Source organism: Chroicocephalus ridibundus, chromosome 3 (genome assembly GCF_963924245.1).
Source record: "Chroicocephalus ridibundus chromosome 3, bChrRid1.1, whole genome shotgun sequence".
In the NCBI taxonomy this organism is placed as follows: Eukaryota; Metazoa; Chordata; class Aves; order Charadriiformes; family Laridae; genus Chroicocephalus; species Chroicocephalus ridibundus.
Genome location: NC_086286.1, coordinates 92,643,304 through 92,760,958, shown reverse-complemented (window position 1 = coordinate 92,760,958; position 117,655 = coordinate 92,643,304). Strand labels below are relative to the sequence as shown.

Sequence of the window (117,655 nt, the reverse complement as noted above, 5' to 3'; positions counted from 1 at the left end):
GCACACTATTAATGACCATATGCAAATATCTTTTCTTTAGCGGTGATATTTCATTTGCAATTTTGTAGATTGAAAAAGATTGAAAACCCTTTTTGAAATGGAAAACTGAAAATTCAGAACCAAACTAGAGTTCTTAACATTTGACTGATTTTCTGTAATAATACATATATCTAATTATTAATTCTTTATTCCTGGTGAAGATCCATTCATATCAAGATTTATAAAACATGATGACTTTTAGGACTGCTCATTTTTTTTGCATACAGAAGACAGTATTTACTTTATATGTATTTTTAAGCAGGTTTTCTGGAAAAACAGGCAGCTGAGAATCTTTCCTGTGCCTTGCAAGTTCCCAGTGTCATTCCTAGGGGGAAGAATATAATCCAAAGCAACTGAAAATGCCCTGCCATAAGCCTTTCTCTGTTTAATCTATTAGCCACTCAGCTCTATAATGTATTATCTGACACACAGTGATAAGCAGCTTAGCTGTTCGAGATCATATTAAATATGTTCGGTTTAGCCTAATTCTGCAGCGCTCCATGAGGAGACACCCTGATGTCCATCTGGAGCCCTTCTGAAGTCAGTGGAACCCGGCGCAGGGATGGGGACCCTCCTGCAGGGCTCACAGCCTTGGAGAAGAATATACTTTCCAGTTGTCTGGTCCTTCCTTCTTTTCTAAAACCCTTTCTTTAGCTCCTGTTCATGCACTTAAGAAATGAAACATTCAAATGAGCCCATGCCCTAGAAAACAAAAATATCCCTATAGCAGATCATCCAGAAGTTTATAGGTTAGAATGGAACTGCCTTTAATGAGTTCTGCTGGAAAAACGCGTTTTAAAAAGAACTCCTACCCTGATTTTTCCATACTTTAAAAATACATCTTTTTACTATTTTGTTAATAGTTCATTGGAAGATTGACAATCACATCTACTCCTTATATTCTCTCTTGTAAAATTCATGTCACCTTGCAAAAAAACCTGAATAATCAGGTTTCTCTTGAGTCTGCTGAAAGCCCTGACGCTAACACACAGGTGAGGTGGCAGCCTGTGCCTTTCTTTGACACCTCTCTGAGGTTGAAGGGATAAAGGCTCCATAATGACAGATCCTCTCAGCCCCCTCTCCACTGTGGCTCCAACTGTTCCTGGCACGGATGCATGGTCTCCTTTTGCTGTTCAGGGAGCTCCATCTGCAGCTCAGTGATCACAAGCCGAATTTTAACCAATAGATATGAATAGATTTGATGGGGACAATGAATGTGATAGTCATCCCTAAACACTCACTGACAAAAAACCAGCAACATTATTTAAAAAAAAAAAATCCAAAATGTTTGGATTTTTTTTGGGGGGGGGCAGTGAATGGGGACAAACTGAGGTGGAAGGAAGCAGTTAAGGCAAATGTAACACTCAAAAATAGCGTTAACTGATATTAACATTGGCTAAATATAATAAATACAGCACTGGCTAAAACACAGGTCTGTCAATATTGGTGGGTGACCCTGAATTAAGAATTGGTGAATACTGCTTGTGGTAAGAAAAGGAGAACAAGCACAAGTTTCTGCTTTTCTTGCTTGACTTTTCTATTCATTCTTTGCATATTTTTAAACACAATCACAGCCCTCAGATCGTAGCTTTGAAAAAAATAGTAAAAATTTGCTCAGGCTTATTCTCCTTATAAATTCTAAAATGCCTATTTTAAGGGGATTGCTTGTATTGCTTTTGGTGGGAAATTACATTCGACATTGGAGTGAAAGGTCATATGGGTGCCAACAAGATGGGTGCCAGTGCTGAGAAAACGGAATAGAGTGGTACAATTTCCACAGGATTTAAAATTAACCTCATTGCATGATTGGCTTACATTTCTAATCCGATATACCAGGCTAAATATAGCCTTTGAAGACAATGTCTTTCCATGCAAATAATCACTGCAGGCTAAAAATGAGTAAAAATGTAAATTAAGAAAGAAAAAAGTTAAATTAAATTATAGACAAACTGTCATCTTGCTAGAATATTGACCTGAAACTGCACATAGACAGCTGCAAGGGAGAGGGAAAAAATAAATAGAGAAATTAGTATGTTTGAATATATATTTATAGAGGGAGAGTTTCTGATGCTGTCAGCAATTTCTGTCAAAGATCTACCTTCAGAGGCATCACTGTTGACTTTTAAACATTTCATGTTTTATTACTGCATTTTCATCATTAACTATGAATGGCGTCCCTGGATGATCTGCAGGAGCTATGAATCATTCATTATAACTAAAACAAACTCTTTTTTTTCTTTTTCATTAAAATAAACAAATATGAAATAGTTTCCAAAAAATCAGAACAGCAAAACCTTTAGGAAAGAACTTATATTTTAGGAAATGCTACAAATCAATACTGTGAAAAAACTGCAAGGTCAGAGAAGGAACCAGGGAGTGGGGAGCTGAGATTAAGGCTGTATGCAGGTTTTTTGTTTTCTCCTCAAGTCTCCTAAATTCCTGAAGAATGTAAGTATCATAAAATGTATTATGTAGGCAGGTGCGATTCCAATTTAATAAGTCCCTACTAACATTTTGTAGATAAGAGAGCTGCTTGTGTGTGAGAACCGTCTCTGTGGCACTGAGCCCATTTGGGAATAGTCTTTCATTTCCCGTATTAGTGCAAGACATGAATTTCCATGTGACAGACAAAAAAGATTTGCTTCACTGACAAAGGTTCCTATCTCTGTTGGAATTCAGCAAGCTCCAAACATAGAAGAAATATTGTAACCCAGTTCACTTGGTTTTATTTATTTGTTAGTGTAACTTGGACCAAGAAGTATAAATAGCCCTTAGTTCCTGGGGAAGTTCATGGCACTGTTTTTGATCAGCCTCACAAGAAATTTGCCCTGAATCCCTAAGGGGTTTATTCTTAATACATGAATTCCAGCCCATGAGAGAAACTACATCTTCAACTGTGATCTTCATAAAATCCAAGTCCTGTAAAAATCAGTCTCGTTCGGTTCAACATCTAGATGCAGCTTTCTGATAAACAGGTAAGACAACCCAGGCTTGGGAGTGACAGCAACATGGAGATAGCATGAAGATACCACAGGTAAAGCTGAATCATGGCAAGACGGAGATGTCTGTAGGTATAAAAACCACCACTAACAATTATCTACTGCTTGTCATGCTTAATGGCTGCATCCCAGTGAGTGACCAAATGGAAAGATCCCAACAGAAATATTGAAAGAGGGACTGTTAGAAATTGCTTTAAAGATGACATACCTGCTACACATTAGGTTGGCTGCACAACTCAGAATCAACCCAGGCTTCTTGGCCTGTAGGCCAGTATCTGACCACTGGGTCACATTATGGAAGGTTTGTAAGGCCCTCACCAGTCATATCCCAAAGGGAAGCCTGCTGTTTGAGGTCACATTGATTCACAGTTGTTGTCTCACAGCCTGAATCTGCAACCCAATTTGCTGAGTATCATTCATTCACACAGATAGTCCCATTTATTTCACTTGTCTGAGTGAGGTCTACTCGATGGGCACAAGGACTGCAGATAGAGGCTTTACTGATTAGATGGGGAGGCAGGTGAGTGAATGGAAGTGAAGAAGCTGAACTGTCTCTGGGGACACGTGAAACAATAATTTTCCTTTCTGTGAAGCCTCCCATGAGGTCTTTGCTTGACCCTTCCTGGTCTTTGACCCGCTGATGATGTGAAGGATCTTAGGAGGAACCCCTCCTCCACTGCAGCCTATTCTGTATGTCAAAAACTCTGAGAAAGGGTCTGTTGTATGGACTTTTGCCTAGGTTCCCTTAAGAAATGCTGCATCTGATTATGATACCAAAGTATCCACTGTGCTGGGTTTAATATTTCTCAGACTTCCCTAGACTGCAATCACCAACATTAAAAAGTTAACACTGAGAAAAAGTTACCTCATTTTCTTTCAAAGTAAGCAGCAGATAGACTGGGCATCACAGATATTTAACCAACTTAGGGCCTGAAATAGCTGTGGTATATTTGTCTGTTTGTGGTCAAAAAACAACTTTCTTTACACAAGTAAGGAGATAATTAATAAAAGAATGTTTGTTGTTTTGTTTGGTTTTGTTTTTTTTTTTTAAAGTAACTTCTTTTTCAGGAGTTATCTAGAAGCGGCCTATGCTGACCAATTCATGGCTAAAATAATAGGTTATGATTGAGACAGGTATGCTGTCTAAAATAGGCTAGTTTGTGTGTGTTGCTCTTATAAACTTTAAGATTTGAGGTGTATTTCTATTTGCTAAACAACCTCCTTAATCATTTTATCTTTTAAATTTTAGTCCAATCTTTAGCATTTTTACATAGCCCAGGGTCACGTTCTGCACTCAAATTAATCCCCAAAAGCATCCGAGAGCAAAAGGTTGCTGTTAGGTTTAGCAATGTAGTTGTTTGGCCGTACCTTCATTAGTTATTTTATATCTGCTATTCTGAAAGTAATGCTAGTTCGGACTGGCCACATTTAGAAAAAATCAATAGCAGCTTTGACATGCTTACCCTTGCCACGCCATTAGTACTACAGTGGACTTGACCCTGCTGGCTGCATGATATGTTGCTTAGTGAAACAGAAAGTACGTGTCTTGAGAAGATGATTTTGATGAATCGAACAAGTAATATTTCTTGCAGCAAGATTAATTTTGCTAACCTCTCACAACTTCTCATTTGGCTTGTCATGTTTGTTTTACAGATTTCCGATGAAGACCAGTTGTGTGCCTTTCGCCATCCTTTTTCCAGTTAATTAAAAAAAAACGGGTTGAATTAGTTTTTTGTTCTTACCATCCAAGTCATGCTCTGAATAGTCTGGAAGCTGTCCTAAGCTGTGCCTTCACTGACAAAAGTAATACATACTTATTGTGTCAGCCGACAGTTCTCCCAATGGAAAAACATGGACACAAAGAATGTCATTTTTTCTGCAAAGAAGAGCTGGTAAGGTCAAATGTGACCAGGGGTAACAGTGCTTTTTGTAGCTAACTTTTGGGAAGTGCTAAAAAAGCCACTTAGCATTTTCACCATTTTACATTTTAGAACTGAACAACAGTTATACGTTAATTAGTCCTCTATGGAAAATATTACTTCCCAACCGCTACCTCCCCAGTACCTTTATGTTAGTAGACAATAAATCTCAGATAGCTCTGAGACAGAGCGACAGCCGCACTGAAGATCTGATCTGGGAAAACACGGTGCAAAAAACAGAACATGGAAATGCAAAACGTAGCAAACTTTATGGTACAAATCTGTAAGGAGTAAATAAATGTTAGCAAATTTTGCAGGGTTACTGTACCAAAGAATACAAAGAGTGTATCTGCTTTGTAAGGCAGGTCCATGCTTAGCACTTCGTTGAGACTAATAAGACGATGCATGAAAGGGCAGTGATTTGCCTACCCCTCACTTGAGAAGTTGTACGGTTTCTCATTCACTTAGCTGCTGCTTGGCCTGGGTTACGTTGCCTCCTACATCCTCCTTTGCTCAACGCATTAGTTTGCACAGGTTGTATCTATGCTGACCTGACGGTGCCAGGCCAGGCAGCTGGTTTCCCTCCAGTGTGCTGCTGCTCTGAATCCACCTCTCTTTCACATCTGTCTAGGCAGGAGAGGGTCCTCTCTGTTCAAACCAGCTCATGAAATTGCAATCAGTTCCCATGTAGGCTGATACAACCTGTCTGCAGTACATTTCCAATCACTGCTGCCACATTTTCCTTTTCTGCCTTCTCCCTCCACCAGCTTTGGATCCCACTTGCTAGTCCCCACTCCAGCTTGAGAAGGTTCCTAAAGGTCACCTCAAACCTGTGCCCGAGTACAGCCTTGTGTTCCCGCATTTGGGGTTGTTCAGCCTGGAGAAGAGAAGGCTCCGGGGAGACCTTATAGCAGCCCTCCAGTACCTAAAGGGGGCCTACAGGAAGGATGGGGAGGGACTCTTTACCAGGGAGTGGAGCAATAGGACAAGGGGTAATGGTGGCTTTAAACTGAAAGAGGGGAAGTTTAGGTATTAGGAAGAAATTCTTTACTGTGAGGGTGGTGGGACACTGGCACAGGTTGCCCAGAGAGAATGGGATGCCCCGTCCCTGGAAATGTTCAAGGCCAGGCTGGATGGGGCTTTGAGCAGCCTGGTCTAGTGGGAGGTGTCCCTGCCCATGGCAGGGGAGTTGGAACTAGGTGATCTTTAAGGTCCCTTCCAACCCGAACCATTCTATGGTTCTATGATTCTGTGATTGTGATTGTGGCCTCCATCTGTGGGCTTGAACCTGTGCTTGAAATGCAGTGCACACATAATCTTTATCCTCAAACTTATGTCAGCTTTCCAAATTTGAGATTTTTTTCCCCCTCTCTGTTCTGTGAAACATCTAAAAAACTCCTAAGTACTATAAAAATAATAACTATTCTTAGTTTATTTGGTGCACACACTTTAGGGATGTTGCCAGTATTCATGTACTCAGCTGCTTCTTATTCTCCACAAGATTACTCGCTCTTTGTCCTTGTATACATAAATATTATTGCTGATCCACTTCTGCATCCTGCAAGAAATGAATCTTCTAAAGTGCCTTGTCAGAGTGGAACTGGACAGACATGGAAAACCAGCTGGACAACAGCCAGAACGAATGTGGTGGTAGACTGCTTTTCCAAGGGCTTGGCAGAAGATCCCTCAGGAAAGGGCTGGCAGGACTGTAATGCTCTATGACTGCTCCCTGAGTGCACTTTGCATCTCGAGTGCTCGCTAATTTAAGTTTTGTTGGGAACTGCAGATGGGGAAATGAGGTTTGTGGGGGCTTTCAACCCTCATCCGTCTGCAGTAATGTAGATTACTAAACGTTGTTCAAAGTAGCGGAAATAAGGATGAGTCCCTTCCCTAAAAAGAAGGATAAAGCTGCTCAGAAGCTTGGTTTCACCAAGAAATGCAAGCCTACAGGGCCTGACAGTGTTGAGCCTGATTTGTTTGCAATACCTTGGGCTGAAAGAACAGCTGGGGTAGAAGGCTGGGCACTGACTGAAACCTGCCCGTGGATTCCTGCTCCTCAGCCAGAGCCACCAGCCTCAGCAATGGTGGGATCTTTAAAGACGCGAGTGCAAGACGAACTCTGGCACTTCTTACACAATGTAGCCGTAAGTTTAAGGAATGATGAATGATTTCATACAGAGCGTGAAAGATGTTTTCACCTCCAGGTTCAGTTATTGCAAGTCAGATGACTGAGCTACATCAGATGATGAATTTCACAGGAAAATGTTTTTCTTTTCAAAGGTCCCTAGTATTAGGAATTCATGGAGGGAATCAAAGCAGCCACAGATACTAACAACTAGTCATGCTTCAACTAAGGGTCAGCAGATTGTGACTTCCACCGAAGGGCAGCAGCTGAGAAGAATAAACTTTTATACAGCTTCGGAATTATCTAGATATATTAGATTTAAATGGCATGAAGGAAGGTTTACTCGGCTCTCTGTGGGTTTTTTTGGTGTGCTATCAGTTATAAAGAGATGGTACAAAAATCATTCTGAAATCAAGAATATCTGTACCTTTCTGCTTTCTTCAACATCCCACAAATTTGTGAATGCGAGAATCAAAACATTTCTCAAAATTGTTCCAGCTCTGTCTCTTCCCAAGAGCCTGCTTTAACACTTGCACTTTGTAGTAGCTTCAGAGTACCTCAAGTCAAAAGAATAAAAAAAGGACAGTGTTTAGTTCTGTTGATGTTATCTCTAAAATCTGTCAGTGAGGAAAGCTGTGAAATGCTCTGAATGTAAACCTCTGGCTGCAGTCAAGGTTCTGGAACAGAGTCCTGCATGAAACTGAGTTTGTTACTGGGACACGCCAGTGTGATTTACACAACCTCTGAAGCCATTTTTGCAAGGGATAGGGTGACCTTGACTAGGAGCTGCTTGATCTGTGCGTGTAGAGGAGGAGTCACGATAGCACAGACAACCCACGACTGCCGGCATTCATGCACAACTGAGAGAGTGTACCCTGGAGGTTCCCTCCGTGATTAAACTGATACCTGAAAAATACAGTGGCTTCTAGGACGTATGTGGAGAATCAGGCTCCAAACAGCATTATCTCATAGGCTTTCAAGCTGTGTCTAGACAAGATATTTACAGGCTGTCAGCCACCACACTGAGTGCCATTACTCAACAAATGGAACAATCCTGTACTTACATCACAGCACTTTGGCCACTTTCTGTGTTTTAGAGCCTTTAAGTTATCTACTTTCTCTTGGGGTCTGGAGTGCGAGATCAGCTGATGATACTCCGTAGCTCTATTGCAGCTGGACTATTCTGCTTTCTCTACTATTTATCTTCTTTTGCTGCTCACTGGCATGACAGCCACATTTCTACCAAGGAAGATTGCTCAGGACTGCCAGAGCTTTTAATGACACTCTAAAACCGTAATTTTCAACACGTTTTGATATTTAGAATTTTTAAAAACAGTCCTAAATACCCCTTTAGAAATTTCAAGTGTGTGGATTATTGCAGAGTCTATGTGAATTTACTGCTGCTTCTTAGCAACCTTTCACAGAGCCCAGAGAAATAACTGATGCGTACCAACAATCCACAGACCAGAAAACTTCTAATATGCCTCAAACAGACTGCTCCTTTCAAGTGAGAGATGAAGCCATCTTAACCACTTTTTCAGTTCTGAATATAATGTTCCATTTCTGCAGGATTTTTCTCCTATGCCTGTTGCATCTTGCTACACAAATAATCTTTTATCATAATTAGAATCTTATTTGTCCGAGGTTGTGCTTTTATACTTCTGTTTTCACATATTTGCAAGCCTTGGTTTTGTGTGTTCTTTGTTACCTTAGCAGCAGCAAAGTTCTGTTTAATCTTCCATGAAGATCTGGCATAACAATGAATCATTCTTACCATGAAATCTTTAGAAACTACCCCCTGCCCCCCATAAATTTACATCTCCAACTCCAGTCTGCACTTCCTGTAAACACAGAAAACTGCTCATAAATCATTTTAACAATGTTTTTAATTTATCACATTTCTTCTACTTAACTAAATATTTGTACCATTTGGTCTTCAAGCCTCTAGAACTGTACAACAGAAATGGACTTAAAGGTATGGCCTCAGGACTTTTACCAGCAGTGGCTGCAGGACGGAGGATGGTGGCCTGCCTGGAAGTGCAGAATTTCACGTGGTGGTATCTGATAGGTTTTACCCTCCACAGAATATTGGAGTAGATCTCTGCTCAGGGAGCCATGTAAAGTAAGAGGTCGCTCTACAAGCTTTGAAATCTTCAATTCCTCAGTGTAATATTTCTTTTTCCTAACTTTCTGGATTACTTCCATGACAGAACTAGCTCCTTTTGTGTGTGTGGAAACACTAACAAAAGGGAGAAATGAATCCAGCTGTCTGGATTCTCAGTGTCCATGCTACGTCAAAGTTAATAAGGAGAAGTTATAGGTGCGAGATTTTTAGTCCAAAACATAAATTTACTTATAAAAATAGAGAATTACAAGAGAATTCATTGAAATACAGCTTGAGATTGTTCAAAATGTGTTTCAAAAGGTGTTTGAAAGGACACCTTAAGTTTCTGCATTCATGGTCAAGTAGTAGAAGCCCCCTGCTCTGGCTTTGTTGGTGTCTTTAAATATGTGTGGAATAAAGATGCTGAAGCACTGGCTAGAAGCTCTATCATGGAAGATCTCCAGGAGCTCTGGCACTTCAGCTCAATTTTGGTCTATCAACTCTGGCCATGAGTTTGGCTGCTCAGACTCTTGTTTTGAAGTTCAAGCTGTAGGAGTCTACTCACCCAAGGGCTACAGGAACAAAAAGGAGACTCTAAAAACACTAATAAGGAAAATGTACATTGCCTTGGCTGGCTGGGGATAGGTTTGGGGCATTCAAAATGGAATAGTGGGTTTGGATTCTTCTAAAGGGTGCTGGTTTTACTTGGTTTTCGTTTTCCTACTACCTCTTTCTTCCCCATAGCTTTTGAGAATTTATGCAGCTCAGTAACACTTTCAAATGAACCGAACTGCAAGTTGTTTGTTTTCCAGATGGGAAAGAAGACTAGGTTTGGGTCTTTTGGAGCTGACAAAGTAGAGGACTCTTACAAGGAGAGCAAACATCCTTAAAAATACCTTAGTTACAGTTTTTGCAGTCCCATTAGAATTTCTTAATTTTCTTATTTACATCTCATGCTTTTTCCTGTTAGTGCCATTGCCATATGGTTTCTCTAGGTTATTGTTTATGTGTCAAGGCTGTCTCTGAGATGTGGGAGCATCCTCCTCTTCTCTTTAGGAAGAGTTAGAGATGCTCAGCACCCTTCAGAATCAGACTTTGCTATCTTTTTTTCTGTTTTGCTGTATCTAAGAAATATATTAGAGGCAGGATTTATTAATGTTATCATTTAATGCTATATATGAATGATGTGAGATAATCAAATACAGCCAGCTGCAGTGAGTTCCCCTAATTCTATTTGTTTCATATAATAACAGTATGGCCAAACTAGAATATTAAAACCAGTATTTTATAGTAGGGAGTAAATAGAGAAGTAATCTCCACCTTTTAAAGAAAATTTAGAGAGAGACAGGAAAATATGTTGTCAGAAATAATCCTGCACTGTGAAGGAAATTCACTGAGTAAGGTAATCGGGATTTTCCAGCAAATTCCTATAATTACTCACCTATCACAGAGTTTCAACAAGTTCCTCAGAGTTACCTCACAAACCAACATAAAAAATGTTTGCCTCCTTTGTTCCTTTTGCTGGTCGTTCATCAGCGATTAACCAGTAAACAATTGTTGGTCACTGGCTTGCGGTTCCCACAGTTAAGAGTTGCGCTCAAATGAGACGGGAGCACTGAAGCCAGAAAATCTTAACCTTTGTACCTAAGTTTACTCCGATGAAGTTTACTCTGTTTTCAACAAGCACTCTCATGAAAGCAAAGTAATGCATAGTCATAAATCTTTGCAAGACTGGCATGTGAATTTCCATTACAGGGTTGGACTTTATATTGCTGATATTGAGCTCCAGTCCAGAGGACAGTGAAGTCAGCGCAAAGCCTCCCAATGACTTCCACAAGATACAAATCAAGCTCAAAATGAGCACTGAGCGTCCTGATTATTTTTTATGGCTCTTGCTAGGTACCTTCCATGAGACCTGCAGGATTTAAAAATGAGTGATCAATATTAAAATATAAAGAAAGCTTTGAGGACATATTTGGCAGTGAGTCGAGGTCTGTGCTTAGTCTGGAAAATGGAAGTTCACCGAGGGTGGTGGCGAGGCAAAGGTGTGAAGGAGATGGACACCACACTGTTCACCATCAGGGTGAAACGGTGGTGAGGGAGAGTTTAGTCAGAGGGAAGGAGCAACCATCTGGCTGCATGTGGGGAAGTAAGAGGATGAGGGTTATGGCTGTAATAACATGGATACGGCTGCCAGCTACATGGTTCTGAGTCTTGAAATAAAGACAGGCTGTGTCCTCACAGACCCAAAACCTGATGAGGGCTGCAGGGATTCCTCTCAGTCACTTGCAGATGAGCTGACTGATGAAGGGTTATTTGGGGTTATCTGCTGATCCTGTTGATTAATAACATCTGTTCCACAGCTGACAGTATTGAGAACTGAACATCTATACCAGGGAGTGAAAACACAGAATCACAGAATGGGAGGGGTTGGAAGGGACCTCTGGAGATCACCTAGTCCAACCCCCCTGCCAGAGCAGGGTCACCTAGAGCAGGTCGCACAGGAATGCGTCCAAGCGGGTTTTGAATGTCTCCAGAGATGGAGACTCCACCACCTCTCTGGGCAGCCTGTTCCAGTGCTCTGCCACCCTCAAAGTAAAGAAGTTCCTTCTCACGTTTAGATGGAACTTCTACGTTCAATTTTGTGCCCGTTGTGACATTAACACGCAGTGCTGTTTAGCTCCTTTGAGATGCACAGGGGAGAACCCCCTCGCCCAGTGGCCTACCTGCTTCACGTTGTCCCTGCCCTGAGAGGAACGCGCCTGCGTGGTCTCTCTGTTACCTGAAATAAAAGCCCTCGAAAGCAAAAGTAGTTTAGAGAGGAGACATTGCTTTATTCGACGTTGGGTGCTAGAAAGAAAAACCCACAAATCTAGCACACGTTGCTGGGGATATTCACCTATTATTTATACACAAAATATTCTCATAGTTCCGCCTACCTAATACATAACTCCACCTAGGCTTACCTATTCATTAGGATGACCGAATGGTCTTTTTGCACATGTGTATCAAATTTTGCTGCATTGGCAAAACACTTCTGCGCAGGCGTGGGTGTCTCGGTGGTCGTTTGGGTAAGGAGACCCTTCCTCACATTATCCTTTTAAGGTATTGAGTCATCTCAGGACAGTAAAAGTTTGCTGTAAGTTTGCCAACTTCTTGAAGATAATAGGGATGTTCTTTGAAGTAGCCATAACTTTATCCTAGTTGGTATAGGAGTACATACTTGACATGTAGAAGAACCTTGAAGTGATTAACTACTTCTTGTTATTGCATCCTTGGTGATTAACTATTTCTGGTTGTCTCCTCATTATCACTGTGTGTAACATCAGCTCAGTGACTAACTATTTTTACACAGTAAGAAGGTCAGTAATTAACTGTTTTCTCACACGGTAAGAAGGTTAGTAAGAAACAATTATTTTAGAAACCAAGCGGAGGCCTGTCTTTGGTAATATCTCCACACCAGCCCCATTTCCCACCCCTTCGCCGCTGCAAATGGCGGCCAGCAGGGCTGGACTGGGGCCCGGCAGAGCCGAGCTGGCGGCTCCGCACGAGGCAGGAGTGCCAGGAGCCGTCAGGGAGGAGCAGCCTGGATGGCGGACAGGCTGAATTTCATCGCCGGGCTCACCATGCGCCGGAGCCACCTTGACCTGCGAGGCAGCGCACCTGGAGGGCGGCAGAAGCCCCTTCAAAGGCGAATGGCGGCACTTAGCAGCCCCGGGCCCTGGAGGCGAGGCCGCCTGAAGCGCGCAGGCCGCCGGCTTGGCTCGGTTTTTTCCGGCGAAGCAGGACAGGCAGCCGGCTGCCCTCCCGCTCCCGCCCGGCGAGAACTACAGCGCCCGTCGGCCCCTGCGCGCCGCCCCCACCTTTCCCGCCTCTCGCCGTTACCGCCTGCCTCCTGTCAGCCAGCCGCCGGACCCGGCTCGCCACAGAGGGGCTGCCGCCGCCGGGAAGTGGGGTGCTGCGGGTGGCGGCGGTAGCGGGGTGGCCTCGTCCCCCATCCCGCGTTGGAGGAAGCGGCGTCCCTGCCGCCTCTCGCTGCCCCGTCCCGTCCGGTCCCGTCGCCGCGGCGGCTCATGAGGTGAAGATGGTGATCCGCGTCTTCGTCGCCTCCTCCTCGGGCTCGGTGGCGGTGAGTCGGGGAGAAGGGGCGAGGAGCGGGGGCCGCTGTGGCCAGGGCTGAGCCTCCGGGGCCGGGACGCAGCCGCGGGGGCGAAGCTGCCCGGCGTTGTCGGTCGCCGCTCGCCGTCCCCCGCGGTTGCCGTGCTCGCCCTCGGCTCCCAGCGCTTGCCCCGCACACCGGCACCCACCCGGGGGCTGCTGCCAAACGCGGGGCTGAATTTGCCGGGGTTGCGTGTGGGATGGGGGTAAAAATGACAACTGTTTCTCCCCCCCCCCCCAACCTTGCCCCTGAAAGGCTGCCGAGGAGTAACTTATTCGTAAATCGCCTTTGGCAAACAAAGCCCCCCCACCCCGAAATTTGTAGGGGACAAATATTGGGTGTGTTTGAAGGGTCTTAAAGGTGATTAGAGTGGGATAAACTTGGCCGCTTAGGAGGGGTTTCAGCGCCTTGGTGCAGGGGGAGCCCGAGCCTGAGCCCCGTCAGGTGCGGTGCCAACCGCTGCAGGTTTAGCAAATAAATAAAAGACGAGCATAGAGACAAACTTTGGGCCGGTAGCACCTCTCTGCACTAACCAATACTCTGGGAAAGGTACAACTCCTTTCAAACTCGGTTTTGAAAGGCGTCCCTCTGCTTAATTGAAGCTCTTACAGCTTTCTCTTGTTGAATTAATTATGCATGTGACCTATGAATTTCCATATTTTCATATAAAGTGACAGCTCTGATTTCCGTTAAGGCAGTCTTGGCATAAGCATTCTACTGAATTTGTTCTTTAATGAGAAACATCAGAAGGGATTTAGATATAATTGCTATTCTTTATGCTTCAGCAGTGAAGGCAGCAGCATTTTTGCATTGCGGAAGGATGCATAGCACTGTATTTTCCCATCTGAAGGTTTATTGTGTTCACTTCCTTCAGCCTTTTACTGGGCGATACTTGTTTTCAGTTCAGTGGCATGGTGACAGGTATGTGTTCTGATATGTTTTGGCATGAAGTGTTCAAAATGCTTAGTGGCTGCATTACAGCTAATAAAAACTAATTATCCATTTCAATAGCCAACCGAGTAGACACAGAGCATCTTCAGAACTCTGTAATTCAATGTTCATCAAACATCCATAATAGAAACATCCCCTTCAACTGCATGGGCAGTTGGTTCATGCTGTGGTAGCTCAGTATTGCTAGGTTTAGTTTCTGTTTCATGCCTCGTAGCCTGAACAGTAATGCATAGTTTTATATTTTGTTTTTGTTGAAGGTGGGGGAAAGGGCCACGTAATTAGCTCACCCATATCTCCTGTTCTGACCAGTCTGCAAATAGGTTATTGATGGGAGTTTTTGATTCTGCTCTCTCGTTCCCCTGTCTCTGCCTGCAAGGTCCATATCCTGTTTGCAGCAGCAATATAACCCTCTTCATTATCTATTAACCCAACAAACCAAATCTGAGGTAGACGAGCAATTTAATTTGCACATCTGTTTGTTTGCTGACTTTTTTCTGGGCTGGACAACAAGAAGATGACATATAGTACGGATAACAGTTTGTACACTGGTGATAGTCAACTTTCTTCGTATAGACAACGGTATGTCTGAGTACAACCTAGCTAGAGAAGAGTAGATAATTTAGTGATTGAAGATACTGTTACACAGGACCAGAGCTGTGCTGTCTCTTTTCTGTCAGTTTTTCTTCATATGTGTTATCACAGCATTTAGGAACCTTCATAATGGGCTAGATTCCTGCTGTGCTCAGTGTCACACGACCGAGGCTTTTTTCTGTCAACTTTGCAGGGGGCGTCCATAGATCACGGCTAAGTGACTGAGAAAAATGACAAAGAAAAAACAATTATCAGCTGGTTATGTGGGAATATGCATCTGGAGAAAAGGGTTGTTACCATACTGCAAGTCTCTAAACAGGGAAGTTTCAAAATTATTTTCATCCTCCTGGAACTGAACATTAGTCAAAGGAAACAAAAAAGTGTTTGAGTCATGTAATTCCTTGTCATCTCCTCCAGACTTCAGCACAACTACATCAGCTATTTTTTGGGATCCTGTGCAATTCTTGAGACAGGATGATTTCCCTCTCTAGAGAAATAAGTACCCTTTATAGATCTTACTCTGTCTCCTGCTAAAAACAGCATCAGAAACCATGGTTTAATTTCCACCTGTAGGTCAAATTGTAGGCTAGCTGCTTGTGAGAGTGGATGTGGCGGAGACTAGTATCTGTCCTGCTCTAATTGACCGAAAACTTCTATATATAATATTTGTTGATAAATTAAAACCAATATCATAGTGACACAATTTCCTTTCCTGATCTCGTTAGAGATATTTTGTTAAATTACTCTCTATTTTAAAATGAAAAGTCCATCTAGTCTCTAGAGTAAGCTTTTGGTTTCATTTGTTACCTCACCAGCAGTGTGCTGTTAAAGCAGGGGCACTTCTCAGTCTTCTTTCCTTTTTGTGCCTGGAATAAGGCTGGTTTGAGTTTGCAGAGAGTTAGGAGAGAAGACAGTGATTTGTTTAAATAAAAATAACATGCATCAATTTCCTTGTGTTAACTGGTGGAAGAGATGGTATTACCTAGCAAATATAATGAGCTAAACTCTTTGTGTATGACTCCTTTTTGAAATCTTCAGAATACCCAGGCCAAATGATAGGCATTTGGCTGAAACATTCCTGAGAAATACACTGGTTGTGTAGTCAGCAAAAGCTTCAGTTTGTGTAAATATAACTTTCTATGGAAACTTTAAAAATTTTTATTGATCCTGATACTTGTTGTAATTTATTTTATGCTAACGAAGATAAAAATATGTAGTAGTCATACATAATTCTAGGAGTTCAGCATGTAAAATGTTTTGGGGGGGGTCATTCTGGAGAATGAGAAAAGGAAATAATTGGAGTGGATGAGAAGGAGCCGAGAACAATGTGACCCTTCCCTCCATTTGGCCTTGGACTTCTCCCTGCAGCATCTTCCTCGTGTATGTAGGTTCTTAGACACCTGGGAGGTTAATGGTAGTAACTATATTTTTTTTTTTTAAATAAAACTTATGAATATAAGTGCCTTAAAAGAGCTCAAAGATCCCAAAACCTAGTTGTTGCTTGAGTGGAAACATTAATCTTCGGTGTTTATGGAAGCTGGACTGTGCGTTTATCCTGTAGGGATGCTGTAGACAAGTTCCTGGGACCTTCTTGTGGGAAGGGAGGAGAGGGGCATTGTGTGTACGTTTCTAAATGACCTCCTGTTGTTTTAAGCATGCATTAGGCAGATCCAATCGTATCACAATGGGAAGCCTCTGAATAGGCAGGCAGGCATGTTTCTACAAGCCTTACTACCTCCTACTTTTTCTGACCTGAATTTCTACTTGTTGTTGGTAAGCTGTGGCTCGAATTCCGAGCACTTCTTTGTAGGACTGGGGAGGCAGGCTTTGCTACTCCTCCCTGATAAGGACAATCAGCGTTCTTTTGTGCTGAAGAGAAAGGCTACTTTAAAATTTAGCGTTTACTTTTCTCCTTCAGCAGTGCTTCACTGTTTTCAGGAAATATTTTATGCCCTCGTTTTTCATCAAATCATTCCAAGGTGACTGTAATTTAATCTGTTTCACATTTTCCAGTCTATCAATAAAAATTTACACTCGTGCTACTGTATTGCGTATTGACTCAGTTAAATGGTTTTCAGTGCCTTAAAGCAGCTCTACCTTTGACAGGAAGCTAAGTAACTCTACACCTGGAATTCCTACAGTTATCTAGAAATGCCACACCTGAGGAGACTTCAGTCCTCTTGCAGTCAGAGGACTGAAGATCAGGTAAAGTGGATGTCATTGAAGACCTTACAAATAACGGAGAAATTTCAAACCACTGTCTCACTTGTGCTTTCTCCTCTGTGGTAACAGATGAAGCTCCAAGGCAATAAATTGTTAAGCTGAACAGATATTATAGGGGAGTTACTGAAATAATGGAACAGCAGGTAGAATCTCTTCTGACCAGTGGGAGATGTGAAACACTTTCCCATTGAAATTTTTGCGTATTCACAAGATGAGAAAAAACTCGTGACTGAAATGAATTTCATTTAGCGTACAAGGGCAAGTGCTGCTAGCCATATTCTCCATGAGAATGTGTTTAGGGGGACAGGAAGATCTGGGGAGAACAGCACCAACTTGAAATGAATAGACTTTTTAAAATGACCAAAGCTTGAACTTTGACTCTTGCTACTGAAAAGAATGATGGATTTTTTTACTAGGAAGCTTGATAAGACAGGTGCAGTTATAGCTAAATTGTTTCTATAGCAAATATTGGTTTTATGAGACCAAAGCTCTGCTTGTGTTTAAGCATATTATGGAGATCAAACAAGTTGGAATTTTTGTTTCCTGGAATGATTTTAAAAAACAGTATAAAACATCAGAGTGTCAGAAAAATTGCAGTCACGTTTGTTTGGTTCGCATGTTGTTGGGTAATTGAATGAAGACAAATACAATGCTAACATTCTTAAGGCTAAGCTTGTCTCCTAGCGATAATGATGAATTTCAACTCCACCCTTGTTTGTACAGTCATTGTAACACATTTCTCATAGCACTTCTCAGGAAGAATGTACTTCTTGTTGAGAGGTGTGGAATAAATTAATTTAGAATATGCCACTTCTAGAACATCTACCACCTAACAGGTTTTTTTGCCCCTCTGCACCCCAAAAGCACAATGTGATAGAAGTGCCTTTTGTGAAAACTGTATTAGTTATGGTGGTCATTTGGAGGGATTTACAACTTGTTGCATGTGATTGACAGATATTCAACTACCTATGATATTAAATATTAAGTTTTGCAAATTATAAACGTTATAATGATTTTTTAATATTAGAAATTGTAAAATCAGGTCATAGCAGCAGGTAAGTTAGCTTTTCAGAAGTGAGACAATAATCTTTATGACTAGAGTTGATCTTGCAATATTTACATGTCAAAGAGCAGCTGAGGATACACCTATTGGATTGGATCCTCAAAGCCTGATTTATAAATTGTGCATGAACATTGTTTCACTTCACTTGGTGGAGATGGTGGTGCTTTTGGCTGTGCACATACAGAGCGGTGCTGTGGCAAAAGCAGCAATACTGGAAGAAAAGCAGGGTCCTTGCTCAGTCACAGGACATGTGTGTATCCGTGTCTTGGGCCATAGCAATTATATTGTGCCCATAGGAGAGATCTGGGAACTTTCTGGATCTAGTCCCTTTGACTGACAGAATTAGTTCCCTCATCTTTCCTTACGTTTCTTATTGTCAGGTCAGGTGGCTCATACTCATCTTTGTTGGCTTTCGTCAGTCCTGTTTTGCATGGTTCACATGTCAGAAGGAGCTTGAGAACCTCGCTTATGACTGCGCATTCTGTGAGACAGGGAGGTCATCACTGAAGGCTTTAGCTATTTTTCACATTGAGGACCCTCTGTGGATGTAGCTCTCAAATCTGTATTCCAAAGAAGTCTAAATTCTAGTTATGTCCTCCTGCCTTGTGATGGAGAGAACTTGGAGCCTCTGAACATCGTTTCAGATAGCTTAAGGAATACGCTCAGGAGGGAGCCAGATGAGAACCCTAGTCACAAGGATGCAGGTGGAATTTAGACCGTCTGTGTATGGTATTCAGTACCTAACTGTTGCACCATTCTTGTGTGCTCTAGCGCTTTTCAAATATTTACATTTCTTCTTGGCAGATAGATTATGACAGAAATAATGCTACCTTGAAGAACACACTTTAGGCTACATAGTGTCACGAGCAGCAGGACTGTTACTGACCTTTGATTACAATTACAGCTGTAATAAAACTTCAAAGGAGGTATTGTTCTGACTGGGTTTCTGAAGACAGTTTGGAGTGTGTGTTTTAACTCTCCATTTACCGATCTGCTTTGTACAGGCATATGGTTCAATATCTCTACTATATAGTGATGTTTTTGTTAAAGATTTAGCCCTTTATTTTGAATATATTCACATGGGTTAGAATAAAATGAGTAATAAAAAGCAACTTGTTCATTTTAAGAAGGTTTTCCCCCCTCTGTTTTTCTATAGCGTACAGCATTGTCAAAGTGCAAGTCCCTGAAGGGGCATACTTCACAAATGGTGACCTATTCTCCTTAATCTTTCACCCATATCATCAAAGCCTGGAAATTCATTTTTCTAATCCTGGTCATAGTGTCAGTGATCGCTGGAAGTCACATATAACTGAATTTGATTACAATAACAAAAAAAAAAAAGACCTAATAATTAACTTGCGTGAAATTTATTGGTACAAATGACTTTTGGATGACTTCTATTTTCCACGTTGTTTTGTGAAATGAAAATTAATTTGGGCACATAACTCACCTGTCTGTTTTCTAGAGAGTGCAACCCAGGAAGAAGGGTAGGCAATGAAGCATATGCCGTTCTTTGGTCGTCCCCATTTTGTTGTCTGGCACTAGTGCAGCAACATATAAACTGCCACATTTATAGCTGTCATCCTCACGTTATTCTCTGCCAACATTGCTCCTGCAGAGACAAACTCCAGCAGAGGGGCAAGGCAGGCAGCTCTCCTGCTGTAACACATTGGATCACTGCAGCTGCTCGCTTCAGTGCTGCTGAACTGGAGCTCTTGGTACCAGCAACTTTAAGCTGGTGAATTCAAATTGAAAGCGACGTGTTTTTCCATATGCAGGCTTGGTGTCTGGTTTCTTGTCACTACAAAGGCTTCTCAGCCAAAGGACAATGAATTGAATACTGTTACGTATGGGCATCTCAGAACTGCCTTCCCAAAATTTGTTCAGCTATTCTTTTGTAAACCTAGGTCACATTTTTACTTCCTCTCTAGATATTTTTTCCAAGAAGTCTTATTTGGGCAAAATATGCCAAGCACCAGAGCATCAGGACTTTTTTTTTTTCTTTTGGAGCTAAGTATCTTTGTAAAAAGAGGTACTAAAAAAGACCTCTGAATTCAAGTCACCGATGGACTAATGCAAATCCTGTCATCTGCAGTCATTTACTGAGATGTGATGTCTGATGTACTAAATTCTAAGATGTGATCCAAAGCTTGTTAAAACTAGTAAAAACATTAAATTGGCTAACTGGGCTTTCATTCAAGCCAGGTGCCTTCTGTGCTTACCATTAAACCTAAATGGTGTCTCATGTGTGTGAAAACTTCAGGATTTTAATAATGTGTATTGTTCTAAATGTTTTTATTCATGCATGTGAACTGTACAATGCTGCTGGCTCCAATTTGGAATTGCTCGAGTACTGTCTGCAAACATAACGTCCTCATTAGCAGTAGGGAGAAATGAACCTTGGGATATAATCTTCAACCTAAAACTAGATTGTTGGTAGAACAGTTGTATTGGACTCCTAAGCCTCTGCCATTGTGCAAACCATACCAAGTACCAGTTGCATGACTTACAGGTCCTGTTCTAGGCAAGAACACTGAATTTCCTGAATTTCCACCATTCTGGTGGACAGCGAGGCTAGAAACAAATGACTAGTTCTTGCAAAGTTATGTGTCCTTTCTGTTCCTGAATGCTTCCCTAGTCAAGAAAGACATACCAGTACATGTGAAAGTGTACTAGTCAAAGTTACCTGATAGTACCAAAGCCCAGAAAACAAAGTTTGCCAATGTCATGGGACAATATTTATTCAGAGCAAATTACCTTTCTTAGTATTTGTAAGAGCTTAAAAAAAAAATCCTATATTTTAACTAATATATTGAATATTCTGGTTATAATAGTCTTGTCAAAGGTGAATTATACTGTTGAACAAGTCCATTTCACACTTGCTATATGAATGCTTTTGATTTTAATTAAAATCAAAGCAAAACTTAAATCTAGAATGCAACATGTTTCAGTTGACCTATGTTAGATTCTCTCTGGGACTCCTCTGTACAATGCATCTTCGAATTTAATTATTTCAGACATTTCTATTTATCCAAAGAGGGAAATGTAGAAGAAATTAGGATTTGGAGGAAAGTAGTCAGCATTTAAGGAAGTTTCTTATTGTATAAAATCAGGATCGCTTTTGTCTTTAGCAATTTCCGTTCAGTTTGGAGATGAAGACTTGTCACTAAGCCAGTAATCTAGGCTGTATCATTTTACTAGCAAATACACTGAGGGCAATGTTTTCTCACCTGCAGTTTCAAGTGCTGGACTCCTAAGGGAGGCTATCCAGAATGAAATACTGCTATCTTTATTTTGCTTGCAGTGTGAAAGCTTGATAAGAAGAATAATAAACACGGAAATACGGTAGTCCTTGGATTCTATTCTTAGTGGAAATCTGCTGTATCCAAAACCATGGTCATGTTCCAGTATGTCAGTGCTTTTTACCAGCTTAATGTTTGGTAAGTTTTACAGAAGGTAGATAGTTGACATTTTGCATGTCCCTTAAGTTGGTGGATTTCCTTCTTGGCAAGATGAGGGGAAAGGTAGAGGTGGTGGCAGTGTTTCTTACCCATGACTGTCAATGGAAACGGTCTGCAGTTAGCTGTAATAGCTTGGAGGAGCTTCTGAGTTCCTCTGTAGCCATGAGATCACTTCCTTAATCTTCTCTCCTGGGGTTGGTATGATATTTAGTCAGCACCTGTTGGATGGGCAGATGGAGTCAATTCAGAAACCTAAGTCACTGTTGACTCTCATTTCTAAAAACAAACATCAGATTCATTTCAGTGGGACTCATGTAGGTGAGCAAGGGGTGACCTGATCTTTCAAGGAACAACTCAAACTTGTTGGTGAACTTCAGGTGCTTTGACTGGGAGGAAGGGATAGCCGAGATACAAACATAATGGAGGCAACTCATTTAACATAGTTTGTCTCATAGCAAGAGAGCATGGATACAAAGCCTGCTTTTTTTGTTTTTCTTGGGCTTTAGGCCTCCATCTATAAAGTATTTTGGGGTGAAATCTTTTGATACTTCTGTTCAAGGCTGTGGCAGTCGTTTCATTCAGGTGTGTTACTTTAGAGTTATTTGTCACCAGTCTGAAGGGGCTGAGTCTAAAGCATGTGGATATTCTTCTTTTGGGGTGATAAGAACTATAGTGATGAGGAACGTTCTTAAAAGAAGTTATTTCTATCTAGTTAGTGGGAGAAGAGAAAAACAACTGGATTTTACAACAGTAAACAAGCTTGTTTAGTCTAAATTTAATACTGTACTTCACTATAAAGTAATTGAATTTGGCATGGAGGGAGGGGAGTAACTGTCCTGCCAGCTAATTTATGAAGAGAAGCTCTTAGGAGACTCAGTTTTTTTGGTGCCTCGTGTTAATCATCAATAACAGCATGCCCTTCTGTTGTTGCCCATTTCCCTGGGGTAGGATAGAGCTTGTCTTGACAGTTAAGAGTTCCAGGATTTGTTGATGTTGGTTTTGCTTATTTACCTCTGGATAACTTATCCCCGCCATTCCTGGTAAGACAACATGGAAAACAGCAAGACGTTTCTCATTTTACTGCAAGGAATAAGCTTGCAGAACTTAATGCCTGGGAGCGACCTTTGCAAATGTGTCAACCTGCGTTTTGTTTGAATATGTGTATGTAGATGTGCATTTTTGCATACACATATATATATTTTGATATTTAGTGTGTGTGTATGTTATGTATGTTTAAATCTATATGTGTGTGTGTGTATGTTTCTTAACCTTGGAATCACTGATAGATGCTATTTATCATATTAGTGGTAAAAGTAAACCACTGATTTTTGCATCCCCAGAAAAGAAATAAAGATAACGTGCCTCACATTGGTTGTTCAAGGTACGTCAGCATCTGTCGGGGCCCTGTCAAAAATGACTGCTCCTTTATTTGAACTACTGGACCTTATGGAATTGTAACCATGGATGTCTGTCTTCTATGTAAGCTAGAGTGTTAAAGTCGTGGTGCTTGCTCAGCTGTCTCTGTTATTCCATGCGTCTGGCCTACACTTAAGAGCTTTACTTACGTAACTTATTTCAGATCATGAGGTGCTTACAAAACATCAAAATAGTTATACCAATATAATTGTGCTGGCTAATGGGGACATACAGTGGCATAAATATTTTCCTTCCTACATAGGAAAAAGGTTAACATCAGTGGGAGCAATGTTATGAAGATTTTTATCTGAGAGCTCTGACAGGGCTAGTTTAAGACCTTACTGCTGTAACTTCAAAGTTGCTCTCCTGCCTGTTGCAGAGCTTCAGGGCAGAACGCGTCCCTGCAGTCTGGCCTCTTTGGTTGCAGCCTTCACAGGTGTTGCCTTCATGGGTGCTGAAGGCAGGCTAGTAGTACATTGGACTGTGAAACTGAGCATCTGCAGCGCCAGGACGTGTCCAGTTTTGCCACTGTTGCAGAGGTGGTGACAGCTTTTGGCAAGAGGAGGGTAGCAAGCTTCTGCTTGTGACAAAGCTTTAAGCAGATGCAGTTTCTGGCTTTCTGAATGTCCCATTTCATGGGATTGTTGTGTTGCAAACTCTGCCATCAGGGTTACTCTCAAAGCTTTTTTTTTTTGTAGGCAGAGCCCTGAAACCATGAACTTGTACTCTGTATTGAATACACATCAAAACATGTGGTTGTGTATGTTCCCTTCACACGTGCTGCTAAGCTTTTCCTGTTGGCTTTTGGCTTTTTATGCTTATACAAAAAGACAGAACTTTATCTTCTGTCTGGCCTGATATGGCCTGTTGTGATCCTTTTCACCGATCTGCTACGTAACACAGGTCTTCTGAATTCGCGGGGTTGAAGCAAGAGAATGAATTCACCAGCTGAAGCAAGAGAATGTGACTCAGAAAATAAATGAATCAGAATGTAATGGTGGAAGTCCGTCACAACTTTCACAAATTTGTTTTATTTCCTGACATTTTCATATACAGCAGAGGATGATATTGGGTATTATCTGTGCTATTAAAACCTTTATGAGTGATTATTTGGAACAATTTAATAGTAACATTACAAATCAATTAAAGACTGGTTTCTTAATCATGGAATTGGGGTCTGGATTTTTCAGAGAAAGGCAAGTGAATTTGTGTGTGTCTTCATTTGAAAGAAAGCTTCCTTTGATCTGAGGAACAATGGAGTATCAGCAACTGAAACCTGTCATTACTTTGCTGCAGGGATAGTGAAATTATCATCCCCATCTAATCTAAAGAAACACAATTCACGTATGCATTAAACCTTTGATCTGGATCTGCATCTCCTAAGGTCAGACAATCTTCCTGAAGCATCTCCAATTGAGTGATTTGGTATGTTTACTTAGAAGCAGTGACGGGAGCGGCATTTGAAGGATTTAGATAGCGTCAAATTCCTCAGTAGGAACCTGCTAGGAAGCTAAAATTAGTTAGAAAGGAGATACAAAACTAGTCTTTGATCAGAGAAGACAGCTGCCTTGGAGGCCCTGATGTGCAAGCAGTCCCATCCTACCCATTGAGACTGGCTGGCCTGCAGCAAGGTCTGTTTTCTGGTAAAGGTTCCCAGCATCAGGCCCCAGGAGAGTCTGAAAATCTGTGGGTTTATTCAGCACAGTATTCAGCGATACCTTTGGCTATGTGGAGGTGACTCCTGTTGACCTCACAGGAGATGTGTCTGCAGTTTATGGGATAATAACCAGATGGCTGCTGTGTTTGGGGATGTAGCTAGTCATTAAGAAATGGGGCTGCAGAAAGTATAAAAGAGAAGGGAATTTGCACAAATGGAGCTGCAAGAGCACACAAGCTACAGGGATATAGTTGCTTTTGTTGAAAGAGAAATAACGTTGACATTTGTTAATAAAGTTAGAAGCCTTGTTCTGCTCTCAGTTGAGTCAAAGGTAATTCTGTTATTGATCTGAATAACAGCAGTGGCAGTCAGTCCTAGTTTAGAGAATGATATCAACAAAATCCATCATCCGAGCTTTACAAAAACATACTGATAGGACTTTGTAGTAATACAGTCCCATTTTATCTGAAACCTGACATTTATCTAGAGCCACAAATGCATTTTTTTGTTGCTATTTCATATACTGCTGGGAAAACCTGTAAATATCTGTAAAAACTTAGCACAACAAATTCTGAATGACTTAGCATTCCTGTTCCTGCTGTTATTTTAAAGTGCATTATCAGGGGTGTGTATATCTGTAGTTGGCAGAATGACACATCTGTGCTGTGTGGATAGTAACTGTCAGGAGAAAATAGTGAAAGTATTGACAGCTTTATTTCACAAGCTTGTTTTTCAAATTCTTTGGAGAGTGTTGGAATCATAATATCCCTGATCCTTCAGGATGAGAAAACAAATAAATCCTTCTGGCCCTTCTTCGGGAAAGGCCAGATGTTTTTTCCAAGGGTTCCGTCATTCTCTCAAATTCATCATGGGGGATTAGTAGCTGCGTGGAAAAAATATGGACGTGACCTATGTGGGAACAAGGTTCTCCATGAAACCCAGTATGCCACTTCTGGGCTAGGCAGTACTGTAGTCTTGGAGTTTGCCTTAATGTCTCTTTGAAACTCTACCATACTGTCAGGAGACTCCCTGCTGCATGTGGCGTCTTACGGCTCTACGTTCTTCATCACCTAGCTCGTGTTTCAGAAATAGCTGGAGCTGCATTTGCGTGTAACTGAGTGTTGGGCTGTGGGTCCCGAGTGACAAAATATAGAGGGTGCAGCCTCTCAGGTAGGGTAGGAGGTGGCCAGCAGGACTTACATCTCAAGCTAACAGAACTGAAACCCCACCCAGACAAAACAGGGCTAATTACTTATTGTGTCTTATGGGCTGCTAGGTGTTTTTATCCATTCTGAGAGAGAAAGATTCCTATGCCACTGGGTTTTTGTGCTTAAAGCTAATGAGAAAGAAGAAACATGACCTATTTTTTTTTTTTTTTTTTTTTTTTTTTTAGTGCCGAGAAATTTGCTTTTATATCACATTTGCAGTAAGTACAGAAAATACAGCTAGGGATGCTTTATTCATTGTTACAGAACAATGTGACTGATAAATACATAGAACTAGTTCACAACACTTTCAGTGCTCTGCTGACTCACTATGTCACAAAAAAAAGACAATTGTGTGTCTTCATCTTGAAAGTTTAGGTGATAAACATCTTACATAATGGGAGATGTCTGTGAATTTCTTGTTAGGGGTATTTTTTGTTTTTAAAATTTTATTTTTCTTTGCAGAATTTAAAGTAGGACAGAATATTTCAGTTGGAAGGAACCTACAACGATCATCTAGTCCATCTGCCTGACCAGTTCAGGGCTGACCAAAAGTTAAAGCATGTTATTAAGGGCTTTGTCCAAATGCCTCTTAAACATCGATAGGCTTGGGGCATCGACCACCTCTCTAGGAAGCCTGGTCTAGTGTTTGACCACCCTCTTGGTAAAGAAACGCTTCCTAATGTCAAATCTGAGCCTCTCCTGATGCAGCTTTGAACCATTCCCGCACATCCTGTCACTGGGTACCAGGGAGAAGAGCTCAGACCTCCCTCTCCCCTTTCCCTCCTCAGGAAGCTGTAGAGACCAATGAGGTCGCCCCTCAGTCTTCTGTTCTCCAAACTAGACAAGCCCAAAGTCCTCAGCTGCTCCTCATAGGACATTCCTTCCAGCCCTCTCGCCAGCTTTGCTGCCCTCCTCTGGATGCATTTAAGGACCTTCACATCCTTCTTAGATTGTGGGACCCAGAACTGCATACAGTATTGAAGGTGAGGCCACACCAAGGCTAAATATGGTGGGTTAATCACCTCTTTTGACTGGCTGGTGATGCTGTGTTTGATGCACCCCAGGATGCAGTTTGCCCTCTTGGCTGCCAGGGCACACTGCTGACTTATATGAGTATTATAGCATTTTCTTGCTTTCCAAAACTTGCTTATCAAACTGCTCTCTTCAGTGCTATTTCAGTGAACTTTAAACAACTACCAAATATTTAATACATTTTAAGAAAATAAAGAAACAAAACATAATTATTGTGTTTTTTCTTCCCTCCACAAAATCATAATTCTACCAGGCAAGCTTGATTCACATTAACAAAGTGAAAGCTCTTGCATCTCTGAAGATTTTCAGCAATAGCAGTGTTGGACTTCCATGTGCAAGACACCAAACTATTGCCTGCTCTCCTAACTCTGCAGGAGGAACTGTGAGATTCAAAGGTCAATTTTCTGTTCATCGCTGCAGGACTAAGGACTGAGTTTCCAGTAGTTGACTTTATATTTCTCAATTACCTTGCTGAGCGGGGACTTTAGTGGGAACCAAAGGATATTCTTCAGAATCAAGTACCTTACAGAAATCAAAAGAAATAAACATATGAATAAACGTAATATAGGACGGAGATCAGAGAACAACTTGCATTTAATTAGGAGGTACTAAAGAGTAGCTGAATTAATAAGGGTTGCAGTTATCGTGCTTGTATTTATGTGTAGTATACATTTTGAAAAGGAAGATAGATGTTGCTTATTGAAAGGGTTTCTTTCATGATGCAAAATACTTGCTATAAATATGCCACTTTGACAAAAGAGTAGTATGAGGAGGAGTTAAATATAGAATGCCAAACAGGAGATTTAAATTATTCTCTGGCAACTTAGAGAGGTTTCTGTTGTAAAAATGCATGAAAATAACATTTTCTTTTTAACCACTCTCTTGAATTACTGAAACATATGGCAAATTACAAACAAAACCATCTATCTATTGAAAGAAGCTAGCTGCCAGCTAGGGTTTGAATTGTTTGTCTTTCAAAATGAATTATTCTAGTCTTGCAGGATGGTTCCATCAGGTGAAGTTTTTGATAGCTGAAAATACACTTTATGAATCCCTGAAATCTTCCAGGCTGCTTAAAGTTTCTCTTGTCTTTTGTGCCAGCCACTAGGATTCCCAACCTTGTTTCAAAAAAAAAATAAAAAAAAAAATCCTGGCATACAATTCTAGTAATTTTGAAACTTCTTGGCTCACTGTTGGCTGAGACATTTTTAAAAAAAGACCAAGTTACTAGCTTGCTCCAGTAATCTGTCCTCTGTTTTAGCTAGAGGCCCAGCTGAATAGCCTTCCCAGTGTCCTCACAAGAGAATACCTATGACTAGGAAAGATCCTGTATCTGTAGCAACAATATAATTTCCAGTGTGCATTTTGTCAAATAGAAATGTAAAAGTTTTCAGGATGGCGTAATTCCACAGAATGGAGCTCTTGCTGTAGGTTACGATCCAAACTGGTGGTAGGTTTTGCAAGCTTCCCTACTGGAACAACCAACTGTGCATCCTGATCTTCAATCTGGTGGTCACCTGCTGCTTGCCAGGGGAGGCTGGGAATGCTTTCATTACGTTTCATGGTCTACGTGGAGTCCTCTGGCTGCTGGGCCCTCAAGGTCTCTCTGATTTGGAACTGTCTGCCTGTACACTCAGTAGGACTTCCAACTTCTGGTTCGGTTCCTGTTGCAGTCTTCAAGTTTCCCTTTGTTTTAGCCATTTTTTTATTTCCACAAGCAATGCTGGTTTTTTTTTTGTTGTTTTGGTTTCACATTGATGCAACGAGATACATATTCATGTCATTAATTGGAAGATAGATCCAGCTTCACTGTTATTCTTACTCTTTTGATGGGAAGTAATAAGCCAAGATTTGGTTCTCATAGCATCTGGTTTCCTCCTGTCCATCAGAGACTCACATTTAAGTGGATTTTCAACGCTGTAGGAACGCATTGTTCCTACTGCAAGAAGAAAATGATGATAGAATCACTTACTTCGTTTGTGTACATCATTGGCAAGTCTTGTTTCCTGAAATACAGAAGAAATCAAAAGAAGTAGACTTGGGAGTGACTGTAGAGGCTTTCTCAGCTACATACAGCTCAAAGACGCCCTGCATGGCACTGCCTGTAGCTGATATTTCTGTAGAACCTTCTCCTTTTCCTTTCTTAGTCTTTCCCCTTTTTCCTGTTCCATATCTGCCTTTTCTTTTCCCTTTATGCTTACCAAAATAATACCAAGTAAACCCCTGAGCAAACTCCCACCATCTCTTGTTTTGTGCAGTGATAGATGTGTTTGTACTTGCTAAAGACTCCTTCGTGTTTCTGAGTGTTACCTTGTTACTTGCACAGAGGACAGTGGTTTCTTACAAACTATCTTAAATAAGAAACTTTTCCCTTCAGGAAAGGGAAATAAACATAAGGTAATAGACATACTTACACAGAAATAGTTCTAAATGCATGTTATCATAGTGCAACATCAGACAAGGAAAATACAAGGTTAGCAGGCATTGGGCATGGAACAATGTACTGTCTTCTATAGAAAAAGAAAATAATATGTTTTCCTTTGCTGACTGCTTGTGATTACGAGTCTTTTAAAAAAACAAACCTGGCTCAAATTTTAATTGTGCTTCTTAAATACCGGACTCTTTCATAGATACCATACATATACCACGCAGAGGTAAAGGTGTGCAGATTGCCTGGCTAAGCAGTGTCTCGGCAGCTCCCAGGGACCTGCAAACTTATTTTGCGTAAAGCCAAACAGATTGCCCTCCCAGTTCAAGAGAGTATTTCATATGGCGTGTCCTTAATTACGTCTCTGTGTGCAAGCGGAAGATTGCTGCTAGCAGGAGACCAGGGCAGTGCAGGCTGCATGTGGCCACTCTTCAGGGAATGGTCTATTTCTTTTCAGATTGTAAAGTTCCGTGGTCCATTTCCAGGACGTTGAAATATTTTCTTGAGGATGAAGCATTGAAGGTGTTTTCAGCTATTTGGAGGTCTGTTCTGAGGAGACTGTTTTTTCCTTCTATTGCATGTAATGCAATATTTGCTACAGCAGGTAGCCACTTACTTTACTTTTGGGAATAGTCACACAATGATGATTTTTTTATTTTTATTTTCAAAATTTCTTCTGTATTACCCTCACCACAGCTTCTCATCTCCTTTTTCCCCTAGGTACGTAGCTGAGTTGTATTTTCCTCTGCCAAGAGCAATGAATTAATCATACGAACCTTTGTTAAGGTCTGTCACAGCACTTCCATCTCTCTGCAATGAAAATTGCCAAGGGTCAGTTGTGCGATCCTTTCCTAAGCCAGGCAGAGAAAGAGAAATTTGGCAGAAAGTCTCTGTCGCTACAGGTTGCAAATGTAACAGGACCATAAGGATTTGCTTCTGTATGAAAGCAGAACTGCAGTAGAAACAGAAGAAAAGAATGCAGATGTTGTTTAGTGTGTTTGTAAGAGGCATTGCCTCCTCCTTGCTTTTCTAAGGAAGGTATGCGTAGGTTTGCAGTTAACGCTGTTTAGAGTTCTGCTCATTTGATGTGGTTAGGGCTTGCATCTCTTTGTTAGCGCGTAGTATCTCCTTATTATCTAGGAGTATGTATTAAGCCTCATCTGTATGAGAAGTGAAGGTTAGTAATCCTCTGCAGTAACTATATTAGATCTGCATTTTACACTGAATAATCCCTGTGGTTATGTTTGCATGACTTGTAAAGGCAGAGGCTCCTGTTTGATATTTTCGGCTGTGGGAGTGAGCTGGAGCTTGTGTTTATGTAACACAGATGCTGTTTTTGCAGTTCATATTTCAAATACCTGTAGCTGGTCATGCTTTAGCTTCTGCTGAGCCGTTTTCTTGGGGTGCAGTTTTGCTACTGATACAAACCGATGAGATTGTGGTGCTGACGTTATTGATGCTCTTTCCCTTGTTCCCCTGGTTCCTGCATTATGCTTGTGCAGGGAAAGCTGCAGGAGCTGCCTGGCAGGAGGGAGGAACATTGTGTCATCTCAGTGACAGACAGTGGTGAGATCTGCTTAGCTGTATCATCAAACTGCACCCTAAAGGTGCCTCTGCCAAATGCAATACATTCATTTTTCAGCTGAGTCAGTGAGTGGATAACGTGGCTGCTGCAGTTCTGGAGTAAGGGCAGGCATCAGGAGAGAGTCACCAGATTGAAAGAGAAGGAAGGGAACAAGCAGGACCATCTCTTGTCTTTAGAGGCACAGGTCTAGATAGACATACGCCAGTCTGTGAAACAAGACTTTGAGGTGGACTTAGACATGCATTCTGTTTTGTTTTTTTTTTTAAGTGCCAGACTTTGTGTTTGTGGTCTAACAAGCCGGCTTAGAAGATACTCATCGTAAGGCCTTGTTCTCAGCATGTGTGGTCTGAATATTTTTTGGGGTGGGATTTTGCATTAGAAGGCAGGCTGTTTATTCTTGGGATCTGTCTGCAATGAGTGGACAGTGCAGGTTAGGCTTTCGGTCATTTCGGTTCTGGGATGAAGAGGCTGCAGGGCAGTTGGTGCTACACATCTCACTCAGGAGCCAGTGCACTCACTGAGTGGTACCTGCACTTGAAGGCAGGAGCACTGAAGCCCAGGGAATGCCTTATCTCCAGATGGTGGAAGTTAAGAATCCAGAGCAGAAGACCAACCTTCTGCGTCCGCTTTGTGGGGACCAGACACTCAGGAACATGCCTGCTGACACCCTGAAGAGATTTGGAACTGAGAACGTGTCTGCGCTGTCCCATTTATATTAACTAGGCTAATGAATTAAGGCAGAGAAATTCTCTTTAATCACAGCTATTTCACAGTTCCTATTAATACTGCTACTTGAGTCATCTGCCTATAGTATAGTATAGTATTTGTCCTATCTGGGTTAGATAAATCCTGGACTAATGAGATTTTTGCAGTGTATTGAATATCTTGGTTAAGATAGTGTAGAATAATGAAATACCGTTGCCATTTGGTAATGGAGAGACCACATGATAAGCTCTGCTGGTTCAGCAGCTGTCAGTAGGCAAGCCTTTCAAGTACAGAAGATCTTATGAAAACAGGTTCAGGAAACATAGAGAGGGGAATAAAAGAAGGAAATTGTGACCTGTTGGAAATGATGAGAAGCTTCCGGGGAATTTTGAATAGAGGATGTGATCTGATTTTGCTAAACTTCTGGTCCAGTCTGGACATGATTTATGATGGTAATATGCTTATTCTGCAGGTTAGGTGGGAGATCTGTTCTACACACACACACCCCCATTAGCTGTGTAGGAAACATAAAGCTTAAACAGAAGAGTTTTCAGTCTAACCAAAGATACAAAAAGTAAAGTGTCTGAAAGCCAGAAGTGAGGCAAATTCTGAACAGAAGCAAGCAAATATTTTAAGTGAAGGCAGTTAATTAACTATGGGAAAAATTTACAGGATAGCAGATTCTCTGTTATTATCAGTTCAGGAATGGAGCTTAGGGAGAAAAAAATCCAAAGAAACTCTTTACTCCTAAGAGGTATTAATTCAGGGATGCTGAAGGTCAGAACAGATAATCCCAGTGGTCCCACCTGGCCTGGCGTGAGGATGTCTTTGAAGTATTTCTTCAAAGCAGTCTGAAAGCGTATCCTCCTGTTACCTGTTGCAAATCAGTATAAAGAAATGAGAACTAGGGGAAAAAGCTGGGATACTTTACCTGAGATAGACTCTTTTTGTAAATCAAGCTACTGAACAAGTGATTAGCTCATTTTAACAGTTATACATGTCAAAACAGGCATTCTATTTTTCTGCTTTTCAATCCTAGTAAGGAGACTAGCTTCAAATACTGGGATAAAATGGAGATGTCTCCAGGAGTTTTTTTCCTGGCTTACTTTTGTGAATAAAAATATAGATTAACAGTAAAACCAAACCCAGAGAAATGTTGTTCAGAAAACAATCAGCCTACTAAAAATATGAGAGACAATCATCGTATTATGATTAACCCTATCAGAGTTTTCTTCACCATGTTAAAGATAGATTAAGATCATATTTCGTAAGGAGACACAGATTTTATTTCAAAGTCAGTATTGCTGCTTAATAAAAAGAGATGATGTTGCCTGTTCCTAGTTGTACTTATTGCTAATACTCTTTCATGACTATAAGGAAGTTCAAAAAAAATCAACATCAAACTGCCTGTTTGAGATGAGATAAATAGGATGCATATGGAAGCTGCAGTCTCTTTATAGAAGACAAAATTAATGGGGGATGTGTTTTCTTCTGAAACTTCACAACAGATATATGTTTTGATGGTGTATCTCGTAGTGTCTTCTGGTATGCTGAAATGTATTAAAAACAAAATACTTTGATGCTAAAGCAGTCTACCCTGTACGAATACAGATGCTTTCCTGAAATGGTATATGAATAGCCATGGACCAAGTTTTTTCTGAATGTGGTACCTCTGATTATGTGAACATTCTTTTCAGATTCCTTTTGGTTGCATCACACTCTGGAAACCTCGGAAGCAGCAAGGTACAAGGCTAAGTTTCACAAAGAGGATTGAAGTATCCACCTCCATAGTTTGTCAAATGAGGTTGTATTTTTCTCCACTGGACTCTTGCCAGGAGCTCAGATCCTCTGGATAAGCTAGTGAGGAAGGGAGAGCTGATACTGCTCTTTGTGTCATGTTGTCCTTGCTCGGTGTTTCATGTGGTCGAACGCTGGAAGTTTTTAGAGTTCAGAGCAACCACAGATGAGAGCTGCAGGCAGGGTTGTGAGGCTGACGCACTCCTGGGGCACAGATCCAGTTGTAGAGGAAGACAAAGGTCCTGTGGTTTTCTTGGGGAATAATCAGCTGGCTTCTATTGTGGCAGATGCTCTGAGCACCCATCTTAAACAACAAGGCATAATTTAATAGAATTTTTAATGTAACTAATGCCCTTGTTTCAGTTTCTAGACTTGAATTGAATCACTTGGGGGAGGAGAAGATGCTCCTTTTTTGGCTAAAAATTTTCAGGGCATTTTGCTTAAATTTATGCAGCTGACACATCCACAGCTGATAACGCAGGCAGATGTTGTGTGGAGAATTGCAAGGCTTCTGGCTAAAAAAAACCCCACCCCACAATTTATTTCACTTCAACATCTTAATTAGTTTTATAAAAATAAAAAAGAATGATTAGGAAATCTGGGTTTGTGGGAGAACTCTCATGGTGTGAACAGTAAAATATTAGGGATATGATTAAATCTGAGATGCAGTTAAACTTGTGTACAGACTACTGGAAGACAGTAGACGAAAATGGGTACATGTAGATATATGTGCACTGGTATGTGACCTGGGCGTGTGCAATGGGGGTCTCTGGTACTGTGTACTGTGAAACTGTTAGAAGAATGATTGTCGACGGTAGTTGGCTAGTTGCTCTGACCAGAGGAGGAGGGAATTCATATTGGTTTTAGCAGTACTCCACTATAAGGAGATGACCTCTCTCACACGTCATTTTAGATGTCTCATTTCTGTTTGAACAAATACTTAATATTCGTGTCAAGAAAACCTCAGTCTGTCTCTTTTGGGCCTCTCTTGCAGCTTTTTTTGGTGAAAGAGGAAAATATTTTTGTCTTTCGCTTCTACATTGACAACAGAATTTGTCTTTGCGATTTTCAGGGAGGCAGTGAAAGGCATGTTGTATTTGGTACCAGCAGCAATGATGATGCAGTAATTTTGCTGTTGTTGATAATGCATTATTTGCACACAATTTTAAGAGCTGCCTTCTGTATGAAAAAGTGAACCTTTCACATATGCCTAAAAAAACCCACCAGAATATGTAAGAAAAGGAAAAAGAATAAGACACTGTCCTGGTTTGAGTGACGCAGGACTGATTTCTCTTCTAATCCTGGGAAAACTGCACTTTTAGAAGACTCTAGTGTCTGAATTTGTGAAAATATTTACTTTATAGCCAGCTATGGTATGTGGCTTTCAAGGTCTGTGGTTTTGAGCTAGACAGGTGCAAGGATGAGGAAGAGTGAGACCCGGACACTTGACCCAAGCAGACCAACAGGATTATTTCATACCATGAACATCGCATTGAATGTAAATTAGAAAGTTTGCTGAGAGGTTCTCTCTCTTCCTTAATGGCTGTGATCCTGAGAACTTCTTGCCCCGGTGACAGAACTCTGAGCCCTTTTCTTTCTCCCAGATCTGTAACACTTGCAGTGTCCAACGTTTGCTGTCCACTGCTGGGAGTGCACAGCTTCCTACTGATAGAATTGGCTGAGTATAATCCTTGTATATTTTTATATTGATATCAGTATCAATATTGGTTCTTTAATGTTACTAATGTTAATTATCTAGTCTTTTTTTATTAGATCTGTTTATATTTCAACCCTCAGGTTTCCTTGTTTTTTCCCCCGATTCCCCTTCCCAGGAGTCATCGGCTGATAGAATAATTATCTAAATGACACTAAATTGTTGTGGGTTCCTCAAACCATAACAGACACAAACTTATTATGCAGCCCACTTCTTAAGACAGACAGTAATCAAGGAGCTTTGTCTTTGCAGTTTCTTGGGATGGTTACCCTCTTATTTCAAGGAAACAATGATTCCATCAGCTTTACCTCCAAAAGTTATGTATCTTTGTGGTGCATTTAGGTAGACAGAATGGGTTGTGTGACAATAACAACTAGCACATGCACTTTAAAAATTCTCTGATTTCCAAATAGTATCTAGGTCATATGATACCCAAAGGCATGATTCATCCACCTGGGCTTTATGCCAGTCAGCAACTGCGTGGATCTGACACTCCAGGAATACTGTAAAAATATTAAAGCTGTATTATTTTTTTTCTTCAAATAACGCTGTTGATGATAACTGTAAAAAAATACAGCATATATTTTATAGTTCCTTTCTGAAAGAATTAGTTTCATTAAGTAGATGCAAAAAGTACAATATGGACTGACGAGAATACAGAGCAGACCTAGCTGAATGAGCCCAGGTGGCTTTCCTTGGCCCTACAGACTTTCATTTCAAAGGTTGCTATCTTGATATCAAGTGCTATTTGAGGGAGAAGTAGTCTTCACCTGAGTGTATCTGCTTGAAGCCCAGCTAGCTGTTAAGGGTTGATCTCAGTTAGCTACAATGAGCTAAAAAGAGGCCAGTGTTCGGCCTCTGTTAGGCTTTTGTATAAAGATGATGATCTCCTTGAGGGGCAGAAACCCCATACATTTAGTACAAACCTCATGCATTTTTTTTGCAGTGAAGTTAATTTTCAAGAGATGAGATCATGCTTATTTTTAGGCATGTGTATTATGCAGACAGACACTCTTAATTAAAGATTCAACAAGCCTTGTTCAGGGAACCATCAAGCTGCATTTTTAAAAGACGTGTAGGTGTCTAGGAAAACAAAAATGTGTGTAGCTGAGGTGTTTTTTTTTTTTTTAGCTGTACCAACATGTTTATCTCAATGAACACTTAACGGATTAGATTCTTCTGGGGCTTGCCGTGTTGCTTACCTTGGTAAGTGGTGCCTGTATACTTAAAAAATATAGGCCCTAATGACTTTGAAAACAAGCTGCCTCTTTTAATTCCTCCTTCTGAAGTCCCATGCAGATTTTTTTTTTTAAAGCATCTTTCGACTGTAAAGGCTGAAATTCCCCCAATTTAACTAAAGAGACAGCTTTCTAGAAATGAGGTGAGGAAGTATAACCTTTGCCAACTTGTAAATAAACAACAGTGTTTAACTTTTATGAATTTAAAACTGAAAAAAATATGTTCTCCTTTATCTTCCTTAGTCTGTGACTTCCCATCCCATGAAAGTGGGACGGGAGAGGAGGAATGATCTCAGGTTTGTAAGCACGTCTGAGTTATGGTGGATTTGCTCTGAGTATTGTTTTGTTTGTGTTTTTTTTTTAATTTTCTTTCATCTAGATAAAGAAGAGGCAGCAAGATGTGGTGAGGTTTCTGGAAGCCAATCGCATAGAGTTTGAAGAAGTGGATATCACAATGTCAGAGGAGAAAAGACAATGGATGTATAAAAATATTCCTGAGGATAGGCAGCCTGCGCAAGGCAATCCACTGCCACCACAGATATTCAGTGATGATCGGTACTGTGGAGTAAGTAGCTGTTACGGTTGTTAACGGCTGATATATTAGTATACCCTGTGGGCTATTTAAAAAGCTGGGCGTTGCTGTTGAGCTTTCTCTAGTAGTATCTGAATTAATGGTGACAGACTGGGGCGATAGGAGCGGGTGATGATCATACAGTGAAAATTCAGATCATTCATCTGTAAATCCTAAAGTTATCTTCAGCTGGTGGATTCCCTCCACAAAAGTAAGAATTTGTAATGTCACATGCTTCATGTACAAGCTGTTGATGGTCAAATCCCTTGTGAAACCCCACTATAAGCTGGGGATTTATGGTTTTCTTGCTACTTGGGTCTAGTTCAAGCATAAAAATTCAGAAGGAAATCTTTGGCATAGTAAATGAGAACATTGGCTAGACTGATTTATATTGTCGTTGTAATTAAGCTCCTTCTCTGCTGCTGTCAAAGTGTAAATTTCATTTATGGTCAGAGAGCATTTATGTGCTTCAGTCTCTAGGATAAATAAGAACTATTTGCTTTTTAAATTGTAGAACAGTTTTAGTTTTCCCTGAAGCAAAGCAGCTTGAGACTTGTATTCCACTGCCGAAAAACTGCTAAGCATGAGAGCCTGTGAGTCTGACAACAGATTGGTGGGTGGACTGTTCTTTCTGATGATGTAAGCTACAATAACTTCTCCGTCTGCTAGTGCGAAGCTGAAACTGCAGCCTTTGATATGTAAAGAATGGCACCATATGAATGTTTTACTCCCTTGCTTAGCCAGCATGGTACACTGCAGCTCCGAGGCTTGGACACTGTTGTAGTCTGGGAGAACTGTCCCAGAACTTTCATTCAACTTTGAACAAAATGTAAAAAGACCACAGCTGGTCTTTTTACACAGCACCTCTTTGCCTTGCTGTATCTTTTTATATTTCAACCATGTGACTTGTACGTCCTTTATGAGGCAGGTTTGAGGTACCTGTTAGACTAGCTGATGCAGAAAGGGAGGTTTGATGTGCCAGCCTGGCTGCTTCGGGAAGTGATTGGGTAAGGTTTATCTGTGAATACAGTTGGAGAATTAAATGGGGAAGAGAGTCTCTGTAGTTAAGATAGCTGGACCAGAGTAAACGTGGGTATTGTGTGGGTTTCTGACTACAACGTGGTGGAGATACATCCAAGCTGGTTCTAACTCAGTCCCTGCCAGAATCTACAGTGCTGTAACCAAGCTGCTTCTGGCTGATGGATCATTCAGATCTGCTGAGAACCTGTCAACTGCAGCGCAGTTGTTAGCTTAATATAGGAGGCATATAACAAGTGATCTAGGATCCTCTGCAACAGATTGGGTATGGTGCAGCATCTAGCTGGCTTCTTGAAGTGAGGTATTTAACATCCCTCCCATATGTTTTATATTGGCCTTACTTGTTCGCCTCGGCAGTATAAATAATATTTTTCTACTTCTGGGTAAGAAATGTCAGTTAAAGAAGCATTTCTGGGATGTGGAAGGGATTTTCACCTTCACTTGTGGAGCAGCCCCTCACTTACAGATAACATTTATGTTGTTCTGTGTGATTTTAGTTTGCCTGGGAAAAACAATGTTTTAAGCTGTTGTTTCTTACCATTTCATCTTGTCTTTATAGCATGTTTTAACCTTGTCTTGGAAATTGCTGTTTGGAATTAGCAAAGAAGATGTCATGCAACATGTGAGATGATCTTGTTAATCTGACTGCTCAGCTGATAGCTGTTTTGGTTGAGCGGAGTTAATCCTATTACTAGACCTCACTGCCTGCATGAACATCTTTAAAGAGCCAACATGCTTTGAAAGGAACTGTATGTTCTAGGATGAAGGAATAACTATGTGCAGGATCTCCAACATTCATCAGTTAGGCTACTGCATTAGTTAATGAAGTACTTAGATAATAGAGTGGAAGCAAAACATTAGGTAGGAGGCAAAGGAGATCAGTGCTGGAAAGGGAGTTAAAATATCACAATTAGATGAAATTAGCAGACATTGCACAACTTGTCTGTCATTTCCACAACGGGTGTTTTCATATGTTTATCTTGACATAAATAATAGTAATAAAAATCACTATTAAATAACTTAAACTGAAAAAAATACCCAGTGAGTTTTCTGTTAGTTGAGTTAGTGAAAATTGTGGCTTATCATTCCTGATTTGTGTCGGGGCAATTTTTAATTCAATTTGCTGTATTAATGAACACTGTCTGTTCTTCTGCCTGCCAGTTCTACAGCCTCACCAGAAAGCTGCCTAGGTACTCATTGTGGCTTATACGCTCTTACTGACAGTACAGACTTACTTAAAACACGAACTGGTCAGATCCATTGCTGTTCCTCTAAATGTATGAGGCCTAGAGAAGGCAAAGTGAAACAGGTGCACTTTTTATTTTGTTCAAGTTATTTCAATAGAGGTTCACAAGGATATGGTATACGAGCCATGACTCTGTGTCATGTTCATAGCCCTACTGTTTTTTCTGTGTTAGTAAAAGCATTTTTTTTTCCTCTCCCCATTTTTGCTTTAGTAGAAAACCTCAGCAATGAGCATAGAGGTAGTGTCTCAGAATAGATTTTTCTAGCTAGGACATTACCGCTTGAAATAATCGCTTTTCAGAATGTAACTGCAGTATTAGAGGAAGTTTATCTTCAGTGTTTTCAGTAAGTATCCAAAAGGGGTTGTTGTCAGCCATTCGAACATGCGGTAGCTGGTGTAAGAGGGGAGAAAGGTACAAAAAGATGACTGATGCTTACTGGTTCAGCAGGGTTCCTTCTGGTACCAACAGACAAACTCCATATTTTGAAATGTGAGCAAAACCTTGAAATTTTTCTGGATCTGTGTAATCTCAAATATGATTATTGATCTGTCTTTTCCTTTTCTCAGTCTTCTGAGATGCACTCTCCAATCTTTCAGTAACAAGTTCTGCTAATGGATTCTGAAATAAAGTACTCGGCAACAACCATTTTTATTTCCTGTGAACAAGATAAGAGCTGTGAGCACACAAGGACACAAATCATCTTACTGATTATCCAGTGCTATGTCATAGCACTGACACTATGATAATTTATCTATTTTTATGACTTTACAATCTGTTGTTTCATCTTAGTGACATTGCTATAACATTGTAAGTATGTGAGAAGAGAGTCTACATTTCAGACAAATCAGACACATGAACCTGCTCTTCTAATTTACAGTAGTATAAATCTGAAATTACTACAATTGCCTTGCTCTAGTTACTCTAGTTAGTGCTATGTAAGAGTAAGGAAATGTTACTGCCAAGTGCATGTTTGGAGAGGGAAATCCTGCACTTTGCATAAAGAAAAGCAGAGATACTTTGGAAAAGATTAAAGAAAAAAAAAAAAGGAGCAATACAGCTTTAATAGGAGCCTGGTGTGTTGGGTTGGGTTGCTGGACATTGAAACCAGTTGCATCTTGCCTGGTTCCTTACAAGGCTCCTCCTCAGTTCGTTTGAGTGGCTCCTGCTGTAGTACTTTGACATACAGCTATGGCATACAATTCAAATCATTAACCCCAAGGTTAAATGTCCTTGTGGTACACACCGGGTTTCTCCATCCTCTTTCATTACCCACCAAGTGCACCCTGGCCCTTCGGCAAAAGGAACCCCACAAACGGGTTTGCCTTTTCCTGAGGGATGAGCAACCCACGCTCTCTTTCCCAACCACTGTTCTCCCCACAGCAGAGAAGCTTTACCCACTTGACTTGTTTGATCATGGTGCATGTTTCGCATTCATGGATAACCTGCTCAATGGCTTCAAGGGTCAAGTCCACCCTCGATCATGAGCCCATCTATACATTGCATCTTTTTCTAGGTGTCCTGATGTGTCATGGGCCCATTGAGCTATGAATAGCTCACCCTTATGTTCCCAGTCTGGGTCCACCTTAGCCATTTCAATTCTGGCAGCCTGGTGTTCTTCAGTTGCACGGCTCTTGGGCATGTGAGTATCTATGTACTTTTACAATGAGGTTCTCTATGTAGGCAGCAACGTCTTGACACAATGCAGCAGACCAGATGGGCTTACCTCTGTGCTGACAGTTAGTCTGCTTCTGTTGCTGTAGCCACCCCCACAGGGCATTTGCTGCCATCCGTGAGTCGGTGTAAGAGATAGTGCTGGACGCTTTTCTCTTTCGGCAATGTCTAGGGCCAGCTGGATGGCTTTCAATTCTGCAAACTGGCTTAATTTGCCTTTGCCTGTGACAGTTTCTGTGACTTGTCTTGTGGGACTCCACACAGCAGCTTTCCATCTCCATTGTTTTCCCACAATATGACAGGGCCCATGAGTAAATAGGGCATATTGTTTTTCATTTTCTGGTTATTTATTATACAGTGGGGCCTCTTTGGCATGAGTTACCTCCTTGGGTGATGCTTGGACATGTCTGCCTTCTGGACAGTCCATGATCTCTTCTTCCTGCTCTCCCTCAGGAGGAGCTTCTATCTATCTCCTTTACTAACTGTGCTTCCATTGTTTCTTCTTGACTGCAGGAACAACTGCTGTAGTTGAAGGTTGAATTTCTGATTTATCCCCAGTATCTGTTTGTGTGGCCTCAGATCCAGAGACCACCTCATTCCTTTGAGCATAGGCATAGGCCTACCCCATTGCCGGAAGTTGTGTCTTTATGGTATATGCAAGGCATCCGTCCTTCAAGTATTCTGACAATTCAACAGGATTCCACGTCTGTTCAGAAGTCCCAGACCATCGGAGGTGAAAACTGTTCTAGACTCCTGCCCCAATTCTCCTCTACACCTTGCCACCTGGGAATTGGCTGCCTCAGGGCGTGTTCCTGTGTGGCATTCCCAGCTGGTTGGTTAGCTTTACGAAAAGCCAAAATCGGTGTCACTGCATGCACAAATACAGCCTTCTGGTTGCATTGGAATGTTCAAGAAACTGAAGGGCCATTGCAACAAGGGTTGAAACCTCTGTCCTGGAGAAGAAGATGCCATTCTTCATTTACTCCACAAAGGGCCTCCCAGAGCGGAAGAGGAAAAAGGTGTAATTGTTAATTGTCTCCATGAGATGATTCCTGGAGTACTGGGATGGGGCCAAATACCAGATTAGGTTCAAGGCCAATAGTTTTATCATGGCTTTCCCAGGCAAAGCAAAAGAAAGTGATGAACAGCAAAGCAAACAGCAAAAGCTGAAAACAGCCATCAACAAGCTCTTGAGTTTGACATACATGAAGAAAGGGAGCAAGAAATAGAGCAACTGAGAGAAAAAAACTGATCCGCACGAAGAACAAGAGAGTCAACATCATGACCAGCAACACAAAGTAACACTGAACAAGTAACAAGTAACAGCTGAACAGGTATAACAGCTGTAAATTCAGTCTAGCACACTCTGATGAAATCTGTCGTTATCTTGAAGCTTTTTGAGTCCCTCTTCAGGAGCCAAAAAGGACTGTTGTGGGTTGATCCCAGCCAGCAACCACACAGCTGCTGGCTCCCCCTGATTTTCCTAAGCAGGACAGTGGGGAAAATAGGAAGAGCAAAAGCAAGAGAACTCATGAGTTGAGATAGAGACAGCTTAATAAGTGAAGGAAAGATAAAAAACCCAAGTGATACAAATGCAATCACTCACCATCTCCCAAAAGCAGACCGATGCCCAGCCAGTCTCTGAGCAATGGCTACCTTCGAAGACAAACGCTCCCTGTTTTTTTAAGTGCATGATGTTACTGGTATGGAACATCCCTTTGGTCAGCTGGGGTTAGCTGTCCCAGCTGTGTCTCTTCTCAATCTCTTGCCCACTCCCAGCCTACTCTCTGGGGGAGAAGAGTGAGAAACAGCGAAGGCCTTGATGCAGTGCAAGCACTGCTTGGCAATAGCCAAAACATTGGTGTGTTACCAAAGCTGTTTTAGTCACAGATACAAAACACAGCACCATAGGGGTTGCTGTGAAGAAGCTTAACTCCATCCCAGCTGGACCCAGTAAAAACATGAAGACTGTAGTTTGTTTTCTAAGTTTTCGCTAACTAAATCCTTTGCTTTCAAGGTTACAGAAAAATTTCTGAATGCTCTGCCTCTCATTGTGAATTTATTTTATACACAGCCAGATCAGTGATTTTGCATGTGAGTTATTCAGATTTTTCTAAAGTACTGCTGCTAGGACACAACATAATACTAACTACTAAGTATCCTGCAGGTTAAAAACACTAAAATAATGAACAAATGATTACTCATCCTTACTTATTACCTATGTTACCTTTTTTACACAGATAATGGAAAGTCCAGACAGATGGAGAGATCGCTGCAGATTGGTGTATTAGGGCCAGATTCACAAAGGGACTGTAGCACAATGCCAAGCACTGAAATGCCTGAATTTTAAGCATGTGGCTTCCAGAGTGGAATTTGCAGCCCCCAGCTAGGGCTCTAGCTTTGTCACATAGTAGGTGAGAAAATGTTATCCAAACAGGATCTGCAGTAGCCAGAACACTGGACATGGAGAGTTCTTAAAGCAGAAAGCGAGAAATGCTGGAAAAGCGATGTCTGAAAATTACGCCTGTGCCTCACATCTCCCTCTTCCACTTTCTCTGAAATCTCCACAATTGAATACACAACCCTTCTTAGACTAAAAGTGACTCCTGGATCTTTCAGAAGACTGGAAATCTCCACTTGGCAGTGAAACTGCACTTTAATTTTAACCTTACAAAGCTGTAAATTAGCATTTTGAGATACTGACAGTTTTATATGCAGAAATCTGCTATTGATGTGAGATCGTCTGAAATTTAGGCCAACGAAAATTAAAAAGAAATCTGTTTCCAGGTGGGAGTTTGAGCTCATGGGGAAAATATTTACATAGCAGGCTGAATTTTTTTTTAACCTTTTTTTTTTTTTTCTTGGACACTGCTTAGATGGTTTAGAGTGTTAGGGTAAGTCCTGGTAGAGTGCCTAGTGGCCAGGAGTAGAAATGGAGATACATGAGATTTATTGTCCTTCGCTGAAATGTAATATATGGGTATCAACTCCATCAAAACAGTGGAGGTCTATAGACAAGAAAGAAATAAAATAGGCTGCTGAAAGAGGTGCAGTGTTCTTGGGAAGCTATTCAGTGCACAGGCAATTACTGTGACACTGATTTCTTTGCACTGTTAAGTATCAGTCTCTAATGTTTTTTTTTAAAAGATCCTGGAAAGATTCATATACATTTCTTTTTCTTCCTTTTTTATACATGTCAAATGACAAATCAGTAACTACTCACTCGTAAGAGAAGGAAGATTTAAGAAAACTGGCTAAAGGCCACCTCAGAGTTTCTGCCCTGGCCTGTCGTTGAAGAGTTTGTCATTATTGTTGTGCCTACAGATACGGAGAGCTTGAACTCTGTCTCTCTAGATCCTTAAGCAATGTGGCAGAATTCACCTTAGCACATCTGCTGTAGTGTGCTTACTTCAGGAGCTAGGGCCGTTGTGAGGGTAATTTGGTATTCAGCAAGTCCACATTCAGTTCCCTGCACCCTTGAAGTTGTCTTACCCAACTCACTTAGCATCTTGGTGGTCGGGGTCTGTCTTTAGAAGAGGGATAATCTCACTAGATAAAAGTACGAATTGCTCAGAAATCATATAACAGCTGTTAATGATTGGTGATGCTGAAACTTTCTTGATTAATTAGTTTTTCCATCAGAGGTAGAGCTTCCTGTATGGCCATTTTAAGCTCTTTGTTTGAAATTGTTCTTAATTACCTTTTGCAGTTGCACTGGAGCAGTTTGTGGCTCACAGATGTCCACAGACCCTAGGCTGAACGTGAGTGACTTGGGGGCAGTGACACAGCACTGTTTATCTTCCTGATTAAGCCCCTTTTTCTCAAGCAAGGAAAGTAGAAGGCAAAGCTGGTGTTGGAAAGCAACCCCTGCCCATGTGTCTTCTGCATATTGGCAAGATACTGTTCAGACCATCCACAAGGTCTGTATGGTTGTAACTTACAGGCTATGCCTATGCTTTTGCTGTCCACTTCTCCACTGCTTTTCTGTGTCTGGAGGCAAAGAGCTTCAGTTCTGTGTGATACATGCTTAATAAAAGGAAGTGTGGTACCAGAGGCTAAGTGTAGAGCAGTCAGCCTGCCTGGTGTAGGACCTTAAAAAATAGAAACTCCACAAGTCAGTAAAAATAAAATAATCCAAGAATTTTATCTTCCCCAGAGCCATTAGAACTGATATCAGTAATGTCTCAGTGCTGCTGTTTACCCTGTAGTGGAGAGAGTACATGCCTGCTCAGCACCGCAGTTTTTATTTGGGCTCTTTCCTCTCGGCTTTCTAAACTTCACGAATAGCTGTTTGAGGTAAAGTAGCAGACATTTTCTTGTAAACCATCCCATCATATAAAGATGATAGCTGTCAAATATTTGATACATGTCTGGATATAACTTACTCTGGTTTTAGACGCTCTATTTCTTAAATATAATTATATCAGTTGATTATGTATTTTAAAACATTTAAAGGTGACCAGTATAAAATTAGAATTGTCACCTTTACAGGAGATAGTAGAAAATAGCACCATTTTTTTGTCTTTTAGATTTTTGTATTTATTACATTGATGTTCTGCAGAACTTATGGATAATCATTAAGTGTGACAGAAGCTACTAGTACTTGTGTTTGGGATCCTAATTCTCCTTTGCATGGAATGGAAACTTCCTATTGTGCCATACTTTCCTGGGGAGAAGGGGTTTATTGTTGAAGGCATCACAACTACTTTCACTAAAGTCTTCTAAAGGGCCTGGTCTATTAAAATATACTGCGGTAAGGGTAAGAAAACTTACTAGGGGAAAGTAATACTTTGAGGGCACAGAGTATTGCACAGCATATGGATGCAGGATGAAATAAGATTTATTTTTTTTTTTGGCACCACTGTTTCACTTGTGATTGTGCCAATATGATTATGTTCTAAGACACACTTTGAAGATAAAGAAGTTATAATCCATTTATAAGTAAAAGTAAAAATGCTGTTAATACATTGCAGTGCCATTACAATTAGCGTGGCTTTCCTCTTTCTTTAGTAGATTCACATTTCTGTTCTTCTCTGAATTAACCACAGAAAACAAAGGAAAGGTGGAAAGATGATTCTGACAGTGTCCCGTTCCTAAAATAAACAAACGGAAGGGGAAAATCCATATTTCATTTAGTTCTCTGACATGTCACCTAATATTGATATGAGTAAAACATTCTAAAAGGAAAACCAGCCAACAATGTGGTTGTTATGTCCCTTGTAAACTTGCATCTGCCTTAAAACACATCCAAGTTAAAACCTGTGTATGCAGAGCTTCTGTGCAGCACGGTCAGTTTATGTTTCTGAGCCATGATTTCATTTAAAAGGATAAGTACAGTTAACTCCCTGATGTTTCAGGCCTTTCCTCTCTCAAACTCCTGTCACGGTCTGATTTGATAAAATTCTTATCCAAACAACTTGTAAAATAATATGATGAGCTGGAAGGCGCACAGAAGTGGGAGGTGGCACCTGTTATCGTCTGTAGTAGTTACTGATTCTGACACTAACTCCCCCTGCATGTTCCCCTGGCCCAGGTGGGCACTGTGCCGGTTTGAGGTCTTCAGTGCTTGGCTGGGGGAAGCCCTCCTGCACTTTGACTCCCTGTCTTAGAGGTGGGGGTTATTGGTTCTTAAAGAGTTGATGTCTGTGTGCCCCGTCATGGTTGCTGAATGAATGGCAAACATCACATCAGCCCGAGTTTGTCATGTACTCTTCAAACAATAGAGCTGTTGCTGACATCTGCCTCGCTTTTATTAAAGCCTTTGTTTTTGGAGATTACCGAAATAAACATCTGGCCCTTAGGAGAGGAGTAACAGGTTGCTTTGTAGAGTCAATTGTATAAGCTCTTTAAAAATCCTGTGCAGAGATCTTATCAGAGGGTTAGCTAATTGAAATCTCCTGTTTAGACTGTCCAGTGTTGTGCAGACAAGATCCTCTTATTTTTCTGTATTTATATAATATTAAAAAAAGACTCAGACATGCACACACACTCATTCTCCAAGGAGAGCTGTGCTGAGTAAGAGCTTTCCATTGTAATCCTAATCAGATCAGTAAATGAATGTCATCTGTCGTGGAGAACTGGACTGCCCTTTTCAGGAGGCATGCTAACAGCTCGTTCTCAATGGCGTACGGTTTAACTCAGCAGCACAGTGCTGACTCAATGCATCTAAGTTATGAGTTCACCATTATAAATTGTAAAAGCAATTACCTTGCCCCTTTTATAAGAATGAAGAGACCACAATCATATATTGAAAAAAATTGTTGCCAAAGAGAAACAAATTCAAACAGCATTCCAATAGGCTTATCTTTTAGGGCTGCCCAATAATTAGTGCCTTTTAAAAAACCTGTTTAAAAAGCAGTGCAAGCTACATTTGGACGGATTCCTTATTTTTCTGCTTTTTGGTGTGGTAAGCAATAAGGACTTGTCTGAGATGTGTTAACTTTTCACTTTTTGCAAACTAAAAGCAAACAGCGACAAAGCCAACTTGCTCTTTTAAAGAGACTTATTGGGAGGAATTTTATTCACAGTTACTGTCTCTGAAACTTCATTAGATGCAATGTTTTCCTAATCTCTGTTGCAGTAATGGATTGACAGTGACTGTATAATTGCTAATTGTAAATGCAGTCTACTTTGTGTTAATGTTTTACTTTGACCCAGTGCCATCACGCTTGTGTTATATTCCTTGAAGCACAAATAATTATTTATGCTGAACTGCAGTCCTGCCACTTTTAACTTTGGTGTGCAGTAAATAGTTTCTCCCAGCAGTGACAGTGTTTATTTAAACAAGCTTCAGTGTACCTGCTGAACAAAATGCTAGGCCAAATTAATTATGGCAGTGTCTGTAATCACATCACTACAGTGATCTCGTTTCCCAGCACCAGGAATACAGCACACCTAAGGTCTCCGCATCACAGTTGGGATACAGCCACTGCTGTTAGCCAAGTTGAGCTTTGTGAACTTGGCAGTTGCTGTGAAAGAAGGAGAAGCTACCCTGGAAGTGGGATTTCTGAGGTGGAGAGAATTCCCAAGGACCAACAGTTTTCCTACTGGAGTAAATTGACATAAAACCCACATGAATGCCAGAAGGATGCAAGATATTTGTGTCATAATGAGGAGTTAAATCCAGATTTCCTGAGGGCTTGTCCACCAAGACTGAGCTGCTCTTAGTTTACTGTAGCATTTGGGCAGTGGTTGGCTGTTGGGATTTCTGCATAATCTAGACTTTAAGAGAGTTCTCCTGTCTTTGATTAACCTGGTTTTAAAGAGGTGCAAAGCAACCACAGCACCTTTTAGTTTCAGGATAGACTGCAAGGATTCAGATTTTGAAAACAAAGCTATGGAAGTGATGTGCCTCTAGGGCACCGGTGGGTGCCACTTCCCTGCAGAGGGGCGAGACAGCATTGCTCAGGGGATGCCAGCAAAGCCACGGTGCCCGCTGGCTTGGTAGAGCTGCTTGGGACAGCGACAAGGGGACTGTAGTAACTTGCTACTGGTGGTGAAGAACAGAGAACTCTTGCCTTGCCAAAACCAGCGGATGGTGGTGTTCTTCATCTGTGGGAGGCAGGGTGTCCCACAGAGTTTTTCCAAGTGGAAGCCATTGGCTCGCAAGCGAGTTGCTCTCTTGCCTGTGTATGGAGCTCTCAGCTTCCACTGAGCTTGGCACCAGTTTCCTTCTTCTGCCTCTGCATCGACGGGATGTTCTTTATGTGACAATAATTTTCATGTCCTCAGCTGTGGATTTAGTGTCTTTACATGTGGCTCAAATCTGCACAGACTGTCTCCTTATAAAGGTAAGGTGAAAGGCAAGAGGTTTTTGGAACATCTGTTGTCTCGGCTGTATTACAGGGAAAGCCAGGGATGCCCACTTTGAACTACTACCACGTTCCAAAGCATGGCAGATGAGTCCTTGAGGTCGTATTCCTTGAGATCATGCTTCTCAAAAATCTCTTAAGAAACTACCATACTAAACTGATTTCTTTCAACTTTTATTGGACTGTTATGCATTTTTATAACATTTTTTTCACTTTTGAATATTTTGGGATCATGTATTTTCATTGCAGAGATTAGCGGGAAAATTCTCCTATTTAAAATTTTACTGCTACTTTATCTAAAAGCAGGATGCTTCTTCCTCCCATCCCCCATGACAGTGTCAATTGCATTTTAATATGTTTTGCAATGCAGATATTTCAAAACATCGGGGAGATTGCTTCTGGTGGATAATCTCTTGTGGTTATTAAATATTCTGCTCCTTTTAAAATGAATCAATCCGCTAGGCTTTGTGCTCTTTCAAACATACGCTTACTCAGTTTAGCTCACTGTTTAACCTTCACAGTTTTTTCAGTAAGTGAATCCAGGTTTGATAATCTAAAAATGTGCAAAAAACATATTAAATCAGGCCTGGGTACTTCTGGAAGTAAAAATTGGTAACTAGCACTTGAAGAAAGCTTTTTATGATTAAGTCTTAAATTACTTTACAGAGGCTAAGGTAAACAGATGTTCATAGATATCGGTGGATTAGCTGAGTCAGAAAGTCACTCTCAGAGCCAGGAATGCAGCGTTATTTCTGATGACATTATTTTCAGGCTGTGAATCTTTCCCTGCCCTGTTTTTCTTTCCGACTTATTAACAAAGAGTGAAAAAAACCATGGTTTTAGGGTAGTGATGGTTTTAGAGCTAATTGAAGTACTGGGATTAAGACACTTCAGGAGAACCCCAGCACTTGAAAACAGTGATGAGAGATGATGACTCACCTGAACAAACAGAGAGCCTTCCTTGGACAAACTGGTGAGACAAACAGGTGTCTGGGGGTTCTGTGTGCTTAGGAAGAAAGGGCACTCCTGGCAGGGAGTGAAAATCATGTCTGTCTTGAGCCATGCTGCTGCAGAAACGCTCGCAATAGCTGCCTGCCACCAGGTTGGCGGCTTACAGTTTACAGGGCCATAAGGAGCAGTTTAAGGCAATTTAGACCCGCCCTGATATTAAGGAGGGGGGAATGTTGCCGTTGTTCTTCTCACTGTGGGCTGTACTCATCCACTGCTCCCCTACCTTCAGCTCCAGAGATAGCGTGACTCACTTGTAGATGACCCCAGGTGGAGAAAATTAAGGTTATTTCTCAGTTAGATCAGGCGCTGTCTTCACAGGTGGTGGTTGCTTACATAGCTTGTGTCCCTCTTGGCTTTTCATCTGCTTTAGCAGAGTCAGGCCAGACCTTTTTCAGGTTTAAGAGCATCCATGTGTTTTTCAAGTCTCATTTGTAAAGGTCAAGGGCTTAATCAAACACCCTTCTGCAGAGCTTCAGTATTACTGATTACTCCTCTAGGTATTCAGGGATTACATCATCCCTTTTTAATCCATGGCATTGTTGGGGTTGCTTTCAATACTGTTTCAGTTTATGCCGTGGCTTAGTTGTGAGATCTGTCTATTTTATTTGGATTTACTTTCTGGCTATTAATTGTAAATTTATGTTAATTCAGAAGTTAGCGTCAGTTCAGTGAGTTTTTAATTTAATGTAAAAGTGGCTATTTCCTCTGTTTAATTATATGTTTAATTTCAAAGTTAGGTAGAACAGACCATACCTAAAATTAACAGTGAGGAACTTAAAACTTCATATGTTAGCATTTTAAACAGTAACAGTAATAGTTCTGTGCTCATAATGGTAAGCAGCATCTGTCTGCAAAGTCTGTTTTCCCATCTATGATGCTGATCATCGCAGGAGATTCTACCTTCCTTTGCTCCAGAACTGTTTTGTTCCTTGAAGTGTTTCGTTCCCCTGGCAGTGAAAGCAAATACACTTGGCTCTTCCCATACAGTGAAGTGAGTGGATTTCATTGGAAATTATGTATCGCACATAGAAAAACCATGGAATTGAAAACCAGAGAAAAGAAATGCCTGTGCTCTCTCTGTATATATATAGATACACATGTGTATGAAAGCTGAAAGGATCTGTAGACATTTTAATATAGCTTTTAATACAGAGGGTTAGGCTGGGAAACTGCTGCTGTGCAGCAATGTTTTTTCTGGGCCTATTTGAATGATTAGGCAACTTCCCCAGGACAGTTGTATTCATGTTTGTATATATTTGTATATATTTTCATTATGGAAATGCTAGTAAAGCATCTTTGTCTAGCACACCATAAAGGGTTTCAGAGAAATTCTGCACATCTGCAGGAAGATTATGGATCTCGTGGGAGGTATATTATCCTTGCTATGATGACTATGTATTTTCTGTCCAAACAATCTTTTATTTTACGTTGGTGGAGAGAAAAAAAAAGAGAATGAAGAGAAGTAAAGTCTTCATCTACAAGCACATGCTTTCCTTACAAAGCTATTTCATGAAATACCAACCATCCTTCTGCAAGGATATAATTTGGTGTATCTTATAATTGGGTCTGGCAGGTGGGATGAAGGGCCATTCAGGGATTCACACTGCATTGTGAAGACGCAGAGAAATACTGGGAAGCAGAATGCTTGCTCAGATCTTTTTTACTTCCTGCCTAGGATTTGAGAAGCCAAAATGTAAGCACAAGTGGATATTGTCCAGGCATGAGTTGGGAGATAAAAGAAGGTTCCTAATCTTTGTATATCCTATGATGGCCTTCCAAGAATAGCCAGGTCAGAGAAAGATTTCTGCTTTTCTGTTAGGGCTGCCTCTCTTTATCTTACATGGTCCCCTGTGATTGTAGGGTGGTTTGTGAGGTTACAGGTTCGAGAGAAGGCAGGAGTGGAAGGACACAAGCGTGCAAAGCAGATGCTCTTGGGGAAAAATTGAGGTCCAATTTCAGGGAAAGCACCTGAAACTGTAACAATGAGATTAGAGGTTAGGAGCTGAAGTGCTAACTTTGGGAATGACTGTTACACAGATGGGAAGTGTGTGGAGGCATGGAGACTGCCTGATACTATTCTGTATTGAAAGCATGTGTGTGCACAGTCAATATTTAAAGGGATTTCTCTTGTTGAATGCTTGCAAGTTAAGCGTAACTACTAATCTTAGATATTTAGAGATAATTGCAATGTAGTGATGAGCACATACCTGAAATTTCCTGACATTTACAGAGTATTTTACTTGTCAGAAGTGGTTAAATAAGGATTAATATTTCCATTCCGCAGTTATGTGGTGGAGGAAAAGACTCTCAACTGGGTGCTTTATTGTTTGCTAGTGGTCATAGAGGAAATCTTTGCCAAACCATGAAAAGAACCTGTAGCTTCTTGGCTTCTTGCCAGTTGCCAAATCTATTCTCTAAACTGTGTTCCGTTTTTCTCTCTTTCCCTTGAAAACTGAATATGGTCAGCTCATCTGATGAGAGAAGATTAGCAGGTGTCCAACGCAATAAACAAGTCAGTAAAAGTAGTAGTAGCACATTGACATCAGAACCTGATCTTAAGCAGCTGGAGCCTAAAAGTAACTTAATCATGATAATGAGGCTCGTTTTTTATCTTTCTGTACAACAAGTTACTTTATGGTAATGTTTTATATTTAAGTATGTGGTTGTCCAAGGCTGAGATATGATAGCTGATTTCAAAGGATACAATGATGATGAAGTCTCTGTTCCACCACAGAAGAAATAAGGAGTTCAGCTGCCTTAGGATGACTTCTTGGAGCTTTCCATGTTAGGAAGTATTTTATTTGCTAAAATGCAAATTGGAAAGCCAGTCAGAAACTTATTTGCATTGTTAGGCAATTAAATACCCTTTAAAATATACCCACTATATATTTCCTTTTAATGCAAGTCCATGTTTGTATTTTTCTGTCAAATAAAGAGGTGAAAGGTGTTGTAGTTAGAGAATTTATGTGTTTTTCTTTGCCATTGTAGTTGGTGATACCATTGCAGTTTAGAAGAGCTTTTAGGTTTGCATAGGAAAATATGCATAAGTATCAGTATTTTCCTGAGCATTATTACATATCACCCTTTAGTGTAGTACCTGGTTTGGTAAGATCAATGAGGAAAACATGAATACAAATGTTGAGTCATCTCTTTTTTTTTTTTCCTCTTTAGGATTACGATAGCTTTTTTGAATCAAAGGAGAGCAACACTGTCTTTGCCTTTCTTGGACTGAAACCTACTTTGGCATCAAAGGTCAGTGTAGAATTCCAAACTTTTAATGGAATTCTTGAAATATTGAGATTGAATTTTTTTGAACCGAAACAACTCTGTGTGTTCAGATGCGCCACTGCCCTGATCCGCACCTTGTCCTTATCAGCTTCATGCTAATGAGGTAATTGAAATGGTTGCCATGAAAAGCAAAGCATTTCAAATGAAACCAAGCATTATACATGGAAGTTAATTTGAGGCAGCAGATAAGCGAAGTTTAGAGAATGCATTCTCCTTCACATTATCAATCTAAATTGAAAGCAACAGGAGACAGAACTAGGATCTTATTCACTGGAATATCTGCAGTTTATGTTACCAAAACATCATCTTACTGAGCCAGCCTGGCCTAATGGCTCAAGCAGGACAGCATTTATTCATTAGGCATTCCTTTTTAAAATGCTTACATGCTGGAGCAGTGAGGAGTTATATTAACTTTTTGGATAAGAATTCAGTTTTAACAAACACATATATACAGGTCAGAACACAAAGCCAGATAACATCTTTCTGTTGAGGGCAGTATAATAGAGGAGAGTTTATTGCCATATGGAAGCCTGAACACTTGTTCAGAGAGACTGTATGGTGCACCTTTGGGCAGTAGATCAGAGGGGAGGATTTTTCTTCCCTTGACTACTGTAGGTATAGCTGTGTTTGGTAGTAGTACTGTTTCATGCCTGGACGGTAGCTCTTGGTTATCTATGGCGTTCTTCTGCCAGGAATTCATTTATTTCTGGACCCCATGAGGGACAAGAGTGGGAGGGAACCTCAGCAGGGAACTGCAAAAGCAGGTTATTTTGGCAGCCTGCCTTGCTTCATAGCTTGAATAACCAGTCCTAGGAAAAAGATGATGTCCCACTGCAATCAGAAATAGCAGTTTCTCTGCAGCTCTGTTCCTGGGAAGTAACCCGTTGTAGGCCTGGAGGAGCGTCTCTATAAACTTGGCCAGATCACTGCTTCAGTCTGGTAGTACTGCAGAGTGATGCATCCTCAGCTGCTGTGTGGACCGGGTTTAGGGGCATCTTTAATGTGAAGGTCACAGACACAGGAGATGAGAATGTATTCATACCATTAAAAATCCTTTTTTTTTTTTTTTTTTTTTCCCCCTTTTCTCTTAAATAGGAGTCAGAACCCTAGAAGGCCTGCCTGAAGTATCGACAAGCACATCTCCCGGATGAATGACCCTGTTCTTCAGCACACAACAGCTTCCCTAATGGATCACTGTGATAGAGCAAACATGCATCATTAGTAGTAGTCTGCTTGCCATGAGTCGGTGCTCTCCAGTAATGTGGAGTTAATAACACGTATATGAAACAGGATTAAGGCCAGGCTACTCATCTTCCTTTTTAAAAATACTTATTGTTAATGTTTCACTTTTGTCTTTGGATTGCTTTTGCAACTGGGCACTGGTACTCTAACAGACACCTATGTTTGAGAATAAGGAGCGGAAGTGTAGGGCGTCTGTCATTCATGTCGTCTACGTTCTTATGTAGTCAGATTCCTTACCTCTTTTAATTCTTCCAACTACTGTAGTTGAACTTAGCTCATCATGATAGTTAAATTGCCGGTGGTTATTAGAACGCTTATGCTGGCTGTGATCCAGAAGGTAAAAATCATCAATCTTAAGATCTCAGTCTAAGCCAATACTGCTGTATTTTTGCTCTATATTTATTTATTGTGATGTTTATGTTAGATCACGTTTATCGTAAGAGACATGGGCTGCTAACTTTGTTCATGAAAACTTGATTTGTCTAATGATGCACGTTGCAACTGACTGTTTAAAAACAGTTGTTATCATGGAGGAGATGCCAAAGTTAAATATTTTGACGTGGTTCCTGTTCCAAATGCAGGTGAAACGTGCAGGAAAACATTTGCTGAAAAATACTGGGTAGTTCAGAAGAAGAGGTCTCATAGCTAATGATAATATTGTTCTCTCTTGACTGAGAAAGACTTAACACCCAAAGTTGGAGCTCTACAGTTGGACTGTCTTAAAATGAAATTTTGCCAAAACCTTGAGTTTACCTTCAATAACACACAGCTCCACCATTAGCCACATGAGAGTCAGGGGGATACTCTGAGAGCCAGGGCTCAGTCCCATGGATGGTTAAACCCTCTACCATGGTCCAAGAACACACCTAACTCGCCCAGCTGTTGTCCTGGTTATATCCCTAGGTGTGAAAATGTGGAGGTGCCTGAAAGACAGTGAGAAAGCTGAACATGTGCTTTTCTGGATGAAGCCACAATGGTCAGCTCAACTGAGGAACAGGAGCCAAGTAAAGGAAGTGGGGATTGTTCCAGTAGGACTGCATTGATGCACACAGCAGAACTTGGGCCCCTGACTTGCCAATAGCCATTACAAAATGCATTCTAGACAGAAGTCAAATTGCATTATGCATTTTGAATCAAGTCTGGGTATGAAAATAACAGCTATGCTGTAATGTAGCTTTTACTCAAGTGATTTCATAATGACAGGGTAGTGCCATTCCAATAAATTTCTTCATGTCTTTGGGTAAATGAAAGACAACCATTATGTGGGAAAGCTTCTTTGCAATCACAGCATCACTCAGACTGTGCCGTGTGGTTTGAAGGAAGACAAACTTGTAAAAAGTATCAGAAAGCAATGCTTTGTGCAACAAATCACATGTTCTGTTAAAATCAATAACCATGGCATCTGAGACATGTTAGTTGGAAGGGACAAGTGGAGGTCATCTGGTCCAGCACTGTCAAAATCAGGGCTAACACCAACACTAGCTCGAGTCAGATATGGGTTTGTTTAGCAGAGTGTTAAAAATATCCAAATACAAGGATCTCGTAACCCTCTAGGTAACCTGTGCCAGTGCTCCAGTACTCTCCTAGTGAAAACTTCCTTTTAAGGTCCGGCCTCTACTCCCAGGCTGTAATTTGTGGCTGGTTCCTTTGCTATGTTTTTTGGTACTCACAGGAAGAGATTGGCACCATCCTTTTTGTAGCTGCCCTCAAGATAGTTGTAGGCTACCATTAGATTACCTCTTAGCTGCCTTCGTTACCAGACTAAACAAACCTGGCCACCTCAACCTCTTTTCACAAGCTGTGAGCTTTAGGCCCCTGGCTGCTTTGCTTTGGTGGAGGGCTACTTTTTCCAGTTTGTTTACATCCCTCTTGAACTGAGAGAAGGTCCCAAAACGATACTTCGGATTTGCCTCACCAGTGCTGAGTAGAGGGGGATAATAACTTTCCTCAGCCTGCAGTGGTGCACTGCATGCTTTCCCCTATTTGCAGTGAGTACGTTGCTAGATTACGATCAATTTGGCATTCTCTAAAATCCCCAGGTCCCTTCAGCAGGGGTGTTACTTCTGGTGGTTGCTTCCAAGCCCATACTGCTGCCTCACCACCCCCAAGGGTAGAAGTTTCTACTTGCCCTTATCAAACTTCCCGATGTTTCTGTTGGCCCAACCCTCAAGGTTATTGAGATGCCACTGGACTGAAGCTCTGCCGGCTGTTACCAACCACCGAACCAGGTTCAGGTGTTATTCACAGATTTGCTGAGGGTGCATGCTAGGTCATCATCCGAGTCCCTTCTCCTGTAGGGAGAACTGTAGCCTCTCAGATTTTGGACAAGGGCTTACTCGTAACTACAGAGGTATGACACGAACAGTGTTCACGACTACCAGTTGCTAGAGCAAAGAACAGGTTGCCTTCCTGTTTGTGTTGTCTCAGCTGCAAACTGCTTACAGCTATGTGGCTTTTCCCTCTAGTACAAAGGCAAGAAAGCTTTGAAAAAGGAGATGCTAAAGGAGTCCATCTGTAAATCAGTTTCTCTTTGAATCCTCTGATGCCTCCTCAGCTCAGTTAAAGGGTTGGGTGGAGCAAAAGCACACACAGATTTCAAGTCAGTGTTCCATTTACTGGTCAAAATCTTAGCTACAGCACCTTCTCTAGAGGAATGCTGAATGGGAGTTGATAACAGGCATATACATATCTGTATGTGCATTTTTAAGAATTACGTTGTCTGTGGTAAGTTACTGTGACGTTCTTGTCACCAATCCCGTATTTTCATGAGACTTGAACCTCACTATAGGAAGGGAGTGTGACATGAGGTGGAGCTGTATGTTGTTAACTTCACTGAGTTCAGTATAACTGTTCCTAAAAAAAAGGTTGAAGAAAAATATTTAACTTTGCAAATGAATACAGATAGAAATTTACATAATTACGCAGTTGATTACAGAGAAGCCATCCTGGATTTATCACGTACTTGATATGTTGTAAACTTTGAGAACTCCCTGAAGTTCCAGTTTCGAAAAACTTACCTAAAAGTGTGTAAGAAAATTCACGTGAGTAATCCTGGGCAAAATCCCAGGTTTACTGATGTGAAAGGCAAAACCACACTGATTTCTCCAGGGATGAAATTAGTTTCACAAAACTCCTCTTGAATTTTGATAATTGCAGAATAGAAGCCTGCTGTTCAGTGGAGAGCTAGTCCTCTTACGGCCGTTAGGTAAACCGAGCTTATTTCAGAGCACGCATGGGGGCATAATCGGTCGTATGGCGGACAGCACTAGCTCCAAAGATATCCTGCTTGCTTGCATGGATTGGCAGTGTAAGTCCCTTAGAATATGTGCTTTTGAATTATAAGTGGCTAGTTTAAAAAAAAAAAAAAAGTATATACGTTGCTTGAATGTGAATTTTGGTCTGTTGTGCGACAGCCTTATTTTTGTAATTAAAACAAGTAGAGTTCTAGTTTGTTACACAAGATGATCTGGAATTTTTTAAACCAGTTTTGTAATGATGAAATGTAGCTATCGGTTAACTGAAAAAGTCTGTGGAAACTAGAGCCATTCATTGAAAGAAATAGCAAATTCTTAGTTTTGTTTAAAATACTTGCATATAAAGGTATGCTTGAGAACCAAATGATCCCGATTTTTAGCTCATACTTGTAACTACCCCACTTTTTAAAAGGGAGGGCAGTGTGGATTGAACTGTAAATCTTCGTACCTAGCTAAAGCTGCTGTGTGGGCTGACGTGCACGTGCACATTCACTGTATCAGTGGCTTTGATAGAGGTGGTTTTGTTTGTGCCACACACTACTGGATAGTGCCTTGCCAGAAAGAAGGCTGTTACTGTAGGGTCTTCTTAGATGCGCTTAAATTTTGAACTGAGAAAGGGGTAGTTTCTATATTGCTATTTTTTTAATAATGCAGTAAATTAATTTTGAGGCCTGAGTAAAAAGACACACGCTTTGTAAGGTTGAAACAGTTTTTGATGAGTCTTCAGAACTCTTGATTTTTCCTAGTATGGCTTTCTCTCTTCCCCCCACCCCCCCCCTTTCCTTTTTGTTGGCTGTCTAGAATCAAACCTTCCAAGGGAAGTGGACCTGGAGTAATTCTATGTAATCCTAGTCTGTCGTTATTCTATGATTCTAAAGCCCCTAAGTCCATGTTTACACATTTTAACTATCTGATTCCAGTGTTGAGCAGCCCAAGTGCTATCACTGAAATGAAGAGGAGCTGCCGGGCTCTCAGTGGATTTCTTGGTTGTCCCTTCCTGCCCTGTCCCCGCATCAGGCCATTTATTTAAGGAGTCCAATTCTGGGAATGCTGTGATTCAGCAGTAGGTCCCTGAGATTTTAGGCAGTGCCTTGTGGCACTTCATAGGAGTGCAGGAGTGGGGTCATCACCAGGAAAGCGCCGAATCCCGTTAGTCTTCAGTGACTTGTCTGCTGATTTCACTATGTCTTGGCAGCAAGTGGGAGGAGGAGGAGGGAGCCCCGCGTGTTCGCCCCGCACAGAGAGCGGGAGTGGGAGATGTGGTGCAGGACGGCATGTGGCTTGTTGACGGCCGCCTGAGCCGCAGTCCTCACCAGGGCCCTTGGCTGGCAGGGCCGTGCGTGAAATGGAGCGACTCCACCTCCATCACGGCCTATCCTTCACCCTCTTAATGGATTTGGGAGGGGAAATGGAGAACAGTTTCTTGAGAGCAGCCGGAGCAGATCTGGCTTATTCTCTTCTTCCTATTCTTTACCTCTTCCTAATGTGCTTTGTCCTGTCCCGCGTAGACCTACCTGCGTGCAAAGCTTCCACTCCCCACCATTTGTAACACCCCTGTGAGGTCGCAAACGCAGAGCTGGTGTGTTCACCTTCACGGCGTCAGTGTTTTTCGTAACTCAGCGCGGGGAGGGAGCACGTTGCATCCTAGGCTGTGTACACGTGGAGTTTTAAATTATATATTATAAACCGTGTTCGTCTAATAAAAAATGTAATTCAATAAAAAAGGCATCAGAAGAGTGTTGTGTGTGCCAAAGAGAACAATGAAAAAATACGAGTCTCTCTCCTTGCTGCAGCTCCCTCTGGTGACAGCCTGCGCTTTGGCTCGGGCAGCTGGAAGGGCACGGCAGAGCTGTGCGCCTGGGGTGGGGGACCCCCTTTCTGTAAGGTGCTGAGCGGCTTTCGTCCCTCTTGACTCAGTGGGAGTTGCAATGTGCAGAATACCTGCAGGGTTAGGGTCTAGGTCCTCCCCAGATAAATAGCAGTAAAGAAAAAAAAAAAAAGGGTGATTTCTTGATTTCTTGTCTTCCATTTTTGTGCTTGGGTTAGTCAATAAATACCATGGAAATAAAGGACAGATCCTCTGGGGTGGCTTGGGCAGCGCGGCCGGGAAACTTTCACACGCTGGAAGTTTTGCTCCTTGGGCTAAAATATTAAGGAGCGCTGCTTTTTCTTTTCTGAAAGGAATGTGGGTTCCTGTTTTGCCTGTCCACTTTGCCAATCCGTATTTAAATATGTTTTACACATTTAAGAGACTGATCAAAGGTAGAGGTTTGCATCATTGCGGTCTTCCCTTGATTCTCAGTCTAGCGTGTAATTTTTAATACCTTATCATGCTGGCCTGAAACTTGCCTGTTATCTCCAGTGTGAACACCGCTATGAAAACTACCCGTTTGTGGTTTCTTCTGCACCCTGGAGCGAGGTTCTGTGCCACCTGCTGTAACACAGGAAGAGTAAAAGAGATACGGATGGGACAGGCAAGCCTGAAATTCCTGAAATGAGATCCTCAGCTGATGCAGCATCGGTAGCACCTCTCTGAAGCGAGCGGAGCTGTAGCAGCTCAGCTGTTGTGTCACGGTGGGTAGAAGCAGCCAGATTTTGCTGCAGGGGTGGGCGGAAAATTCTTGATTTCCAGAGAGTAAGTAGAAGAGATGTTCTGCATCACTTTGCTCCTATAGCATCGCTGCCTGTGCTCTGTCTGTAAACCCATGGCACTGCCATTTCTGCCAGGGAATACACCGAGGGCAGTCAGCGTTGCCACTAGCTGTTATCCCCCCACGTGTCCCCAGCTCTGTGTGTTCTCTCTGTGCCAGGGGTGCATCAGTGGGCAAAAGTACTTAAAAGTCATCTCTGTGTCTGTCAGTCTGTCTGCATCTCCTTGTACCTACCCTGGAGCAGGCTGTCTGGGCGGTGAGAAGGTTCTCCTGAACTGGCACATTCACTTGATTTGCTTTTTAGATGCCAGAAGGACTTCCCACGTTCATTCCGTAGACTTCAACCGAGCTGTCGCTAAAGGTGCCCTTACACTCCGCTCTGAAGTAACCTCCCTCAGGCTGCACGGTGCGGCACAGGCCAATGTGGTTCTGGGTGCAAGTCCTCCCTGAATTCATTACTTTAAAGGTGAGTATTACACATCATTCAATCCCCTGACGAATCTCGGAAACATTAGAAATTAGTATTAAGGAACTAGCACCCTGAAAAAAAGGTCAGCTGCAGCCTGGAATAATTGTTTTTAAAAGGCAAGAAAGAAATTGTTAGATTCTGACATGGAAAAAGGGAGTTCAGAAGCAGAATCCTTGAGAAATGTGGGCCAGTCCCGAGCTGCTAAATTGCCCCATCCAAAGTACGTACATCTATGTTTGGGAGAGGCACCTCACACTCTCCGGGGAAAGCACACGCTTCTGCCCATGACTCATTTCACCCCAGGGCAATATCCAGAAGTCAAATGATTCGTGTCTTAAAAATAATTCCACCTCTCCCCTCAAGAGGAGCTCAGATGCGAAGCCAATGTAGGTAGGTGCAGTAGCAGAAATTCCTTCCTTTGTGTCTGGGGAAGAAGGCAGACCCCCGAGCACCTCATCCCACGCTCCAGGATGGTCCCAGCGGGGTCACCCTGTAAGGGAAAGAGCCCTTACGTGGTGCTACTGCCGTCCTCAGAATCATAGAATCATAGAATCATTTAGGTTGGAAAAGACCCTTGGGCTCATCGAGCCCAACCATCAACTCCACTCTACAAAGTTCTCCCTTACACCATATCCCTTAACACCGCATCTAAATGAGTCTTAAACACATTCAGGGATGGTGACTCCACCACCTCCCTGGGCAGCCTATTCCAGTGTCTAACCACTCTTTCTGTGAAGAATTTTTTCCTAATGTCCAGCCTAAACCTACCCTGCTGCAGCTTGAACCCATTCCCTCTTGTTCTATTGCTAATTACCTGTGAGAAGAGACCAGCACCAACCTCTCTACAATGGCCTTTCAAGTAGTTGTAGACAGTGATGAGGTCTCCCCTCAGCCTCCTCTTCCTCAAACTAAACAGTCCCAGCTCCTTCAATCGCTCCTCATAAGATTTATTCTCCAGGCCCTTCACCAGCTTCGTTGCCCTCCTCTGCACTCGCTCCAGCACCTCGATATCTCTCTTGCATTGAGGTGCCCAGAACTGGACACAATACTCAAGGTGTGGCCTCACCAGTGCTGAGTACAGGGGGACAATCACCTCCCTCCTTCTGCTGGTCACACTATTTCTAATACAGAAAGACGCCTCACTAATATAGCTTTCTAATAGCATCTAATATATACCTTTCTAAGAACATCTAATAAGATGTTCTAATAACTGTTCTAATATAGAAGACACCTCACATCACGCAGCAGCCCTGCATCCACCTGGGGGTGCTTCCTTCTCCCTGATGCGTGAGAGAGAAGGTATTGTTCACATAACGGGAATAAACAGCACAATGTTTCGACACCCCTGGAGTCCCAAAGATCACACACCCCTTCCAGGCCCAGGTGCTATCTCCCGTAGCTGTGCTGCAGAGCAAACTCCGCTTACCTTGTCTTTGCAACCCTTTGGAGACATGAGCATTTCCACTTAAATCGATGAACATTAAGATGCGTAAAACAAGAATTGAGCCTACGTGTCTCTGCATTAGAGCACCTTCCATAAATAAACTTGGCAGACTAAGTTATTCTGCTGGGAACCAACATTAAAAACAAACAACTGGTAGCAGCTTGGATTGTACCTCTTTTCTTTGGGCGAGGCGCTTCAAGAATCAGCGAGGTTTTGCAAACACCTCGCTGTGAGGTGCCAGAGCTGAGAGCGTGGCAGGACTGCCAGCCCCGGCTGCCAAACAAAAGCCATGGCTGCTCTTCCCTGTTCCTCCCAAAGGGACCAGGCCACCACCAGCTGCACCTATGCACGAGGGATTCATTTCCCCGATGTGCGACCGAATGATTAAGACACAGCTCAGTGCTGGCAGGGAGAGAAACCCACTGAGGGTGATGGGGTGGCCGTGGGCAAGCTGAGGTGAAGAACACGGGGCTGTAGCGGGTGAGGTTTGCTGAATTTGACAGCTGAGGTCTGTCCCAGCCTGCTTTTCCAGCTGCTGCGAGTCCATCCCTCCTCCTCTCTTCATTAAGTACTTCCAGCTCACACCTTCCCGGTAGGAAAAGGGTAATTGCCAGATTCCATGGGTTTTGCATGCATTTTCAAGATAACTTCAGCCAATTTTCTTTCTTCCCTGCCAATTTGTGTGCCAATTTCTCTTCCACAGGACAAAGCTGCAAGGACGGCACCCACGGTGCCGGAGACGGTGTGGGTGCAGCGACCGCGGGGCTCCTGGTCTTGCAGGACATAAACACCAGCCTGTCCTCCCTCCATCTGCAAAATCTGTCCCGTGGAGCCTGCAGCCAGGGCTGAAGTCGCGCTAACAGCTCTTTTCTCCTTCTTTTTCCTTTAACTTCTCTGAATTCCATGTTTTTACGTGCTTAATGGGGGCAGGGAGGGAAAAGCGTAGGTGCGGAGAGGCAGAGATGGCTGGTGTGTGAGCAGCCTTTCAGGTGTGAGGACTGATAAAGCTGAGTCACTCTTAAGCACGACATGGGCAGCATACTAACGTGTTCAAATACTTAATTTTTATAATTTAATTACAAATTTCCTAATTAAAGCTGTGTCTGGAGAGGAGTCCAGTTCTTTCTGCTTCAGCTTCCTTTGCCAGCATCCCCGTATTGTCCTCTTTTAGCTGTTGCCTGATGACTGTCTCTGCTGGGAACAGCCTTTGCAGAGCCCTTTGGTGACGTCCCCTGTCTGCAGTGGTGACAGGGCCATATGTCATCTCCGAAAGACAGGAAAGCTGCTTGCTGAGCTGGATATAGCCCCCTGAGCAGCTGCCCCTTGCCGGCGCCGGACCCATGGAGGCCGGGCATCCCACCGCCATCCAGCCGTGCTGTGCCCCATAAGGGCTGATAATGGCTTTCACCGTGACCCCGGCCCTAATGGTCTTCCTCCACCTACGAGACTTTTATAATCCTTGGCACCGCTGGTATAATTTTCCTTTAACGCTCTATCTTCTCTGGGTTTTCATAGCTTGAAATCCTTCCAGTTTTCTTCCCGGTTGTGGCGGATGTGTTTTTTTCTTTCAGATGGCTTCCTTGAGTGGCGTAAATTTCAGGGGAAGCCGTGAGAGGCCTTTCAGGTCAGGACAGCTCTGCAGCACTGCTGTGAAACGCCTCTGGAGTCATTAAGGTAGATTGCTGCAGCATCGGTAGGGCTCCAGCCAGGCTATCATACTTAAGCCCTAAGTGGTCGTTTCATGTCCTTTGGAGCATTCTCACTCTGAGCAAAGTGTGGGTATCCATCAAACCCACGGAAGCATGCAGAGGCGACGGCTTCTCAGTGCAACAAAATGTCACGGTCTGCATTGAGTAGTCAACCTGAAGGAGATCTCTTGGGTTACAGAGCCAAATCCTCTGCCATTTCTGTCGTCACAGAGTCTGTTTCGTAAAACTACCCAACTCTAGCTAAAACCTGGGTCTGGATTGACATTTTTTCCCTGGGTTTTTGTTTTGGTTTGGTTTGGTTTTTTGGCTCTACTATGTCAGTTGGAAGGTTGTCTCAAAATCCCACTTCTCTTGCGCCAAAAAATAAACCTCCTTCCAAATTCCAGCTGAAGTTTGTTCATGGCCAGCTTATCTCCATCGCCCTCAGACTCCTTTCACTTTAGTAAGTCTCCCTTGCAGGAAGTAGCTGTCGTATGAGGTTTCCCCTACTGCCGTAGTGACCCTTCTGTCAGGCAGAAGCAGCAGCTGAGCCGGTGCAGAGTCCCGCTCTGCTGCCAGCGCCACTGATGTCTGGGGACAACTGAGATCCCTGCGATGAGGAGGTCTCCCCTCTACGATAGCACAGAGGAACTCCATGAAGCAAGTCCAGAAAGATCCCTTTACTTCAGCTAGCAGAATTCATAATTTAGAGGTGTAACGAAGACAGAGATGATCCTGATACTTGCTTTCAGCGCCTTGGCGGAAGTCTTGCCATTCAACAGTTTCTCATCTTAGCCCTGACTGAGCTATTGCTCCAACTTAGCGTATTTCCTGGGCATATTGTGTGGGCAGATGACAGAACTGCGTTTGCTAAATACATGAATTAAACATTCTCTTGACAGACTTTAACCTTCGACTAATTCGAAGGTGTCAGAAAAATCGATAGCCAGATACGCGCCCCTTGAACTTCTATCAGCTGCAGGAGAGAAATACAGATCTTGGAAATACCACGAGTAGACAGCCGTCTTTTAAAAATTGATTTCAGTTTAGACACGCATATTAAAAAAAGTTGGTAAAGGAGTATCTTAATTCCCCACTAATTTGAACAAGGGACGTGACTGTCCACGGCAGACAGCGGTCACCCCAGCATAAAATCCTGCATGTGAGGGGCCTGAGACCTGCTGCGGTGGTGGCTTTATTCGTGTGAGCTGTGGGGAGTGCGATAAGGGCAATGGCAACTTTTCCCTGAGCACGTACAAAATCTGCCTTTCAGCAGCCGAGTGCTCAGGCTCTCCCTCTTCCCGCTCCTCTGCCCACTCTTGTTGCTGCCTCTCCTTCACCTCCCGGCGCAGGCTTGCTGCCTGGCTTTCCTGCACGTCAAGCCAAAAGCACAGTGTTTGCCCCCAAAATCACTCTTGTGGGGTTTGCTCCAGCCTGCTCCCTGCACGCATCCCTCAGCAGGCTCCCACAGCTGGATCCTCCTTCCCCCGGCCTTGTCATACCATCCTAGCTGGACTTCCAGCACATTTATCAGTGTATTTTCCAGTCCTCTCTCCTCACTTCACACCTTGTCACGTCTTCAAATACAACCTCCATGCCGGTGGCCTCTTCCCTTTGCCACCCTCCCTCACTTCATGTCAATCTCCCTGCCCTGCGTCACCAGCTGACCAGTTATGAAGATACGCGAGATATCGTGGGATATTTGATAAGTGTATCAAACATCTTGATTATCTTCTTCCCAGGATAATCAATTGCCATGGCAAAGCACCACCCATCAGAGAACACCTCTCACTGTTCACTGAAATCCCATGCAGCAGATGCGTCACTGCCCCAAGGGGTGCTATGGATTTTATGCTCTCTGAACCCCAATGGGACAGATGCTGGTATGGTTAATAATAATAAGAAAATCAGTGTTGCATATGTCCTAAAACCACTGAGAATAAAACATGAAATGGTGGCTACTTGAGCAGTTTTTCCCAGCTAAAGACTGTCAAGAGTTTTGATCACTGTAACTTTACACGATCATCTTTACCATTAAGACCTGCTCGACATCCTCTCAGGGTTACATACCACCCGAAGTTTAAATTAATCCTTCTTCAGGGATGGTGATGGTTGAGACTCAAAATACATTCCAGGTTTTCTTAGCTTCCTCTATCCCACCCAGCTGTGCGTTGTGATGTCTGTTTCTTTGCAATGTCTTCAACCCATCAGAGACAACAGTCCTTATAAAAGATCCTCTTATAGATACTTAACACTGTAGGAGAGCAAATGATGACTGCACCTTCTTGAAGACCTTTTTGACATCCCTGAGGGGAATAAAAAGAGGGGAGGAGGAAAAGAGGGTGAAGGTAGAGAACGAGGTCTCTGGTGAATGTGGTCTTCGCATTGTGCTGACTGAAGATTTTCATGTTAGAGTTGTTTAGAAAAACATTGTCCACTTCCCTCGTAGAATAAAATGTTAGAAATCAAGCCCACAAAATCAATAAATGAATTATTTTTCACATCCTCCTTAAAAGATAGAAGCCCCAAAGACTAGGTATGTTGGCCATTTTTTGTGCACTCTCATCACCTCATTTTTCACTGAGAAATACTTTGATGGAAGATTCTTTTACCAGAAGCTCCATAATAAGTTCATTCTCATATAAATTAGCATAGAAAATTATTGAATAGCCTTCTGTTTCTCCTGCACCTCCTTGTCTATCCGTTGTTGAAGACCCTCCTGTAACACCATCAGCACATGCCGGCACGGAATTCCCCATCCTGATCAGGGGACTGCAGCAATCCTCCTCCGCTCACCTCTGAGGAGAGCGTACTGGCTTTGGGAAAGCACCCCTGTGTTAGCTTCATCATCTGGATGGCCTGGTCCTACCAACGCATAGCGAGAAACCGTTATTATCAACGATGGGTAACCCACAGGAAAACTGGAGACTGTCCTTTTCAAAAAGCGAGGTCACAGATTTGCGTCTCAGCTTGGTTTGGAGGACCATCTCCTTCGGTGCTGCCACGAAGGGTCAGTTCTGTATCACAGAGAGAATGAAGCCAGGGGAGGAGGGGAGAGTCCAGCCCAGCCATGGTGGGGTGTGGGTGGGAGTGGGGAGTTGGGACGTGCTGGCTGTCGCTGACATCTAGAGGACGGCGCAGGCAGTATATCTGTTGTGAAGCGTTATAAAGTAACCAAACCTGGGGCATGATGAGTCTTCCTTCGCCCTGGCGCCGCTCACGGGCACAGCAGCTCTTGCAGCTGAAACTCACTGGCTTTCCAAACTGGTGCTCGGGCTGTCTGTAGGCGTTTTACCCAGTTCGGACACAGGTGGTGCATTTTTCATTGTCGGTGAGACACCAGCACTGCTGCCTGCTGCGGGAGCCTTCTCATCTTCATAGAATGGTTCGGGTTGGAAGGGACCTGAAAGATCATCTAGTTCCACCCCCCTGCTGTGGGCAGGGACACCTCCCACTAGACCAGGCTGCTCAAAGCCCCATCCAACCTGGCCTTGAACACTTCCAGGGAAGGGACATCCACAGCGTCCCTGGGCAACCTGTTCCAGTGCCTCACCACCCTCAGAGTAAAGAATTTCTTCCTAGTATCTAATCTAAACTTCCCCTCTTTCAGTTGAAAACCGTTACCCCTCGTCCTATTGCTCCACTCCCTGATAAAGAGTCCCTCCCCATCCTTCCTGTAGGCCCCCTTTAGGTACTGAAAGGCTGCTATAAGGTCTCCCCAGAGCCCTCTCTTCGCCAAGCTCTTCTCTCCAGCAAACACACAACATCTGAGACTGACCAAACCAACAGGCATTGATAGACATTTCCTAATGGGGAACACGCCAGCAGCTCCACAAGCTGCTGTCACCCACCCTGACTGTGAAGCTCACAGGCTTCAACTGACCGGGTGAAGGAGTCCGGGCACCAGCAGAGCCCCTGTGGCTCTGATGCTGGGTCCATGGGTGCTAAGGAGGTGCACCCAACACCAACAAGGTGTGGGCAGGAGGCCGTGGGGTGCTGCCAGGCAGTGCGTGGTACAAGCTCTGTTACAAGGTGGCTCTGCCACCCCACTGCTTGGGGCTGGGGGCTGCATGAGGTCCTTCTGGATGGAGGAACAGCCAGGACCATTACAAGACCCTGTCATCATCCATTTGTATTAGGTGTATTTTACACCTGCTTATAAAGAATATGTTGCTCAAGCCCCCGTTAATGCAAGGTAAGCCAGCTTTCTAAATTAAAGAAAATAAGCAGAGAGGCTCCTGGGAAATTACTTTTAATTTCAGAGATGTATTTTCACAGTAGTCTCCTCTTCCGGGCACAGCTAGAGGATGAAGATGATAGTCATTACAGACAGGCCACCTTCTCTGCCACTTTCTGCTGGCACCAAGTTTTTGCAGATGTAGAACAAAACTGAAGAGGCTGAAATAGCGCTTCATACCATTTCCAGAAGTCTTCAGTGGGTTTATTTTTAACTGTTTGCAGATCTTTGGCTGGTTTCTTTTGCCCCAGGAGGCGATCAGTAATCACTGGAAACCAAGGAGCCACTTCTTCCACTCAGGGTGGCTGACCGTGTGCGCAGCAGCTCATCGCCCTTCTTGGACCATGCCAAACTGGCACTTAATGGGGCGATGTCACAAAATCAGCAGATTACCCCACACCTTGGTTTTCCAGCACTCGTGAAGAGGCTTGTCCTCATAAAGAAAGCATGAGCAGAATAGTAAAAGAATGAGTAAACTGCTTTGCATAAAGCTAATAAAAAATTTTTAGAGGAATTTTATTGGAGTGCTACATTTAATTAGCTTTTCCCATGCTTTCAGCTTTGTCCTCTGGATTTACGGGGCTGAGGTCAGCCAGGGCAGGTGACGCAGTAGGTGTAACCCGTGCCACCACTTCCCGGCAGCTCTGCACGGCAGCTGGGCGGCGCTGCCGTCAGCCACCCCCGGTGCTGCCTACTTCGCAGCTGGGAAGGCTCCTACCCGTTTGCTTTTGCAAGCAGTGGAGCCCAGTGGCTGGCATTTCCAGGGGCTTATTTTATTTTGTTGGAGGGATGAAGGATCTCCAATAGAGAGATGTCATCGGTGAGCACGGTCCACATGCCTGCGGTGTTACTGATGGCCCTTCCACTGCCGCTGCACACCGTTCCTGGAAAAGCAGACAAGCATAACTGGAAAAAAAGGGGGGGAAACTTCATCCGCAATGAAAGCGTGTTGTGTGTGGAAAATAACTTGGGCAGTGGACGTCCAGTGGCGTTTCAGTAGAGCCGGATGACAGAGGGAATGACTTCTTCTCAAAGCTTTAAGAATGCAAAGTTCTTCCAGTTGTGCCCTGGGACAAAGCCCTCAAATCTTCAGCAGCTTCACTTTACAAACCAGCCAGTAGCCGCTGCCCCTAGACCAAGGGAAATTTCGGCAGTGGATGCAAAGAGAAAGGTTACTGCAGTCCTCCTCCCTACTCCCCCAAATGTAGGGCTGTCAGACATGTTTTCGGCATGGATCCTGGTGAAGGAGATATACAGATGAGGCAGATATGCCCCCTTCTCAGGGGACAACACTTCCCTGGCACTGAGGCCACCTCTCTGGAGCGCTCCTGCATGAGGACGATGGCTTTGGGGGCCGTTTTGCACCACTTGAGACAGCTGGTGCGGAGGACGGCGCCTGCGTGCCCAGGGGCAGCCTGATGGAGGAGGTCTGGGGGGGCTCAGGTCTGTGCCACACAGGGATGCCCCAGCACTTAAGCCGGTTGCTAAAGGAAATAAATTTTGAAAGCAGATGGTTTAATCAGAGCATCAGGCTCCCTTGTTGTAATGCTGTGTCTCTGGATATTTTTACTGTTTTATTAACAAGTCTCTCGTACTTCTTTCTTTCCCATTACTTGACAGATGCTTTCATCAGGGTTATATAAAGCCCTATTTTCATCCCTACTTTGCCTAGATATAGATTAAAGAAAAGCTGGAATACAGACTAATAATGATATGCAGAGTGAAGTGTTTACCATATCCATTTAAAATAAAAAAAAAGCAATTTTAAACAAGTTTTACAGGAGTTGTGAAGGAGTTTACAGGAGACTCCTGCCTACCTAGGAGTGGTTTCTCCAGGGTAGCAGCTGTTTCACTGAGGCTGGCAGGAGCTCTGCGCTCCCGGGGGAGAGCCAGAGTGAAACGTTTCTGTGAAATGTAGAGAAATGGGAAAAACCCCTCTGAGAATTGCAGTGCTTGCTGTCATCAGGCAGCAAATTAGGGTTAGATTAGAGGGGCTCCCACTAAAACGTGTTGCTTCTGCTAGATGCCCTTCTGAGCAGTGAGACCAAAATTACCTAGGGTGACACGAGTTCAACAAAATGCGCAGGGTAAAGTTAGCCCTCCTTAAAGCTGGGTTCAAAAAAGCACTTAAGAGAAAGCAGAAGCTTGCTGGCAATGGTGTCCCTGCACACTCGCTTGGCTGGACGGTCAAAGTGACCAACAGATGTTCCAGGTACATTTTGAAAACAGCTATGTGCTTTCTCACAACCCAAGCCACTTAAAGTACAAGTTCTATCAAAGTAAACAGTGGTCATAGCAGCCACAAGACATAAGTAGCACCATTTTCAATTGTTTAAATATTGGTTACAATCCTTCAACATTAATGATGTCATCAAGGCCATAGCAACTCTATAAATATGTTCTCAACCCTCCGACCTCATTAGCTGTCTTTATCACTGAATAAATATGTCATCGTTCTGTTGACATCAATCAACAGAACGGTCCAACAGCTGAATGCATCCTTTGGCTTTGTGGTTTTTTACCCAGTTTAGAAAACATACAAACAGAGGGATGCTTCAGTCAACATTTCTAAATGCATGTTCTCATGCGAGCAAGGTATGAAAGTTCCTATTACTGCAAATGGACATCTAGGGAAGGCTCAGTTCAGCTGCCTGAATGCAGGGTATCTAAGCCTGGACCCAAATCCTGGCTTCTGTGGAAAAGGTAACTAATGTCCATATTTTATCCCATGCCCGTCTCCAATGCACCAGGTGTCACAACTTCCAGACCTTCAGGGGCACATTTTAATATCTGACACATCCTTGATGAGAGGACTTTATATTCAGTGGATTTTTGTGTCTGGGAGTTGGACCTGGAGCTTGCTCCCATTTTTGGATGACACCAAGCTGAGTGATGGCGGTTGACATGCCTGAGGGATGGGATACCATGCAGAGGTATGCCCAGGTATGTCCAGGTATGTCCAGGTATCACCTGGACAAGCTTGAGAAATGGGCCTGTATGAACCTCATGAGGTTCAACAAGGTCAAATGCAGAGTCCTGCACCTGGGTTGGGGCAACCCCTGGTATCAATACAGGCTGGGGGATGAGGGATTGAGAGCAGCCCTGAGGAGAAGGACTTGGGGGTACTGGTGGATGAAAAGCTGGGACATGAGCAAACAATGTGCGCTTGCAGCCCAGAAGGCCAATGGCATCCTGGGCTGCATCAAAAGAAGCGTGGCCAGCAGGTCAAGGGAGGTGATTCTGTCCCTTTACTCTGCTCTGGTGAGACCCCACCTGGAGTACTGTGTCCAGCTCTGGAGCCCTCAGCACAGAAAAGACATGGATCTGTTGGAGTGGATCCAGCAGAGGGCCACAAAAATGATCTGAGAGCTGGAGCACCTCTCCTATGAGGACAGGCTGAGAGAGTTGGGATTGTTCAGCCTGGAGAAGAGAAGGCTCCAGGGAGAACTTATTGTGGCCTTTCAACACTGAAAAGGGGCTTACAAGAAAGATGGGGGAAAACTTTCTAGCAGGGCCTGTTGCGATAGGACAAGGGATAATGGTTTTAAACTAAAAGAGGGTAGATTCAGACTAGATATGAGGAAGAAATTTTTTACAATGAGGATGGTGAAACACTGGCACAGGTTGCCCAGAGAGGTGGTAGATGTCCCATCCTGGGAAATATTCAAGGCCAGGTTGTACGGGGCTCTGAGCAACCTGATCTAGTTGAAGATGTCCCTCCTCATTGCGGGGGGGTTGGACTCAATGATCTTTAAAGGTCCCTTCCAACCCAAACTATTCTATGATTCTATGGTTTTCTTCCTGCTTGTTCTACTACAATTGCCCAAAACTTTAATACAGCCACTGTGAGGCAAGATTTTGGGGATGGAGTGAAATGAGAAAAAGACTGCTTGAGGTCATTTAGCAGTGGTTATCTTTTAGAGAAAAAACTTATTTCAGCATAAAATGAAAGGCCAATCAAAGCCAAATTTGGTCTTACAAGAACTTTGAAAGTCTCAGCTGTGCTCAAGAAGATTTTCTCCAAACCTGTATGTGTACATTACATTGATCACAAGAAAGTTCAGAAAATACTCAATATTAGTTTTAACTGGCGTACCTGTATCCCAAAGATGGTTCTCAAATAGGCCCCGTGTATCATTCCCTTAATGAAATAAACATCTGTGAAAAACAAAGGTGGTCTAAGGAAGGGTATTTGGCAGCAAAGTCCACTCTTGCCAGATGTAGGGGTATTTCACCACAGCACCTGGCATCACAGACCCTCACCATGCAGGCAAAGAGACTGACTTTCACCTCCTGCCGTTTTAACACCAGAACGAGCAATGCATCACCACATGCAAAACACAGGCCATGGCGTCATCTGTGGGCAACAAAGGTCCCACCTTCTGAGTGCTAATATGGAACCCAAAAAATACATCATGACTGTGCTTCCCTCTGCAAAGGGCTGAGTTTTGTTTTGACTAAAAATATACTTATTGCTAATAAAGCACTAACATGGTTTTGCCTGGTTTCTCATACCAAAAGAGAGCAGAACACCCTTGAATTGTTCTTGAGGGATGGACAACAGAGACAGGGAACAGGACAATGTCAGCGTTCCCTAAGAAGTTGCTTTTAACGAAGAGCATTTAATGAAGATCAAGCGGTATATGTTACAGACTTTGTGTAGTTTAACTAAAAGAGGCCATAACCCTCTGGAGTTTACAAGTGCTTTGTATGAACCAGAAAAATTTGGCTGACATCTGCCTTTACAGCAGATTTCCCATAGCATCCAGCTATTCCAGTTTATTCATAATTAAAAGACATCAGAGACATCTGCTTTAAAAGTGGAAGCAAACCTTCCAAGCGGTTACAGCTGCATGGTCTTTATTCTATTTTTCAATGCAATGGGACCATCTTCTTTTCAAAATGACCTTCTTCTATCTACCACTATAAATACTACCGTTGTCCATGGCTTGTTATCGCAGTAAATTACTGAACTAGAAACAATACGGAATGACCTTCTTTTTGAGAAGATTACTGGGGATGCAGCGGCAGCGGCAGCAGGAAGGAGCAGCAGAGGCATAGTACTTAGCACAAATAATACTGGCATGAGCAATGATAACTTTTAAAAACGTTTCTTATGAAATGGAGATCAGATAAGAATATAGTCAGGTCTTTATTGACACAAGATCATAGGAAAAAAACACCTTACACGGACAACACTCACAAACATTCCTGCTCAAATGACATTTCATCTGGTTTAGGGGTTGGGAAGGAGGATCAAGCAATGGAGCAAGTGACTCCTTTCCCACTGGCCGCCTCCCTTCATAAAGTGTTTTATAAATGATGATGCATAGAAATAAGGTGTTGTTCACTCGGGAAGAGAAATTTCATTGCCTGTTTTTCACTTGGTGCATTTGTGTTTCAAAGGAAGCCCAGGTTTCTTCTGTATCTTCCTCTACCCTTTCATGGGCTGTCCTGATGATAACACCCTGTTTTCTGCTTCACATAATCGCTTGTCTTGAATTCGCAGTCAGTGGCATCACCGCTCTGAGAAGGTAACTGGCTGGCTGCAAGGACAAGTGAGGTCACCCAGAGCGTGTGTTCCTACTAAAATTACTACAATAAATGATTTATCACCTCGGAGGAAAAATATCTGAAGAAATAGAAAATACTTTTCTCAGATCCTTATACAGGAAAATTGCATTAGCTCCATCATATGTCAAGTAACGTGGCAGAGCGGTTCGGTGTTTTACTCCACTCTTTAGCCAAACCCAGGCTTGGCCGCTTCTCATCAAAGGTGTATCCTCCACAAAAAGAGGCAGCAATGCACGTGTCTGCTCAAGTGCAAACCTCGATGGAGACCAACCCCCTCCAGCAGTGACAGATCCAGGCAGACCTGAGCCTCAGAGATATTCTGTGTAGCTCCCAGTCAGTAGGAGGTTGCATCTGCCCCGTTGCTCTACACCTGCTGCAATGCTTGGAGTGATGCTGCACTCAGCCTCTGTGTCCCTCCAACATGGGGAAAGCGTTGCTGCAGGGCACCGAGTTGCAGAGGATGAGGATGGTGTTGAGACGGTCCCTCTGTGGCAGGTGGGCTGTTGTCCCAAAAACACATCCAGGGCAAAGATTTGTGACTGAGGGCAAAGGGAGAGCAGAATGTGCTGCGAACACAAAAACAGAGTGAGAAAAGCATGTTACAGGATGAGCTTTGACACGTGGCTGGTTTGCGTGTGAGAAAAGATGGTGCTTGAACTTACCTGGAGCTGAGTAGAGGAATCAAGACAGAAGCAGGATGGCATGTCTCAGAGAGCATGTAAGGTAAGCCAATGGAAACCAGTATGAACCAGAGAGTATAAGGGGAGTTTGGAGGCTCTTTTGGGGAATGGAGCCTTTCAAGGGCATCTGTACCTAGGAAACCATGTCATTAATGCCATATAATGCTGAGATTGTGTATGTAATGGTAGCAGGAATACTAAATTTGGAAATGGGTGTAGCAAAATAGGGATACTGTAGCAAAATAGGGATAACAGGGTGGTTTGTCTGGGGGGAGACTGCGTGGAGAAAGGGAAGGAAAGGTGGTGAAAAGCAGAGCAGAAATGGAAAAAAAAAAAAAAAGGAGAACAAGGCACGAAATCAGTCAGTGAACAGCAGGAGGTGGGATGTTTGATGGCAGGAGAGTGGATGCCTACAGGCAGTGCTGAAGCTGATGGGGATATCCCAAGACCACCAGGATGCTGGAGGAAACCCCTTGGTTAACCCGCCAGAGTCTTCATCGGGTCTACGTGCAAGAGGCATGCGTGGGAGGGTAGAGCGAAGAGGGTTGGAACTGCAGTGCAGTAACACCTGCGCACAGGGCAAGGTGGCAGAGCCGCCACCCTTTGGAAATGACCGAGGTGTGATCTGCTGGACTGGTGCAGTTTCCCATGACAGCTTTCAGTCTCATAAACAGATAGATAAAACTGCAGTCAATCCCTGGAAAAATCACAGAGCTATCGCCCATGCTAAAAAATAAATACAATCAAAAAATGAATATCACCTATTCTAAAAAAAAAAAAAAAAGAAATTTTGCACGGTGTTTTGAACATCATTCTTGTTGCTGAAAAAACATCTTTGCATTCAACAGGCATTTCTTAACACACTCACAGCTAGAGTGAAATATTTGTTGACAGATACATAGTTAACCTGACTTTTCCTCTTTACGATGAATGATGATGAAACATGTATGCATTTAGAAAGTGACAGAGTAGTGTTCATCATTTATGAGCTGGCTGGTAAACTAATAATGTGGGACTGTTCCCTATTAACCATCTGTTCTGGCAGATAATGGTTGAGCGCTGAGCACCGTCTTATCAAGAATGCAACGGTCTCTGCGGTCTTGCACATCAACATGGGCCTGGGAGTGCAGAGTACGGAGAGGCTCTCATTGGGTTAAGCAATCAGAAACTCTCCAAGTGCACCCATAATCTGCTTACTGGCTAAGCTGGTTGGGAAGCAAGCAGCTGAGACTCTGCTGACCTTGCCCAGGGGGTCATCTCAGTCCACACAAATTTTGGAGGGTCCCGGATTGTGCAAAGGCAGCGTGCTGACCCCACTCAAAATTACTGCAACTGCATCAGAGACGTGTTGGTCTCTTGCCTGCATGAGCGTGTGTGATGATGATGATAATCTGCTGTTAATTTGGAGAAGCTGACAAAATAGCCAAAAGGCAAATAACTGCTGCAGGAAGAGAAGGTACACTGAATTCCAAGAGCAGGAATGACTTTTCCGTGGCTCTCATTGAATGCCATAAAGCCCAAGGACTCCTATGCATTTTATTATGTTTAGATTTTAAAAAAATAAATATAAATATGAGTGCAATCCAATCAAGGGGGGTGGCTTTGGGGGTGGGGTAGACTTATGCCTCTATCTTGAAAAGGCAGTATGATATATCATTGCATACTTGTTCAGGTTATCACCAAAAACCTGTCATTATACAACCTTTTATTTCCTTACTTTAAATAATTATTTATACCTCGGATGTGGGTGCTATAGTGACTGTTTACCTGGTGTGATATTAGGTCTTTCATACTTCCTTTTCCCTTCCAGGAGGAAGCCACATCCAATTCCAGGGATTCCCAAAGGCCGATTTTACTGGGAAAAATCAAGGCAAAGAAGGCATTGAGTACCTTGGCTTTTTCCATCACCTTCCCAGGGATCGAGGTGAGGCTGACGTGTCTCTAGTTCCCTGGATCCTCCTTCTTGCCCTTCTTGAAGACAGTACCAACATTTCTTTTCTTCCAGTCCTCAGGAACCTCTCCCACTTGCCACGACCTTCCAAAGATGGTCAAGACTGGCATTGCAATGACATTGGCCAGTGCCCTCAGCAGTCATGGATGCATCCCGTCAGGTCTCATGGACTGTGTATGTCCAGTTTCTTTGAATGTTTCCTAACCTGATCCTCCTTCACAGAGGAAGGTAAGTCTTCCTTGCTCCAGACTTTCCCACTGACCTCAGGGACCTGTGATTCCTGAGGGATGGTTTTACCACTAAAGACCAAGGAAAGAAGGCACTGACCTTGGCTCTTTCCATGTCCTCCATCACCAGATCTCCAGTTAGATTCATCAGCAGGCCAGCATTTACCCTGTCTTTCTTTTGCTGCTGACACACTTGAGGAAGCCATTCTTTTTATGTCTCCTGCTGCACTCAGCTCTGGAGGGGTTTAACTGTCCACCTCTCTTTCCATCTGTGCTGAATTCCCGCAGGGACCATCTGCATTTAGCCTTAACAGAATCTTCTACTTTTTTTTCAGTAATTCTGCATGTTCTTCTGTAATCATTTTATCTTATTGATATACTGACAATTGCATTTATTTTAAATTGGCAACATACTATGGGCAAATATTTTCATGTGAGTATTTGAAATAACTCCTCACTCCTTTAGAAGGCCTTGCAGAAGCAGCAAGCTGTTGCCATGTTAAGGGTTACATGTTCTGTTATCATCATTTATGCTTAATACACATTTTCTAGGTCAAAAGGAAGGAACTGGAGGATAGTTGGAATTTCTTCCTTCACGTGTACTTTATTTTTTTGTGAAGTTGATCAAAATGGATTAGAATTCCTCCGTGGAAATATTTCCCAATTTAGACTCTTTTTTTTTCTGGCTTCGAAGTGTTCTTGTCCCTGTAAATAAATAAAAAAAAAATAATTAAACATTCTTACGTGTATATTTGTTATCATTTTCTGCAGGGAACACACGTTATTACAGAGGTACGAATTTCACACTTGTGGGAGATCAGTGGAATGAGACCATCAGCTGTGTCTGTTGCCCTGACCATGCACGGAGGACCACCACACTACTGTGGCTCTTGAAGGACCTTCTGGAATATTGCCATCTCATACTGTTTCCTACAAAATACATTTCTTTTCTCTGTGATGCTTTGAGAAATTCCCACTCCAGCCTCTTCTCAAGGGTCGTTAGTCATCCCTTTCCAGCACTTTAGTATCATATGTGATTGACCAGACTGTGCTGGTGCGTACTCCTTGCAATCCCCCAAAGGTCCTCATGAAAAACCAACACAGATTTCCCTTAAAAAACCCAGCGTGATGGGAGTCACTGATTTTTACCAGCTGTATGCTGACCCTGAGTTAGTTTAAAACTGCAAGATTCACACTTGGACAGAAGCATATGGATTAGTACTACTAATTCATTTATTTTTAACTGTCTCTAGAGGTTTTCACTGATATTCTTGTTTCTGAGTCCTGATGTGGTAAATACTACTTTGCTTGGAGACAGCTCACAGTTTCGACCTGTTTAGTGATCTTCCTAAATATCCACTGGGAAGAAAGCATTTTACGTCCACGAATCTAGTTCATTCGAATTCTGATAATAGCTTCAATTCAATATCTTATTATTTCTTATTTATAATGTAATGACCAAAGCTACACGTTGCTGTCTATTTTTTATATACTTTCTCAAACAACGCCTGTATTTTCACTTCACTTCTCTCCTAACCTTCACAGAATCACAGAATCATAGAATCACAGAATCACAGAATGATAGGGGTTGGAAGAGACCTCTTGGAGATCATCTAGTCCAACCCCCTGCCAGAGCAGGGTCACCTAGAGCAGGTTGCACAGGAACACATCCAGGTGGGTTTTGAATGTCTTCAGAGATGGAGACTCCACCACCTCTCTGGGCAACCTGTTCCAGTGCTCTGCCACCCTCAAAGTAAAGAAGTTCCTCCTCATGTTTAGGTGGAACTTCCTATGTTGAAGTTTGTGCCCGTTACCTCTTGTCCCGTTGCTGGGCACCACTGAAAAGAACCTGGCCCCACCCTTCTGACTGCTTGACTTCATCAGACTATTTATCAGATTTGTATATTCAGCTTCATTTTACTAATCTTTGTATTTCTATACTTCATTTCCCTGGCATTAAGAGGAAATTCAACAGTAAAAAAAAAATAAAAATCATATAATTGCTCTGTTTCTTATTTCATAAATCTCATTTCAAAATCCAATAGTTAAAATTTGGTGACACCACTTTTCTCCAGAAGAAGCAACCCTTGGGTCTCCGTTACCATTCAAATCAGTTATTAAAACAGAGCAAAACTGCGGTGGTACAAGACGATGTACTGGCGATGCCCAAACCAGTTTCTGCAAGACAGGAAAGCTGGGAAAGTCTTCCCAGCTTGGATGAAGTTCTGAAGAAAGTATTCGTTAATGTACAGTTGACAGTTTCCAATTCAACAGAAAGGGCTTTCTACTCATTTGTGTGGTGACATTGCTTTCACCAGTGTGGCCACAAGTGTTTTTGTTAGATGAGAGGTGCACATGGAATCGTTATACATTGTGGGACACTTGTGTCTCTCCTCCATATTTCATTGTCTTGTTTCTAAACAGATTTTTAATTTCTAGCTTATAAAATAATAAGGGACTGAAAGCCAAAGTAGACATTTCAAGCACTTCCTCTATAATTACTGTAGCAGGTTGTACTTGATGATGCTGGTCACTACTACAGTCGGTTTTAACTTTTTGAAATACATTTCCAGGTTCCTCTCCTCCCTGTTGCAGAAACCTCTTCTTCATATGAAAACTATATGCAAGGTTGAACATAAAATCTCTGCATTAACCACGGGTTTAGAAGACAAGAGAAAGAGGAAAGGTGGACTTTGCCGCGTCTGCGCACAATTTCACTGTAGCAGAACTAATGTAACCTCCTTCCCAGTTCCTCTGTGTTGCACACGTGTGCTCAAGCCTTTCCCCAGCCAAGTCTCTGATAAACAGGATAAAGAGGGCAATGGGGTCTCTCTTCCTTCAGCAGGGGCGTTGCTGCTCCCTTGCCTTTAACCACACAGTTTGCACAAAATTTTTTAAAAAATCAACACTTCTGCTTTTCCTCTCAAAGTAGCTTGAATCACTGATCAATGAGCTCAAAGTTATAGGGGAGAAGAAGGTTACCTGGGAGAAGCAGCTCAGGCAGCCAGGCCGTCTCCTTCTCTCCTGGACAGTGACTGAAACAGCCTTATGGGAAAAAGGGGTAAAAACGGGCATTCTGGTAAGTCCCAAAAGTGAACGCCAGTTTCTGATTGTATTTCAAAATGGACCATGCTGCATAAAGGTCAGTCTCGCTAACACCTTTTTTTCCAAAACATAAATGAGTTTCTGTACAAAATCAGTACAATCAGATGTATTTTTTTTTCCTAAAAAAGAGGTGTTCAAGTTATAAATTAAACAAACTTGTTACTTTAGAGTAAGATTGATTTTCCATATCAAGATAAGAATCCACTGCTAATAGCACAATGGAGATGACTAATTACTTCAAACCAGATACAGAACAACCAATTTGGACATCTTTAGAAAATGCTGAAATTTATTTAGCCTCGGCTGATTTATTCAATTCACTAAGAATTGAATTCACTATTCACTAAGAAAATCCAGTGATTTATTACAAGATGCAAAAGAGTGAAATTTACATAAATGATTTAAATCCTAAACTCTTATTTTCAAAAGAAAATGGATGGATGGGAGGGAGAACCGTGAGCTCAGTCCCTCAGCATCAGCTCGGGAAAGACGCAGAATCACAGAATGTGTTGGGTTGGAAGGGACCTTTAAAGGTCATCTAGTCCAACCCCCCCTGCAGTAAGCAGGGACATCTTCAACTAGATCAGGTTGCTCAGAGCCCCATCAAGCCTGGCCTTGAATGTCTCCAGGGATGGGGCCTCCACCACCTCTCTGGGCAACCTGTTCCAGTGTCTCACCACCCTCATTGTAAAGAACTTCTTCCTAATGTCTAATCTAAACCTACCCTGCTCTAGTTTAGAACCATTGCCCCTCGTCCTAGCGCTACATGCCCTTGCAAACAGCCCCTCCCCAGCTTTCTTGTAGGCCCCCTTCAGATACTGGAAGGCCACTATAAGGTCTCCCTGGAGCCTTCTCTTCTCCAGGCAGCTGCGTGTAAGATTTAGGTGTCGATATTATTCACAGTTTATATTTGACCACCTTACATCTGAAAAGCACAGAGGATAAACGACAGATTTAAGCTCCTGGTGGAGGCAGGATACGGCTGTGTCCCCAGCAGCAGGCTGATTTCCAGGACCACACAGGTCCTGCTGCTGACAACCGTTCCTGTGAGGCTTTTGCAATGGAAATCTGACAAATTTTTGGCTTGGTTCCGTCTCTCACACCTGACTACCAAGGAATCCTAAATCACCGGGTACCAGCTCCTAGATGGCTAAAATTAATTAAATTTTGTGCCTTTTTATTTCTGGTGACATACCAAGATTTTATTGTAGCTGGGGAAGATTATGAATATACAGCTACAGATATATGCTCTTGGGAGCCCTTTTAATCCACCCTCTGGCTCCAGAGAAGCTAAGATGTACCCAAACCATCCCCAAAAGAGGTTTAAGTAACCTAAAAGCCTTTCAGTGCCGGAACCCCTTCGTGCTCTCTGGGTGATCCATGCCAGGGCTTCATAATCCTCACATCTGGAAAGCTCCTCCTGGCATTTCAGCTACGTTTTCCCAGCACCCTCTGGCTAAGGCTCATGTTCTTCATCCTTCTCACAGTAGATACGAGAATGGGTAATTCCCTTTCTCTTTGTGAGAGTCTTTTAGACGTTTGTTATTTGTATCCTCCTGTACTCTTCTTCATCTTCAGGTAACCCTCTCAGACCTGCGGTCTTGCTGGGTTTTTCTTCTCTCCCTCCTCTGGGAGATGATTCCCTCAAAGTCTTCTCCATCTTCCAAGTGCATTCTTCATTTATATTACATCTTTGAAGTCTTAAATCCAGTTGTCATTTATGGTTCTGTCTATCTTCCATTTCTTGCCACATAACTTGAAAAGTCACTTCTCAGGCTGGGTCTACGCCACTCTATTCTTCCAACCCATTTTGCATGATTTTTAGTTGTCTGCCATGGATAAAGCAGCATGAAAGTAAACTGTGTGATTGAAAGGTATCTTTCCTAAAATCAGGGGATACAACCTGCTCTCAGCATTTCACTGAGAGCTCTGCACTATTAGCATGTGTTATCTCTGCTGGAAAACAGTCAGATTGCTTCTCTGGGTGATTTGCTCCCGTGAGGGCTTCCTACTGCTAAGTCACAAAGAACTGGCAATTCTGGAACCTGGTTTTCCTTGAAAGTCAACACCCGACTTGTAAAGTATCTCATTTCCAAGGTAGGTAGAAAAAGGGGAAAGTTTACTCCATAGTGCCTATTTTGATGCCATTTTTTATTCCAAATACTGTTATTTCAGCTGTTTTCCAGTGATCAACCCTATAATGTGAGGCAATTCCGAACCTCATTTCACTGTGATTTTAGATGCACTTTTTGAAATCCCGTGTTTTCTTTTGCTTTTCTTTTCTAGTGAGAGAAGCAAAATAAAAATAAGAGAATTTTAGAGGACCATAGGCCTTCTTTTCCCTGGAAGTCTTGTAGCCAGACCTTGCTGTCCTTCCTAACCCAATGAAACCAAGGGTTTTTTTTCCACTTTAGTTATAATGATATTACAGTACTACAGATATTACAGATATACAGATATTACAGTAAAGAACCCAGAGTTTTTTCTCTTTCTTTTGGATAAATTCAAATTTGGGTAAATTTTCAAATTACAGAGAAGCAGAGTTAATCATGGCACATCTAGGAGCACTTTGGGAATGCACGGTGATAGCATGCACAATTTTGTTTGCGTGGTAAACATGAGCTTTGCTTCTTACCTGAAGACCAGCAAATCAAGTGACTGCTGCTCATCTAGCTAACGAGGAGACAGGGTATGATACCTTAGACAAGTGGCTGAGGCATTGAGGACACGTGTATTTCATATTCCCCTTAAATACTCACCGGAGATGATGCTCAAAACCACGTCCCTGGATGCAATATTCACCCAGAGAGATAGATTGGGGTAGCCCAGTGCTGGAACTGCCAGCACTAGGACAAGTGGAAACGGCTTCAAGTTGCACCAGGGGAGGTTTAGACTGGATATTTGGAAAAATGTTTACACTGAAAGGCTTATTAAGCATTGGAACAGGCTGCCCAGGGAAGTGGTTGAGGCACCATCCCTGGATGAATTTAAAAGACAGGTAAACTTAGTGCTTAGAGATATAGTGATGGTTTTTGTCAGAGTCAGGTTGATGGTTGGACTAGATGACCTGAAAGGTCCCTTCCAACCTAGGCAATTCTATGATTCTATGATTTACCAGAGAGTCAATACACCCCAGGTCCTTTTCAGTCATCGGAAGGAAGCGAGGGAAGGGTGGTCTCCTCCAAGACACTGGCTGCTTCTGCAGTGGGCTTTTGCAGAGGCTCAAAGCAGCCAGTGTGCTCTGAAATGCCTCTGGGACAGACCTGGCAGGTGAAATAGTGCATGAATTCACCATCTGACAAGGTGGTGGGTGTCCAGGAGCGGCTCCAGCCTCGGACAGGAACACACCTGAGGTGCTGGTAAGAGTTGTTAGCAGAGATTATGCTACAGATGTCAGAGTGTCCCAAAAGCAGGTGGTAGAGGTGTGTGCATGAGTTTCTGAGGAGCAAAATATTTATAATTAAGCTGTATCTACTGGAATTTAGGCAGTGTTTATGCAAATCCTTGTATGGAACAATTTTATATGCCAAAGCAAACGACATTTTTTGTACTATGCTCATTCAAGCTCTGTTGAAAATTTTATCCCTTCTGTCTGTAGTTGCAAGGATGTGGGAAATAAGGGTCTCGGACTGCTTTTGCCCCCCTTTCTCTCCCTCGTTTATAAAGTTTATTCTATTAGACTATACTGACAACAAAAGCCTATCCATGAACAAGTTTATCTGAGCTTCCAAAACATTTTTTTTCCTATCCACCATCCCTTCAGTAGGTGTTACAGGCACAGAGACCTATAATGTGCTGAGGAATCCCTGGGCGTGGGAGAGTGGTCCTCCCAGTGTCTCCACAAGTCACATCAACAAAATAGGTAATACTTTCTAGGCTACCCCATAGATTAGAGGGAAAAATCTGTTTCTGGGTCTCAGATTTTGAAGAGTAAAGGCTTTGGTTATGCATCATACTCCTGGAAAGTGCTGGCAGTCACAGTTCTGTCCTTTTAAAACAATATAATGTCCTTTTTTTTTTTTCCCTTTCTGTCAGCAGCTTTTTCAGATTTTGTTAAGATGATCCTTTTGCATATGGAAATTTCATATCAAATTCTTCATTAAGTACATTTTCTATACAATAAATACAATGTAAACTTAGCAAAGAAGAACAAACCCTGACATCCCTCTGCTTCTGGAAAAGTTGAAGTGCTGGATGCCACATTTGCATGAAAAAACCCAACTAATCTGGAAGTCTTTTTTTGTTTCCATAATGGTGAGCTACATGATAAAATAGATTTTGAAAATCTTTGGGTTGGGAATTGCAGGTCAGGTCCCTGCCAAACTCCACTTCAGTCCCTGCGAGGGTCCCCTTGTCCTCCTACATCAACATGAGGGCTGACGCAGCAGAGGGAGGCTCAGATGCCTCCAGAATCTTGTCCTCTCTTCAGGGACATGGCAGCATCACCAGGCCCATCTCTGTGCTGGCTGGAAGGCAGCATTGGACCTTGGGGCTCAGCACACCCTGCGGCTGTGAGGGGAATATGAGGTGCTACATTTTTAAAATGCAGGTATGGTGCCTGGCAGTGGGTGTTTTTCATCACAGCCACCTACCTCTGCTGAGAGACAAGTGGGGGAACGAAGGAGAGCTTAAAATGGAGCGTGGGCATTGCTCGCTGCTATTTTTACTTGCATCATTACCAGCCTGCCTTGCTTGTCCTGCTGAGTTGTGCTGAGTCCTTTGAATTAACAGGGGACTTGGTGGTGCAGAAGGCAGAATTACAAGTCACGGCACTTCTTATGAGCAAGCACCCGAAAGTGTCACTGTAGAGTAGGTTAAGGATGGTACCACTGCTCACATCAGCTGCCAGAGCAGTACGGCAGTGTTAAGGGCCGTTTTGTTCTGACAGGAATTTTGGAATAATAGTTCACTGTTCCTGACCATTATTTGGATTTCAAACAATTCCAAGTGATTTGTCTCAGCAGTCTCGGTTTGTGTGATAGTCTCTGCCAAACTTTTTCCCTCACTTATGAGATAGTTAAAGTGGGAGAAAAAGTGTCTACTATGTCAGAATCTCACCCACGCTTTGTCATCTGCTCCCTATTTGGGGCAATATTTCTAGTCAGAAACATGCATCTGAAAATGTAAATGATGCCTTTAGTTGAACCTCCAAAGTATCCAGTGGGCCACTTCTGCCAGGTACCTTCTCCAGGTCTGAAACCAGTGGCACCTCCTAGACCTAAGGGCGAAACCTACAGAGAGGTGCCGGAGTTGTGGCACGCAGGCTTTGGCATCCTGCCCCTCGGGGACATGCACGCCTGGGCTCCCTGGGGGGTGATGGCCCCTGAGAGCACCTCGGAGCCCACCAGCCAAACTGAAAATCGCTCAAAGCAACAAGAAGGAAGCATCAACAAATGAGTAAATTGGCTTTGTTGGCATGCTGTGTACAGTCCTGGTCTTCCATGTTCATGACAGACAAACTGGCGCCGGGGCAGAAAAGGATCATGAGGCTCTCTTTCCTCTCATGAGCTTCTTATTGCATGCCATTGGAGGGGCTTGGTGTGTTATACGTAGCAAAAGTAAGGCAGAGAGGGGATGCGTTTACTGCATTCTGACACTCCAAGGGTGGAGGGGATAAGCAGAAAGGATGGAGCTATTCCAGCTATAGACAGCATGGCCACAAGAACAAGCGGTGTAAACCGGCCACGAATAAGCTTACACTGGGAAACAAAAAATTCTAACCATGTGTGACATAAATTCTGGACTAACTTCCAGCTAAATGCAGAGAGCACATCTGCTTTCAAAGCAGTCTTTAAACAATACATGGGAGGGATGAGATAAGTAAGTAAGCACATAAGCTGCCTCGCTTGCAATGACTTATGTGCTAGAATTTATTTTTCATGGGATAGTCTGAATCGTGACGCAAGGAGCCTGTTAAATGGGGCACAGCGCTAGCTTCCCATCCGATGCCTTCTGCATCAGCGGTCCCTAATGCATGGCAGTACGTGCTCAGGTGGGGAGGTCCACCCCAGCCAGTGACCAGGGGGACCAGGTATTTTCCAAGGATGAGTGTTTCAGATTGAACTGGGCAAGCCAGGGTTTTAAAACCACACTTCTGCATGTCAGGTGAGCACCTGCGTCTTCAGAGACTCTGAGAAAAGCTCTGGGGTCGGTAGGACCTTGCAGACAAGGCAGGTGCGGAAATGCCTGGCTTGAAAATCCTTCTGTGGCTGAGATGGGAGATAACACTCTGAGCTGCTTAGTGGCGTCAGGCTCCTTCTGGCGGAGGAGATGTAGCCACCGTGGGGAGCGGGGAGCAGTGGAACGGCAGTGGGGAGGGCCCCTGTGCCACACATGTGCTGGGGACAGGCACCTCTGCTTTGGGGGCTACCTCTCCTGCTCCGTCCTACATTCAAGCACCCATGAAGCCTTTGGGAGGGAGATATTTTTATTACTTCACACTTAACGTTCCAGGTATTTCCGAGGCGTTGCACCCACAAAAGGTCTTTTCTTCACCTTCTGGCTGCTCTTCCACTGACTACATTGGCACAAAATGGTGCCAGTGTTTGTGGTCTGGAGCTGCTGGTGAGATCTCCCACCTTGGAGTGGTGCGGTTCAAACGTAAACGTTTGAAAAAACGAAAACTTAAGTGTGTGTAGAGCTCCTGCGGCATGTTTCATTCTTCAGTCAAATAAGATATAATCACATTTCCTTTATGTGCTTTTAGAGGCCCTAATCCCTGCAGGAATAAAAAGGAATCATTTGGTAGATTAACGTAAACACTTCACTATAAAATCAGAGCTTTTGTGTATGGGCCAAAATATTTATGTTTTCCACCAGTAGAAAAATACATAAGACATACCTGCCCATTATTAATCATCTTTATGTTAAGAAAACCTTTCATTTATGGTTACCAAATACATATTGTGTGATTAGGCTATTTCAAAACATGATAAATGGAATTTTTACCTCTGTTCTGCCAAAGAGGTAATTTTTATACTCAGATGATATTCACGTTATGAATAGCACAAGCCGACTGCATTAATAGTAATAGAATCATTTGTTATTGCTCTCTCAGCACTCCTCACGAAAGCTGGCTTCATTGGATTTAAATCCAGGCGGAGCGTTTGCCCGAGAAGGTATTTGTGTGCCATTAACACCCGGCTCCGCGCCGGCGTTGGGGTGCCGGCAGCCAGGCACGTTTCCCTGCCTGTTAGCTCCATGTGGAAACAAATCAGCGTCCTTTCACGACTTAAATTAAACTATTTCTCCCCTCCTCCCCTTGCTGATTCGAAACGGGGGTTTTACATTAATCTTGTGAATAAAGCTTGGAGGCGCCGGCATTACATTTCCTTGACCGTTTATACACCCAAATTTCCGTGAGAGGTAAATTAGGACATCTGGCTCTCTGCAGCCACAACATTTCTCCTTTCGCCACTTCTTCACAGAAACAGTATTTCCCAGGGAGAGCTCCAAGCCTAATGAGATGCTACGGTAGATAGACAGACGCTGCTGGGCGATAGTGCGAAGTATGCTGCTAGCATGATTAACTCACCCCAAGCTCTCTGCGTCACAGAAATACATTTCTACGCTCAACTCCTTCAGCAAACAAAAGACAGTTACGGGATGAGGGCTGAAATTACCCTTTCTCATATTAGTTTCCACTAGCGCCTAAGGCTGTGTGACAGCCCTGATGTCAGCAGGGATACAGAAAATCCCAGTTCTGGACATCGCTGTGGATCTCCAGCATCATCTGGCACCGTCCCCCGGCTCATGGGGAGTCGGAGGTTGCAAGCTTCACCTCAGCATGCTTTGATTTGCTTCTCCTTGGGTAACAACATCGCACACGTGCACACAGAACTCGCAGCTGCGTTAAAAGCCCCAAGGAGAGGCGGTGTCCCCGCTGGGGCAGCACTGCAGCCAATGCCAGGCCCTCCGTGCTTGGTCGTCACTGGCTCCTGCTTGGCTTTTCCCATGGGGCTGCTGCCCAGTCTGGAGCTGGGGAGGCTCTAGCGCTGCGTTGGGAGCAAGCTGTTCAATATTTCATTTTTCCTCGCTGTCGAACGCGTGGCCCCAGGCCTTCTTTACTGGCACGCTATCCAAACCCTGCTCTCAAATACTAATTTTCTAATACTTTATTCCTGTGGCATTGATTATCCCATAATGTGTCTGCTTCACAAACATTAATTACCTTACCTTCGCCACATGCCTGCAGCAGCCTCGCTTCCCGCCCTTCTGAGGCACAGCGTGATGAAGGCAAGCAGCTGCCTACCGAGGGCTGGCCCGAGGCGAGCTCGCGGAGGGGGCAGGAGGAGCCAGAAGGAAACTTCAGTGAATTTTGCTCGAGCCTGTATGTGCTTAAGAGCCCCCCCGAAGCCCTTAGGTAGTGCAGAATTGGCAAAATCCTGCCCTACCTGAAGTCAGGAGGAGATGCTGGATGGGGCTTTGAGCAGCCTGGTCGAGTGGGAGGTGTCCCTGCCCATGGCAGGGGGTTGGAACGAGATGATCTAACCCGAACCATTCTGTGATTCTATGATTCTGTGCTCTAACTGGGTGTTATTCTCTCTCCTTTCTGACATGCCAAGGCACTGGGCTAGGACCACGACTTCTGGTACCATAGTGAAACAAGTGGGGACATCTCCGTCCTCCTTGTAACTCCTGCAGCTTGCTCATCAGAAGCATCAGGACAGCGCATTAGATTACTGGTGGCAGGAGATGGCATCGCCAGCGTCTGGAACAAGACCCCAGACAACTGAGCAAAAGAAAAAGAACGGATAGCTGAAATTCTAACTTTCCATTTTCAAGTATCTTGCTTTATTAACTAGTAGAGAAATAAATACGAAACAGCTGGTAGTCACAGAGGGATGTGCTCAGACCATCTGCAACAGAGCCAGCATTGACAACAGCAATGACCGATGTAGACTCTCTGCTGCCATATTGTAGCCCTACAGCTGACGGAGGGAGTTGGGCAAGTTGTGTTAGACACCTAAACATGCGCTGTGTGAATATGGCCCTTTTATCCCTGGACTGCAAAGACCAAGGCGTGACCACCCCAGGTTTTGGAAGCCTGAATAACTTCTGGTGTGGGAGATACTAAAACTTACCTTTGTGCCCTAACAGGCGGTTTGACTACGGCATGTTATTATCAGAGACGTGGAGCAAATCGCCATCTCTCTGTGAAGAGAATATGTATGAGGAATAAGGGGAAGGTCAAATGGAAAACAGCAGCCCTGAAATCAGCAAAGCGGTGGTGCTGCGTTACTGCTCTGTAACCCCCTGCTTGCCAGAAACACATTCGCATCCTCACTTTATGAGTCCTCTCACCTTTGGACCCCAGACACTGCATTGCTTTTAATATTTAGTTTTATGTGCATAGATGCTCAGTGGCAGTCACATTCCAATTAGGCAGCACATTATTTAGAAACGTAAGACTTCCCAAAAGATGGCATATGAAATGTCTTGCTATGGTAATTGGTGGGTTTTCCCATTCCTAGATTACAAACATCATAATTACTTCCCATCGTCTTCCTGCCAGTTGGGAAAAGATCTGCTAACTTTTTGTGGAGGGAGGAGAGGGGAAGGAGTCCAGCTGCTTATTTATTTACATTGGTTTGTTATGCTGAGAAAAAAGAGAAATACTATAGCACCAAGTTCCCATCTCACTTTTTCTGTCTTCTCTCAGGGTATGCATTAACTGCCACTAGAGATAATCACAGCTTTTTTTCCTTCCAGATGTTTCAAAATTTCTCCCTTAATATAGTTTATATAAAACCAACATGCATTTCATTGACAAAACATGTTTTAAGGGTGGTTTGGGTTTTTTTTCAGAATAAATATTGCCATTATTTTAACACGGACTCAAACTTGCTGGCTTTTGCAATTACATCCCCAACCTGATTTGTACAGCTGCTAAAGTAAACTTGCAGGATTATATTAGCAAGCAGCATCTCTAACCTCTTTCATGTTATTTTTTTAGATCCATTAGAGCAACAGTAACAAAATACCCTTTAAGATGTTGTCTTTGTTCTCTAAATCATAGTATTCGATGGAGCTGAGATGAGCGTACATGGGCCATTATTCGATGGGATATTAGATGGCTTCGGGGGTAAGTTCTGAGCAATGAAAAGTTCACGTAAATAAATCACAGCCCACAAAATCCTCTCATCCTTCTACCATGTTATTCTCTTCCAAAAACCTCAGCTTGATCTCACGGTCACAACTGCAGTATCAAGACGTCTCCAAAGCAACAATTTAATTTTTTTTTGCTACTGCAGAACATGGCTTCTGCTTTTGTGCCACTTTACACTATCCCACAATTACCTTCAGCTCCCCAGTGCCCACAGTTCATCCAAAATCTCTGGGGAAGGAATCTTTTCTCTAATATGTAAAATGTCTCTCACGAGTCTGGCAGCCCTAAACACTAAGGTACCACGTGTCATCTTTAATAAAATGCAGTCCCATGCATGCAGTCAGGCTATGACAGAGGTTTTTGAAGAGGCTATCGGAGGTTGCAAGTACTTCTCTATAAAAAATCACGGAGTTTAACTAGAAGTCTAGTACTTTGCTGAAATCCATGAATTTTAACCTCATTGCCAACCTCCATCATCCATCATTAAAGCTGTACTTCATAGAAGCTCATCTGTCCAAATATTTCAGCTGTGGTTTCATTGTCCATTTTATTGCTGCCCAGCAAGCATAGCAAGATTTAGAAGTTTACAAAATGAGATTCCCAAAGACTTTGGATACTAGAGATAAGTAATGCTATTGCTTGTCATAAGACCTAATCAACCGTTCTGAACTGGCGCCATTCCTTGACACTATTCCCAGAGAGCTCCTGGAGGAGCAGCAGCACATTTTGCTGGCTGCAGTCTGCACCCGAACTGCAGAAACAAACAGGCAAAATATGGCACCGCAGCACTAAAAAAGGGTCTCCAGGTCTCCCTCCCTCAACTTTGAAGCTGATGTGAGCCTGCTGTTGCCATTGTGGAAGTGCAGGTGGAAGAGAGCAGGTGTGTATTTTTCCAGACCACTCCTGTGGGAAAGAGGGAGCATTTTCCAGAGACTGTCAGATCCAGTGGCTCCTCTCCGTCAGCCCATTCTGCCACAGGGGTGAATGCTATGGGGATTCGTCTGGGATCCGTGGTGCTCTCCAATTCGCTAACGAAGAGCGTCCCGACCTTGGTCAGAAGAAGCTGCCCCTTTCTACAGACGCATCCCAAACAGCCATTTTTGAGCTGCTCTAAATCAGCCTTCCAGTTATAGTTGTGAAAAGCTCCAGCATGGACACTTGTGGGTTGTAACCAATGGCCAGGATCACTCAAGTGTTGTGTGAGAGGATGAAGCGGTGAAGGCCAGCCCAAACGCGCAGGTGGAAATGGGAAGGTGTCACAGGACCACCCCACCAGGACCCCAGGTGACAGACCAGGCACCCTTAGAAAGGGTCTGGACTTTTTGTAGAGCCTGGGTGTTGGGGTTTTTTTCACCAACAAACCATTTTGCATTTTTGTATGTTTTGAGGGGATTACAATATTCCTGCCTCATGTCTGGGACCTTAATTATACTTTCAATCTTACATTCAACCACTGCAGATATGCAAAGGATATGTCTGTTGGAGCAGATCAGATGGAGGTGGGGTAGTGGGTCCTGGCACATCTTTATCCACCACACTTAAACGTGGGTAGGGGGAGAGGGGATTTAGGGAACTTAGTCCTCTGTGAACTCTGCCAGGCCACTTGAGCCTAGAAAATGAGCTCTGGTCCCTTTAATTTACTAACAAAAATATGGGCACTGAGTCCAAACTAGTCATTCTCTGTGCCTCCCTCTGGCTGGGGCTGGGGACCTGGCCTGTTTGCAGTCCCTGCCACCGTAAATGGTTTCTGGACAATGTACTTGGATGTGGTGCAGCATGCCAGGTGTTTTTGCAAATTTAAGAAGTGACCTTTCATCTTTGTGTGCCAATGTGCATTTTTATAAGTCAACGTCTCAGCTTTAAAAATTTCAGTGCTTCTTTCTGTGAAGATACTTCCTTATCTCCTGTTGGTCTTGTTTGGGTGAAACATACATGTGAGCAGAGGTACTGCAGCAATGGGAGGCTCCGTTGCATAACTATCATCAGCTTAATTGATTTATGAGTGCTAAGATAATGGACAATTCTTTTGAGGTATTACCCCCATGTCCTCTGTGTGCAGTGAGGTAGGGAGGATCTTGAATCTCAAACGTTGTGAATCAGGCAAACCTAAGAACATTTACACAAGGTGGCCATTGCGCTTTATTTAAGCATTTTTTTTACTTATTTCCAGAACATATAAAGACTATAGGTCCCTCTATAGTCATTGTTAGAGTAGATAATAAGCAGCATTTAGAGCTGGTGGGAAAATCACACCAATACTTCTGCGTCTGGGGCCATACAGTGAACTGGGCTGAGGAACTGATCTGGTCGAGAGTAATCCATTAAAGAAGGTCCTTTTAAGACCCAAATCAGGGTCATTTGGTGATCCCACAAAAGCTGTGAAGGCAAAACCGAGGAGGTTTATGAGCAGTCCTGGACAACCGGGAAGGTCCCAGCTGACTGGAGGTTAGCAAATGTGACACCCATCCACAAGAAGGGCCGGAAGGAGGATCCGGGGAACTACAGGCCAGTCAGTCTGACCTCGGTGCCTGGGAAGGTCATGGAACAGATCCTCCTCAGTGCCATTACACGGCGCATGCAGGAGAACAGGGTGATCAGGCCCAGTCAGCATGGGTTTGTGAAGGGCAGGTCATGCCTATCAAAACTAATATCCTTCTATGATAAGGTGACCCACTTAGTGGATGAGGGAAAAGCTGTGGATGTTATCTACTTGGATTTTTGCAAAGCTTTTGACACTGTTTCCCACAGCATTCTCCTGGAGAAACTGGCTGCCCATGGCCTGGACAGGTGTACTCTTCGCTGGGTAAAAAACTGGCTGGCTGGCCGTGCCCAGAGAGTGGTGGTAAATGGAGTTAAATCCAGTTGGTGTCCGGTCACAAGTGGTGTACCCCAGGGCTCGGTGCTGGGGCCGGTTCTCTTTAATATCTTTATCAATGATCTGGATGAAGGGATCGAATGCACCCTCAGTAAGTTCGCAGATGACACTAAACTGGGCGGGCGTGTTGATCTGCTTGAGGGTAGGTTGGCTCTGCAGAGGGATCTGGACAGGCTGGACCGATGGGCTGAGACCAATGGTATGAGGTTCAACAAGGCCAAATGCCAGGTCCTGCACTTGGGTCACAACAACCCCATGCAGCGCTACAGGATTGGGGCAGAGTGGCTCGAAAGCAGCCCGACAGAAAAGGACCTGGGGGTGTTGGTTGACAGCCGGCTGAATATGAGCCAGCAGTGTGCCCAGGTGGCCAAGAAGGCCAACAGCATCCTGGCCTGTATCAGGAATAGTGTGGTGAGCCGGACTAGGGAAGTGATCATCCCCCTGTACTCGGCACTGGTGAGGCCCCACCTCGAGTACTGCCTTCAGTTTTGGGCCCCTCGCTACAAGAGGGACATTGAGGTGTTGGAGCGTGTCCAGAGAAGGGCTACAAAGCTGGTGAGGGGTCTGGAGGACAAACCTTATGAGGAACGACTGAGGGAGCTGGGGTTGTTTAGCCTGGAGAAGAGGAGGCTGAGGGGAAACCTTATCACCCTCTACAACTACCTGAAAGGAGGTTGTAGAGAGATGGGGGCTGACCTCTTCTCCCTGGTGACAAGTGATAGGATGAGGGGAAACGGGTTCAAGTTACATCAGGGGAGGTTTAGATTAGATATTAGGAAACATTTTTTCACTGAAAGGGTTATTAAACATTGGAATAGGCTGCCCAGGGAGGTGGTGGATTCACCGTCCCTGGAGGTGTTTAAAAAAAGGGTAGATGAGGCACTGAGGGACATGGTTTAGAAGTGGCTCTTGTCAGGGTAGGCTAAAGGTTGGACTCGATGATCTTGGAGGTCCCTTCCAACCTCAACAATTCTGTGATTCTGTGATTCTGTGACACAGGGCTGGGAGTGCTGAGAGACAGGGTAGGACAGGAACCATCAAGGGAACCTTTGTCAAATGACAGCCTGGCAGGCAGCATGGCTGGTGTCTTCAGTAAGCCAGCTGCTAAGTTATGGGTAGTCATTGATCTCAAATGTGCTTTTGGTAAGCCTGTACATCTGGCTGGTGTCTATCTCAAGCAATTTAACCATAGCTCACGTCAGTATCTGACTGGTGCAACCAAACCTGCCCCGGCACACGGCACTGGGAAAGGATATGGGATGATGCGTTGCTGAGTTAAGAGGCAACATGCAGAAGGGAGATTAACATTTACTTAGAGCCAACTTTAATTTGTTCAAAATAGCAGAGGTTTTAAGTTCTTAAGGCTCCCTGGGTGTTTAATACATTTTAAATTCTTGATGATGAATTAAACATTCCAAGATTTTCCCTTCCTCATACTGATGTGGGTCTGCAGGGAGATAAAAAGTCGGATTTGATGTCGTTGTTATGTAATTAGGCTTGTTTGGACTTTCATTAGCCAGTGCAATTGCTCCCCCAGACCTGTCCATGTAGCGTGATTTGTAATTCAGCACAGAATAGGTTCCTTTGGCTTCACGTCATTCCTCAAATTTTTATTTGTTGACTGCTGTAGGTCACAAGCATTTTCAGTTCTGCATGGACTGGCAAATGCTGCCTAAAATAACCCACACCCTGCAATTCTTCCCTCAGGAGCTTATCCATGAATATTGCCAGTGTACCGTTTAATGAGACCAAGCTTCCCCCTCCCACTCGTCTGATTAAAATATTTAAAGGAATACTAGACAAATTTGGATTGTCTAGTAAGTACTAGACATGCTCTTCTCTGTATTAGCTCACTCTTGCTCCTCTTTTTAAAAAAGGGAGAGGAAATCTTAATAAATCAGGAGTCTGCTACTGTCTAAGTCAGGAATGCTCCTTCCAGTGAAGGTGACAAGCTTTACCGTGTAACAAATAGGTGTCAGATTGGACCAAATATTATGAAACGAGCAATGAAATAGGCAGCAAAGCTATTGTACCATGTAAGCTAAAGAAGTATCTGTTGCAACCAAATTGTTTTAAAAAATAATAACTGGGTCTGCCAAAATGGTTCAAAGGTCTGTGATTCAAATGGAAAACGATAAGTCCCAGGGTTAGAATTTAGGGGTCTTGGAATGAAACCTGTTACACTCACCATTTGCATGTGATAAGCATGTCTGATGTTTGGTAGTGGGGTGTTATGGCAGGCATCAGGTGCTGCCCTTTTCACCTGCTTATATGTGAATCACACAGATTCGTCTTGTCGAAGTCAATGGTGTCTCTTCGTCTGCTCGTCGTTTTTGATACTAGCTGCACTCTTAAACAGAGGACTAACCTATATATTCCTAGGGGTGGTATAAAATTTATGAGAGTGCAAAGTGAACTGCATCCAAATGGGCTACTCTGAGGCTAATAGTTAATAAAGAAAAACATTTCTTCTACAACAATGATTTAGGATTCCTAATTTTCATACATATGGACATGAAATCAATGGGCAGACGTGTGTTAAGCTCAGCACACGTGAGCAGGTATGTTTGGGAAGGCATGAATACAGAGCAAGGAACAGTGACTCCTGTTACAAGTACAGCTCCGGCAAATATCCATATGCTGACTTTAAACTACCTTTAAATGTGTGTGCCTCGGCATCCTCTACAACCTTCAGCCTCTTGAAACTCACTGTGACCCACCGTCCCTTCATGAAGCTGTGAAATACTGTTAGCGACATTTTGGAAATGGGGAAGAGGGAGGCTGAGGACTGAGTTCACGGAGGCAAGATGGAGCTGAAATACCACCGATGTCCGCGCCAGAGGCAACTCCGTCCACCCCAGGTTATGTGCAAAGTCTCCTACAAAGGTCAGAAATGACCAGGAGTCTCCCAAAGCCAAAAGCACCTCCTCGGCAGAATGGAAACTGTTCAGCAAGCCTTCTTCTGCCTCACCTGCAAGCAGGTAGTAGAGCTTCGCCCCAGCCCGGGAAACCCAGGACGGGCTGGGGCTGAGGGTGGGCTCCAGCCCCTTTGCACCATCCAAGTCAAAAGAAGTGAGGCTGGAGAAGCAATCGCTACAGAAAACAAGAAGCAGACTTTCTTATTGGAAAGCTCATCCTGTATTTTAAAAATACATATTTTTAGTAACTCTGGTAAGAAGATTAACGGGAACTTTAAAAAGAGCTTTCAATCCTACAATCTTCCCCTAGTTTTCCTGCTAAGAAAGAAAAGTGGCGTGTGGGAAGAAATGCTGATGGGAGGTGTTTCTGGTGGAGTCAGTGGTGTCCAGGAGCAGGATGCAGCTGCTCGACCACAACATAATTACTTAATCTCTCTATCAAGAGAAAACTCTGATAAGACAGTATTGACCAAGGAGGGAAAGTTTAAAGCTCTGCTGATAAACACTGAGTGGGAATGAGACAAGCTGCTTGGACAGGAGATCCCTGTGGAAGAGGGTGCATGAGATGACAGTGACATCCAGGTCTTGCCACTCAGCTCTGGGGCTTCTCACCTGCCTGCAGAGGTGTCCCCTCCATGGTGGGTCCTGGGGTCCAGGGGGCAGGAGCAGAGTGGCAGGAGGACCATGGGCAATGCGGATTTTTATGCCAGCGAGTCGAACAAGAAGGTATTAATGGTCTTATCAGGTTTGGGAGCTTGAGGTGTTGAACCTCTACCCTATCACTGTAGCTGATGCGGCACTGAGCCTTTGCTGTCTGCTGGATGGGCACACCAACTTTCCATACAGCCCACCGCCAAAATGGGTGGGAGGAGGAAAAGTGAAGGGAGAAAGGAGGTGAGAAGAAAAGGCCAGGAGAGGTTTGTTAAGAGGAGGGCAGGCAAGGGAGTAATGTGGACAGGAACGAGCAGGTGGAGAGATCGAGCCACACGTGCGTGCTGCGCTCGGTACAGCTCCCATCCTTCCAGGTCGGGAGAGGCTGCTCTGGTTAATGATTTCACCAGCACGTGGGAGAGATGCTGAAGAACTTTCTCCTTAATCCACAAGCAAGGCACAAATAGTTTGTGATGGAAAACAATATTAAAATTGTTGATTTTTCACAGAAAAAAATAACATCCATTAATCAAACAAATGGCACACGCAGGAATTGAGCAGTGTGGGAGAGCAAATTGATTGCAGGAGTTGTCTGGTCCCCCTGCGTCTCTCAGCGTTTCGAAGTGTACATAATACCCAGTTTTATTATTTTCTGGCCCTTTAAGTTGGAATTGAAATGCAATTAAAATAGCACTTGAGAGAGCCATACATTTTAATTAATGGCCTGCATTGCTGAGAAGTTGGAAAACAAAGAGAGCGTTGCCCACTTGCAATGAATAAATCAAGACAGATGCGTTCCTGGGTGTCCATACATCAATATGACGACATAATCTAGTAAAGCGAGAAACCCATCTCTGCTTGTAATATCACTCATTTTGCTTCAGAAATCTAGCCCAACGGGTGCGTATGATAAGTTGGGTGCCAGCTGAACAGCCTCAGTTTTTAAAAATGGGACGAAATATATCTGAGGGCACGTGGCTCTCCCGCAGGTCTCCAAAAACCAAAAGGAGCCCCCATGAGACTCAGCCCACCAAACTCCCCTCCCCACCATGCTGCTTCTCTTGGTTTCTGGCTCCCAGAGCTCTTGCTCTGAGCTGCCAAACTTGTGGCTGGGATGCAGCAATATCGCAGACGGGGGTGATACCTGTGGGTGGTGTGAGAAAGGTGTCAGCCCTGTGATGGAGAGTCTGGGGTCTGCTCCAGCTCAATGAGCTTGTCGGAGACTGGGCCAGCGCGTGTTCTCCTCAACAAGCATGGTCATGGCATGGGAAGGAGCCTGGCTAATCCCTGCTGCTCCCAGCGGTACTGCTCCCCATGGACAGGTTGGATGCAGCATCCCTCTTTTGAAGGGTACCCGGGTTATAGAGTATATATATGTGTGCGTGTATATATATATATTTTTATACCAAAGACTGGTAGCAGGCAGGTTTGCAAGCACAGATGTGTACTTTCTCTCCCAGTCGCTAAGTTCATGAATATTTTACATGATGATCATCTTGTACGTGGCATTTACCTGGAAACGCATTGACCCACCAAAACCCAAATAACGCCACTAAATTTTGCTAAATAAATAACAAAATTGAAAGTCATTCACAAGATATTAAGCCACAGAAACTTTCAAGAGTGTGTACATCCACCCACACATCACACACCAGTTATGAGTTTGGCTAAAGAGCGGGGGCTACGTAGATGAGATTTCTTCAGGTCTTCGCATGGGGAAAACCAAACCCAACCAAAACATCAAAAAGAGCAAACTCTTAATAAAAGCAGACACTGAAATGAGCGACAGGAAAGAAGGAAACCTAGCAACCATTTTAAGACACATTTAGAGACCTTAAAATTACAGCCCACAGAGGTAACAATTTGAAGAGGACATCACTTTTTTTTTAAAGGTAAATTGGTCCTTCCTGGAGTAGGGAAACTCCAGGAGAAAGCGGTAAAATAAAGGCACCTAGGAACTGAGATGACAGAGGAAATTGACTGCTGTCAGTATGAGATCATAAGCCTTAAAAGAAATAAGTTGAGCTGTCCTGTCTCCTTGTTCATGTCTCGGATAAATCTGACCATTTTGGAGAAGACGTGGACAGCCTCTGGGGCTATGATCCAACAGCAGGCTCCCATCTAGGTGCCCTCAGCGAAACACAGAAAGGACCGGGATAGAGAAGTGAGAAAATGCCACTTAAGAAATCAGTGGTCCTTCCGCATTCCAAATGTTTTAGCCAGTTTTGGTCACATCATCTTAAAGCACATGAGGCTGAAACTGGTGGGCTCCAGAGAGGGGTCAGCAAACAAGTGAACTCAAGGAAAACCCCTTCTCACTTGCACCTCAAGGTGGAGGTAGCCAAAGGGTTTCTGTTAGTCTCAAAAGAGTAATTAGGATTTTGACACTTGCTCTATGTCACGGAGGGCTGCAAATCACAAACTGACCTACCATCCAGCTTTGCAGAGGGATGTCCTCCCCTGAGCAGCCTGCGAAGAGAGACACCCAGGTGGAGCAGGCAGCTGCCTTAGCGAGGGACCGCAAGGGTTTGCTTGTGCAGCCTTTGGCATGATTGTGCACTGGGAGAAATGAGTTCAGAGAAACTGCAATGCCCTGGCTATAAGGAAGTATCCAGAAACTACCAAGAACACCTAAATATTCCTTATTTTATATCCTTTGGTTGAGATGCATGGATTTTATGGTGCTTGAAGGTGGAACACCTGCTCCTCTCCTTAGCCATGACGCTACAAAGTCGGATTTTATTTGTGTATGTCCCCTTCTTTTTTCCCTCTCTCAGGAATACCCAGACAGTAAATTGGCAGGATTGGGTGATGGGATCATTAACTCTTCCTGGGTCACTGCTTCTTCAGTTGGGTCACCCCACTTTACTGAGCAATCCAGCCCAGTCCACCCGTTTGACACATTTGTCTACAACAAAGTCTCAGAGGGGCTATGGGCAGGCATAAGACCCTCTGCCTGGCCTGCAGGTAGGAGACATAGAGACCTACTTGTTCAAACCATGGAATTCCTTGGCACATGTGTGTGCAGAATGAGAGTTGCATGTGCATTCGTGGGGCAAACTGGAGAGAAAAAAAGTTACTGGCTTTTTGCAGCCATTAATCATAGAATCGTAGAATCATAGAATTGTCAGGGTTGAAAGGGACCTTAAAGACCAGTTCCAACCCCCCCTGCCGTGGGCAGGGACATCTCCCACTAGACCAGGTTGCTCAGAGCCCCATCCAGCCTGGCCTTAAAAACTTCCAGGGATGGGGCTTCCACCACCTCACTTGGCAACCTGTTCCAGTGTCTCACCACCCTCACGGTGAAGAACTTCTCCCTAACATCCAGTCTGAATCATCCCATCTCTAGTTTTAATCCATTCCCTCTAGTCCTACCATTACCAAACATCCTAAAAAGTCCCTCACCAGTTTTCTTGTAGGCCCCCTTAAGATACTGGCAGGCCACTATAAGGTCTCCTGGGAACCTTCTTTTCTCCAGACTGAACAACCCCAGCTCTCTCAGTCTGTCCTCATAGGAGAGGTGCTCCAGCCCTCTGATCATCCTTGTGGCCCTTCTCTGGACATGTTCCAGCACGTCCATATCTTTCTTGTAGTAGGGGCTCCATAATTGGACACGGTACTCCAGGTGGGGTCTCATGAGAGTGGAGTAGAGGGGGAAGATGGTTGGAAAATATTTCCCAAGTGGAAAACAGTTGTTTGTTTATGTTGTTGTTTGTTGTTTTTTTTTCTCAGCATTTAATAGCTCTTTTTAAACATATCACTGAGGTTTTCTAGCAACTGGTGGACAATAGTAACATGCACCCACTTCAGAGTGCATGATTTATCCCCGAGATCAGAAGAAGGTGGGTGGCCCTTAATCCACACCTACGTATTCACCGGGGAAGCAGCAAAGCTGAAGTACTTCATCTTCTGGAAAGTCTGCCTTAGTAGAAACGGTCACTCAGCCTTGTGAAACGAAGTCCAAACAGGCCTCTCACCAGCCCCATTTTATTTTCTGAGGTATCAAAAAGCCGGGATGGGGGAGTTGCACGTGAAATGTTACTAGCAGCTCAATCAAAGGGACCTAGTTAGAGGCCTAGATAAGCGCGCTGAAGTGAAGGCAGGGCATTTGGATGAAACAAAAAGACACTGTGTAATTATTAAAATAGCTAACATGTTGCTTTATAAACCCCGATGAACCACATATCTAGGGTTATGCTGTATTCTCAACTTTGATTTACTCACACAGTTGTGTCTTAATTGCCAACTTCTTTTATAGCAAGACAAAACAAGCACAGTCAATCTAAGCCCCCAAAATCTACGTGCGATCATTGATGCCAAGGAGAAAATCCCCTTCTCTAATGATCAAAGGCTGAAGGTGAACTTGAACTTTCCAAGAACCTAAGGCGGAGTTTGAATAAGAATTCATCATGAAAATGGCACGAGCCTTTGGATCAGGTATCGAAGACGATAAAAATGAAGGAGGATATCCTTCTTTTCTTATTTGTCCGTACAGCTGTGGGCACTCAGACCTGACTGCTTTCCATCTCAGAACACCATCCCACTGGCCACCTTCTGCACATTTGTTGCTTTTGTCCTGCTTATTCTGCAGGTGAAAGCAACGACAACCAGCTGGGGGTGTAACTGGTAAAGAAATGGCAAGCTCATCCAGCCGGTGTGCTAGAGAAGTGGGAAATTGCATTACCTGGAACTAAAAGTGGATAAACCCCATCCACCTACAGTTACCCTTGACTATACCTTTTCTTTGTCCTTGAGTTTTGAATCCAATCTGCAGGCGTATTTAAGCAAAGCGTTTGCAATGGGACATAATTGGGAATGAGTTAAATACGGGGGGGGGGGGGGAGGGGGGGGGGGAATTCCCAGAGGAGCTACTGGACGATCTTCACAGTCAGCATTTTAGCATTTAAAAGCCTTCCTTAAGAAAGTACTTACAGTGCTCCCTTATCCATGCTCATAATCAGCACTGCTTTTTTTTGCCACTGTCACCGCCGTGCCTCTCAGGTGCTCTCCCCACCGGTGTGTTCCTCAAAGGAGGCTCTGACAGAGGGGTAGCACACGTACTGGGAACAGGAAAAGCCATTTCATGAGCGTGTCTGTGAAGGGAACAAAGTACACACCTAAAGCTACTCATAGCTATTAATTGGGGTTTGCTAATTAGAAATGAGAGGAGTCGACTTTTTCGGTAATTCTTCCTTCTTTTTTGCTGGTAATGCCAGACAGCTTGAGTGCCTGGCCTTTAAAGATCGGCTTTCAGAGGAAAAAACAGGACACAGAACCTGAGCTTCTCCACATTCAAAATCTGGTATGAAATAGAAACCCACAGCAAGACTCAACTGGCAGGACGGTGACCCAAAATGTTTGTTTGCCTCCCCACTACAGCCTTTCCATGACTAAAGCCACTCACGGTTATACGGCACCATCGGCCGGATCCAGCCTCAGGAAATCCCGATGCTACTGACTGATTTCTGGAGGGAGAGGACGGACACCCTAAATGCGCCCTTTTTTATACACCTTCCCTATGGACGTACGGTCTCCTGGCAGAGCCAGGTCACTGATCTGGGTGGACCTTTCTCTGGTCTAGGGTCCCCCCTGGTGTGTCAATTCCTATGTTGGTGTCATAACCCCCAGATTTTCTTCCAGCCACCTCCAAAAGTTGCACCTGCTCTCCTAGATGTTGCACGCTGGTTTATGTCCATCTCAGTTTTGCCTTCCTTTTTGCTTATTGCTACGAAGGATTTTAGGTGTGCAGGCAAGGCTCCCACTGCCTGCAAGGACCTTTGGGCTTGGGGCCCACAGCTACGGGCAGATGTGATTCCGCGCCGCTTCTTTGGCACACCACAGGTTAATGGCAAAGAAGCTGAGGCTTGAGCCGCCCCCAGGAAACTGGGACATCCAGGAAAAGAAGAAAAAAGGACTTCAGGATGATTAAAGTGACACCCTGCAAGACAGACCCACTGATGGGGTGGGCAAAGGGTCCCTTTGCAGGACTCCGAATTGTGTTGGTAACACCTGAGGATTCCCTGTGGGGCAGCTCAGGGGCTGAACAGGTTAACTGGGAAAAAACACTTCAGATCTTTAAAAACAGTATTGGTGGGCAGCCCTGCACTGTGTAATAGAAAGAAAACCCGGCACACGGCTGTGTAATCCTGGGATATTTTGAAGAAATCGTGCCCCCTGCTGATTTAATTAAATTTTTTTTAGCCTCGGCTCTAAACCTGGTGAGAACATTCAAACATACTGATTAGCGTTCAAGGTCAATAACTCAGATGTCCTGCTGGATAGTAAAAATCTTCTCTTTCAACCCTGAAATAAGATGCTTATTATTGATTTTTTGAAAGCAGAAGGCAAAAGATGAATGGCATATCCTTGCAGGGCCAGCCTTTCTGAGACCATGCCTAGCATTTTACACGCCCTTTGCAGCATTTAATGGGGAAATAAAAGCCTGGAATAATAATATGAACAGAAATTTATGATCAGGGGATTTGCCGGGTTGATAAAAACCTCTGCGAGTGTTTGTGACTTATCTGCATGGTAAAATCATCTCATTTTGTAGCCTGCCTACAAAGGACAGTCATTTGCTGCCCATTTAAAATGATGGCGAGTGATTAGCGCAATAAAAATAAATCGCTGTGGAACAGCAATCACTGTTGTTTTACAAGATTTTTTTCATACCTCAACATCTAAGATCAATTCTCTCAGTGGCCAGCAGTATAAGAAAAAAAAAGAAAAAAAAAAGCATATTTTTCAGAAAACCTCAGCTGTGTCAAACCAGCTAGCATGGAGGTCACCCCCAAAGCTTCTCTCCTTACAAGTTGGACAACAAAAGGAGGGAAAAAAAGAAAGAAAACCCAGCAGCGTGCTGTCACGGGGCTGTGAATCGGGGTCCTGGCCAGCCCCGCACGGCCGTCCCGCAGTCGGGCTGGACGCGGGCCCACACTCCCCGCTCCGCTCCCCGGCAAAGGGCCACCAAACCCCCATTTCCCATCGCCCATTTTCCATCTGGCAGCTTGGAGTCGCTGGAGCTGTGGTGCAGAGCCGTTCCTGCTGGATTTAAGCTAGTCCAACATTTCCTTCCCCTAAATTCCTCCTGACTGTGCTTTCTGGTCCTGCGTTGTGCTCCGCTATTGTTAATGCAACTAACAGTGACATCTTCTTTTGGCTTTCCTCTCCCAGTCGCTAGATTGCAAACCTGCCTTCACTGGAAGGTCATCGAGTACCCTCTAGTGGATATTTTTGGAAAATAGAGCTCAGCTCTTTCCTTGGTCTCCCGAGCCTTAGCAGCAGCTCTCTGGGAAGCCTTGTGTTTATAGTTAGGATACCCAGGGGATGGATTACTGTAAGTGCAGCACATGCTAACAGTTGCAGACTCTTACAAGAGCTCCTTCTCTTTAGTTAAATCAAACATGAAGGGCAAACAAGATTAAAAATCAATACTTCAGAGAGAAGCTGCTGGCGTTTTTCTGAACTAGTAGAGGTGGCAAAAATCGTAGAGGGCGAAAATACATGTAAGGGAAAAAAATCAATCTGCCAACAGCCTTCATTTTCAGTTTTGGAAATAGCCTGGGATAGCATCAGACCCCCAACTTACGGCATCCGAGGACAGGCTGAAAATTATGGCAGGGAGCTCCTGGAAGGAGCAACGATGTATCCCTGTGACCGGCCTCCTTACCCTTTATTTATTAGCTTTATTAATTATCCTTTTTAAAAATTATCTAATGCATTTTCTTTCTGCTTCCTGAGAACTCTATGTGGCGGGTTAGACTTTGCAAAGAGCCAGACTCCCACCCAGCCACGCACTCACTCCTGTGCCTCAGAAAATGGGAAGAAAAAGATCTTGTGTTAAGGTAAGGACAGGGTGCTCACTTGCCAATTACCATCACGGGAACCAGACTTGACTGGAGGAAAAACATTTTAACTTGTTACCAATTAAAATAGATTCAGGGAGTGACAAAGACAAACATTAAAATGATACCTTTCTTCTCCCCCTTTTCCCAGGCTCAGCTTCGTTCCCAACTCCTCTACCTCCTCCTCTCCCCAGGTTGTACAGGAGGATGGGGAATGGGAGCTGGGGTCGGTCCCTAACAGCCCCTTTCTGCTGCTCCTTCCTCCTCATGCCTTTTCCCCTGCTCCGGTGTGGGGTCCTCCATGGGCTGCAGTCGTTCAGGATAAACCTGCTCCAGCCTGGGTCCTCAGCGGCGTGGTGGATATCTGCTCCAGCTCCTGGAGTACCTCCTCCCCTGCCCCCTTCCTACTCCTCCTCCGACCATGGTGTCCCCTCCGCTGTTTCTCACTCTTCCCCTCCTCCTCTGCCCGTCCAGCGCTTTCTGCCCTTTCTGATGCAACTTACTGACAACGCTTTCACTAGTGTTGCATGCTACCGAACCAAAAGATTCGCAGAAACCCAAATATCTGCTTACATGGCGTGCAGACAAATGGTCTCCATGCAGAAAATACCTCCATGCCTTTCTCCTCTTCATCACAGTGAATATTATTAGTTTCTGTTCCTGTCATCTACCAGTCCAAGCCCTCTGTCAGCAGTCTCATCAGTTCGCCTTGGGCTGACGTCAGACTAAATGTCGTACAATTACCAGGCTCGGCTTTATGCCTTTTTAACAGTGGCTTAATGCTAATACTCTGTAAGGCTTCAGGAATTTCCCCGGTACACCAGGATGTATTCAAAATGAAGATGAGTGGGCCAATTATCTCCTAGGTAGATCTTCCAGGCCTCCGGAGTACGTAGCAAGCCTTAAACCTATTTATGTCTAATACAGATTTTTAATGTTCTTACTTATAACTCAGCAGCTAAAAACAATATGACTTCTCTCATTTTGCTTGAATATACCAACCTGCTTCTTTCTAAATGCATACTAGAAATGTTTATCTGTCTTTACCTCTTCTCCCCCATCTCCTTAGGAGGGAAGTTGCTGCAGCTGCTGCCCGCTGTTTTGCAGGGACATCCATCAGACTTTGTCCTTTGCGTGTCTCATTTCTCTCCAGGAGCACAAGCTCCATGCTGGTCTGATGGATATTTCATAAAAAATACAGTACCTCTGTTGGCTTAAAAGGCTTCTGGACCCCTCCTGGTCTTATGTTGGCTGTTCACCTTGGTTTTTTAATGTTGTCTTTTCTTGTGGAGCTTTTGGACGTGGCTACTGAAGCTGGACCTCATGCACTGTTCTTATGCCACACACTGGTCACGGTTGAAGCTTTCATTTCTGAACCAACCTGATGGGTGGAGTTTTGCTTTTGCTGGGAATCATCGTTATTTCCAGGAAGTAACTGGCTGCTTGTTTGTCACAATTTAACAGAAAACCAGACTTTCTCTATATACAGACAGGTGAAAGAAGGGCCAGTTGAGCCCCAAACCCTCTCCCTAATCTCCTGCTTTGGATCCTCCATAGCCTGCCCTCTCCACTAAGAGCGAAGACACCTCCAGCCTCCCTCTGCCCCATCCCTGGGTTCATCGAGGTTTCTGAAGGATGAGTGTTTGGTGAGGACACAACAACAGGCAGGGGTTATCAGAGGAGCTTCTCAGTCTTTGAAAACCGGCCCTCATCTGAGCAGGGGTTTGGACCAGAAGGCCCCCAGAGACACCTCCCAAGCTAAATTGTTCTATAATTCTACCTAAAAATAAGGTATATCAAGTGCTAAGATAGGTGAAAATATTAAAAAGAGGCAAGGCTGGGCTACAGGATGGGGTACAAGACAACTCAATTACATTATTGAAAAAAAACTTCTTTTTTTTTTTTTTTAAATTTGATTTCCTGAAGTAAAAAACTCCAGAAAGTACGTAACCATTTTTTCAGTTTTATATTCCCTAACCCGATGATTTTCTAATTTCTTTCAAGCTTTTCCATCAATACCAGACTGTGGTGCTACCGCCCAGGGATGTACCCAGCACCTTGATGATGTACATTTTCCTTGCTGGCTCCTCTGCGATGAAGAACCTGTGCTCCCCGGCGAACGAGGCAGTGACAATCCTGCTGTTTTGAAAGCGGTGAGTCACCCTGGTTTACTAATAATACGTTCAAAATCTGTACCATTTCTGGCTGTGTTTTAGCCAGGCCTCTGAGGCACCTACCAGGCAGCTCGGGACCGCAGGAAGAAGTTAACCAGCATCAGCAAATGCTGAAAGTGGTTTTCTAACGAAGGGGCCCCCATGGTGCACACAGCCTTGGCTTTTCAGACACGCTCTGTGAGTGTACATCTACCACCCAGGAGGCCTGTGCGGCCTCTCCAGAGTCCATGGGTTTGGCTTTGAGAGTTTAGTGGTGGATAAGAGAGGATTTTCCCCCCCACCCTTTCACTTAACAGGCTTCAGAGAGTTTCTTACAGCATTGGAAAACAGGGTGTATTGGATTTGCATGGCAAGGTTTTGGTAGCAGAGGGGCTACAGGGGTGGTTTCTGTGAGAAGCTGCTAGAAGCTTCCCATGTCTGATAGAGCCAATGCCAGCTGGCTCCAAGACGGACCCGCTGCTGGCCAAGGCTGAGCCCATCAGTGATGGTGGAAGCGCCTCTGGGATAACATATTTAAGAAGGGGAAAAAGTTGCTGTGCAACTGGGCATCTGCAGCTGGAGAGAGGAGTGCGGATATGTGAGAACAACAACCCTTCAGACACCAAGGTCAGTGAAGAAGGAGGGGGAGGAGGTGCTCCAGACCCTGGAGCAGATTCCCCTGCAGCCTGAGGTGGAGACCATGGTGAGGCAGGCTGTCCCCCTGCAGCCCATGGAGGTTAATGGTGGAGCAGATACCCACCTGCAGCCCGTGGAGGGCCCCACACTAGAGCAGGCGGATGCACCCAAAGGAGGCTGTGACCCCATGTGGGAAGCCCATACAGGAGCAGGCTCCTGGTGGACCCATGGAGAGAGGAGCCCATGCTGGAGCATGTTTGCTGACAGGACTTGTGACGCCATGGAGGACCCACACTGGAGCACTCTGTTTCTGAAGGACTGCATTTTGTGGAAAGGACCCACATTGCAGCCCGTGGCAAGGACTCATGTTGGAGAAGTTCACGGAAGACTGTCTCCTGAGGGAGGGACCCCATGCTGGAGCAGGGGAAGAGTATGAGGAGGAAGGTGCAGCAGAGACAACGTGTGATGAACTGACCGCTACCCCCATTTCCCATCCCCCTGCGCCACTCGGGGGGAGGAGGCAGAGAATTCAGGAATGAAGTTGAGCCTGGGAAGAAGGGAGGGGTGGGGGGAAGGTGTTTTTAGATTTGCTTTCATTTGTCATTATCCTACTCTGGTGTTAATTGGCAACAAATTAAATTAATTTCCCCAAGTCGAGTCTGTATTGCCTGTGACAGTAACTGCCGAGTGATCTCCCTGTCCTTATCTTGACCCACGAGCCTTTCGTCTATTTTCTCCCCCCTGACCAGCCGAGGAGAGCAGTGATAGAGCAGCTTGGTGGGCACTCGGCGTCCAGCCAGGGTCGACCCACCACACAGCAATGTGCCAGCTCAAGCGCCGAAGAGACAGCCTGTTTTACAGAGCAAGCAGAAGGGCTCGTTTCCGCGTGATTTCAAGCACAAGCAACAAACACGTACAGCAAAAAATAAATTGGCTTAGGCAGCGCTTCAAAGGGCGTGAGCTGCCACCCATGGTAATTTCAGCGTGATACCTGCTGCCATCCCTTTTGCGTAGGGCCGCTGGAGTGACTCACATCCTCGTCTACTGATGTTCCCGGCTTCTAAAACCACACCGCTTTCGCCTTGGACCCATAGATTTCAAAAGGTTTTAAAAAGGGCTGTGGGGTTCTTTTGGCGGGGTGTTCATGGAGTCTTCTTTTGAGAGGCGTTCCCAGCCTGCGCCCCGAGAGGCAGGGCTGGCAGCGGGCAGGCACCCTCCTCCCCTGCCTTAAGCACCTCGCTCACGCCTGCTTTTCCCTGTGACTGCTCCCCGCGAAGGGCTGGAGCCATGTCCTCCCTCCCCACAGACAGCGTTCAGACACCAAACCACTGAGAACTCTCCGGCTCTCCCCACCAAGGGGTGCCTTGCCCTTTTCTGATTAGGCTGCAAAGTTATAATGCCGATGTGCAGTCAGGCTGCAAAGTTCCGTTGCGGATCTAAATGGAAAGCCAGGACGTGTGGGCACCTCCTCCCCTTGTTTTATTGCCGGGTGGAGGAACACCTGGGGCTGCGGGAGCATCGTGCTTCCATACCCTCCTCTTTGCTGTGCTGCATCCCCCCGGCCAGCCCAGCCGCTCACCGTTTCAAAGAACCTTCAGAATCTTTCCTAAAAGGCATTACAGCTTTTTTTTTTTTTTTTTAAATTAGCACAGATGGCAATGACTACTCTTTAAGAGGAACGAGGAGCTCTGCATCTCTCCAGCCTTGCCACCGGGGGCTGGCGTGGTGGGTGGGCACCACACTCAGCCACACTTCCCCAACGCCTCCGGTGACTGATCCACTTGGCAGAGCAGCTCTCCTCGTTACGTTCAGCTCCTTGATCCTTTTCTCTCCCTTTCCAGAAGGGACAACTTTTCTGTTTGCACCTCCATTGCATCATCACCCCCCTCTACAGCTGCCCTGCATTTTTTTTTTTTTTTTTTTTTTTGCCTAACAGCATGTAATTAATCAGCTCAGGTTTGTAATAAAATATGACGCCCATTTAATAGACTGAGTCAGCGGCAGAGCCGAGCAAAATTAGCCGATGGGAAGGATGGCAGGGGAGATAACGTGGGGCTGTCAGCAGGCGAGGGGCAGGCCCGCCTTGCACAGCCAGCGCTCGGCAGCCTGGGCGACACCAAGACCCAACCTGCTCATGTTTCCTCGTTGCTTGGTGAGGTTTTGGCACCTTTTCCTGCCTTACCCAGCGATTCTGTGGCAGGGGGGGAAGCCACAGAAGCTTCCCAAGAAGGTTGGTCAATCCTTCCCACAAGCGATGGGCACGAGCAGAGGGTTCAGCTGGGAACCAGGGAACGAACAGAAGGGGTGGAGCGGAGAAGGGCCACCGCTGTGATGGGGACTCCTGCCCTCCAGGCGAGGGGAAGGGGTCAGACCCCACCAAGGGGAAGAGCCTTTCGGGGGGGAGCCACCAGCCTGGTCGCCGAGCTGTTGACAGCATTTCAAATGTTGGGCCGATTTCTATTTGTAGCATTTTTCATTGCCAGGTGTGGTACAGTCACACTGTCAGTCTTCATTAGAGGGTGATAAAATACTCATGTAAAACCCACGGTAAAATCAGCTGATGACCAGCACGGCGCTTTACGAGCTCCGGAGTTGCAAGACAAAGCAGTTCTCTGGCATTATAAAAAAAAATAAAAATCTCCCTCTTGTGGCTCAGAGATCATCAAAGCTAACGAAGGGTTGCCCTCATGCAGCTGACAAAGGCTTTAGGGCTTGCATACAAACAGCTGAACTGACGTACCACGCACCGCTCCTTAGTAACACCAGGAAGGTGTTGGGGGTTTTGTAAAATTTACTTTGCGAGAGTTGCAGCAGAATACAGCAACATCAGATTAGTTTCATTTTAACATCAGAAATACAGGAGAGAGCCTGTATAGGCTCAACAGGAGACGATTCATGTGCCTTAGAAACAGAAGGATTGACAAAGTGAGAAGTGCAACATCACAATTTCTATAATGGGGTGCGTGCTCGTGTATATCCAGACACACGTAGCAGAAGTAACGTAATCACTTTCTGATTTTATGGTTAACACAACTGCAGTTGTGTTAGAAGTTTTTAAAGCAAAAATCATTTTAGCTTTGTTCCACGCCATTATGAATATTTCCATACAGCTGCTTTTCAGCTGTTTGTTAGAAAAGGCTTATCTAGAAAACTTTTATGATGCAAGCTAATTACATCCCAAATTAAAAAGATTGTGTTACTAATGAACAAGATAGCGGGATTTGGCTTTTGCTTTCAGCATTCAGCGAAATTCCTATTTGATGCTGCGCAAACTGATTTGGTCCCTTATCCCGGACCAGAAACTGCAATTTGTGCCAGCACAAACGGCGCGTTGCAGGTTAGTCGTCGCACGGGAAGATTCAGGCTGCTCTGGGGACGGGCAGGAGAGCAAAAGCTCTGCCAGATCTCTGTACGGCCGTGCCCAGGGAGGCAGCGGTGGCCAGGAGGACCTCGTTGCCAGTCCCTCAGTGTGACAAGCCCCGTAGAGAGCTTGCAGACAGAGCGGCAGCCCTGTGTCAGCCTGCCGCGGCTGCGGAAGGAACAGGATCAAAGGAGAGAGTCATCGCTACCCAAGTTCTTGCAAGTCTTGGTGTTGGTTGTTTACCAAGTATTCCAACCACTTTGTGAATTTTTATTTTTTTTTTATTGGAAAAAAAAAAATATTAACAAAGAGGCAGCACTAACACAAATTGCCTACCCCGCTTTTTATTGTTGAATAAGTAATCCCCTTACTTTATAGCGCTGCCAGGAGGGATAAGGCTATTGTTAAGGCATGACACCACACTGCAGAAAGGGTGTCTGCTCAAAACCTGTTCAGTCCTCTCTCATCCTCGCCTGTAGCCACTGGGAAACACACAAACCTCCTGCCGTGAAACAGCACAGTAGCCATTCCAGGTAAACTATAGGTCTCTCCTTTGGCCTTTTTTCCCTGGTAAGGTAAAAGACATCCTAAAGCTAAACACCCGAAAGTGGTCTTTTTACTGATGTTGAGAAGCTCACGAAAGAGCAGCTTTTGCTTTTGGCAGTAGGTGGACACCAGAAAAGCCACTTTGACATTGCCCATCAGTTAAATTTTTAAAGGCAAGGAGGCGGAGCTGCAGGAACGCCCTAACTATTGATGCCAGAACATTATTTAGCTCTTCCTCAGAGAACAGCAGCGGTTAGGTTAGCTCCGAGTTTTCCCAAGGAAACACTGCAGTGAAAGGCGTCACCCAGCCGGCTGCGCCTTCACCACCGCTCACCCCTATCCCTCCCTGTGCAGCGCAACCCGCTCACAGCTCGCAGGTTGTGCGAAACCTGCTAAATCCAAGTGCCACCTAGAAAACGTTCGGATGCGGTTTCCAGCTACGGGAATTTTCACCTTCCCCACTAAATTGCCGGGAGCAGAAATTCAGCGCCTGTTATTTTTATTTATTTATTTATTTAAATTGCTGTTCAGTCAATCCAGTTAAGTCCCCAAAGGTAAACCAGTCCCAAAAAATTAGGAATGACCAGCGATGAGAATGTTGTAATTCTAAAAGGGGGTCAGGGCCAAATATTTCTATGATTTCTTTCACCTTCCACGGGACGCCAGGGCTATCCCGCTGGGCTTGTATGGATTCCTCCTTGCTAACATGACACGCTGCTTCTGCTCCAGAATTTCCAGCTTCAGAAACTGAAATTCTGGCTCAAGTGTTCAGACTGCATTGGAACAGCTGAAAAAAAGAAATCAAGAAATACAATTAGCCCACCTTCCCCCCCGCCCCCGCCCCCGAGTATGTCATTAATCTCTTTTCTAAAGCATTCTTCACCACCGTAAAGCCTATTTTATCTAAGCGACAAAGAGAAACAGGTTCCAGCTTGGGCTTTAAAACCTGAGATACTGATTTTTTAAAAAATAAACAGTATTAGTAAGCAATAATGAGGACATTTCTAAATTCAGTTGCTGCTGCTACTAAAATAGCAGAGGGCACAAAAAGAACAGTAAGTAATAACCTCAGTGAGCACACTTCAGGGATTTTTCTTCTTTATCTTACTCCTCAGTGCTGAAGAAAGAGATGACAAAGTTATGTTGAATGTAATGACTTAAAAAAACATATTTATTTATTTAAATCAGGGACTTAAGACACACACACACATGAAAAAATAACCCCTGGCTTTTTTTCCCCCTGAATTCCTGGTCCCTAAACGTGGCTTTTGCAGCTAATAATGGCACATATCTCTATATCCTGGTCTCACACAGTGCTGGAAAAAAAGCTGTTGACTATATCTACTTTCTGGCATATTATGGAATTAATTTTTTTTTAATTTATAATTCAGACCCAGAATACACTGCTTACCAGGCCATAATAATGTTGATACCTAATTTCGGTGTCTAGAATTATGCTTACAAAGGGAGTTTCGTTCAGTGAAGGAGTACAGCGTTCTATGTCCGTTCTAATAAACAAAAAAAGACTAAACAAAAAAAGAACTACATTGCCTGAATGGGTTATGCTGCCAAAATTGCTACACCGAAATTTAAATTGAGAACAGAGCCCAGAAATCACTTGTCTGGCTAAAACAACGCATTCTTTTCAGCAGCCTTGCAATTCAAAAGCAAGCAAACCGCTAACGCTTTGTGCGACTGCTTGAAACCCAGCATATGTTCCCACCCCCTATGAAAAACATGCACCAAGATAGGATGTGAAGAAAATACTATGTTGGTCAGGTTAAAATACCTACCCATAGGCCCCAGTCAGTCATTAAAATTCCAAAAAAAACACATTACAGACAAGTAAATTAACTCATTCTATTTAATGCATCACCTACTAGAGTCGCTGAGCGGCAGCTCTTCTAATACCGGCAATGAACCGCGGAGAGCCCAGTACTGCTCCCTGGTAGCCAGGGACAGGACACCAGAGGCTCGTAAGGTCAAAGACTCAACATGCTGAAAGAATAACAAATTGCCTCAAACAGGTGCTAGAAGGAACCATACTTTTGCAAGGTAATGTGTAAGCATGAAAAAAAATAAATACAAGCTTGCATCATTTAGAATTCAAACACTTGTACTAATGGCTGGGTTGAAGGATTTTAGTAAATCAGCACCCTCTATAGTTTTCAGCAGGGTTTAGACGATGCCTTCCAGATCCGAGAGATTTATAGAGCTGCAAGATGGGCAACTTAACGCTGACTGCTCAGCGCTACAGGTGTATTCTGCCGTGCTGGTGCAACCAGAGACATTCCAGAGAGTTTAAGCTAGAAGTATTGCACATACCATCTCATATCTGAGCCTTTACTAAGACAAGCCACCGCTTGTCCTAGTATTTTACTAAAGTAATTATACCATCATCCTGAAGTCTGTAAAAAAAATCTAAATAGGAAAAAAAAAAAAGGTTTTAATACTTATTTTTCTATTATTATTTGAATTTCTTAGTGTGCAATGTGAGGTGAGGTTTACATGCTAAGTGAGCTCTTATAAATTCTGTTCGTCTCACAGAGTGCCCTTAGCTGGTGAAAATTCTCCCTGAAATAAGTGAAACTTCACCTAGGACTTCACCAAAAAGCATCAAAAAGTCAGAAAGACTTTTTGCCTGTGCAAGAAAATATTTGTACTCGTTACCTGACTTTGAAATAAACAACAAAAGTCAGATTTATATAAAAATCCATTTTTTATTAAACTCTGATCACAGAAGAGATAGCTCAGTATAAAATCTCTAACAACGTGATTTTATAGCGCAGTAAACTCTCCATCTCTCGCAGCCACGAGCTCTGGTTATGAGTGTACAATACGCCTTCGTATCATAGAATACAAAACTGGAGTTTGTCCTTGTAGCCCCATATTTGTTAACCAGGAAGACATAAATTTAATAAAAGCTGTTCCTTTAACACCCCATTTTGTAATGATGCTTTGAGACCCTTATACGCGAAGTATTGTTTCCAGTCAACCTGCTCAGACTGTGCGGCTGCTATTAGGTATGTCAGACCGTAAGAGAAGTCACTTCAAATGCCCCAGTGACAAATCACAGCAGTAAATTATTTCCTGAACACACAGAGCAATCTTCATCCAAGGAGCCACCCCAGCAGAGCAGAAAGGCATGCACAGTGGTTAAAGACAGCAAAGGGGGGAAAAAAGGGGAGGTTTTCAGTAAAAAACTAGCTACTACATAAAGCCTTATTTTCTGAAGAAATCCTAAAAGGTTTTTTGTTTTGTTTTGTTCCCCCCCCACCCCCGACTATTTAGCTGGAGTATTTCTAGCACATTCGGTTTATGTCGAGCAACTAAGAACTGAAAAGCATGCTAGACTCTCTACGAACACTGAATTCAGAAGCGCATTGTCTTCAAACTCTGTACCTCAAGCTGTCAGCAGAAAATGTCCCAACGCCCCCTGCCACGTTTGGTGTTTTGAGAGCAGGCAGAACTGCAAAAAAAAAAAAACCAAACTATAAAAATTCCTCTTCACCCCAAGGACTTCTCCTGCCCCTTCTGCCAAATGTGTGGAAACCAGGTCAGACACCTAATCCCAGGGAAGAATCTGCTCTCCAGTAAAGAAAATTCATAATGGTCTGCGTGGACCCAGGATGCTGTTCCCTGTGCCCAGGAAGAGCATTTGAGACTAAGCCAGCATCCCGGGCGATGCCAGGGACTTGAAACCCTTGTCTGTACAACACCCCGGAGCCCATTTTAACATTTCACTCACTTGCAACCACTACAAGATCTTTCCATGAGGTACATCCCACTCTGGAATAATTTAGTAAGCAAGCACCTGAGCTGAAGACAAATTTCTAAAAAAGAAACAAAGGAATAACAGAAGCTCTGCAAAATAGATATCTAGCAATTCTACAGCTATTTTCATCTTCACAGAGCTTTGTGTTATTGCAAGAAGCTCCTCAAAAGCTCTGAAAAAGATTACTAATCAGAAAATACAGAGTAAATATTAATTATTCATGAGTCCTGCCAATGCAGGACTGCGACGTTCGTCATTACGTCCACTACAAGCATTTGTGGTTAGGTAACTAGCTCTCTTTATTGTAATTTAATGCAATTTTTATGCACTTCAGAATGTATTTATGCACAAGTACACTACTTGTATACTGTTACAGCACCTATAAATAATAAATACACAGCAGTAACAGTTATAGAGTAGTCATTAAACTCCTGCAACATCCAGAGGCAAGGGCAAAAACTGTAAGAGCAACTACTCCATGTTCTCTAGCTTTTGGTCCAAGTTATTTCTTGTATTTCTCTAGTTTTCTCTCATAAACACACTCCAAAAGATACCTGCACAAAGGTGGTTTTCTCATAAAACAAATTAAGATGATACCACTGCAAGAATGACAGCTCTCAACCTAAAGATGAGGACAGACAACATCTATCTTTGAATCTCTTCAAGAATCAAAGATTTCTTCTCATTTAGCAGACTAAAACCTACCTGATATTGATTGGACAGGTAGCGGTGATGCCATACGAGCTCTTACCAATTCCCACATGTTGAATCAAAACGCAAATAGCTTTTTCCTCTCAAAGCTGTACCGCCTGTATGGTGCTCTGGCAGAAACTACTGGCACTGTTTTAATACTATCCGACCAGCGTGCACTAATCAGGCCCTGGACAACTGGCACCGCGATGATCAAAAGAGCCACAATCTTGCCCATCAATAAGCATCTTTGTAATTAAGTCAAATGCGATGTCACTGACGGATCAGGCAATCAGCAGAAAAGTGTGTGCGCATTCATTAGGCTACCTAGAAGTCTCAAGCATAAAAAGACACCGAAAGGCACTAGTCCATAGAAAGAAAGTACTGCCTTCAAAACTGTCTTTGAGTACACACTTCATTTGCGCCTAAGACTACAGCGTGCCTTCACCCACTCTCCTCGGGTAACTCCAGTGCTTCCAGCTGAGCAAGCAAACAGGTAGTAAAACCCTTCCCCAAGCCCCAGTTTCCTGGATGTTAGGCAGCAAGTGACACAATAAAGAAAACCAAGCATGAAAAACAAAGGATCCAGTCCGTTCTCTCCAATCATCCGATGAATCTAACTTGATCATGTGTGCTTATTTTTAATTACTGGCGGGGAATAAGTATTATCGAAAAGGCACCCGAACAGAATGCCTGCCACTAGCGTATGTTAGTCATCTAAGAGACAAATTCCGCTCTGAACACTTTGTGTATTTTCTGATTTCAGAGAGGGTGTAAGCAATGAATTGAAGCAACATCCGCGAATTATGCAAGAGATAATTGACCACACCATATTTTGCTATGGTGGCAGACTCCATCCTCTGCTGCCTGATATCCAGAGTAGCTATTTGCACTTCGGTGCTAGGAGTGCAACATGGGTGCAACTTGGTATTATAAGGTTGATTACAGAGATCATACCTTGTGGACTAGCTATGAAGGAAATTATCATACACAGCAACACGTAATCGTGAATTACACCTACTGCCAAGAGCGCTCCAGATTCTCCGGGATGAGAGACATCACATTAACACAATGTGTTGTCCAGCAAAAGCTACACCACGTGGCTAATTGTATTCCTAATTTTCAGTATTTCCAAGACCAAACAATCTGGAGCCTTGAGTACAGCATGCAGATTCTCTTACCAACACCGTCTCAAGACAGAAGACTTATTGATAAGGTTTCTTAGGGAGAACCATTATACTCAGGCTTTACGTCCATTTTTCACTTTGCTGATCCTTCCCTCCCTCTCCTGTATATCCAAGGCAAAAGCCACACTGGGAGAGAAGCAAAGGCCAACTCCATCTGACACTTCCAGTTTCTCCCAGTCTTCAGATGACATTTACACCAAATGTGATGCCGATACAGGCGCTGCACAGCCAAAATATATTCCAGGAGACTTGTTTTTTGTTTACACGGACAAGCTATTTTCAGTCAGTTCCCTAAGGGTGACTTCAAAGCCACTAGACTACCATTTTGGGGCAATATCCAAAACTAGAAAGTCCCCTAAATCTTAAAATGGGAGGATGTGCCAAAAAAAAGTGTTTCTCTCAAACTTCTGGGCTACATAACAGATTACAACAACACAACCTGCGCAAGACTGTAAAATTAGCAAGCATCTCAAAGCAAGATGGGACACAGAAGAACATTCCATGGTATGCATAAAAACAAACTCAAACAGCATGAAAAAAAAGTAATTTTTATTTTTATTGTTTACAAAAGCATGAACACCTTACGCAGAAGCAGCATCCTGAACCATACATTTCCCTCATCCTTCTGGAATATTGGCAAAAAGCAAGTATTTCCTCTGTTCTTTAGGGTTAAACATGCTCTGCTGAGGTAAATGGGAAACACCCCACCGATTTCCATGGAGCTCCAACTGCTTGCTTACATTATCAAAAGGGCCGACTCATCAGACCACAACACAATGAGATGTCCTATGGGTGACTTGCTCTAGGTGACAAATTGGCTTAGTCTGTGCTTCTAACCAAGATGAATACACTATCCAGATACTTCATAAGCTCCCCATTCTCTTCAAGTTTTAACTGAAACACATCTAATTTTAAATACCTGTTTAAACATTATGAGTCTCAGCCCACACTAACTTCATGCAAGGTTTAACTTTATGCACCATGAACAATTTTACTCAAGCTTTTATGAGATTGCAAATGTGCTCATAAATTATGTTAGGAGTGAGACCTTTCGGCACAATAGCTATTTACTCCTTTCTTACCTGCCCCCCCAGCACATGGAGGTCAAGCGCTTATTCTGAAGAAACGTGCCCTAAGGTTAACCTGAAAAAAAATGTGCAGCATTTTTATTTTGCCTTCATCTTTTTCTCTTGATCTGGAGCTGGAAGTAGTTAATGGTCATATAATCAAATAGGCCATGCTTTTGAACTTACAGAGAAACATTTATTTATTTAAAAAGTGTTTTGTTAAACAGAGGATTTGATTGCAAGGACTTCAAAGACTTACCTGGAGCAAATT

The 117,655-nt window shown here is 43.5% G+C and overlaps 1 protein-coding gene and 1 long non-coding RNA gene across 3 annotated transcripts; both read left to right on the top strand.

Moving 5' to 3' along the window:
* The first annotated feature begins 12,776 nt into the window (after nt 1-12,776).
* On the top strand, nt 12,777-59,299 carry SH3BGRL2 (SH3 domain binding glutamate rich protein like 2). The gene is made up of 5 exons (XM_063330917.1): nt 12,777-12,877; nt 12,973-13,315; nt 36,794-36,979; nt 52,935-53,015; nt 54,147-59,299. The coding sequence occupies exons 1-5, from the start codon at nt 12,777-12,779 to the stop codon at nt 54,159-54,161; spliced, it is 726 nt and encodes a 241-aa protein (XP_063186987.1). The 3' UTR covers nt 54,162-59,299.
* Nucleotides 59,300-71,010: 11,711 nt separating this feature from the next.
* Nucleotides 71,011-78,659, top strand: LOC134513431 (uncharacterized). 2 transcript variants are annotated; one of them, XR_010070422.1, is made up of 4 exons: nt 71,011-74,333; nt 76,101-76,214; nt 76,296-76,469; nt 77,240-78,659. It is a non-coding gene; the product is annotated as an uncharacterized LOC134513431 (long non-coding RNA). The 2 variants fall into 2 exon arrangements; XR_010070421.1 differs by lacking the exon at nt 71,011-74,333 and having other exon boundaries at nt 75,932-76,214.
* The last annotated feature ends 38,996 nt before the right edge of the window (nt 78,660-117,655 follow it).

Excerpts from the sequence above, each read along its gene's own strand:
- SH3BGRL2 (XM_063330917.1), top strand. The coding sequence starts at position 12,777 with ATGGCGGACAGGCTGAATTTCATCGCCGGGCTCACCATGCGCCGGAGC. Across the intron at positions 13,316-36,793 it reads CCTCCTCGGGCTCGGTGGCG|ATAAAGAAGAGGCAGCAAGA; the intron begins GTGAGTCGGGGA and ends TCTTTCATCTAG. Across the intron at positions 36,980-52,934 it reads GTGATGATCGGTACTGTGGA|GATTACGATAGCTTTTTTGA; the intron begins GTAAGTAGCTGT and ends TTTCCTCTTTAG.